Source organism: Chrysemys picta, chromosome 9 (assembly GCF_011386835.1).
Source record: "Chrysemys picta bellii isolate R12L10 chromosome 9, ASM1138683v2, whole genome shotgun sequence".
Lineage (NCBI taxonomy): Eukaryota > Metazoa > Chordata > Testudines > Emydidae > Chrysemys > Chrysemys picta.
Genome location: NC_088799.1, coordinates 43,180,009 through 43,324,187, shown reverse-complemented (window position 1 = coordinate 43,324,187; position 144,179 = coordinate 43,180,009). Strand labels below are relative to the sequence as shown.

The window sequence follows — 144,179 nt, the reverse complement described above, 5'->3', positions numbered from 1 at the left end:
AGAGTGGGGAGGGAACCCTGACACCATTTGTACACAAAGTGCTGAGTAAAGAACTGCAGATCCTGGCCAGTGTGCTAAATAAAGAAATCAGAAAAAATATACTCTCTAATCTCTTCAGTTATAGTAATGTTTGCTGTTACTTGTAACAACAGGCTCCATTTTCAGATGGAAGTGAGCTTACGTTGCTGTCCCTTATAGGCTATGTCTACACTCTGAGCTAGGGGGGTGAGTCCTCTGCTCATTGCACCAGCTCTCACTGAGCAAGAACGAGTATAAATAACAGCGGAGCTGGGGTAGCATGAGTAGGGGCAGCAGCAGCATGGCTTAGCTGGGCTGAGTACGCACCCACTGCTACTTATACTCATGCTAGCTCAATGAGAGGATGTGTCCACGAGCAGGGGAATCACACTCCTAGCCTGTAGTGTAGACATAGCCTAAGTGTCACATTTATTCCATAATAAATGTGTTATGTACATTTTTTAAAAAAGCGAATGTGATGAATTCTGTGGCTCTCTGGGGCTCCAATTGATGACAGAGTGCCTTTCTGGCTGTCAATAGCTGAGTGCTGCTGCTTTAGATAATATTATGGACTAACCCAGTGCTGAACTTCATCTGCAGAAGAAATTGTTGGCAGTGATTATAACTTGAATCGTAACAATCATAATACTTAGCACTTAGCTACCATTTTACAATTCTTAAACATTATACTGACATTAACTAATTAAACCTCACAACACTCCTGTGAGGCAGGTAGATGTATCAGGATACCTGTTTTAACACACAAAAAGTTTAAGGCCACAGTTTTCTAAAGTAGCCTCCGATTTTGGGAGCTCAATTTGAGACATCATGGACCTGGATTTTCAGAGGCGCTGTGCAGGCCCCAGGCATCTCAAGTGGACACTCAAAAAAGTAGGCGCTGAAGAAAATAAAGTTGAAAATTTTGCCCTAAGTGACCTTGCTGAGGCAAGTCAGCAATGCTCCCAGGCTTAGAGTGCAGGAATTCCTGTCCCCAGCCCTATGTTCATTCCATTAGGCTGCACAGTTTGAACAACATTTCTGACCTTGCCAATAATTTGGCCTTTTGCAATTATTTTGGCCCTGGTGCCAAACTAATAAGTGCTCTTGTTGATAAATGAACCCCCCGTAGTGGTAACAATGCTGCTTTACTTGTCCCCACTCAAGTGATAAAGAAAGTATCCAACTTGTCCCCCTCTGTCGCACAAGAAGTCAGAGATCAGACTCAAAACTCAGGGATCAAAACAAGAATAAAGCTAAATCTCACAAGAAATGCTGATAAATAACAGGGAACGTTCATGCAATGCACTCTAATTTATTTAAGGCGAGGCATTGAGAGAACAATCTTCTTATTCCTATGTTGTTATTATTTATGAAAACCACAGTTGCACCCAAAAACCCAAATCCAGATCAGGGCTCCACAGCCCAAGCCTCCATACAAACATATAGTATATGAAATTATGGTCCTTCCCCCATAGAGCTTACAATCTAAGGCATCAGTCCTCCAATTTTATCCACATGGGGAGAATCTGCCTGCATGGATCTAATTGCAGGAGTGGGGAGAGAAGTAGTGGAGGTTTTATAACATTCACATTTGAGAAGGCTGGTGAAAGAACTAAGCATGAGGCTTCTGAAGCTAATTAATGAAGTCCTGATAGAATTAGTTTGTTGATTTGCTAGGGGAAAATGTAATGAAAAGTAGCATAATACAGTGTTTTGTTAGCACAAAAGCTCCCTATAGTGATAATGTTTCTTTACTTCTTATGTAACTCAAATGCTATTGATAAAGAACTGAGCCTGGCTGCCTCCTGTGTACAATAGTTCATTCTTTTTTCAAACTGACAGTAATGCTGAGCCAATGTGTCAGATTGACAGCACTGAAGGGTCTAGTCCCCAATTCACAGAACAGGTGCTGTGGATGAAGCCAACTTTCCCAAATAATCTATCCATTCTCTGTTATGAATAGGGCCCTACCAAATCCACGGCCATGAAAAACACATCACGGACCATTAAATCTGGTCTCCCCCCATGTGAAATCTGGTCTTTTGTGTACTTGTGACTTTATTGATATAATCTGGGACCATATAGAACATGGTTGCAACCAAGGTCCTGTAGTGGCATCAAATCTTGTATAAAGGGGGTCAAATGAGGTGTCTAAGACAAGGTTATGATTATGCTGTCTATATGTGTGTAACAATTTTGTAGTTGAAGTTCTGAATATTGGCTCTATACTGTCTGTATTTCAAACCTATGCTATGCTTCTGGGAGACATCCCAGACAAGTTGGTGTTAGCTCTGCCTAGCCTGCTTGATGGCCCATTAAGGACCATCAGCTATACAATTGACCCATTGAGAGAAGGCAGATATGCCTTGTAACTCAGCAAAGTATGCAGGGACTGGCTCATGTGACTCCAGACTCCATTTTGCTGTAATTTTCTACAGTAAGGACAAAGAGGTGTTCTTACACCTGGAAAAGATTATAAAAGACTGATGCCTCTCCTCCATCTTGTCTTCAATTCTGCTTCATACCTCTGGAAGAACTTTGCTACAAACTGAAGCTCCTAACAAAGGACTGATGACCCATCCCAGCTGGGGATGTATTTCAGAGACTTGATTTTGAACCTGCAGTTTATTTCATCACTGCTACAAGCCTGAACCAAGAACTTTGCCATTACTGTATGTAATTGATTCCATTTAACCAATTCTAGTTCTCATCTATATCTTTTCCTTTTATGAATAAACCTTTAGTTTTTAGATTGTAAAGGATTGGCAACAGCATGATTTGTGAGTAAGAGCTGATTTGTATATTGACCTGGGTTTGGGGCTTGATCGTTTGGGATCAGGAGAACCTTTTTTTCCCCTTTTAATGGGGTATTGGTTTTCATAACCATTTGTCCCCATAACAAGTGGCACTGGTGGTGATACTGGGAAACTGGAGTGTCTAAGGGAATTGCTTGTGTGACTTGTGGTTAACCAGTGGGGTGAGACCAAAGTCCTCTTTGTCTGGCTGGTTTGGTTTGCCTTAGAAGTAGAAAAACCCCAGCCTAGGGCTGTAACTGCCTTGTTTTAAACTATTTGTCCTGAATTGGCACTCTCAGTTGGGTCCCGCCAGAACCACATCGTTACAGTGCTTTTACCATATACTATACACATTTCACCGGGGAGACCAGTGTTTCTTAAATTGGGGGTCCTGATCCAAAAAGGAGTTGCAGGGGAGGGATTCAAGGTTATTTGGGGGGTGGGGGGGTGGAAAGTCACAGTATTGCCATCCTTACTTCTGCATTGCCTGCTGAGCTGGGCGACCGGAGAGTGGCGGCTGTGGGCTGGGCGCCCAGCTCTGAAGGCAGCGCCCCGCCAGCAGCAGCGCAGAAGCAAGGGTGGCAATACCATACCACGCCATCCTTACTTCTGTGCTGCTGCTGGCGGCGGCGCTGCTGCCTTCAGATCTGGGCTCCTGGCCAGCAGCCGCCGCTTTCCAAGTTCCCAGCTCTGAAGGCCACGTCGCTGCCAGCAGCAGCACAGAAGTAAGGGTAGTAGTACCACAACACCCCTACAATAACCTTGTGACCACTCCCCACCCCCCGCGCACACACAACTCCTTTTTGGGTCAGGACCCCTTCAATTACAACACCATGAAATTTCAGATTTAAATAGCCAAAATCATGAAATTTATTATTTTTAAAATGCTATGACCATGACATTGACCAAAATGGACCATGAATTTGGTAGGGCCCTAGTAATGAAGGACTCATGTCTAGGGCTGAGTGGGCAGTTCAGTCTCCTTGCCTTCTGCTGACTCTGTGATAATGTCTGCAATTTGGAAAGACTGAAACCAACAACTGTGTAAAAGTCCCAAGTTTCCAACATGGAGTGGGGAAAAACCACTGTGTTGTAAGTTATGAGGTCTATCTCCAGTGCTTAATTTGAGCCAGGGATGAGCCCCAGACCTCTAGGTGTGGCAGTTCATAGCCCCAGCACCTCTAGGTTTGCTGCATCAGTTATGAATGTAAAAACATTGCTTGAGCCCCCGCACCTCTTTCATTACACATTAAGCACGGTCTGTATTATCAGCCTTCTTTCCCCCTGGTTCCTGAATGGAGCCAAAGTCAGTCAGCACAGCTCCGCTAGGTTTATTTCATCATTTGTGCAGTTGTGTCAATGGGAACATGCACAGACCCCAAAACTGTTTACTAGTCAGAAGCACTTGTGAAGATAGTAGCAGGAACACATATATCATTTCCATCCCACACAAAAATGGTGGCAGAGCTGGAGGTGCTTTATTCTCAGTTACAGTATGATGAATTAAAAATAAAATGAAAAACAAACTTCACAATTCACTGGATATTTCCCTAGAACAGATTAGGGTCTAAAATCCTTAACTGCTTCAGTTATTTTAAGTCGAAGCTTTTCCATTCAATACAATTGACAAGTGTCATTCTGATAAACCTCCTCTTTTTTTGTTTATATACTTATATATCTAGCCAAGTGCTTTATTTAAATGTGGCCACCATATGCCAAGTTTCAGGGTACAGCAATTTTTCATTAAGAAACACACTACAGCTACAAAACCCATTAGTCTGAGTTTTTATAATATAAATGCTGACAGAGACTTAACCTAAAGTGGATCAGTAGCATAGTTTAAAAAAAACATGTTCCTTTTCTTCCATGGGAGACCTAGAGGTGTTTCATATAAAGATGTAACTGAAACCTACCATCATTTTTATTATTCAGTGGCAGGTTTCAGTTTAAAATTGCCACCCCTTTCACTTTATTAGGTCACTATAACAAAGTTTCTAATCCCCTGTATGCAATTAAGTTGAATCCTAGGAACAATTAACATGACCGATCTTTCATTAAAAACGCCAGCATGCTAGCACTTCTGAAGTAATGGATCAGTAGGGACTTTATAAACCTTTATCAAAGAAGCAACCCATTCTTTGGCATTTTTTCACCTTTTTAAAATGTGCTACCTAATGTAGAAACCAAGGAATCCATCTAAATGATTAAAGCAGTTCAGGCAGCATAAGAACGCAATCTTTAATATATCTTGAACCAGCTCGGGATTTTTGTTTGTTTGGTTGGTTTTTATGGAGTTGTTTTTATAGAGCAACTGTATGTATCACATGGATGGGAGAAAAGGTGAATTTTAGAGCCATTAAATAATTCAGTTTTCCCATTGTACGTCCTACAGTGGCTTCTGCTAAATGCTGCACTGTAAAAATGTGCAATGCTCAATAATCAGCTGATTGTATTTATTCATTTTACATTCCTGTGACATATTGATTACACGTTAGCTGGGATAGAAAACCTGTAGGGTTCCTGGTAAAGATCCATAATGCACTTTATAAAGGAATACACACAGAGATAGAAAGTGCACCAATATTTATGCTTTGTTCTTTGCAACAGACATACCTGTAATTAACTTGTTTAATTGGAAGAGACAGGGAAATTACCTGTAATTTAAGTAAATAATCAAATATAGAATATAATCTCACTCCTAAATCACACCCCATTAGATTTCAGTGAGAACACTTGGAGTTTAATAGCCCTACATTCATTAATTTGCCTCACCAGTGCGTGGCGCAAGCCTGACTCTGCTGAAATAGTACGGTGACCCTTAATAGCTCCATTCTTTTGTGCTTCCTACCTTTGGTTCAGAAATGGAACTGATGGTTAGACACAGCAGAAGGCACAGAGTGGGGATCTATTAGCATTACATACTTAGGAGAAAATTACTTACCTGCTGTTCTTAAAGGATAAGAATAGAATCTCACTCCTGGAGACTGAAAAGATGGAACCTGGTAGCATTGATCTTCTACACTGCTAGATACTGGTCTCCAAAAAAATGAGCCCTTAATCAGCATGGACTTTTGAGTGTTAGGAACATCAAGGTTTGGAATATGACCACTTCAGCTGTCTATAAAAAGGGCTGGATAATTTTATGAGAATATGGAAGTTTATATTGAAATTTTATACACAAACATACACGTGCACTTATAGTTAGTGAAGACAATGGCAATCATATCTCATACTACAGGGTGTAAGCTGATCACATGGATGGGACCAGAAAGAACTTTCTCCACTATATACAACATTGTAAAGTTGACCAGATGCATTATATTTGGGCCAGGCCGTGAACTCAGTTTTTTTGAAGCAGCATATACAAGACTTGATACACTATGGTGTGACCCAATATATAGCATTTCCTGATTTCCTTTTCTTCTTTGTTGTATTTGCTCTTCTTTCAAGCTGGCTACTGGTGAGGACCAGCAGCATTGCAATTCTGCAAGGAGGTGCTTTAGGGCTGCTATGAGTGAAAGTGACTAAGCTCAGCATGGGTAAAATGCTTCCTTACAGAACACTCTGAAGAGAGCAGGTGCATGAAACAGAATATCAGAACCAACTCCCCAGCAGTTTTTAGCTGGGGAGGAAAGAACAACCGTATGGAGCCTGCAGCAGGTGATGTACTGGTTTCCACAACCCTGGGATAGGTACTGTAGTGTTTTTACAACAGGGATGAACCCAAAAATGAGTTTGCTCCCCTTCACTGAATGGCAGATCCTGAGGAAAGTCTCCAGGTTTTGTACTACACTTAGGAGGGCTCATTCTGACATGGCAGGAAGTGGAAATTTAAGTCCTCGTTACAGCTGTTAGTGGAAGTGAAGAACTGTAAGGGTGGAGCAGGAATCTTGAAAACCCCTCTAGCTACCTACAGCTTTGACTAGTGGCAATTCATTGATCAAACATTTATAGGATTTAGGACTGTTGTTTCCCCTCTCACCACAACTAGGGGTTTAAACACACAAGCCTTTTTGTCTTCCTTCAAGTGTTTCCCTTCACTGCAACCTAATGCTGAAAACACACCCTATATGCAATTGTGATCATTGAAATCTTGGCCAGCCTTTCAGAGATGTGATGGTCTGTTTTACCCTACTAACAATGAGAGCTGAACAATTGTCTGAGCATCCTCTCATGCTTTCATCTTCCTGTGGGGGAAATGATTCAGTGAACAATCTTTTCGTTCAGACACTTGGAAAATTGCCTTTACCTTGTTTATAGTACCTAAACCTACTGGAAATTGGATCATACGGGAATAATCATCCGTCCCTAAGTGCGTTCTCCTAGCAACATGCAGCATTCTATACATACCAGGCACCTAATTAATAGTCAATAAGATCTCTGAATTTCATGGTTGACACAAAGCTTTCCGGGCGACGGAGAGTCACATTTATTTATATTGTGAGCACAAATCACCAAAATTCAAACAAGCTACAACCCGCAATTAGCAGAAATCAATCTAGCCTCTACCATTTAAGTGTCTCTTGGCTGGCAGCCCAAATTAAATAAAATCCAGGGCAAACAAATTCAACTGCATCCTAAAAATCACCAAATTCTCATCTGGGTGGGCCACACAGCATGAATTCCAGAACCAAGGGACCTTCACCAAGAATACCTGTCACTCACCCTCTTAAGTAGTTCATTCCTGAAGACAGCCAGCAAGAGCATTCTCCAGGACGCAACTTCATCTACGAGGTGAAGAGGGAGCAAGGAGCTCTGAAATTGTTGGTTTCCAAGTCACGGTAGATTATAACTACCTTCCTCCACCAGTAATGATGCTGTGCCAGCTTTGAATGACCAGTCATCTCTTTCACTCTGCACTCACTTTCATGCCACCATTAAGCATGGAACCCCCTTCCCCAAACTGGACTGCAAAAATCTCTGTGCTTCCCTCCTTCAGATCCCTTCTAGAGATCCAGTGATCTCTCACTGCCTATGAGGAACTGGCCAACTGATAGGGTTAATAGGTGTAATTGCGGAAGAAGGGGGTTAAAATGTATTGTGATAACTCTCCCTGCAGCTTTCCTTTGTAGCTTCTCTCTTCAAAAAAATGAAACTTCCAAGACATGTGCCTATCACAATGCTAACTATTTTTATGTACGTTGTATCCTAATCCTTTCATTTGTTTTTCTCCTTGGGTCCTTTTAGACTTCAAACTCTTTGGGGCAGAAGCTGCCCTATGGCATGTTCATAGAACACCTATGCATAGAGGGATTTGGGGTGAGGTCTGGAAAGAAACCAAGGGTAGAGTGTGGATCATGTGTAAAAAAAGGTTGAGAGCCACGGCACTAGAGTATGGTATCAATGGGGAAAGTAGCTATCTTGGTATCTACTCCCACCAACACCAAGTATGCAAGCTAATTGCACTGAATGAAGATTTAGACATTTGATTTTATTGAAAGTTGTGGCACAGTGCAAGGCACATCAGGCATACATTAATATTCAGATATACAGTAGTGTTTATAGACACTTTCACCTGGCACACCAGATCAAAGCCAAATTGTCACCCAAAAACTCAAAGGGGTATTCCTCAAGGAGAGCTTTTTGTTGGGGGGAGAGAAGGTATCAAGATTTTTTTTTTTTATCTATAATGGCAGTTACCTACCACGCTCCTTGTTCTCAAGCAGCTGAACTACTTGTTATGCAAACTTTAAAAAATATCCTTGTAGGCAAACGCCAAATTTAGGAAACTTCTCCCTGATAAGTGAACATTTTGGAAAACTGTGAGAAACTCAAAAAGGGATTAAGAATAATGGAAACACTCATGCAACCTTAACTATAAGAGTCACTAACACTCCCCTTCTGTCTTTTATTTAATACCAAAGATTGTATACAAATGAGAGGGGGGTTCTGAAACTAGGCTCTGTAATTGCAAACTGGACTTATTTTCCTAAGGGAGAAAGGACAAATCTTGCAGACAGCCTCTTCGGATCCTGATGCTCTGCAGAATTCAGTCTTCAGGGATAATCTTCTAGGGCTCCATTGGCAGCCGGAAGATCTTGTATACTAATCAAACTTCTTTCAATGCAGCAGCAGAGTCTCCATCATAAATAGGCTTGGCAGAATTCAATGTTTATGTTTTTATCATTTTGATGGATAATATCCATGTTTATTTTTAAGCTATTTTATTTTTATCTATTTAAATTGTCAATTGTGGAAAATCATGGGAGGGGTCAGACAATAATTATGTAATGACAGTAGCCATTAAGATTCAAAAAGTTAAAGCTTGATAACCATTAAAAAACAAATTGTCAGCATCACATATCAAAATATACAAAGTAAATATCCTTCAGTTAAACTCTACTAAGTTCTCAAGCAACATTTTTCTTACTTTGTCTCCATGCAATTTTTGATTATCATAGATGGAAATATATTTTTGTTGGTTTGTGTGTATTTGGTGAAATTGACATTTACCGACAAAAATCTAATCTTCCCAAGCCTAATCATAAAGACAAGTTGTGGGAGGATGGGAAAGAACACTGGGACCCTTCTAGGCACAATCTGTTGCCAACCTGTGTTTTAAGATGGGTGGCCCAAGCTCTGACATATTGGTAATCCCTTATTGAACAGAAGGGATAGTTTTGTTGCCGGCCCAGAGGGCCCGAGGGGGCAACAGGGGTTTGTTGCCCGGTGTGCGTTGCACCAATAGACACACCAGGGTGGAGAAGCAAACCAAATTTATTTGAGATTTTGAAAAGGCACTTAGGAGACCAGCATGTTTTAAATTAGAAGTGCAACAAATACAAACAAGTTTTTTATTTTATATTTTAAGCTTTTTTTGTAAGCTTGTTTTGTTATTTATTTATTTATTTTGATAGCAGTTATAGCAGGCATTACATTGTGGCGTGTTACAAAAGTTCTTGTCTGCATATTTATTTTTGGCCTTGTAGGCCTTTACGTAGTAGACTTTTTTTTTTTTTTTTAATTTATTACTGCTTTTGCTAGTGTGAGCAAAACTGCAGCTGTCTGATAAAAAAGCTGACCGTTACGTATTTTGCTTTTAGGCTGTTAGCATTGAGGCTGGTTAAAGTTCACAAAATAAAGTTGCTTTAGCTCACTTAGACCCAGAGCAGGGGGGTTTCATCGGCACTTATGGCCTTCCACCACCCCCGCCCACCCCCGAGTTACCTGGTAGCTATGCCTAGTGACATCAACAATTTGCTTTTTTGAGAACACTTAACAAACCATTGGCACAGTTTTTTTATATTTTAAAGACAAAATGCGATTAAGCTTTATGCAATTGGGATCATTAATGAGAGGGTATAAAGGAACGTCTGGGGAAGGGGAGGTACAAATTTTATGTATGAGCACTTTACAGCAAGCGAGCAAAAGAAAAAAACAAAACATATTACAACACCTGTGAGCAGGAGGCGAACAATGCCTTCCCCTAGTTTCCCTAGACCAGGTAACCAACCCCAAAGGGAATCAAAAATAGTGGGTTCCCCTTTCTGGGCCTTCCACTGGTTCAAGGCCTGTTTGGCTGACAAGATGTGCTTGTTAATATTTTGTGAAAACTCTGGGACATAGGTACAACATTTTTTTTTTAATAAGGGCACAGACCCCGCCCCGTGAGGCTAACACATAATTTAGGGCCTGGCGGTTTTGCAGGGCCAGCAATTGAAGCTGGTACAGCTCGGAGCTTATGCTTTTTTTTATGGCCAGGGTATTATTGGCAAACTGGGTGAGAAATTTAGAAAGTTTTCTGTAGAGTTGGGTTAGCTGTCCCACCCCATAAGTAGGGATGAATATTATTTTAAACCTGTTTTTTTTTTTTTTGATGGGTTTAATGGTAGCTTTTAAGGACCGATAGTACCTGGGGCGACCTGAGGGAGCCTGGGTTAGAACACGGAGGGGAGGAGCGAGATAGCCTTTATAACAGCTACCATGCTATCCATGAGGAAGCCATTTGTAGGCACTATTACCACAAACCCAGAATGCTTTACCATAACGAACCTTTTTATTGTTACCTTGTAGGTCCCGTAGGGTGGCTTGTGGGGAAAGGACAAAAAATGCAGTGCCAGTTTGCCAACCGGTGGCATTTAGTACAGGGATAGTGAGACTTATACCAGGACCAATATAAAATGTACATGTACTAATGCCGGCAAACCAGGTATAATTACTTGTACTGGCTTGCTGAAAACATATGAGACCAATGGGTGGAGAGTGTAAACGAATGGGCTGGGGCTTAAGAGTGCTACTATAGTGGGAATTCCAAGAGCCATTGTGTAGGCCATAAGGAACTTCCGCGGTACAGTTGCATTGCAAACTTAAATTGTCAGAGGTGCTGCTGCTGGTAACCATTCACCTTTGACAAAAGTTTGACCAATTTTGGGGAACTACTTTTCAGGGCAATCCAGCTGAATGGTGGGGAGTCTGGGCACATATTTAACAGTGGGAGAGATTGAACTCATGGGCAAAGGCAATTTTTAGGGCCTTATAGGTATTAGTAGCCATATTTGCAGGGATGGCTCCCCATCCTGCATGCAATGTGGGTGAAACAGTAGGTAACAGAAGGATTGCTTTTGTGACAAAAAGGAATGTTGTAAGAGACCCTAAACCTGAACCCATATTGTGATTACAACAACTTAAATGCCCAGAAGATAAAAATTAGTGACACCAAACAAATAAAAAATAAAAGGACCAGGACCATAGGCTATGTCGGCCTTCTGTGAATAGATAGAACCAATGCTTAGGGTTTTCGCGGGGAGCGTGCTGTGGCTGTTCAGAAAGATTACCAGGCATTCCCAGTGACCCTTACTGTCTTTTGAATAACAGCTTAAGTCCCAAATTGTTGCTGGCAGTCTTTTTTGCAGGCTGGACAGTCCACTGTTCAGGAGCGGGTACTGCTTTCAGTCAAGAGTGATGAATCCAGTTCTTGTGTTCTTTGACCTTTGCTGCCATGTGGGAGACCAGCAGGACGGTGTGAGGTTTCTTCCACTTTTCTTGAAGAGGCTCGTTTTTCCAGGTCTGAACGAGAACAGAGTCACCTGGCTGCAAGGAGTGGACCAGGGCATTCAGCAGAAGAGGCTGTGAATTTTTGGTGTATTTGTGAAGGGAAGAAAGAACAGCAGACAGAGAGCACATGTACTGAGACAAGAAACCACACCCCATTTCCCACTCTCCTGCCAGAACCGGTGTACCGTTTAGAGGCCATGCCCTTTTAAACATAATTCCGAAGGGACTAAGCCCTAACCTGCCCTTGGGGAGAGCACGAATGCGGAGTAACACAAGGGGCAAAGCATCAAGCCACCTAAGAGAGGCCTCCTGACAGACCTTTGAGAGGTGTCGCTTGAGTGTCTAATTTGTGCGTTCCACTACTCCACAGGCTTGTGGTCACTATGGTGTGTGGAGCTTCCAGGGGATTTGCAAGGCATTTGATATTTTTTGAACAACTTGAGATGTGAAGTGTGTTCTGTTATTAGATTTTATTTACTGGGGAAGTCCAAAGCGGGGAATGATCTCCTTGACAAACTTAAGAGCCACCGTGTTTTGGCAGTGTTGTTACGACATGGGAAGGCTTCGGGCCATCCGCTGAATTGATTCACCAAGACGAGGAGGTACCTGTACCCTTGGGTCCGGGGAAACTCAGAAAAGTTTATTTGCCACACCAATCCTGGGCCTGGGGTAGGTTCCAGGGTGGCTGGCAACACTGCTACTTCTGGTCGAGGGTTATTTTTTTGGCAGATGAAACACTCAGCCTGTACCTGGGATGCTAGGGTTTAAGTCCAGAGGTTAGAAAATATTTATTCATAAGCTGGGTAAGAGCCTCTCTGTCTGCGTGGGTGGTTTGATGCAGTTTTTGCAACACTGGTCGAATCAGGCCCTTGGGCAGGAGGATTTTTTTCTTTGTGGAATAAAGCCATGCCTCCTTTTCCTGGAGATCAAGCCTGTCAGCCAGGTTTTTGTTATCATGGGAGTACTGAGGGGCTGCAAGCTTACTTACTGATGGGATGAGGGCATGCATTTGGGCATTCTCCTCTGTTGGTGATTTCAGGGTAGCAGCGCACTTGGCTTCCCTGTTTGCTCTGACATTGCCCTTGGTTACATTTTGATTTTTTTTTTTTTGGTGGGCTTTGCAATGCACCACTGCTGTTGCTGAGGGGAGTTGTACCGCTTCTAAAAGCCAGAGAATTTGAGACCCATGCTTAACCGGAGAACCTTGGGCTGTTAGCATTCCCCTTTGCTTCCACAAACCAGCGTGAACATGCAATACCCCAAAAGCATACTTTGAGTCAGTAAAGATATTAACCCGTTTGTTTTTTGCCAGCTCGAGTGCACGAGTCAGGGCCACTAATTCAGCAAGCTGGACAGATGTCCCAGCAGGTAAACTCTCAGCTTCCACGGTATCATGAAGGGTCACAATAGCATAACCCGCCCTCCTTTGCCCATCCACAACGGCACTACTGCCATCCGTATACCATTCCAAGTCAGCATTTGGGAGCGGTTGATTTTTTAAATTTGGGCGGCTGGAGTATTGGGCAGCTATGAATTTCAGACAGTTATGTTTTTGCTTTTCTGTCTCTGGTAGCAGGGTAGCTGGATTAAGGGAGGAACAGGTTTGCAGGGTAACTTCAGGGTTCTCTAACAGTTTTGCCTAGTACCGAGCAACCCGAGCCTGGGTGAGCCAGAGACCACCCTTAGTGTCCAGCAGGGCTTGGACTATATGGGGAATATACACTTGCACAGTTCCTCCCAGTGTCAGTTTTTCAGCTTCCCCAAGCACTAGGGCAGTGGCTGCGACCGCCCGCAAGCATGCTGGCCACCCCTTTGCAACTTGATCCAGTTGTTTAGAGAAATAAGCCACAGGACATTTCCAGGTGCCTAATAACTGAGTAAGCACTCCCAGGGCTATCCCTTTCCTTTCATGCACATACAGTTGGAACGGCTTAGAGCAATTTGGCAGACCCAGGGCTGGGGCTTCCATCAGCTTTCTTTTTAAGATTTTAAATGCCCTGTCCACTTCTGGGAACCAGTGAAAAGGGTCATGATTCGCTCCCTTAACACATTTATACAGAGGTTTAGCCCACAGTCCAAACTCTGGGATCCATATTTTACAAAAGCCTGCCATGCTCAGAAATGCCCTGAGCCGTTTACGGTTGCTTGGGATAGGAACTTGGCAGATCGCCTCCTTTCTTTGGTTTGAGAGCTGTCTCTCTCCCTGCCGTATGTGAAAACCCAGATACTGTACTTCTGAGAGAGCAATTTGAGCCTTGCTCCGAGCTACCCGGTATTCTTGGAGTCCAACAAAGTTCAGGAGGCTCACAGTGGCTTTGAGACAAGGGATCAGACCCACAGCAGCAATTAGCAAGTCATCTACCTATTGCAGGAGGAGGACTCTGTCTGAATTATTCCACTTCTTTAAGTCTTTGGCCAGTGCCTGGCCGAAAAGAGAGGGGGAATTTTTAAATCCCTGGGCCAATACTGTTCAGCAAAGCTGCTTTTTAACCCTTTTGTTGTCCTCCCACTCAAAGGAGAATATCTCCTGAGATTGGGTGTTGACTGGAATTGTGAAAAAAGCGTCTTTTAAATCTAGGACCGAGAAATGGGTATACTGCCCCCCTATAGAGGCCAACAGTGTATACAGATTTGGAACAAGGGGGTGCAGAGTTTTAACCCGCTCATTGACTGCCCTTAAGTTCTGTACCAGCCGATACGTGCCATTGGGCTTTTGTACGGGCAGAATGGGGGTGTTCCAAGCTGACTGGCATTTTTGTAGTACACAGTACTCTAGGAACCGATCTATAGTCTCTTGCAGTTCCTCTCTGGCTTCCCTTTTAATTGGATACTGTTTGATTTGCACTGGGCTTTTTCCTGGAAGAAGCTGAATATGAACAGGGGTTTGATGGGTTGCCTTCCCTGGGACCCCTGATGCCCAGACAAGGGGATACACCTGGTCCTTCCACTGGTTTCACTCTGGGACTTGCATGGCTGAGGGTTCAACTGCAAGGGTCATTATCCAAGCATTCTCAGGGGGTAAGGTGAGAGTTATATCATTTTGAGTGAAATGCAGGGTGGCACCCAAGCGACAAAGCAGATCCCGTCCTAGTAGTGGCGTTGGACAACTGGGGAGGTAAACCAGCTTGTGAGATACAGTTTTGTTTCCCAAAGCACATTCTGCTGGGGCATCTACTGGGCACTTAGTTTCTTTTCTTGTGGCACCCACCACTGTGAGGGAGTCTGCCACGGGCAGCTGAAGGGGTTGATTTACAGAGATCTGTGCTGCTCCAGAGTCTACTAAAAAGTCTATTTCTGAATTTTTCACCCTCATTTTTACTCGGGGTTCCAGGGGCAGGATAGTCCATCTCCCCTGACACCCATAGTCTTGATTCTCCGCTGCCATCATAGGAAACCTTTTCTTTTAGGGCACTCATTTTTCCAATGTCCCTTCTTTTGGCATATGGCACACTGGTTGTGACCCAGGCGCCTTTCCTGGGAACCGGGGCGCCCACGACCATGGCCTCTCATTCCCCGGCCTCTTTCACCTTTTTGTGACTTTTTTGCCACCAGCCTGCACCGCTGCTACCATTATTTTTACTTGCCTTTTTTTTTTTTTAGGGTATAAGCTCTATTTGCAGTTTTTAAAATTTGAGCCATAGACATTTTTATTACATTTTTTTTGCAGTTTTTTTTTAATATTAGGGGCCGCACGGCTGGTAAAGATACCTTTTATAATTGCCTTAGTTGCCTAATTGTCTGAGTCTGCGCAAGTACTCTGCCGGATGGTGTCCCGAATGCGCTGTAGGAAAGCCACCGGACTCTCTCTTAATTCCTGGATTAGTTTATAAAGCTTTGCCCAATTGTTATATCTGATAGCCGAGTGCCGGAGGCCATACATAAGCAGTTCCTTATAGGAGTTAAGCATCCTCAAATCCCCCTCCTCATTCAGATTCCACCGGGGGTCTGCTATGGGGACAGCGACCTCAGGCAGGGGCTTGCCTTCTTTGTCCTTATTATGCCTTTTCTGTGCCTCCTTTCTAGCCTTAGCTATAACCTGATTCCACTCCACCTCAGACAACAAGGTTCTCATAAGTGTATTGCAATCATTCCAGTCAGGCTTATGGCTAGCTAGACACCCTTTAAAGATTGAAATAAACTTGCTTGGATTCGTGGAGAATTCTCTTGCTTCTGCCTTAAAGGCAGCTAGGTGCACTGGGTTAAAAGGAACATGAGAGTACACTGGCACAATCTGGGCTGTGCGATCCTGCGTTCCTGGATGGGCTACCACATTCTCAGTAATCAACGGATACAGTCCCACCGAGGGGGTACTCTCTGGAGCTGTGGGGGTGTTGGAGCCAAAGGGGATACCGATTCTGCCATTACAACTGTGGGAGGGTTCTGGGGATTAGCAGCAGGTACTAACGAGTTTGTCGGAGTCAAATGGCACTTGTGCAAAATATTAGTCCTATTTCTTAACATCATAAACGTATACACATAGAGGTGTTCATTCCATTTACTTGTTTGCTGACAAAACAAAAGTAATTGAAGGATTGTATTGTAATTAAGTGATTCTTCCGATGGCCACCTTTCCTGGCACTCTAGCTGATATTGAGGCCAGTCAACTGTACAGAACCTTTTTAATTTACTCCTAAACACTGAATCTGACCCAAACACATTCCAATTTGCTAGGATGCATTCTAAGGGTGTACACTGTGCCCCGCCGGCTGTACTCTGTCCCTGCCCCATACTCTAGGGAGACACTGGGCGTCCCCAGGTCAAAACAGGCAAAAAGTCCACACTGGACTGTTCCTACCTTATTCAAGGGTCCGATTCCTCACCGTCGCCCACAACTGCTTCTCCACTGTCCGTGTGCGTTGCACCGTTGTGCCCTCTGGGGTCGATCACACCATGTCTCCGCCGAGGCCCCCGATGAAGTCACCGGTGCGCACTGGGCGTCGGTCATCGCCATAATCCGTTGGCAGCCAGGAGGGATCCGGGCAAGGCTAAATTTCAGCCTCGAGCCCCACGTTGGGCGCCAAAACTGTTGCCGGCCCAGAGGGCCCGAGGGGGCAACAGGGGTTCGTTGCCTGGTGTGCATCGCACCAATAGACACACCAGGGTGGAGAAGCAAACCAAATTTATTCGAGATCTTGAAAAGGCACTCAGGAGACCAGCATGTCTCAAATCAGAAGCGCAACAAATACAAGCAACAAATAAATTTGTTAGTCTCTAAGGTGCCACAAGTCCTCCTGTTCTTCTTTTTGCGGATACAGACTAACACGGCTGCTACTCTGAAACAAATACAAGCAAGTTTCCCATTTTATATTCCAAGCTGTTTGTGTAAGCTTTTGTTCGGTTTCCCCCTCTATCCCTCCCTTCCCGACAGCAGTTACAGCAGGCACTACATTGTAGCGTGTTAGAAAAGTTCTCGTCCGCATATTTATTTTTGGCCTTCTAGTAGACTTCTCCCCCCCCCCCCCTTGTTCCTTATCACTACTGCTCTTGCTAGTGTGAGCAAAACTGCAGCTGTCTGCTAAAAAAGCTGACCATTACATATTCTGCTTTTAGGCTGTTAGCATTGAGGCTGGTTAAAGTTCACAAGATGGAGTTGCTTTAGCTCACTTAGACCCAGAGCAGGGGGGTTTCATCGACACTTATGACCTTCCACCCCCCCCCCCCCGAGTTACCTGGAAGCTATGCCTAGTGACATCAACAATTTCATAGTAAAATTGCCAAGTCAAGTGGAATAATACCACAGGAATTAGTAGCCAGAAGTACCAATACACAAGCACTGAAAAAACAATTCAATACGCACTGTTTCAACTAATTGCATAAGTTCTAAGAGTCAATGGATGAAACAAACAGCAATAGGCAGCTGTGTTGCCTTTTTTCCAAAAACCACTACCCCGAATTTAGCATTTCTGTGCAAAAGGAATGTATTTTACAGTTATTTTATTTAGCATGTGCATAGTCGTCTAGCCAACCAATGGCATCTTCAGTGGCGTGATGCAGTTCTTCTAGGACACCACTGAACCTAGTCGGCAGGCATTCCCCGACAATGTGTGTCATCATCTGTGTTGCACTGCAGCTGCACAAAGGGCTGTCACCAAGGCCCCAGTGATTCTGGTTGGCTGCGCAGAGACTTTGCCAGTCCAGAACCTGTTCAACAGGGACCACTGGTGATGGGGCAGGTCAAAACCAGGCAGGCAGACTGTGGGGTCAGCAATGAGGGACTGGTTGGGGATTATAACAGATGTCCATTCCTCTCACCAGAGGGTTTCCGCCCTAACATCCTGGCATGGCAGATGAGACCATACTGGGCGACGTGGCAGCAAATGTGCAGCTGGTGGTTTAAAAAGGTCATTGTGCAGCGGCAGGCTTGAGTTGGCGCGTTCTTTCTCCAGTAACTTGCCAGTGGCAATCTCTCATCTGATATGAGGAGGAGCAGTATTGCTCAGAACTGGGAGCCATGGGAGTGGAGTTGGACGCAGGGTGCCGGAGATGATACTCATGGCAGCATGTAACTGCGTATCCACCAGTTTGGTGTGTGACGATCAGTTCCATATTTTACAGTGCACAGTTTGAAATAAATTGTCTGAAATAAAACCTTTCATTATGGGCTTATTTGACCTTTCCTGTAAATAGTTTAAAAGTACAGTAGGTGCTTTAATTCGATTATAGAGAGGGAGAAGATTTAAACACCTTTCTAGTAACTTCGATGCTTTCTGTTTGTTAAAATTCATATTTAATGAGTAATGCCATTTTCAGGTTACTATAGCAGCAAGTTCCATTGCCTAGGTGACAGAGCACTTATGATGTCAACACTATCCCATCCCCCACAGTACGCACATTATCTAATTTAAATTTCTTGGATGATTGTCTTCAGAAGCAGATGTGTAGTTACAGATCATGGACAATCTCAATAAAAAGTGAACTTTTCTGATATCACACAGTTTAATATGTTTAGAAAGGATATTTTTAGTACAGTACCTATTAAAAGTCTGGACATTTTGGTTATCTTTAGCCAATACGGTACTAATCACAGTAGCAATTAGTAGTAAATTCAAATAGAAACAACTAGGCAAAGATTCCGATGACTAAAGAGAATGCTTTAAAGGGTGTATATGTATCTTAAGATATCTTATCTAGTTGTGGCACCTTCGGCTTCTTGTTATGCATCCCAAATCTGTTCCAAACACAGACCTTCCTTTGGGAAAAGGCTTGATTAGAGAGTGAAGTGCCATGATCTCTCTCCAAACCGCACACTTTACAAAAGCTGCAGACATTTCAGCATGCAGCTCCCATGGTCAACATGATAAACTTTTAAGTTATTATTGTGTGTCCCTGTGATATCGATTGTTGTACACATGAACTAGTCCTAACCAAACCTTTGACTTTTACTAGCAGTATTTTCACTGTTTTTAGGATTCTCAGTGACAAATACTGGGCAGTTTATTATATAAGCTGTAGCACTACTTTCAAGTTTGTGTATCAGAATAAAGATGCTGTGACAAAATTCCTCCTCTATCTTGGTGGGTCCTGCGCTTATTGGCAGATTTTCTTGCCTTGGAGATTCACCATGTGGGTTGGGGAACAGCCCAGAGACCTTCCCCTCTGGAAGAACCCACAGTCCAGGTCAATTGGGAGGTTTGGGGGGAAACCCGGGCCTGCCCTCTACTCCGAGTTCCAGCCCAGGGCCCTGTGGACTGCAGCTGTCTATAGTGCCTCCTGTAACAGCTGCATGACAGCTACAACTCCCTGAGCTACTTCCCCATGGCCTCCTCCAAGCACCTTCCTTATTCTCACCACAGGACCTTCCTCCTGGTGTCTGATAACACTTGTGTTCCTCAGTCCTCCAGCAGCAGCACACCCTCACTCTCAGCTCCTTGCGCCTCTTGCTCCCAGCTCCTCACACTTGCACCACAAACTGAAGTGAGCCCCTTTTAAAATGCAGGTGCCCTGATTAGCTTGCCTTAATTGATTCTAGCAGCTTCTTCTTAATTGGCCCCAGGTGTCCTAATTAGCCTGCCTGTCTTAACTGGTTCTAGCAGGTTCCTGATTACTCTAGTGCAGCCCCTTCTCTGGTCACTCAGGGAACAGAAAACTACTCATCCAGTGACCAGTATATTTGCCCTCTACCAGACTCCTGTACCCTACTGGTCTGGGTCTGTCACAATGCCCATACTGACCTATAAATCCTTTCACAATCTTGATCTAGGCAGCTCACCCTCTGATTTAGTTCTTTTTAATGCTCACCAGCTCCTACAAGAGCTGGTGCAGCTTGTTTAACATTTGCTAAACGGGGCATCTTTTTTGTATTCTCCTCCAACAATCTCAAAGGAGTTGCCATTTACATGCTTTTAAAGTGCCCTATAAAATAACATTTAAAAATGTATTTGTATTCTTTTCTTTATTAAATGTGTTTAAGGAAAATTTTGGTTTTTTGAGGTTTTATTAAAATTAGAAATTCAGGCCTATTCTGCTTTCCCTGGAAGAGTCTGTGGATGATCAAAGAACATTTAGTATGATAACTGACATGCCATCTAAATGAAACCTAAGCGATTTTAATAATGGTTTTAGCCAGACTCAGTATTTTAGTCAGTCTAATATTTTTAGACAGACTGTTTAAAAATCGTTTCTCATTTGTTTTTGCTAATGCCCATATAACTCAAATGTCTGAAAAGCACTTGGGAGAAATGGTGTCTTTGTTAAAAAATATAACGTCCCATCTCTTCAATTAAAGGCTGAGAAGGCTTATGTCTGAGAGTCCCAACAAGTCCTTCACCAAAAGCAAGGAAAACAGTCATGATTTTCCTGATATTTTCCATTGATTTGGGGTTGGGAGGCTTTTTGTCGTTTTTAAGGGCAGAAAAAAACCATTCTGGGTTAATGAAAAGTATTCCAGCTGCTCTTTTATGCCATAAAGAAGCTAAAAAGAGCACAAATCCATTCCTTCTTATTAAAATTAAAAGCAGTGGCTCATTTATTTTCCATTTTGCTTTAAACACCTAGCCAGCATTGCAGTTCTCACTGGTATTCTACCTCTTCTGTGCAGCACCTGATGAGGAGACATAGGAGCTGAAATTTCTCTGTTAATTGTTTCCTTTGCCCTTTCAATACAGCCCTCTTATTCAAACTCAAGACAGCGCTCTGACCTTTAAACACCACTTCTTCCTCTTGCCATGCATGCATACTTGAAGTCTTGGTCTTTCCTTGATTATTCTCTTCTAAATGGTAAGGGATTTTTGACTTATGTTATCTAGGCACAAATGCAAAAATGCCTAGGTTCCCTCTGAGCAAATTCTCTACTCTTTTACTGTACACCCAGGTTACAGACTGGTCCAGACCCTGAGCGAATGTAAATTGTCTTAGCTCCATTGATATCAATGGCTGTCTCTCCCCTTTGTAAATTAAAGTGGTGTTTATTGCCAAGAAACAGGGTGTTCTGTTTGCAAAAGTCTTTGTTCTGAGATTTCCCACGAAGGGAAATAAATATATATATCCCTTTGTGGGAAACACACACACACACACACACACACAGCATAGCTATGTCTATATATAGATCAATATATGGCAAATAGTCATTTTGAATTTTTCCAGTGGATTGAACCAAAGAGAACAGGAGGTGTGTTTCTCTGTAATTAATAGGCCAAGGAACCCTCTGCATTTTGGGTGAAATAACGTCTGTAATCAATAACCGTAACATTCCTCCTAAGTCAGAAGATTTCATACCCAAGGTCAGCATGTTCTTCTAGGGAACAGATTGACTTTAATTAACTTTACAGAATTTTAAACCACAAGTGTAATTAAAATGTGTAACTTGGTTAGGTGAAACATTCAGAACTTGTGAGGCTAAGCAATGCTGTACTCAGTGCAAAGATAAACAAGATAACACTTTGCACTTGCATTGCCCCCAGGATTCAAATTATTTTAATTCCCTGCTAGTTTTATTAAATATTTAGAAGTCAATTGAAACCTTGACTTACAGTTCATCTTAACCGGAAATTCCAGAACCTGTAAAAGCTGTAGCAATACAAATCTAGACATTTTGTTTTATTGGTATCATGTCTGGGGCCTTAGCCCTTAGATGCTACTGAAATATGATAGGAATATTCAACAACAACGAAAATACTACCAGCCAAGTTCTCAGCAAGTATTCCTGGAGGAACACTGTTCGACAAAACAGGCTCCTTCTATCCTATATCTAAGCTCTGTGGAAACTTTAAAATTGAATTTGCAACAGAGGGCAGCATTTCAGAAACAAAATTGCATTAATTCCATTTGGTTTGTCTTTGATATGGCCCCCGCCTAACGACTCAATCTGCAAGGTGCTGAGTGCCTTCAACTCCCAAGCTATGGGAGTTGAGACTATTCAGCCCTTCACAGGATTGCACCCTAATCAAGTACATGTTTTTTCGACTTTCATTATCATCATCCTCCATGGTAAGATTGGACAGCTGCTCATCTACTGAAAACTGAATGAATTGGAAGAATACCTTTATGACAGAGTAAGCCAAGCAGAATCTATTTGTAGTCTGAAAGGTCAAGGTCCAGTCATGATAAAGTCCAATAGACAGGCATAAAACCTTCATATTTCACGGAATGACAAACAAAGAGGAGGAATTTTATTCAGCTGCTATTTTGGTGAGGAAGAGTTGTAGTACAGAAAACTCCACAGAACATAACATAATTCCTCAAATACAGCATCAAAGGTGACCCATAAAGGAAGAAAAACAAAAACTTGGACTTGTGCCGTTTTTGCTTCTTTGTGATTTATACAGTGGGCACAAAAGGTTTTTCTTTTCCAAAAAGTTTCTTCTCCCCCCTCCTCTCCTTCTCCCCTTCTTGTCTTTCATATTAGAAATGCAAGTCATGTCTACAATGGAAAACTCTAGCTAAGGCAAGAGTGTCAAACACACAGCATAAGACGAGATGGAGAATGCGTGCAGCCACTCTGTATAGATCATTAAAGCTGCTGCACGTAGTTGTAGCAAATTGTATATTGTACTAGCAGGGCAGTCAATTTAAAATATTAGTACATTGGGGCATTTTAATCCACAAAACACTGGGGAGCGGGTTATTGAACAAGAAAAATGTGGCAAAAATGTATCATCTTTAGAGTAATATGCTCTAATAAAAGAAATTATGCCCTCTGGAAATTCATATTCATCCTTTGGCAAAGGCTTGCAACCCTCTGGATTTGGGATAAAACTTCAGATAAATAAAAATCTCCTTTCCATTGCCACTTACAATGACACTACAGTGATTTACACTGGCTGATAATCTGATCCATAGTTGGACATTCATTGTGGTCTGGCCTGTGGATAATACTTCCAGGCCAGCCTAGTGGAAATAGTCTCTCTCTCTCTCTCTCTCTCTCAAGGAAATAAAGAATTATTTTCTCATTCATTAGTAGCTCCTAGACTATTAGAGGAACAAACTGCCGGAGTGGGAGGACTGTTTACAGAAAATCCAAAGTTAACATCATGGAAAACATATCAAATATGTATGAAGCAGAATGAAGTAGAAACAGCTATAAGGTTTTCATGTGTATGTTCATCTGCTGAAAACACTGCACTTGTTAAGTTTCTTTGAATTCTAATAGGCCTGACAGGTTTTTTAATGTGCTAATGTGGGTTAAGTCAGACTTGTCTGAGTTTTCAGTGGAAGATCTAGAAGTGTAGAGCTCTAGGTTGCGTAGGGAATTGCATTTTTGTTAGCCTGAAATATACCAGTAACTGGAGACTACATTGAGTTAAATGTTTCCCTAAATGAAAATGACAAGTTTATGTTTGTAGGGCCAGATCCTCAGCTGCAAAACTGCTCTGAAAGTCAATGAAACAACACTGATATACCCCAGCTTCCACAGCAGCTGGGGGGATTGGGTCACAAGGGCACTGCATGGGGCCCTGGGAAGAGCATAGTGTTAAAAACAGCTGGCATACACGAAAGACTGATGTTTACCTCATGGGCCTCTCTGCTCTTTCTGCACCTGCCTGCACCCTGAAATGGCGTCAGGACTGGCTGGTTCCCATTTGCAGAGTGTGGAGAGGGGGCTTGTTTCCTCACTTTAAATGCTGGAGCAGGCCACAGGATAGTCTGGCCCAAGAGGGTACATCTACACTGCAATTAGACACCCACGACTGGCCCATGCCAGCTGACTTGGGCTCACAGAACTCAGGCTAAGGGGCTATTCAATTGCGGCATAGACAGCTACATTTCTGAATTGTTTTTACTATTTCACTGCAAAAAAATAACTACGTTAAAGGACTGTTAAAGTTGCACAAGTGAAGCACTCAAAAGTTAGGAAATGCCAGAATCAAGGTTCCCTATGCAACCTTAGCACCCACCCACACATCTATGCATTATGATGACAGATTTCACCCAACATAACATAGGAAGCCTGTGGCAGAGCTAGGAATAGAACTGTGCTTTCCTGGGTCCCCAGGCAGTGCCTTAACATAAGAGACATCCTTTCTTTTCATGTATTACTCTCCCTCACTTGCTGCCTAGCCGGTCTGCGCAATGATGCAATGGAGGAAAAGCTAGGGGGACAGAAGGGAGGAACAGGCTAAAAGAATAGTGACTCAATGGAAGACTAATTGGGGAGGGGAAAGAAGGGTGGACACTTACCTGTAGCCTTTTTATCCCCATTCTTCCCCCTCTTGATATCCTTTTCCTCCACAGAGATTGACAGGTCACATGCCAGTTTCAATTTGCTCAGACCTGTGGGAAAACTTAACACAGACAGCACCCCGAAACATACTGCCACGGCTCTTGCCTCCAAGTGTTTTCCTCAGACTGTTAGGTGAGTCTCCCTGAGTATATTTTTCTTTCTTAGTTTAATGAGTTATTCAGTCTCAATTAATAATTACTTTTAGGTACTTAGGGCAAAACTTTGCTAGCAAGATATGAACAAGAAATTCACAGACATAACTAAAGGACATACTTTGAGTATTTAAATTAATATAACCTAGTTGTCAATGTGACAAGGTGGAAATACATATATAAGAGAGATCTTGTTATTTTACAATGAAAGCTGATATAGAGGTGGCTGCTTTCAATTATTTTTAACAATTTGTAATGACTTCCCTTCCCTCGTTTAGATGGGGGAAAATGGTGCTTTTTAAAATCAAGTTAATTAACAGGATATGAAACATTGCTTTGCATTTAATTCATCTTAATACATTTTAAAATGAAATTAAGCAAAATCACAAAACAGATGAGAAGTGGGGCCATCCTCAGAGCCTCAGTTATTAATTATGTTTTATTATTATTATATTATTATATGTTGGATCTTCCCCCCGTTGTGTAAAGCACAATCCTTACTCATCCAAGCCATACTCACAAATTGTTTGACTTGGTAGTGGTCAAGTGGGTGCAGATGCGGCCTCTCGGCTCGACTGCTGTTGACAGTTCTGATGCGTTTCTGCCAAATCTGTTCTGGCCTACCAGTTGCTGTTGCGGGCTGCTCTGTCCACTGATGTTAGCTGTATCTGATCTGTTACTATCTGCCAGCTCCTGTCTGGGGCATGGGCAAAGCCAGATTTAGAACTTAGGTGTTCCTGTCTCCCAGGCCTGTGTACAGTCCACTAAACCAACACTGCTTCTCAGCTGTTCCCAGCTTTTGCCTGTTGATGCACTATGTGGAATTAGTAAAGTGAGTTCAGTCTGGCCAAGGATTAAATAGGCATGGATGTGCACTCTTACTCTAGATCTCTTCTAGGACACTAATAGGGAAACTTGAACTTCCAATGTCAGTGGTGTACTTGTTTTACAGTGAAGCGAAGAATTTCAGTCTGCAGGACTCAGCATCTTTCACTTAAATTCAAGGATCTCAAACCATTTTACAACTATTAATTAATTATTACCCAGTGTGATGGGTTGGATCACAGAAACCCCCTTGGGACCTGCCACCTGATGTGCCAAGACTACTTCTGCCCCTGCTTTCCTGCCCTGGCTGCTTAGGACTCCATCACCCTGTCTTGTTGTGCCAGACACACCAGTCTGCTCCAACCCAGACCCAAGGTCTGAACCAAGTGCCCCAAAGCTGCAGACTTAACTGAAAGTAACCTACAGAAGTGTTCCTGTCCTTAACACTCAGATGCCCAACTCCCAATGGGGTCTGAACCCCAAATAAATCCATTTTACCCTGTATAAAGCTTATACAGGGTAAACTCATAAATTGTTCGCCCTCTATAACACTGATAGATAGATATGCACAGCTGTTTGCCCCCCTCCCCCCGATATTAATACATACTCTGGGTTATTTAATAAGTAAAATGTGATTTTATTAAATAAAGAAAGTAGAATCTAAGTGGTTCCAAGTAGTAACAGACAGAACAAAGTGAATTACCAAGTGAAATAAAATAAAACACGCAAATCTAAGCCCAATACAGTAATACAACTGAGTACAGATAAAATCTCACCCTGATAGATGTTTCAATAAGTCTCTTTCACAGACTGGACGCCTTCCTAGTCTAGGCACAGTCCTTTCCCCTGGTACAGCCCTTGTTCCAGCTCAGGTGGTAGCTAGGGGATTCCTCATGATGGCTGCCCCTTTGTTCTGTTCCACCCACTTATATATCTTTTCATAAGGCGGGAATCCTTTGTCCCTCTCTGGGTTCCCACCTCCTCCTTCTCAATGGAAACGCACAAGGTTAAAGATGGATTCCAGTTCAGGTGACATGATCACACGTCACTGTAAGACTTCATTACCCACTTGCCAGCACACACATATACAGGAAGATTTACAGGTAAAACACACCCATCTGCAGTCAATTAATGGTTAATTAATCTTGGTTAATGGGAGTCATCAAGATTCCAAACCACCATTAATGGCCCACGCTTTGCATAATTACAATAGGCCCTCAGAGTTATATTTCATATTTCTAGTTTCAAATCATAGAATCATAGAATCATAGATTATAGGACTGGAAGGGACCTCGAGAGGTCATCGAGTCCAGTCCCCTGCCTGCATGGCAGGACCAAATACTGTCTAGACCATCCCTGATAGACATTTATCTAACCTACTCTTAAATATCTCCAGAGACGGAGATTCCACAACCTCCCTAGGCAATTTGTTCCAGTGTTTAACCACCCTGACAGTTAGGAACTTTTTCCTAATGTCCAACCTAGACCTCCCTTGCTGCAGTTTAAACCCATTGTTTCTGGGTCTATCCTTAGAGGCTAAGGTGAACAAGTTCTCTCCCTCCTCCTCATGACACCCTTTTAGATACCTGAAAACTGCTATCATGTCCCCTCTCAGTCTTCTCTTCTCCAAACTAAACAAACCCAGTTCTTTCAGCCTTCCTTCATAGGTCACGTTCTCAAGACCTTTAATCATTCTTGTTGCTCTTCTTTGGACCCTTTCCAATTTCTCCACATCTTTTTTAAAATGCGGCACCCAGAACTGGACACAATACTCCAGCTGAGGCCTAACCAGAGCAGAGTAGAGCGGAAGAATGACTTCTCGTGTCTTGCTCACAACACACCTGTTAATGCATCCCAGAATCATGTTTGCTTTTTTTGCAACAGCATCACACTGTTGACTCATATTTAGCTTGTGGTCCACTATAACCCCTAGATCCCTTTCTGCCGTACTCCTTTCTAGACAGTCTTTTCCCATTCTGTATGTGTGAAATTGATTTTTCCTTCCTAAGTGGAGCACTTTGCATTTGTCTTTGTTAAACTTCATCCTGTTTAACTCAGACCATTTCTCCAATTTGTCCAGATCATTTTGAATTATGACCCTGTCCTCCAAAGTAGTTGCAATCCCTCCCAGTTTGGTATCATCCGCAAACTTAATAAGCGTACTTTCTATGCCAATATCTAAGTCGTTGATGAAGATATTGAACAGAGCCGGTCCCAAAACAGACCCCTGCGGAACCCCACTCGTTACGCCTTTCCAGCAGGATTGGGAACCATTTATAACAACTCTCTGAGTACGGTTATCCAGCCAGTTATGCACCCACCTTATAGTAGCCCCATCTAATTTGTATTTGCCTAGTTTATCGATAAGAATATCATGCGAGACCGTATCAAATGCCTTACTAAAGTCTAGGTATACCACATCCACCGCTTCACCCTTATCCACAAGGCTCGTTATTCTATCAAAGAAAGCTATCAGATTGGTTTGACATGATTTGTTCTTCACAAATCCATGCTGGCTGTTCCCTATCACCCTACCACCTTCCAAGTGTTTGCAGATGATTTCCTTAATTACTTGCTCCATTATCTTCCCTGGCACAGAAGTTAAACTAACTGGTCTGTAAATACAAGAGTGGTACATGTATACAAATAGGATGACCACACTCAGTAGATTATAAGCTTTGTAATGATATCTTACAAGAGATCTTTTGCATGAAGCATATTTTAGTTACATTATATTCAAACTCATTAGCAGATTTTCATAAAATCATATAGAATGCAACGTCACACCCAGAACTAGGGCTGGTTGAAAATTGTCTATCAAAACTGTTCTTTCATAGAAAAGTGGGTTGTAAACTACAAAAATCTGTTTGTGAAAAGTGTCTGCTTTCCATGGAAAATTATAATTTTTGTTGAAAAACAAAAAACAACAAGATCAAAACATTTGGTGACAATTTTTGGTTTTTAATTTTTTTAGCAAAAAGTCAACCTTTTCTATGGGGGGAGAATCATTTTCTGGCCAAATCTACTCAGAACAATCCAGTAAGGTAAGAAAGATTTTTTATCACCATTTTAAATAAAGGGAAACTGAGGCTTAAACAATATAATTTCTGGCTCAGATGAAAATACAATCCATATGTCCTTAAACACTAAATTATCATTACAGTGACCTCTCTGCTTGATGCCAACTCTGTCCACATATCTATCTAAGTGACATCATCATAGGACCTAATCACATCAGCCATACCATCAGGGGCTCATTCACCTGCACATCTACCAATGTGATATATGCCATCATGTGCCAGCAATGCCCCTCTGCCATGTACATTGGCCAAACCGGACAGTCTCTACGGAAAAGAATTAATGGGCACAAATCTGACATCAGGAATCATAAAACTCAAAAACCAGTGGGAGAACACTTTAACCTGTCTGGTCAATCAATGACAGACCTGCGGGTGGCTATCTTACACAGAAAAACTTCAAAAACGGACTCCAACGAGAGACTGCTGAGCTGGAATTGATATGCAAACTAGATACAATCAATTTAGGATTGAATAAGGACTGGGAATGGCTAAGCCATTACAAACATTGAATCTATCTCCCTTGTAAGTATTCTCACACTTATCATCAAACTGTCTGTACTGGGCTAGCTTGATTATCACTTCAAAAGTTTTTTTTCCACTTACTTAATTGGCCTCTCAGAGTTGGTAAGACAACTCCCACCTGTTCATGCTCTCTGTATGTGTATATATATCTCCTCAATATATGTTCCAGTCTATGCATCCAAAGAAGTGGGCTGTAGCCCACGAAAGCTTATGCTCTAATAAATTTGTTAGTCTCTAAGGTGCCACAAGTACTCCTGTTCTTTTTGCGGATACAGACTAACACGGCTGCTACTCTGAAACATGTAATCAGAATCAACGAGGCCTCTTGGTTACAAATATCAATTATTAATGACATTTTGCTCAGGCTGTCTGACCTTTTGCAACAATAGATGCCATTTCACCAATTTTTGTTCACACTCTTGTATGAACATAAACTCAAGCATAATTTGCTTTGCTCACTGAATGTAGAAATCATGATAGTATCTGGAGCAAGTACATAGACAGCAAGTACATGGACAGTGAATTTGAGAGAGAGAGAGAGAGAGAGAGAGAGAGAGAGAGAGAGAGAGAGAGAGAGAGATGGCACCTTTCAAGAACTAAGTTATCAAAGATAAACATGACAGAATTTTCCTTTAAGGAAACACTGCTTGAGTACTTACCTTATTGAAAAATTCCAAGCAGGGTAAATTTATAACCCAGCCATGGACAAAGCACAAATAAATGGTATCTGTAATCCCAAAATTAGAAACGAATACCATTTTTAAGTGAGAGGATTAAAATAAATTATAAAGATGTTGACATCAGGCATAATGCAGTTTGGGAAAATCTTTGCCTTTTTATTTTGTTATTGTAACTTTTCAAAGCATTTCAAATGTTTGTTAAAATATAACAGTAATCATTTATGTTTCTGTTTTTAAACATATCATACATGTTATCGTTGACTTGAATTATAATATTTTGTGAAACTGAAAAATTCTCGACCATGTTCTTTATTGAGCACTTTGTCAAGTAACATTACAGTTACCTCTCTGCTTGAAAAAAAATCCAAATAAAATTATGGTACAGTATTATCTTTTCTGCAGAGGTTAAGAACTTCTGACAGGCCTAGGTTGACTTTACATCTCCAAAATCAAAACAGAGCATGTCAAAAGTCTTTTATGTTTGACATATTGTGTATTCTGCACACAAACTACTGTTTAGCCTTTATACTAAAATGTGTGAAAATATAGCAGCACCAAATTAAGAAATTATATAACATTTATTCATATTCTTAATTTTTTCTTATTTTCATGTTAAAACATGGTGAATGATGAATTTCTAATTTATTAGATGAACTTTTTACTTGTAATCTGTGTCAAACTCAATCTGGATGAAAACGGAAATTCAATTCAAACACACAAACAGCATTAGTTTTCATCTTTAAAAATACTGCCCTAAATGTGCTTGTTACAAACCTTTTTTACTTATCAAAACATTTTGCATTTAAAACTAACTGACTTATTAAACAAAGGAAGTATCTGTAGTTAGTGTATTGAACTGATTGTTCTGGTTACTATGTCTGTCTAGATTGGCCTATGTTTGGAATCAAGTTTTAGAATATGGTATATTTATATTATCATGGCATCTAGGAGCCCTACTCACTGATCAGGAACCCATTGGATAGGTGCTGTACAAATATTGAACAAAGACAGTCCCTGCCCTCAGGCACTTACAGTCTATGATGAGCCTGATTCTGATTTCACTTGTAAATCAGGAGTAGCCCCATTAAATTCAATGGCATTGTAGCTTTATGAACCTGAACTAAGTGAGATCAGAATCAGGCCCAATAGCATTAGAGTCTAAGGATATAAACAATGATAGCAATGCTTGTAATCTAAATTCAAAGAGGGAATATTGTTACCAATGCGTGTACAGATCAGAATGAATAGAAAGTCGTTGAATGCAATCTTATCAAAATATTTCATTGAAACTTTCCTGTAGGAAAACTTTTCAATTTTCCAAAGCAACATTTCAAAGTAAAGCGAAGTTTCATTCTGACATGTTGATCTGGAATGAAAATACAAGTCACTGATACTGGGGGATGGCATTTTGGGAAGAGGGTGTTGGTTGTTTTTTCCCCATGTCCATAAGCAATGTCCAAAATGCAGATTTCTAGAGGAGAATGAGTTTTAGCAATGTAAATAAAAAAGATAAACCCAACAGGAAATTGACTAAAAGGTTGGATTTGGAGATACCAGACCAGGTTAGGTGCCTAAATACCCTTAATCTGGCCCATCAGTCTTTTTACAAATCTCTTCAGAGGTGTTCTTTTCTTTTGGTCTTTTGAAAGGACAAGCTGAAGTCACCATTACAGTTCTCAATTCTAAGAGTCTTGTTTTGCTGAATAAATGCATAGATCCCTGTTTGCCAGAAGCTGGGAATGGGCTACAGGGGATGGATCACTTGATTATTATCTGTTCTGTTCATTCCCTCTGGGGCACCTGGCATTGGCCACTGCCAGAAGACAGGATACTGGGCTAGATGGACCTCTAGTCTAACCCAGTATGGCCATTCTTATAGATGGGATTTCTTTCTACAAAGCCCTTTGAAGCCAAAGCAATGGTGTTGATGGGCTTTGACTCACTTCCAGTAAGAGCACAATCAATCATCTAATTTCATGAAAGTCAAGCACAGGGAGAGCCAATGTGCATAATGGGAGTACATTCCTTGGGGCTGTGTTGGATATTTACAGATCTTGAAAAGTTAGCTAAAAGTAAGTGATTTTTAAAAAGAAGACCTGTTTTTAGAAGTTAAACAATGGACTAGAACAGGCCTCAGGGTCCACTACATAAGCCTTAAGAAGGACAAGCAGACCCTAATAGGTCATACACATAAAATTCATGATGATAAAGTGTTGGAAACAAGGATTGGAAATGGAAGGTAAAAGCTACCCTGAACAATCTCCACTGTTAAGAGGGCAACAGGAAGCTTGGTAGTATAGGAGCTGCACACCAAATGTGTCTTTACTCCTCAGACCACTCACCCAATGACACAAAGTTGCTTTCTAGAGACAGAACATCTGTGCAAAACTCAGCCTGACTCTTACCAAATAAGTACAGGGACCATAAACGAGAGGAACCTCGGAAATCTAAATCACAGTCCAAACATAGAGGCGTGACTATGAAATAACTGTTTGTACTCTCCTGTCCAAACTGTAGGTATGTGATACAGTAACTGAAGTTAGCGGGAATGAAAAATTACTAAGGAAGTCATGAGGAAATTCTGAGTAAAACGCTGGGGAGGTCTGTGTAGGGGTGGGAGAGAAGAGCAGGGGCCAAAGACAGATTTTAGTTACCTCTCAGAGAGCAGCCTCTCTCTTTTTTCATTTTGGCAACACTTGCAGAGAGCGAGCGAGCAAGCGAGAGAAACTCAGCATCTGTTTAAGAAGTCCTAGCACCATCAAGTCAACACTGCCATGTCAGCCTCATCTCTGCTTCTCCTGAGGTTTTTTCATCCCCCTCCTTCCAGGGCTTGGGTGGGTGGCAGGGTTCCCCCTTCCACACTGTTTCACAGGGCAGTTTACCACCCTCTGCCCCAGGCTTGGTGCAACTGGGGAAGAGTGGGGAGGAGTTGTGCTATTCCTCATCAGTGGCAATGGAAGCCGCCCTAAACTCTGGAGTCTTTAGCTCCTCCCCTCCTGAATGGCTTGAAGTTTGCTGGAGTGTGTGATGTGTGTGAGAGAGCTCTTCATGTAGCTCTGATTGGTTTCTCAGTTCAAGGGTGCAGGCAGCCAAGCAGAGAGGGTCTCTCCCTCCCATCCTCACCCCGCCCTTAGCAAATTTGAAAGCTGGAGCTTCTCCCAGCATCATGAGACAGGCTCAAGCCCCACACTTGCAAAAGTTGGCAACAGTGGGCCTAAAACATGCTATTACTGAACACAGCAGTACAGCACCAGTCCATAAAAGTAAACTGCAAACAGCAGACCTATTAAGACCTGTAAGCATTGAGGTTAACACTGATTCAACTTCACTGGGAAAACAATGCTTCAAACCTCTTTCCCTCCATGTAAATCAAAGTCACTGTGTGTATAAATTTTCCATTTGTGTCCTTCAGCTTCTGCTTTTCATACAGGTGATCTATCACCTCATATTAGAGGTATGTGCTTTCCAAGTTTCTTATTTTTGATATCAAGTCATAGGGGTAGAATAGTAAAACAGAAGTGCCACCCTAACACATCCCCATATATTTCAATAGGACAAAAAGCATCTGGTCCAATATAAAAGAATGATCAAATGGCAAGAAAAAAAAACAACTTTCTTGGTGAACAATGAATTCAAATTTTGATCACTGCATTAGAACAAGGTATGATACTTAAAAATTTGTCTCCAGCTCTCCCACTCAAATGCAGATTCTCATTTATGTACAAAAACCTAAAATGTATTGAAAATGTAATACCATAAAATAAATTAATTTCTGAACATTAAGAAGGGATGAATGTAGTATTATTCCCCATATTTAATTAACTTAACTACTTTTGAATTTTCCTGTGCTGGCATGCTACAGAAAATCAGGGGGGCCTTTCCTGTTTTTTGCCATTCTGACATAGGGGCCTCACATACCAAGTGTGCAGAAATTAGTCTCTGCTTCTGCAAAACTCAGGAGATCCAAAGGAGTGGAAAATCTACAGCTGACTAGAGGTCTGTGGACAGTAAACAAAGTGCTCAGGGGCCTGTGCAGGTACTCAACTCTTGAGGGTCTCTGTGAATATAAATTCTACAGAGCCCTCTTCATCCCACTTTGGAATTAGTCGAAAGAGTCAGAGAGGAGGTAACCTGGCAGGCCTGGGTCCCTACTGATCTTACAGTTAAAACTCTGCCACTTTCTGAAGAGAGAACTATAAATACCGTGCACAATGGCAATATAGGTTCCTCAGTGCCCTCTTTAAGGTGGCCACAAGGCATCTTGGTTCTTTCTTATCCTTTCCAAATGGTTCTAGCCAACAGACTAAGATGGCTCTGAAGGAATGGTAAAGGTTACGTTTCATAAATTAAACCCAAAAGCTCTGTCCTGCTTTTTTACCAGAATGTGAAAACATAATGCAGAAAGCATGCTTTATAGCAGGGGTGGGCAAACTTTTTGGGCTGAGGGCCACATCTGGGTGGGGAAATTGTATGCAGGGCCGGGGCAGGGGGTTGGGGTGCAGGAGGGAGTGCGGGGTGTGGGAGGGGATGTGGTGTATAGGAAGGGGCTCAGGGCAAGGGATTGGGGCAGAGGAGGGGTGCGGGGTGTATAAGGGGGCTGAGGGCAGGGGGTTGGGGTGCAGGAGGGGTGCGGAGTGCAGGAGGGGACTCAGGGAAGGAGTGCAGGAGGGGTGTGGACTGCGGGAGGGGGCTCAGGGCAGGGGGTTGGGGTGCAGGGTGCTGCAGGGGGCTCAGGACAGGAGAGGTGCAGGGTGTACGAGGGAGATCAGGGCAGGGAGTTGGGATGCAGGACGGGTGTGTGCTGCAGGCAGGGAGTTGGGGTGCAGGAGGGGTTCGGGCTCCCTGCACACCTGCCCTGTCCCTGGCCCCGCACCACTCCAGGAAGCGCTGCGGCCCCTGGGGGAGGGGAGGCGGAGGGCTCCACGTACGCTGCCCTTGCCACTCCTCCAGGTACCTCCCCCAAAAGCTCCCATTGGCCGCGGTTCCCCGTTCCCGGCCAATGGGTGCTGCAGGAGGCGGTGCCTGGAGGCAGGGGCCCGGGGGCCGCAGGGACGTGGTGCCGGCTGCTGCTGAGAGCGACGCGGGGCCCGCGGCACCACGGGGGGCAATCCCGCGGGCCAGATCCAAAGCCCTGAGGGGCCAGATCCAGCCCGTGGGCTGTAGTTTGCCCACCCTTGCTTTACAGGCTGACTGCAAAGACCTTTTCTTGGGAGGCCATACATGCTATCAGATAAGATGTATTATCAGTGTTCTCTCACATGGCACAGGTAGTTATAGAAACTGTGAAAGGATGCACAGGAAACTCTTCAATCATCAGTGCTGTGGTTCATCAACAATTTTCTTTTACTATGACTAATTACTTGAGATTCAGTTTGTTATATACTACTACCTTTTAACAGCATTTAATAGGTGAGAGAGATGAGTCACTTTGTTGACTTTATCCTTCCAATGCATTTAGATGCTACAGTTATAAACCTGAAGATAATAAATTTAAAAAAAAAAGTGTGGGGGGGTTGCTACAATACTTACTAGGAGGTACATAAGGAATACTTAATATTGCTTTAGAAACTCCATTAAGGAATTAAATTAGTTTAAGTTTTATTCACTGTGTGAGATTATTGTATGAATTATGCTGGAAGTATTTCATAATTACGGGGATTTCCAATTACTCTATGCTCTCAGCAGGTATTTCCCCTCTGCTTTTCCATAGTTCCTTTTTATTCTTTTTTCCTACTTTTTAGTTGGGGGTTCCACCTTGTCCAGTTGTCCCTACGATGCTGGAAAGAGTTTGCAAGATAGTTATAACTAGACTCGAAAGCAGCTGAAAATTCTCAAAACAAAAGCCAGAAACAAATTATTAAAAGCAGTAAGAACTGAATTACAAAATCAAAGAAAAAAAAAGGATTGTATACAGATTCATTTATTCAAATAAACCCAAGATGGTTTAAATGACCCGAAATGGACACAATCTCTGAAAAATAAAACTGCGGCAAAAGCAATGACTTATAGCAGCTATAAAAATCACAGGCAACACCAAAGGAGTGCTTAGCCAGGACTTTGCCCAGGGTGTAAAAGGCAAATGATAAATAATGACTATAATATAATTTAGAGAAAATAACTCTGACGAGCTAGTTAAATTAGCACACTACCAAGAAAGATAAATCACACATTACCAAAAAACGCTACCTCAAAGATAAGATGTCCAAATTTCCCCATCACAACTCTTACACAGCACAGTTCAAAATTATGAATACAAAACTTAGCAAGATCACTAAAGACACTGTGAAATAACGGACATATATTACAAGATCAATGGCAAAAAAAGAATACTTACACTGATTGATTGATACCAAAACTGCCAAAGGAAGCTCTTTAAAAATAACCAGCAGCTGCTGCAGAATGTCTAGTTTCCAGCAGCAAAGCGGGGAAAAGCCATGAGGCTTGGCTGCGGAATTTCAGACCGACCGGGAAGGGAGTGCAATGGGATGGGACTCTGGACAGAGTTTCTCAGGGGCACAACAAATAGTGACTGAAGTTGTACCCTACTTACAGGGTGTTCATTTTGACCAGTGGGTTACAGTAGCATAATGTCAAGATACTGAAGGGTAGGAACTTGAGTCTTATTTCAGGGAGGTCACTCTGCCCAAATTACTAAAATGCCCTAATCCCCCATGTACATCAAGGAGGAAGGCAACCTAGACCCTAGAGTTACAGGGTAATCAGTCAAATTTTCCAGCTAAAGGTTCACTAATGCCAAGTGAGAAGGGGCAGAGACCTTGCCCTCAATTACAGGGGGTCACACTGCTCAGGGTTCTAAAGAGCTCGATAGCCCCCATAAGCCGCAGCCAAGTGATTTACAGCCTCCTTAGAGAATAGTCACTCTCACTAGCCAGCCACAAGACCTTAATATCAAGAGGCCAAAAGGGCCAATCTGAACCCTCATTACAGGGCAGTCAAACAGCTCAAGGTACCAAAGAGCTCAATATTCCTCAGAAGTGAGGGGGAGGCAACATGCACCCTCATTACATGCTGGTTGCTCTCACTAGCCAGCCACAAGTGCATAATATTAAGAGGCCAAAAGTGCTGATCTGAACCATCATTACAGGGCGGTCATACAGCTCAAAGATATGTCCCCTGCCTAAGCAAGAGAATGGCAACTCTTACCCTAATTACAGGGTAGTCACTGTGACTAGCTGAACAAAGGAGCATAATTCCAAGACACAAAAGGAGAGAGACCTGAACCCTGGTTACAGGGTGGTCACACAGGACATGGTACAAAAGAGGCCCTACGCCCTCATTACCAGGAGATGTGACCTACACCCTAGTTACAGGGTTGTCATGCCGGCTAGAATGCCAACGGGGCACAATGCCAAAAGATCAAGAAGGTGGAGACCTGAACTCAAATTCAGGGCTGGCTCCAGGCACCAGCGCACCAATGGGAAGGAGCGGCACGTCCAGGTCTTTGGCGACAGGTCCCTCAATCCCTCTCGGAGGGAAGGACCTGCCGCCAAATTGCCACCGAAGAATGAAGCGGCGGCGGTAGAGCTGCCGCCTAAGTGCCGATCGTGGCTTTTTTTTTTTGCGCCGTTTGGGGCGGCAAAAACGCTGGAGTTGGCCCTGCTCAAAATTACAGGCCCTGCTCAAAATTACCAATGGCACTAAAATATCCCTAATCCCTTATAAACAAAAGGGATTTGACCAGCATCTCTATTACGGGCGCTCCGTTCAGATTAGCCGGCTACAGGGGCCTAAGGCCAAGAGACCAAAGGCAGACCTTCTTCTGAATTGCAGGGAGTTCACATACCTCAAGGTACCAAAGGCCTCAATCTGTCCCATAAAAGAGAAAGAGGCTCGTGAAATGCACCCTGGCTACAGGGTTGTCATGCTGACTAGACTGCCAACAAGGCATAATGCCAAAAGGGCAAGAGGGCAGAGACCTTACCCTGAATTACTGCTCAGGGGTCCAAAGAGCTCAATATTCGCCACATAAGCGACAGGAGCATGACTTGCACTCTAATTACAGGGTAATCATTCACACTAGCCAGTTAAAGGAGCATAATTCCAAGAGGCCATGAGAGCACAGAGCTGAACCCTAGCTACAGGGTGGTCAGACTGCTCAAGGTATTAAAAGGCTCAATAGCCCCACACGACCCGAGCCTTAACTACGGGGAGCTCACTGTATCCGAAGTCCCTTTCCTTCTTCTCCACCTACAGTGACTTGCTTTCTTTCCTCCTATTTTCTCACCGCTTCTTAAAGGTTTCCTTCTTCTCTTTCTTGGAGGTGTTGAAAAGAGAGCGAGAGAGAGAGAGGTTAAGACCACCTTGGGACAGGGCTCGGCAGGCTCCATGTCCCCAACACAACCTGAGTGTGAACAAGCAAGGTGGCCTTGTTTTCCCTGAGTCTGCACATAACCTGGAAATCTGGCTCCAAGAGAGTTCCATGGCACCCTCATACTCTGCACTGGGATTCCACCACCTCCCAAGCCTCCCCTGGTGAAAACACTACCTAATAAAGTACTACTTCAAAGATAAGATCTCCAGATCTTCCTTTGACAACTACTACACTAAGTTTCTCTGAATTGTTAATACAAAGTTAGTAGAGGTCAGGTGATTAAGGCAACTTTGAATTAACTGACATCTATAACTAAGTCAGTGACTAAAGCAATATTTATGCTTTCCAGCCTGAACCTCCACTCCACTTCAGTGTTTTCTGAATTTTCCTGGTTCCCCATTCATCTCCTATGTCAGCATTTTCTCTCTTCAGCCTGGGATCCCCCCATTGCTGTTGTGTTAGCATTTCCTGCCCCTCGCCTGGGTCTCCATCCCTTCCCTCACCTTAGAACTTCCTGATTCAATCTGGCCCTCTGCCCCTTCCCCTCCCTCCTCACCACTAGCCTTGTTCCAATCTGCTTCAGTGTTTCCTGCCTCAGCGTTAACCCCATTCTCCCCAACCTAAATATGAGCCCTGTACTCCCTCACCTCTGCGCTTCCCACCTCATTGAGTCCATACATCCTTAGGGGATGAGGCAGGGGCTCCAGGCCTGGGCCCTGGGCCAGGGTGGGAGCAGGGATAGCCCTGTGCAGAGGTGTGAGGGCAAAGCTGATCCTGACCACCACATCTCTTCCTGCAGAGAACCAGGCCATCGCATAGCTGACCACCCCACCTCTTCCTTCGGGACTAGGCCATCCCGTGCTAGCGCAGCCTGCCTCTACTTACAAGGACTGGGCCATCACCCATGGTGTCCTGGCACTGAGCCCATCCTGCATCTTCCTTCAGGGCCATGCCATCCCCTGCTGTGTCCCTTGGAGTCCTTGATTCATTTGGGCAATGATGATGATGGATTCTGGAGTGTGTCCTTTGCTGGCTGTCCTCTGGGGTCAAGCTTGACAGCTATTGTAACTGTGCCCTGAAAAATCAAAAAGCTAAGTGTTGTACCCAAGGATAAAAGGTATCAAGTGTATTTAGGATATAGAGGTAAAATATAAGAATTAATGTTTTAACACAGGGCCTACAGGGCTCAGGCTTGTATAATATTTACCTTAGCCAAACTAGCATTTAGGATAAATTATCTATATTGCAAAGATAAATTAACATAAGTTAATAATTAAACTTGCTGCGCTTGTGTCTATGTCTGTGATAAGCTGATGTTTTGAAAATATCAGCTACGTTTGGATAATAATGTCCATGAGAGATCAGTAGACACCACAACATGACTATTGGTTGCAGGGGTGAAATGTCAGAGACTGTTACTGTCGTGATAAGGTGACATAATTGTTAATGAGTAGAAGAGAAATAACAAGCTAGCCTATGAAAAATGGGGCACCCAAAAAGGAGTGAGGTGTGGAGGTTCAAATAAGGAAAAGGAGTTAAAACTTCATAAATATGGATGAGCCCCAGTTGGTGTCAGCGTAACACATTATAAAAGCTGTATCCTGGCCCGCATGCCTTGGTGGGGGAGACACCATGATGATGACCACTGGTGGTGCTGATCATGGTGAGAATAATGATGAATACGTCAGGTTTTTCCACAAGGCATGCCGTAAATAATGCAAACACAGTGGAACTTGGTTTATCTGATGTAACTGGGACCGGGGCCAGATTGCATAATCAAAAATTCAGATAATCAGCAGAATGAGCAAAGAGGTTATTTTAAACTGTGGAGTCGCTTTAAAACTAGCTGACCCCTCCCAGGCAGCAGGGCTCGGACTGCAGCTTGTAACTTGCCACAGAGGGCCATGAAGCAATTACAACAAAAAGGATGAGAAACACTGTTCCTGTTTGTGCGCTGGTGGTTCGGTTAATACTGAGAGCCAGATAATGGAGGCTTGGATAAACGGGGTTCTACTGTACTAAAATAAAAGGGATAACTGGTGCAAACACACAGGTGGGGCTACAAATATACATCACAAGTGAAATCATAATTACATTTTCATCACAAATTTCAAGTAAGGGTGTGGAAAGAGAGTCTTTTCCCTTCTCCTCTCCAAATACACATTATGGGCTAAATTTTGTTTTGGCACATCTCCACAAACTCAGCCTGCTGGTCAGAAGGAATGAGGATTAGCCACACCCATACTAGCTGGCCTCACTTTATCCAATACAACTTTCAGAAGAAGAAGAATTCCAGATCTGAAATATTTTGATTCTACTTAGCTCTTCAAGATGGAAGCACAGCCTGGAACACACTGAAACCACTTTGAGGACACATGAAGAAAGTGACCAACTACCTCTCGTTTTTTAAGTGCTTCCTATGGTTTGCAGACATAAGGCCAGATTGTCCTCTACACTGGAAAAGTACAGGAGACAAGATTTTATATGCTGAGTTTTCCTATGACTTTTGCACAGCTTTGCCCTGTATGGGCAGAAATTTGGCTCCATACACCCTCAAATCTCCTGCACAACACTGCATTCTGGTATCACAGCCTTCATGACGACACAGTTCCTAAAGATCAATTTTTTCCCTTAGGAATGTACTAGACTTCACTGTGTTACTTATATTTTATAAAGCTTCCCCAGAGTAGACATTCAAGATACCCATAGATGGGCTTCATTCCCCATTTCTTCTACAAATTTCTCCATCTAAAGACCAATAAGAATAAGTTCTTTTGTGTGCAGAATAAATAGTGTCTTTTCATTACCTACCAACTTAATTAAAAAAAAATCTCATAAAAGCTCTCCACTTCTCTCTTTTCATAGAAAATTTTCATAAAAATATAGATTACTAAAATACCATTTAATTAGAAAATAGAGATTCAAATGACCAGTTTGAAGTACTACAAACTTTACTAAAAACACATAGAGCAGTTATTGCTTTGATGAATTTGAGGAAATATTTTGCGCTGACAAGATCCTTTATTTCTAAAGACTGGATCTGTGGTCAGTATAAAAAGAGATTTCAAATTTCTGCAACACCAGCATGTTTAATATGCAGCTAAGTAGCTGATGCAGGCACTTACCCAATTTACTGTTTCCTCAAAACCTTGAAGTGTACTTTTGCAAGGGGGTGTTGTTGGAGTCAAGCTCTGAGTGAAAGAGAGATAATTCTGGAAACCCAGAGCTACATGAAAGTCTGTTTGTTTCGTAATAGAGAGCAATATATGAGGAAAAAATGAAGCAACATTTCCATTTGGCCAAACTATTAATAATCTGAATTACAGAAATTAACGATGAAAAAGAGCTGTTAAGGTGTTTAGTTTACCTCTTGTCAGGGCAGGATTCTTCCCAATTGCCTTTAATGTAAACAAACAAAAGCAGCAGTAGAAAAATGTATTTGGTGGTTCTAGGTATCAGTATCTTGTGATAGTGCCAGATTTGCAAAAGCTGGCCTCCCTTTTTATGATGGCAAATATGGGGGCACTGGGTTGCAGACCTAATTTGTGCCATAATTATGCATGTGTGTAATTATTTGGGCACAATCATTGTCACATGGATGTCTGAGTACCTGACCTGCAGGAGCAATTAGATATTTAGACATCCAAGTAATGTTAATGCAGGTATAAATAACTATGCTGACAATTTTACAGGTGGGAAAAAAAAGAGGCTGGTAAAAGCCAGGAAGAAAATGCTGGTGATTACTCTTTAAAACTAACTTAAATACAGCACTAGAAAATAATAGTCCCATATTAGTAGGAGGAGAGACTAACACGGTTTTAACAGGTCTTTTCCATCTCTAATATATCAGACACTCCAACTGAACATATTTTTGGCAAATATTCATTCAAATTGTATTCTGTCTTGGTCAGTGGTGCAATTATTAATTGAATTATATTCATTTTTTTCTGTCACTACAGCTGCTAACAGACCAACTGAATTATACTTACTATACATTAAAAAAAAACAAAACATTTGTCAGTCCAAAGGCCAAGCACCAGAAAGCCTTTTAAATTCTGAAATGTCATACACCATCCTAAATACATTGTCAGTGTCTTTTGGAAAAGGAAAAATGGTTGAAAGCCGACATTCTAATGCCACTGCTGGAACAGACACACGATTATCTTTATACCTGGAAGACAATATCGTCAGATAGAGATTCAGATGGACCATAATTTCAAATACTCATTTCAAGAGAATATTAAGAGTGCTAATGTCCACTATATTTCCATTATAGACAAAAATTATGTAAGCAGCTATGTCGTCAACCGGCACAAACAGCGGTGTGTCCTAGCTACTAGGGAGCACCTTAATTCAAGGCACTGATGCGCAATAATGAGTTGCAAGACAGAGCTTTATCAATCATCTCTACACGAAATGAGCATACACATGGCACTGAATCCATTCCCAAGCTCTTCTCCCATCATTCACTGGGCTCAATGCAACACCTGGAATAGATTTTCTGAGGGCAGACTCTTCTTTGGACTGGTCAGGAACTGGAAGGAGCTACCCCCAGGGCATTATGAGTAGACAAAACAGATTTGATTTATTCAGATGTTCTCAACTGGCTGAAAATCAAACAAAAATACTTCACTAAAACCAGTCCTTATAATCGTCTGCATTGATTATTGCTGTTTGGTAAATAATGCTCATAGCAGAAAGAACACTCACCAAAACATGCCATTTTCTCTGCTACTTTGGATGAGCACAGGAAACTCTCTTACTCTCAATTTTTCAATTAGAATCTGTGGAACCAGAAATATCCCCAGCATATTTCTGGTAATTTTGCATGTAACCTACTCTTGTACAGTTCTATGGATCTCTTGACTGACCTATATACATTTCACTGACCTTCAATTGAGGTCCAGACTGTTAGGCTGAGGAAAACATTTTAATATTTATTCTAATGTGTTTTTTTAAAAACATTTTAAAAGATGTTTATTAAAGCCACTGTCTTGGAATGGGTCTCTGAAGAATGACCACTTATTTTTAAAGGAAAGTGACCTGTTTATCCGCAGCAAGACATTGATTTCTACCTTGAATTTCCAAAATCATTCTGTTCATTTAGGATTGATTTTGTTAGATCTTAGATGGCAGTCAGGCCTGTCAATATTTATTGGAGGCCTCCAAGGAAAGCCAAAGTTATTGCAGGAAGTAGTATTGGCAATTTAGAAGGTGTCATTCCCCTTCTAAATCAGGACTGTCCCAATGCCCAAACACACTATAAAGAAATATTATGATGCTAGAAGTGATGTCTTGCAGATGAGATGCAAACCCACAGTCCTGACTATTTTTGGTTATTAAAGAGCTTACCATTTTCACGAGAGGGTCTACAATGAGAATCAAGGGCTCTCAGCACCTCTCAAAAGTTGTTTGGTACCTTCCAGAATCAGTCCTCACACTAGATTTGATTTGAGGAAATACACATATTACATAAGACAAAGGAAAACTGAGGAAGTACTGGGCTTAGAAATTACATTTGGGGTTTAATTTTTAAAAAAATATTTGTTTTTATCTTGCTGTTCTTCCCTACTGTTATCTAAATTTATATTATCTTCAAATTCTCTAACTATTGTTATAGTTTGATACTTCAAGCTACTGTTTCTTTTTAACTCTCAGTTCAGCATCTGTTGATTATCACTCAATTTTACTTCCCAGGACAGAGGAAGCATGTGGAAAATGCAGAAGGGAAGGTCGGTAAATGGGAAGGAAGGTCAAGTGATTAATAGGAACATACTGAGAATGTGAAAAGAAAATTACACAAAAAGATGTATACATGATTCCGGTTGCATACCCTAATAAAAACTTTATGGACTATTAATATGCTTAACACATGCGCGCACAGATTATTACTTACAAGCATTAGTGGTCTTCACAAAAGCTACTGATGTGGCTTGATAATTAGGTGGTTTCTGCCGAGCTTTTGCAGATGTGGTAGGTTTGGGGCGAGGATGTGCTTTCATCTGTCTGGAATTGACACAGCCTACAGAAAGAAGGAAGGTTTGATAATATTATGGAAGTTAGAGGTATAAATTAACTATTAGATCATCAAATCCACCAACCCTACAGCTGATGCTACAGCTACAGGGCAAAATTCTCTGGTGGAACTCCCTGTGAATTAAGTTTAAGTATCTTTGGAGTCCATTGTATTAAATGCAAAGGTTGTGTGTTAGTGGATCAAAGGACTATATTGAATAATGTGGTATACAAGATCTTTTGGGACAATACACATAAAGTGGATTTCCTGGGAAATATCGAGGAGGTGGTGAATGGAAATTCTCCACCCCAGGTTATGCAAAAAACAACCTTTTTAAGCTATACTCTGAGGAGCGGGACTTTGTCTGCTGATGACGTGTCACATGAGGTCAAGATCAAAGGCTCAAACTGCATAAAGAAAAGACTGATCTATTAATGTGTGTGCTTATTCTGAGCTAAGACTGTATGAATGAGTAACCACAGAAAAAACCCTATATGGGGTTTGAAGGACTGATTCCCACCAGAGCCTTTGTGATCTCTGGTAAGTTGTAGGTTCTTTATTGTTTCAATATGTTTTTGCTGTAATTCTGTCACCTTAAAAATAAATGTGCTTGCTTTTTTAACAAGCTGTGTGGTAACTCATAACCATTGGCAACTGCATTGTTTCTAGCCTTCTGAAGAGAAAGCAAAGTGAAGACCTGGCCTGTTTAGGCAGTCTGACTTGCTGAGAATATCACAGTACAGGCAGGGATCTGTGCAGCCTGGAAAACCCTGGTCAGAAGGGAAAGAGACATGGGTCTCTGCCCAAGAGAGATGACAGCATCTTGGGGGGGGACGACAGTTGCAGTTGTCCTGAACTGTGACACTCCCTACCACCAGAAACGAGGATGAGCCAATGTCTCAATTCTGTCAGACCAGGGGTTCTGAAACTTCATTGCACTGTGATCCCCTTCTGACAAAAATTACTACACAACCCCAGGAATGGGGACCAAAGCCTGAGCCTGCACAAGCCCCACTGCCCTCAGTGGGGGGACCAAAACCCAAGCCCAAGGGCTTTGGCCCTGGGTAGTAGGTCTCAAGCTTTGGCTTCAGCTCCAGACCTCAATAAGTTTAATGCCAGGCCTGGCGACCCCATTATAATGGGGTCACAAGCCCCTTTGGGGTCCTGACCGACAGTTTAAGAACCGCTGCATTAGACCTTGATTAAGCAAGGTACTTAAACACATGCCTAATTTTAAGGAAACAAGTAGTTCTACTAAATTGAACCATGCTGACTAAAGACCTTACATTGCAATGCAAAGCACACCTCTTTGCACAGACAACCTCCCAATAAAATAGCCTCAACGTGGCCAGAGAACTTCCTTCACCCAAAGGTATCTTCCCCTAAAGCATTCTAAAGCATCGGGGGGAGGGATAGATCAGTGGTTTGAGCACTGGCCTGCTAAACCCAGGGTTGTGAGCTCAATCCTTGAGGGTGCCATTTAGGGATCTGGGGCTAAAATCTGTCTGGGGATTGGTCCTGCTTTGAGCAGGGGGTTGGACTAGATGACCTCCTGAGGTCCCTTCCAACCCTGATATTCTATGATTCTATGAAAAAGATGCAAACTAATGGAAGGAGAGGAGACAAATAATCAGCTATGCTTTCTCTCTCCAACTAGATTCTCAGTTGCACCCATCTTCATAGTGTCTGAGTGCCTGACTAGAGAGTAACTGTCTCTAGTCTTTGCCCAGATACTTCAGCAGGTTAAAAATATGTAGGTGATAGGCACAGAAGAAATACATAGCTAGACAGCTACTAAAAATAGGATGTGGGGAAAGGGCAAAGGAATGAGACCTTTTGATCCCAAACCGGTCAGCTTACTCCTCTTTCACATTAACTAAATGAGAGTTATTAATATATTGTACAACTTAGATTATGATTTGCTAGGAAAGGAAGAAGCCAAATTTAAAGATCAGCCACAAGAAAAATATAGTTTAAGAATAGCACCACATGAAACCATATACTACAGCCAAAAACAACATAGCAGGACAAGGAGAAATGCAGTGAAATTTTAGGCCTCAGAAAATCTGTAAGTTCCTTACAGAAAGAAACACTGCTGTACTTCTTTAGACAACTGCTATTACTGAATCACTGTATGATGGCAACTGATTGCATTTCTTGAGCATTCATCCCTTAATGACTCTGCAACATTTCTAGTAAACACAGAGGTCTATTGAGAAATAGATTGAAGTGAGCATTTTTAGCATATCACCAGCATATTTGCATTGTTAATATGGGATGGATTTCTGACACCATACCAGGTTATGTAACTTATCTAAAGTGAAAGTCTAATTTGTGCACTCATCATGAGGCTATGCACTCTGTGTCCAAAAGCAAACTTTATGTAGGTATCTACCGATAGGAACAGGTCGATCATAATCAGCTTTCCTGCAGACCAAAAGCCATGCAAGCAGAACAACAGGAAAGAAGTTTAACATGTAAATCCAGATATTATCATCTTAGTGAAATCTTTCACTGAGTTATTGAGATAACAAGAATGGATAGAAGGCTCATGACTGGAGGAAAGCTAATGTGCCAATATTTTAAAAGGATAAATGGGCCTTTATAGTTATAGGCCTATCAGTCTGACATCAATCCGGGCAAGAAAATAGAACAGCTGATACAGGACTCGATAATTGATTAATGCCAATCAACATTGGTTGATGGAAACCAGATCCTGTCAAACTAACAATCTTTTTTTGATGAGATTACAAGTTTGTGCGATAAAGGGAATGGTGCTGATGTAATATATTTAGACTTCTATAAGGCATTTGACTTGGTACTGCACAACACTTTGATTAAAAAACTAGAAAGATATAAAATTAACATTGCACATTAACTGTATTAAAAGCTGGCTAACTGATAGGCCACAAACTAATTGTAAACAAGGAATCCTCATCGAACAGATTTGTTTCCAGGGGGGTCCTGCAAGGATCAGTTCTTGACCCTAACATTTTTATTAATGACCTGGAAGAAAACAAAGTTACAGCTAAAGTTTGCAGATGACACAAAATTGGGGTGGTAAATCATGAAAGGGACAGGTCACCTATAAGAGCGATCTGGATCACTTGGTACGCTGAGTGCAAACAAACAATATGCATTTTAATAGGGCTAATATAAATGTATATCTAGGAAGAAAGAATGTAGGCCATACTTACAGGATGGGGGACTCTATCCTGGGAAGCAGTGACTCTGAAAAAGATTTGGAGGTGTGGTGGATAATCAGCTGAGCATGAGCTCCCTGTACGATGCTGTGGCCAAAAGGGCTAATGTGACATTTGGATGCATCAACAGGTGAATCTCAAATAGGAGAGAGGTTATTTTACCTCTGTACTTGGCACCAGTGCAACCACTACTGGAATAATATGTCTAGTTCTGGTGTCCACAATTCAAGAAGGATATTGATAAATTGGAAAGGGTTCAGAGAAGAGCCACCACAAGGATTAAATTATTAGAAAACATGCCTTATAGTGACAGACTTGGGGAGCTCAATCTATTTAGCTTAACAAAGAGAAGGTTAAGGAGTTAACTTGATTACAGTTTATAAGTACCTACATGGGGAACAAACGTTTAATAATGGGCTCTTCGATCTAGCAGAGAAACATGTAACAGCCAAATGGCTGGCCCCTGAAGCTAGACATGTTCAGATTGGAAATAAGGTGTAATTTTTTAAGAGAGAGAGTAATTAACTATTGGAACAATTTACCAGGGGTTGTAATGGATTCTCCATCACTGACCATTTTTAGACAAAGATTGGATATTTTTCTAGAAGTTCTGCTTTAGGAATTATCTTAAGTTCTATAGCCTGTGTTGTACAGATCAGACTAGATGATCACAATAGTCCCTCTTCTGGCCTTGGAATCTAGGAACCCAAGCAAGAGCAGGAAGCAGCTTGAAGAGGAGCACTGTTCTTCTTGCTGACCAGAAGAGTGGAGGAGGGGAGTAATATCCCAGCAAGCCCCCAAGAACCCTCTCTTACCTGGACTGGGCTTGCACCCATGACATTTGCAAAGGGACCAGCTTTCCTCATGACCTACTGTGGGCATTACCCGTGTCACCCCTTTCCCCTGAGGGTCCAGGAAGGACATTTTCCCCTTACAGTCAGATTGGTGGAGGCCGGGGGGAAAGAAAGGTTCACATTCCCCACAGAACGTCTTGGACTCAAGTGTTAGGTTCTAGCATTGCAACTTAGTATTTAAAACCCATGGCAGATGTCCGGTACAGGTACTCCTTGTGGAAGGGATATAGTTATCAGAGAAAGCGGATCAGAAAAGGATTTTAAAGAAAGCATTTCTTAAGGGAGTTGAGGGAAGTTGGGGGCCCTACATCTGGTACAGTGGAAAGCTGACTCCCTCCTTTTAGAGCCCCTTTTTAGCTCAGACAAAGGCAGAGCAGCAGGGCACCCGCATTGGGATGGCTGGGACCAGGTTTTGCAGATTATGTAAAAATGATTAAGGAATGATGATGCCCTGCACTGTAAAATTCATTGCCAGGTTTTCCCAGATATTTTAAGAGAATAAACTTGCAGCCTAATTAAACCACATCCATTGCCTACTGTCTTTCTTCCAGAGTGGTCAGACAAGGCTCTAGTTATTCCTCCTTTGTTCATTTGTGCTCATCTCAGTGATGCACAGGGATAAAATCCTGGTGCTGAGTGATCCCACTGATAAATGGGATAAGAATAACATGTTTGTTATGTGAAATTTAAAAACCAAAAAGCATAAATCATAGCTCATTAATGGATAGGGCCTTCAGCAAGAGAATATGGTATATGCCAATGAAGGTGTCCCCAAGAAGATGGACAAGGTGGGGAGGACGGGGGAGAGAATGAATACATAGATGACACACAAGGTAGTAAATAAGTTATCCACATTTTTAATTGCCTTCTAAATTTTTCTTCCAAGGTGAAACTCCCCAGGTCTAGTATGGGGCCATGGAAAGCCCTGTGTGAGTGATCCCAAAAGAAAAAAATAAGCAGTGAGTTTTCGATATGATCATGGATATATCAAAACTGTCAAAAATATCCAGTCTGCAGCAGCCAAGCTCCATGGTGGCTCTCCCTATAAGTGGTAGGGGTCAGTGGCCACTGGCCACAAATTCTACAGAGTGAGTGTGTAGAAAGCTGTGTCTGCTACTAGATCACAGGATATAGTAATGGATACAGGCTGGCTAGGCAAGTGCTTCAAGTCCAGCCTCTGGGCTGGGAGAAGGGAGGATTCCATCTCAGTCCCAATATTTGTCCTCCCTGTGCAAAGCCTGTTTACTTGGGCTTTGGGGAGAGTCGTGATGGGTATCAGAATTTCAGCCCTACTGACTATTATCCATCTAACATCACTTTTCTCATAAGGAAGAGGAGAAGATGACAAAGAAAAAGGAAATGGCAGGGGAAGTCATTAAATCCCCATAATAGCAACTCATTTCTCCTTTTATTAAAGTCACCCTTTTCATGTGTTTTTAATTAAAATATAAAAAATTAGAAATAGATTTGATCCCTTAGAATAGTTACATATGCTATTTCAGAAGAAAGTTCAGATTCTGGAGTCTAGCTAAACTCCCCCTCCCATTCCACTATCAAAAGTTACATGCTATACACGCATATTTAAAATATTAATTTACTTGGCATATCGTAGATCTAGCTTCCCTGTAGAATCTGCAGTACATTTAGTCTGAGAGATGCAGTCACCACTTTACTGGTTATTGATTCATATACCTGAAGCTGAATATTTTGAGATATATAGACCATCTTCTTGCTCACATCAGCTGAGATTGGTTTTTGTACACATTGTGATCTAGATCAGGCAAGCAAAAATTGTTGGAATAAAAAAATATACTATTTCCACTTACCCATCCTCAGAAGCTAATGTGATTTAATACTATGGACTGACAAACGTATCACATAGGTTTGTCGTTACAGCTCCCGGTAAATGGAAGACAAACATTTAACTGAAATCATACCACTGATGTTTTATTAAACTTTTTAGACATTATTTAAATATATAATGTACTATATATGTGGAGACAATAGACATTCGATGAGCTGCAGAGCCCTATCAAAGAACATTGAACCATGGTGATAGCCACGTGATAAATGTTATGAACCAATTAAAAAGTTTGCAAAACCTATTACATATATCCAAGGAAGATTCTAAAAAACTCTGTCAGTTAGCTTCTCTGGGTTTAGAAATTTTGTTGTGGCTCTTATAAAGACTGTACGCAGATTCCTGCCACTAAAGTATTATTAGGAGAATAGCTGAATTCTGTCATGTGTGGAATCATCCCTTTCATTATCAGACATTTACATCGCAAATTATTAATCAGATCACTTCCAGCTTTCTTTCGGGTAATTTGCCAAATGAAGGCAGACAGCTTGATTCAGATGTTCACACCTCCCGTGTGTGCACATAAACTCAGATAACATTAGCCTTATTTCAAGAGGAGACTATTATTTCTCTTTCAGTTACTGTAGAGCAAATTAACATGCATACATGGAATTATACTGCAAGTGTGTATTGAATCTTTATTCCTTCAATGTTAGTATAAATGATTACTGCTTGTCCTTGATAATGAACTGGGGAAAAATACAGAGAGCCACACTGTATAAATAGATTTGTTTTAAAGTATTAATGTTCATTTAGAAGTCAATTAGGAAATACACACACACATTAAAATGCAGATTTTAATAAAGCATTTGATATACTCTCTCATGAGAGGTTATACACAAAGTTCATTCAAATTTGGGATTAGAGGACAGTCACATGGAATGAAAACAGACTGAAGGAACAAAAACAAAGGCTAAACTATTGAATGGAGGGATTCATCGAGTGGGATACAGTACTTTGTCCTGTCATATTTAAAATGTTCTCTAATGATCCAGAAAAGGGAGTAAATTGACATTAGTAAAATTACATTTGGAGACACTGTCAACATCAATTAGGACACAGGAAAACCACTTAGTTCTCAAGAAGACTAAACAAAATATGTGGCTGTAGTGAGTCGGTGTGGCTCCCCTCCTGCCCAGAAGAGGGAGCCCACGTGCAGGCACCAGAGTGGGTGGGACCTCCACCGCCTGTCCCCGCCCCCCGGAAGTCAAGGGGCGGGACAGGAAGTATAAAGGCCGGCCGCCAGAGCTCAGTCGGCGGCCAGCCACCGCAGGGAGCAGACGTGTGGCCGGGAGCTCCCGGCCAGGAGACCGCTGAAGACTGAGGCCTGGACCCTAGCTGGCCCGAGCTACCCCGGGCACGCTACGAGGAGGAGCCACCGGAGCCCGTCCGCTCCCGTCACTGGGAGAATCCCTGGGAACCCCACCCCACCAACCCTGAGGGTGAGACTGTACCCGAACCCCTCCGCCCCTGCTGCTACCCAGAGGAGCCGCCTGAGGACCGTTGGCCTGACTTCCCGGCAGAGCTACCGGACCTGCCACCGAGCCCTGGCAGAGAGGAGCCCATGCAGATGGACTGGCCCGAGCCCGGCGCGACGAACGAGGTAGGCTTTGAGGGGGATCGTGGAAGTAGCCCGGGGGTAGCCGACCCCGGTCCGGCTGCAACCGAGTGTGAGCCTATGTCAGTGTGTTGCAGTCTGGATACCCCACTGACCAGCAGCGGCGGTAACCGCTGCTAGGGCCCCGGGCTGGAACGCAGTGGAGTGGGTGGGCCTGCGTTCCCCCCTGCCACCCCTGCTCACGGGTGGCAGGTTTCCCCCTCACCCAACGCTCGGCTACAGAAAGCCTAGGCGTGCCTTACCTGGGCTTCTGAACTGCTTGCTCGCTCAGCCCCTGCCAACAAGGGCCTGAGCTTAACTGTGTTTGCCCCGCCCTGATCCAGGGCCTGGGCTCTGAACTGTTGGCTCGCGCAGCCCCTACAGTCAAGGGTCTGAGCTTCACTGTGTTTGCTCCGCCCGTGCAGTCAAGGGCCTGAGCTTTAACTGTGGTTGCTCCGGCCCTGCACCAAAGAGCCAGAGTTTCGGGACTAACTGACTGCTTGTTCCCACAGTAGTGAGTCGGTGTGGCTCCCCTCCTGCACGGAAGGGTCGAGCCCCGGCTAAGACCTACTACAGTGGCCAAAAAAACAAATATTAAAAGATTCAACTTAGAAAGATACAAATTAACATATTGGGTAAAATAATATGAAACATATGTTGAATGGGAGAGAGCAATATCAAAGAAAGTAATGCCAAGTAATATAGGATTTCAAATTTTTTTGTCTTCTAATAAGTCTACAATGTGACATGGCAGCACAAAAAGACCAAGGCAATTTTGAGCTGCCTACACAGAGGCAGAATATGAAAACAGAACCAAGTCTCTCTCAGTATTACTCTGGCAAGACCACACCTGTAGTATAAACTTGGTATCACTATACCAGAAAGATATCGAATTCAAAAACTGCATGGTAGGAAATTCAGAAAAGATTCATCAGAATTAATAGGAGCCAATAGGTTCTGATTTATAAGTAAGGCTGGATTTTAATTGTCACTATCAACCAATCCTTTATAAGGTGCTAGACATGTTTTCATTGCACACCTGAAGACACAAAGAACTTCTACTTACAATGTTAGCTTGTGGGAACTTTACTTTGAACTATTTCAAAAGGCTACAAATAATTTGTGAATAACTTGCTTTTATTAAAATTGTCTGTATTTTGGAACCAGTTAAATGTTCTGGAATGGCTTCTTCAGGAAAGTTTTTGTTCACTTGGAAGTTCATTCAGTTCTAGCAATCTTCATAGACACAAATTGCCTGGTTTACATTCCTGCAGTTATCATTTAGCAATGCAGAATAACATGAGAAGAATATTCTTGCACTGTGGACTACCTATGCATAAAGGCACCTAAATGCAATACATTTCCAATCTGGACAATATTGCGCAAGAACCTGAGAAAATAATGTTTCTCTTTTCACTGAGTCCAGTTGAGCTATTTCTTGAATTTCTTGCATATAGATTCTAAGGTATGCTTTCCATAGGACACTGTCCTGAAAGGTTGATAGGCTAGAACAGATCTGATCCTCCAACTATAAGTACACCTCTATCCCGCTATAACGCGGTTTCACTTATAACGCGGTAAGATTTTTTGGCCCCGGAGGACAGCGTTATATCGGGGTAGAGATGTATATGAAGCCTTGGCAGAGTTAAAATCTCATTGCTTCAAAGAACTTTGCAGTTGGCAGATTAAAAACAACCATTCTGCTCCTGACTAAAGCTTCTGGGCACAAATTCTGAGGGTATTTTCTGGCTCTCTACTTTGAAGCCTTCCCTGTGATGGTTAGTAAAACAGCAAAACCCAGTATCCTGTCATTCACAAGCTGAGCTTTCACTTGGTCTTCCTCATACTTCAGATGTATGCTGTGCTAACTCATTAATGATGTTCGATGTGTTTTAGGATAGGAACAATGTCACATTGTTGGATGCAGCAGTCTCTTGGCAAGAGATATACTCAAACGGGGGGGGGGGGGAGGAAGAGAGAGAGGAGGAATGTTCAGAGGGGCGCAGTGGAGCCCGAGCCAGCCCCCACTGGGGCAGGGAGGAAGCACAGGCCTGCCTGGCTCTTCCCCCAGGCCTGCTCCGGCCTCAGCCCCTGGCTCTGGCACCAGCCGCACCTCCGGCCCCGGATCCCAGCCCCAGCTGTGGGCCCTGTTCCCTGCCACAGCTCTGCTCTCAGCCCCGGCTCCGGCCCAGGTTCCTGACCACATCTCCGTTCCCAGCTGCTGACCTTGGCTCCCAGGAGGACGCGGACAGATTCCATTATGGGAAAGGAGGGACGCAACAGAAACATTTTGGGGATCACTGCTTTAAGAGGTACTGTTCAAATAGACATTACAAATATTTTACCTATGGATGCTAACACCTTGAATTACAACATGCTGAAGTGCTCAAAAAAGCATGCCCCATATCCCCTTTATAGTGTCGGAAACCGGGACCGGACTACAGCTGGAAGCTGAGCCATGGCTGGGAGCAGAGCTGGGGCCGGGAGCGGGGCCAGGGCCGGGGCAGAGCTGGGGGCATGTCAGGACTGGGTGGTGCTCCCTCCCTACCCCCTCTGGGGGCCATCCCGATCTTCCTTTACACTCCCTGTCGGGGTGCACCCCCAGTTTGGATTCCACTGGTCTACAATAAAGGACAACCCAGAGAAAGCAGAACATGGCCTTGGCTGCGAGCCAGAATAGCAGCAGGAGAAAGTCCAGATGAATCTCCATACTGGAGCTCTTTCACAGGCTGCAAATTCAGAGCAAATGTACATTTATATTATATTATTAAATGTAGGTTTTGGTCACTGAGGCAGTGGCACATACTGACCACTGAGGGACAGAAGACTTGCCATTCGGCTACCACTACCACTGCTCTAGAACTTTAATAAAAATAGTGAACAGCTAAGGACTGGAAAAAGCAGGAGACTAGAACAAAAATCCTGAGTGAGCCTAACTAGGCTTTCGTTGAAAGGGCCTTTTTTTCCCCAATGAAGTAGTAAATACTGAAGTTTGGCCGAGGCTATGTATGACAAATGCACAAAACCACTGTGTATCCAAAAACTTGGGTGACATCCATATTAGAAAGTTTCTTACCTATGAAATAATCAGAAACAAGCTTCACATTTGTGATGTGCTCCATGCAACTTTTATTCTGATTCTTAGTGATTCCAATCCATAAGGCAATTCATTCAGTAAAAATCTGTGGAGAACACACATTTTAAATTAATACAAAAACCTCAACCTCCTGTCCTCTCCCGCCCCCCCTTAGCTATCTCATCCAAATACTTAAATGGAAATTTTCATCCAGGCACCTAAGAGGACACCTGTCCATTTTTAAAGGTCATTCCTTTAATTTGTGATCTTAATCTATAAAGCATTATAATATACTGTATTTTAAGGGAAAAGCTTGATCCTAAAATTGGACCAATATAATCTAAAAGGATCATGTGTATGTAGATTGTTGACCAAGAGCTAACACGTTGAATAATTCTTTTAATGTGACATGTATATGCTGCACATGGAAAAAAACAATATAAAAATAGATTTTCCAATAATTAAAGAGAATAGCCAAATATATCTGCATCAAAAACCCTGCAATTTTTATTTGTATTGCATTGATTTAGTAGACTGGCAAGTCAGCCTCCTCTAACTGCTAGTGGTAGGCATGAAAAATGGACATAATCAAAAGCAAAAAATGTTTAGGAATAGAGAGTACAAAAAGCAAAGAACCAATTAGGAATAAGAAGTGATGAGTTCAGTGAAAATAAACCCTAAATTGTCTCCAGAGAATATCCAAACAATATACATAACATGGCTTATAATTACAACAAGGAGTCTAGTGGCACCTTAAAGACTAACAGATTTATTTGGGCATAAACTTTCGTGGGTAAAAACCTCACTTCTCCAGAGGTTTTTACCCACGAAAGCTTATGTTCAAATAAATCTGTTAGTCTTTAAGGTGCCACCAGACTCCTTGTTGTTTTTGTAGATACAGACTAACATGGCTACCCCGATACATGGCTTATAATTGTTAACTCCATGCTGAAATTAACACTAAAGGCTTGGTCCAAAGCCTGAGACCCCCATTGACTTCGGTGGGTTTTAGATCAGGCCCTAAGTTTGTAACAATCAAAGGATCAGAGAAACCAGGCCGCCATTTGCAAATACAAATCAGTTATTGCGTCTTTTGTACAGCACTCCTTTGCACCTTTCTCAAGAATGGCTTTGAAAGTGCCATTTAGGATTATTCTTTTATAAGAACGCAACATAAAAACTGCCATATTGGGTCAGACCAATGGTCTAACTAGCCCAATATCTTGTCTTCCAACAGTGCAAATTGCCAGACGTTTAAAAGGGAGTGAGCAAAACAGGGCAATTTTCAAGTGATCCATCCTCTCTCTGTCCAGCCCCAGCATATGGCAATCAGAGGCTTAGGGACACCCAGAGCCTTGGGTTACATCCCTGACCATCTTAGCTAACAGTCTTTGATGGACCTATCCTCCATGAACTTAACTTGGACTCAGTTTTGGCCTTCAGAACATCCCCGGTAACGAGTTCAGCAGGTTGACTGTACATTTTTGGAAGTATACTTCCTTCTGTTTAAGCCTGCTGCTTATTAATTTCATTGGGTGATGCCTGGTTCTTGTGTTATGAGGAGTAAATAACACTTCCTTATTCACTTTGTTCACACCAGTCATGATTTTGTAGACCTCTGTCATATCCTGCCTTAGTCTCTTTTCCAAGCTGAATTGTGCCAGTCTTTTTAATCTCTCCTCATATGGAAGCTGTTCCATACTCCCTTCTCTGTATCTTTTCCATTTCTTTTTTATATAGATCTCTATCTATCTATCTATATTTTGGACATAGCAGGCAGTATTAAAGGCGTGGGCATACCATGGCTTTATAAAGCGACATTATGATATCTTTGGTCTTACTATCGCTCTTTCCTAATGGTTCATAACATTGTTCGCTTTTTTGACTGACACAGCACACAGAGAACACATTTTCAGAGAACTATCCACAATGACTCCAAGATCTTTCTTGAGTGGTAATTGCTAATTTAGACCCCCTCATTTTGTATGTATATTTGAGATGATGTTTTTCAATGTGCATTACTTTGCATGTATCAACACTGAATTTCATCTGCCATTTTGTTGCCCAGTCATCTAGTTTTATGAGATCCATTTGTAACTCTTCACAGTCTGCTTTGGATTTAACTACCTTCAGTAATTCTGTTTCATTTGCAAACTTATGATTCAGAAGTGATGCAGCATGTACTCCTTTAAGGCACTAAAGAGGTGAGTGTTCAGGTCCACACGTAACTTGACATTTTCAAACACAATAAAGCACATAATGGATTTTCTTCAAAATTTTATTTCAATTTAAATTATGGGGCCAGCCAGATTTTCTGGTAAGAAATGCATTTTTTCTCAGGAGAAATGAAATACTTTCATGGAAGTAGAATTACAACTGTATACATCAATATTTAAAAAAAAAAAAAAAAAAAAAAAAACCTCACATTAAATAACTTTTAGTAATATCTTTAAGCCTTCACGCAGATGAGAAGAAACTACTTCCAGTACAGCAGAATTTTTTAAATATGAATAGCATGTCAAATGATCTTAAATTTAAATACAACTTTTTTCTTGAACGCCAACATTCAAATGCTTTCATATGTTAAAAAAGTTATCATATCCACTGTTTCCCAGTCCGAGAGAGAAAAACCAATACCCCAATCCAAATTTCTTCACTTCTTTACATATATAAATTTTAGCATTTCTACATTTTTCTAAAGTGGAAGCCTTGTGTGTTATGGAGAATAACTTGGCAAATAATGTTTTCTTCCACTCAACTATGATAAACCAAAATATAAGACTGCTAGTGCTGAACTATAATACCATCTAATGGCCAATTTTGCCTGCCTACCGAAATGATTTTAAAAATAGAGATCTCTCATTTTCAGTAAGATTAATTTGCTATTTTCCAGGAGACAATATGAATCAGTTTGCAATGGACAGATTAAGAACCTTAAAGAGATCAATGACAATGTTAAGAGACATTTTATATTACCAGAGTGAAAACACCCAATTTTTTGGAGCTATTACCTGATTTCCCTCACAATGGCTTCAAAATTAGCTAAAATGTCAATCAGGGGTTTCATCTTGCTAACTGAAAATAATTTTAATTAGTAAGAGGACAGAAAGCAATGAGCAATTTTATGGCATTCTCAATCAGGTTCAGCCATGTAGAATTTGAACCTTCAAACTCCAACTCATAAGTTGGTTGTGATTTTAGCATAATTATAAGATGAATAGATACAATTTTAATAACATTGTTTACAAATATTTAGTAGATGTTTTTTGTTATGGTCAGAGTAACAAAAGCCAACATGGTGCAAAATCAGTTTTTGTTTTTTATAAATACTGATAGTTTGCAGCATTTAAGAACAGGACTTGACAAAATTAAATCATTTTGTTACAAGTAGGCCATCTATGAAATTATTTTTCTCGAAGTCAAGGGGAAATTATTCACTTTCACAACTATTGTACTGAGATATCTACTGCAAGAAAGCAAAGGTGGTCTCTGTAGACTCCCCAGAAGAAAAAGGAATCAATATTAGTTTATCATAATCTTGACCATTTACAGAACACAGCACTAATTTAAGTGAATAAGGCCAATATTAACCAGTAAGAATACAGATTAAAGGATTCCAGTTCTATATTTTAGCCTAACCTAATTGATGGCACCCCATTAGATAAGTGAATACATATAAATTGTTTTTTTTCCTTTTGATGCTGCAGTATTTAAGAAATGTTAAATCAGCATTCTCAGATCTGAAGTATTCAGCTACATATGAGCATTCATTTTGCAGAACTCAATATTAAGTAATAGTTACAGACTAATACAATAACATTCCTCTGCTGTACAAATTAAATCATATTTTTAAAGAAATGAGCAGCCTAGGAGTTATATACAAAAGAAACCAGCAAGCATTGTTGAAATGAAATGCGAAGTGTCACTGCTAGCTCTACTGTTTGAAATACCTTCAAAGTAAAATTAACAAAACCCTTAGAACATATTTCCAAGTTTACAACTCAATTCTCAGAAAATCATATGTCAAAAAAAATCTATAAAGCAGTGAAAGGCATATTATATACATTTCCTTATGAACCTCAAGATTTCACTCTTTTAAAAGTTGCTAAATTGAGTTTATTTGCAAGACAACTGTTTATCCCAATAAGCTCACATCTTAGATACATTTCCCCTTTGATTACAAGTAAAGCACTGCACTTTTTTTTTTTAATCAAGGCATACAATTTTATATTATGGTGCCATGTATGCACAGGTCACATTGTGCTCATATCTCAAACAACGTAAGTGCAAACATACGATTTAATCAGATTTGCAAGCATGCAACCTGTTGCTTAACTACATTAATACCTTCTTTCCTAAACCAAACTATCATCTATGTTTGCTTTCATGAATCTAGTATCTTTTTTTCCCCCCAGGACTCCTAAAATAAGCAGTGTCTTTGAATTCTGAAATGACACAAATATCAAGAAAGTCCACATTGTGCAAGAAAGCAGCAGCTAGTTTTTCAACTTGGACTAAAAAAGAAGAGAGAAAACAAAAACCGTTCACTGAACAGCAGATTAGCAGTAATGTTCCTCATGAATTGATAAGAGTGCCTGATGCTGAATATCTAACAGCAAATGCGGAATTTGGGTTTAATATTTTAGGGGTTTATTGGAGATTAAGCTTCTTGCTGTGCTGGTCTCTTCAAATCCCTGATCTGTTTAACTAAATAGGTCTTCTCATCATTAAATTGTTCGTCCTCGGTCCTGTCATTCTGAAACTTGCTGAGGAACTCAATAAGTTTGGTCTGGTTCTTTAAGAGGATATCTAATATAGGCTGTGTCTTGTTAGGATTGGCTACAAACACCTGCAACAAAAGAAGAGGGATTTTAGCACAGATACAGGAAACAGAAGGCTCAGTTAAAATTATACTTAACTAATAAAAAGTGAGATGATAATGGTTTAAAATAAGGCTGTCAAATGATTAAAAAACTAATTGCAATTAGTCACAAGATTAAAAAATAGTTACAATTAATCAGTTTTAATTTCACTGTTAATAATAGAATACCAATTTAAATACATTATAAATATTTTTGGATGTTTTTCTACATTTTCAAATATACTGATTTCAATTACAAAACAGAATACAAGGTGTACAGCACATTTTATATTTTTTATTACAGATATTTGTACGGTAAAACGACAAAGATAGTATTTTTCAGTTCACCTCAGACAAGTACTGTAGTGCAATCTTTTTATTGTGAAGGTGCAACTTACAAATGTAAAATTATTATTGTTGTTTTTTATATACCTGCACTCAAAAACAAAACTATGTCAAACTTTAAAGCCTACAAGTCAAAGTATGAAGGAGCATGTGAATGTTTAGCATATCTGGAACGTAAATACCTTGCAAAGCCAGCTACAACAACAATGCCATACAAACGCCTGTTCTCACTTTCAGGTGACATTGTAAGTAAGTAGGCAGCATTATCTCCCGTTAATATAAATAAACTTGTTTGTCTTAACGATTGGCTGAACAAGAAGTAGGACTGAGTGGACTTGTAGGTTCTAAAGTTTTATATTTTAGTTTTTAATGAAATTACGTAAGAAATAATAATTCTACATTTGTAAGTTACACCTTCACAATAAAAAGATTGCACTACAGTACTTGCATGAGTTGAACTGAAAAATACTATATTTTGTTCATTTTTTTACAGTGAAAATGTAATAAAAAAAGGGAGCACTGTACACTTTGTATTTGTGTTGTAATTGAAATCAATATGTTTAAAATGCAGAATCCAAAAATATTTATAATAAATTTAAGTTGGTACTCTATTATTGTTTAACAGTGCAATTAAAACTGATTAGTTGTGACTTTTTAAAATCTAGTTAATTTGTTTTGGGCTCATCACTTGAGTTAACTGCGATTGACAGCCCAAGTTTAAAATTATGAATGTTTTCTCTCCTAAATATCTGCACATGAAAAAAACAATTGGAATATCTGAGACGAAAACCAGTTTTATATGTTGTTATTGAGGTAGAGACTGAGGGCCGAATTCTGAAGTTAATGGGAGCTGCCTGGTCATGACATCCTGCAGGAGGCACTCAGCACCTCATAGGATTGAGTTCTGTAGCAAGTGCACGATTTTATGTATCTAGCATCATCGTTAGAGAGACTAGAGATGGTTTAAAACCTTTCTGCAGGGTTATTCCTGAATGGAGCTAAGTCCCCAACCTATTACTAACCATTAGTTTATGTCTACTATTAATAAAAAGTGTAACTTGTTTTAACAGACAACCCTGATTTAGAGTTTTCAAAACTGATTAGTTCATTTGAAATACTACACGTATCCTCCATAGTACTCTGTAGCATGACACAGACCTGTTTAGAATTCTCAGAATGATGTTGAGATATGCTCAGAAACCACAGCATGCATTCATCCCCTTCATCATTCTCAGTTCATACAGAATTTTAGAAGAGGAAGGTTATGCTAACAATAACCATACAAAACCATTTAGCATTTCCTGAATAAGTACTTTTCAGCAAAAGAAAGAATCAAGTAATTTTTCAGAGCAGACAGATCTGAGGTTTGTCATCATTATCGACTAACCTCACTACCTGTGTAAATGAGGCACACTACAGAAGCTATTCAATGGTTTTATGATTTTTGGTACCATACCTTAAAGACATGAAAGGCCTCAAACTGAATGTTGCGACTCTTGTCTCGTAGAAGGTTCATCATTAATTTCAGATTTTCAGGTTTACTGATGTATTTTGTCATAATTGTAAAGTTGTGTCTGTCCAATAGCAATTCACCAAGCAACTAAGGGTGGAAAAATGTGACAGAACAATGAAGTATTACTGAAATTTTATGAGTTCAAATACAATTTTTATCATACAGGTTGTGAAGCACATTGAGTAATTGACATCTGTCAATAAAAGAGGTGTAACAAACTCATGGTTCTCCTGACTCCCAGTGCAGGGTATTTTGATGTGGTTTTTCCATTCTCTCTCTCAGCCTGGCTGAAAAACTGCCTACCTTTCTGTTTCCCCTTAGCCTGTGATTCCACTACCACTTTTGTTGGTAAAACTTTTGTTGGTCAGGGGAGTGAAAAAACACACCCTCTGACCATCACAAGTTTCACTGACAAAAGTGCTGATGTGGACAGTGCTATGTCAGCAGAAGGAGCTCTCAGTACCCCCATAACGAATGCCCTTTGCTAGGTGATAACTAGCTACTGTACCATATCTATGCTCAACATGTCTGGTATCTGAAACGGATAATTCGATGTTGTCAGAAGTCAGCTACCCACAGTCAAGGTATCATCCTCCCTCCCAATTTTATAAATGAGGTAAGAGGATCTGAGAGGTTGCACAAGACCATTTCTACCAGAGGTGGTAATAAAAGCTCAATCTCTACTATAACAGCTATAAAAGAGTCATCCATGTAGCCATGCTACTTTGCACAAAGATCGGGCCAAATCTGTGTTCTTGGCTCTGCCATCTGTAAAACAGGATTATCCCTACATGGCCATCTCTACAAAGCACTGACACAGACAGAAGAGTCTTTAATTATAAAACCTGATACTGTACATCATGGTTTTGTGGTTAAGGCATTGGGACTGGAATATAGGAGGAACCAGGCTCAATCCATGGCTCTACCATCCCTGCATCGTGATGTTGGGTAGGTACTTTTCAGGTGGTTACAGTCTTTGGCTATTTTTGCATCGTCTTAATTTAAAAGGTTACGTTTGCTTTTTAAAAAAGCAAACTTTAACCTAAAATAAAAAGAAAATGAAACAATATAAACAGTAATTAGCACTATGACAATTATATTAGTGTGTGATGAAATGGACCAGCTCTGCTTTTTAGTCCTTTGTTACACTTTTGAGGTTCCCAATGCACACTTAATCTTCGGAAATTGATCTTTTTTACTACATCTGTTCTTTTTACCACTCAGAAAATATTAAAAATTCTCTAGTAAAACGATTACAAAATGAAAACACTGACTTGACCTTCTATACATACTGAAATTACCACCCAAACATGCAAGCATTTATAACAACATTGTGGGGGAAAAGGAACTTGTCTCTTATAATCTACTAACACCATACACAGTTAAAAAATAAAAGAAAAGAAAATTCCAAAAGAGGAAAAAAATAAAAAACAGTTATGGTTGCTTAACAGGAAACCCCCCTACTCACAGTCGTGCTGGAACACTTAATAGTGGGGGTGCTGAAAGAAGTTTTTATTTTTTACCTCATGCCCCCCTTTATTCCTATCTATGCTGCCCCACCCTCCAGAGTTGGGGCCGGGAGCAGGGCCATGTCTCTGGGAGCGGGGATCTGGCCAGGGCTAAGGGACCAAGGCTGGGGCCACAGAAGGGCATCTGGGACCCCGCATGTGGGGCCAGAAGTGGAGTCCCGGGCGTGGGGCTGGCAGCCGGGGCCCCGAGAGTAGAGCCCCTGCTACGGGGCTGGGAGCGGGAGCCTGGGAGTGGAGTCAGCAGATGGGACCCCAGGAACAGGGAGCTAGCAGACGGGGCCCCAGGCACAGGGACAGGGACCCAAGCCCTGGGCGCAGGGCCCCAGGAGGGTGGCTGGGGAGTGAAGTCCCGGGCGCAGAACCAACAGCTGGGACCCCACATAAAACTTGGGGGTGCTGCAGCACCCCCGGCACTCCTAGTTCCCGCACCTATGCCAACTCAAACACTTAGAAGCAAGCAGGTGTGTCCAGTTAACGTGTCTTTCTTTAAAATATCAATCCCCACACACTGCACTCACCCATCTATAAGTCCCATACACCTCCAACACGCACTTGTAACTGATTCCTGACAACTGTGCAATACCTTCACTCCAACCTCATACTTCCCCATGAAAAATTAACACATCCCACAGCTGACCAGCACGGATGTTTAATAGATATCTATGCTGCTGTTGCTGTGGTTACCAATTATATCTATTTAAGTGTATTTTATTAAATTATGTACCTGGGCCCTGAGTTTTGCGGAAATAAGTCTAAGACTAATCAGTGCTTATGCTGGTACAACTATTCCCTCACGGAAAAGGGGATAAACTGTACCAGTATAAGGCTTAGGCACCTTCACATCAGTGTAACGGCATCCACATTGCTTTACTGGTACTACATCTTTATAAAATCACACCCCGATGATATATATTATACCAGTGTAAAAACTGTGCACAGACCAGTCTAAATCATTCCTTGGACAGTTTCACCCAATACCCTGACTGTAAGCTCTTTGGTACATGCACGGTCTTCGTGTGTGTTTGTACAGTGCTTTATCACAATGGGGCCCTCATCCAATTTAGACCTTTGGGAGTTTCTGCAATATAAGAAGCTTGAATAATAGCCAGTCTTCATAAGAACCAATGAAAGATCTCTTTTGCATCCTCAAACGGGAGAACTGTGGTTGGAGACAGCTGGCTGACAGTTGTCTCTAGCTACAAAATTTTCAGTCAAGACATATCACTCTGTACAGATACATCCATGCCTATTTGTGGGGTAAATACTGGGGGAGCCCCACTGCTACTAAATCTGTGCCTCTGGGATAGGTAAGGGAGCCCCTACTGCCACATCTGGGGGGAAATGGGAGCCCCCTACCACTGCTCCAGCCTCTTTGGTTCTGCCTGTTGTCCCTGCTTCCCTTGGGCTCCACCCCTGCAGCCCTAACCCAGCCACCATCACTCCAAGTGGAAGATAGGGCGATGCTGCAAGGGTGTGGCACAGGGGCCCCTGTGTTGCTGTGCGCCCCAGATTGCTTTGATTCAACCATGCTCCCAAGTGATGAAAATAAACTCTTTGGCAAGTCCACAAATAAAATCTTATTAAAATAGTTATTGACATCAACTATTTTTACTGTTTTAAATTGCGATTCAAACCAGTTATTTAAGTCATTGTGATTTAAATCAATTCACCCTGAAATTATCATAGAATGTCAGGGTTGGAAGGGACCTCAGGAGGTCATCTAGTCCAACCCCCTGCTCAAAGCAGGGCCAATCTCCAGACAGATTTTTGCCCCCGATTCCCTAAATGATCCCCTCAAGGATTGAACTCACAACCCTGGGTTTAGCAGGCCAACGCTCAAACCACAAAGCTATCCCTCCCCCTTGGAGAAAAAAAGGGCACTCAAAGTAAAACTACCTTACCTTAAGTGACTGCCTTTTCGTCACATAATTTTCTGAATGAAGTAACTTCTCATACTCACTGAAGAACTGAATGGAGAATGAAGAGAAAAATCAGGAACTTTCCAAGTGGCACAAGCCCTGCTTCTGAATGAATTTATTTAACTGGGGGGATCTTTAATAGGTATGTAAATAAAAACTTAGAATTCTACTGAAACAAGGTTTGCAGTATTACATTACAGGTGTTTAACATTCTAACAAGCTTTTTAAAAACTTAATTTCTTTGCTATTTTGGGAACTTTAAATATTTGGACTACCATATAATGAAGGAAGTTATTCTTTAAGCAATAAAATTTTGTAGACTATGAAATGATTTAAGCTTTTATTAATATCAGAATTGGCCAGCAGATGGAGCAAAACTATCAAACATACCTTTGTGACTAAGGCCTCATATAGACAACAGAAAAAATGGGAAAAGGTTCCCTCTAGTGGAAAATGCATTTTCACAAAGCTAGATTTTCATCTTTTCAAAATCTCAGTTTAAGTTTTTGATGTTGAAATGCTGAGAATTTTAAAACAAATTTCTATTTTAAAAACACTATGGTACAAAAATATGCAAACCTAACTTTGATTAATGCAATACATAAACTGTCCTTGGTAATTCTTAACTAAGAATCCAAGCAATACGATACAAAGAATGAAAAAGTATTTTAACTTTTTCAGTCAAATGAAAATTATTCTGTATCAATCATCAAAAAGTTCTGAGGAATTATATTTACTCACCCTATCATAATGCTGTTCCAAAAATTCTGCACTCAGCAACTTGTGTCTTGTAAGTAAATCCTGAAAAAGTATGTCATGTTTAAGCAATATTTTCAGATTAAAAAAAAAGTATTTATTAAAATAATAAATATTCATTCTGGATGCCTCTGAAGAGTCTAATTAATCCAATGAAGGATTTTGATATACTATGGAAATAAAGAAAAAAAGTTGGAATATTGGTGTAAATTCTTGATTGTGGCTGTGAAAACTCATAGCATAACTTAGGAAGGGGTCTGCTATATGCTGTACTGGTTCTCAGAGAAATCAGAGCAACTTGAAGGCTCTTTTAACTTGTGTTGGCTTCCAACAGCTCCAAGATACAGCTGCTTGGATCACTGGGGCACAGGGAAACCCAGGCCTACTCTCTGCAACAGGAATGACACATAAGCTACTATATCACCAGAGCCCTACAGCACCAAAGGGTCCACTTACACTACTCATTATTTGTACAGTGTTAGCACCTAGATGTCCCAATCATGAATCAGCACCAATCATGCAAGGCACTACACAAAGACAGTCCCTCCCTGCCTTGAAGAGTTTACAATCTAAGTAAAATATTAAATTTTAGTTCTGGAATAAATGTTACCCTGAACATAGCACATGTATCTGAAGCAATATCTTAATTGCCATGTGCTTAGAAGGAAGCAATGTTCAATTGATCCAGCTCCTTTACAGAGAGTGTCACAAACTTTGTTCTCTGTCTCCATATGCTGACTCCATATGTGACTAACACCTGACATTTGGGATTATATATTTGAGATGCTGGAGAAATGTATGCTATTGTAACTATTTAGATATGGTATGCAAGTTACCTTGAATGTGGCAAACGCATCTGAAGCAATGTCAAACGTTGACATTTCCACATATCTGAAGAAATCATAGAACTGTTCTGACCACAAGATTATTTTAGCAAGTGGTTCATGTCTAATGCATTCTCTTAACATTATTCCACAATTTAGAGCAATTTCTGGAGATTCGTACCTGCAAAATGAGAAGTCTATATAAATACCTTTAAAATGTGGTACTGTAGTACTGCAACTTTATATATAATTAACAATACGCTATATTATGTTATCAAGTCAACTTAAACATTTCAATAATTAAAAGGCATTTATCTGCATATTAAGTTCCACTTTCAGATGTTCTACGAAACACTACCAAAATCAGATGATCAATCTGTTGCTTGTATGAATCACTTGTATACAATGGGAGCATAAGAAACATAACTTTATGTTCAGACTCAAAATCAATGCCCTCTTCTCATAACTGCAGGTGGAACATGACTCATAGCAGGCTTTTCTAAATGTGCAGTAGGTGCTCTGCAGGTTGGGACAGCAGAAGTTTGCCCTCTAGTGGTATGGACAATTCACAACTCCCAGTATACTGCCAAACTTGTTCATTTTATATGGAATACTGAGTATGACTTTTTAGGTGAACTTCATAAGTGAACAAACAGACTGTTCCACGTGGTCAAAAGAATAAGCATTTACACTGCAAGTACACGGTCAAAATTTGAAAGTAACGTCACCTGAAATCTATGGGTCTCTTGTAGCTCCACATATTTAAATCAACAGGATTCTGGCAAATCATATACCTTTTCAAAGCCTAGATCCTAATGGTTGGTTCACATTCACCGTAATATCTTAAAATTATGTAAATTTGGCTATACCAGATGCATCATATGTAAGACATACAACAGATCAGTAAGTACTTCTATAAATTAAAACCAACATCTATTTCAAACATTTTTATTCATGCACACACAAAAATGTTTCATGGTGGCTGTCCTAGGTTATGCTGTACTAAAAATCAGGAATGTGGTCCACTGAACACGATCCTGGACTTGAAGTTAGGAGAAGATTCTGCCACTGACCAGTCTGACAGTTTGGGGAAGTTATTTCACCTCTCTGTGCCTCAGTTTCTATGCCTTCCTTTGTAAAGCACTTTGAGAAAGCACATATAAGAATTTAGTATCATTCATTTGTTCTTACTTTTATATTATACGATGGTTAATAATAATCTTGCCCTTTGAATCTTTCAGATATCTTGGGTTCTGTCAAAATGAGACTGTAGAATAGGAAAAATTAAAAGTACTCTGTGGAACACTGGATTTCTTTACACTTGCAAAGATACATTTTGTTGCTCCTCTAGACTGCTAGGGGGTTCTTAGTGTTCATGAGGAAGCCAGGGATTAAAATGTGCAAGTTCCTGCTCTTGTTGTAAAACAATTTTTCTATATGTATCAATACTCTGCTGGCTCAGACAAGTGGCACAGATAAAAAGAATGAAGAGACAATGTGACATAAGCATGATACCACACATTTGGTAGGTTTCAGACTTGGCAACATCTCTAATTACTATGTAATGCAAAAACTTTGAGGAAAAACTAAAGAGCAGATCTTTTGTTTAAACATCCAGAAAACAAAACCTGTTATTTTAACATCTTATTACTGTCGTCATGATGTGGCAAACAGCTATTCCAAGGGATTAACTATTTAATCTAATTCTTTATCATTTCTATAGAATCTTATACCATGCCAATCACTGTAGCATTTGAGTACAACTACAGTATACCCCCATTGACCCAAACCTCATTATCCAAATCCCTTTCTTGTCCCTGAGCATGAGATACGTGCCGTCTGCAGCACGTATCTCATGCTGGGGAACAAGGAAGGGATTCGGCTAACGTGGAGATTTGTAAAATAGAGCAGAGACCTCTGGCCAGTACTGTGAGGGAACCCCGTTGTGGAGGAGGGAACCCCACTGCTCAATGGCTGAACGGTTCCTGCTATCCTGATTATCCGAACACTCAATTATCCAAATAAAATCTGTGTCCCTCAGTCTATTTGGATAATCAGGAGTATACTGTACATCATGATGTATGAGAGCTTATTTGAACAATATCCATCAGTATACATGCTACAGCTACTGATATAAAATTAGTGTTTGAAATGCATAAAACCATTTTTAAAATGTTAACAAGACATTAGTGAACTTTCCCACCCCAAAATGATAAAATTGGATTGCAACCTCTAATATTTTCTGTTATTCATGGCACAGAATAATAGAAATGTAACAGTCCATTTTGAGGTTGGGGGGATGTTTGTTCCCTAATTTAAAAAACAAAAGGCTTTTTACTTAAATTTGTTTTCACGAATTTTGGTATGCAGCTGCAGACTTGCTATAGCATAATTGATATGGCATGATTCTCTGATGTAACAACACAGGTAATACAAGAATAGAGGTGGAAACAGCAATCTGGCATGCAGTGAATACACAATCATATCTAGAAAAGTTGGAGCTTCTTGATGTCTCTGTAGTTGTATTACCCAATAACTATGAAGCAGGAGCTGCACAGTAACTCAGAGGATGGGACAGCAAGTTCATTTAGCCAGAGGTTAGAACAATCATTCGAACACTCGGTAAATAACTAAGATCAGGAATAACAGTTTAAATTCTGGACAATGAAGTAAGTTCAGTGAAAAGGAACATTACATTACCCCAACAAGAATGTTTTTAGCGCAGTATTAGTTTTCAATTCTCACCCTGTCACCCTTCACATTAAAGGATTCATATTTTGATATTCTATTGCTTAAATTATCCATTTGACTTAAGTTACTTTAAGGGAAGTTACAGGCCCTGTGGCAAAATTATTTAAACAAATTGCAAAGGAAGAAGGGACATTTCACCACTCTCACTATCCTTTTACCTGAAAAAAACATTCCAATACTTCATATAAAACTATTTACACCAAATACTGTACATACCCTTTTAATAACATGAACAATATATTTTGTTGAGTGCAGATGTATTCCACTGTGGGAGTTCTTGTACCAATTTGCCTTCTGAGAATGTTGTTGAAAATTTGAGCGACATCTTTTTTGCCCTGTCAAAAACGTAACCAATTAAGCATATAACATTTAGTACCAGAATGTATAGCAAGAGTTAATACATACATTAATATACATACACTTAAACATGACCATTTCACAAAAAAATTCCCCAAATACTTTGTTTCTCTACACCCATTTCAAATCTGTCACAGCATTCAATACATCATTGTATCAACTTACATTTGGATAGCTTGAATAACCTACTGATAATGTTTAAAACAATAAAACCCTTTTATATTTTATCTGATATTCCTAGAGCTTCTCTGGATTCATTTTGTACCAAAATTATGTTAATACTATGCCTATTTTTAACAATGCCACAGTCCTGAGTAAGATGGAATATTTCAATGTTCCACTCTGTCATCTCTCATTTTCAATGTGCATGTATTCAGGTCCTTCTACTAGGGAAGACTGAGACACATCTTGGGCTGCTGTACCAACAACATGCAGACTGCACTCCAATTTACAATTTTTTTATTGTGTGTTTTCATTTTATGATGGAAAACAACAACAATTATAATTAAAGTCAAAGGTAAGTATAACAAAGGCATATTCCTCATATCATATGATCTAGGATACCACAGTCCCCCAGTTTTCTCAATACTTGATAGAAGTGTGGATATGGGTAAGAGCACTATGCTCAAATTCAACCTAGATTATCTTAAATGAAGCTGGTTGATAGCTGTAAGTACTGGAAAGACAGGAGCTCTGCATGCACCCCATATTGGATGCATATATCTACCATTTGCCAATACTGCTTGTATCTTTGGAATCATACTCAGTTTATCATTACTTCGGGCCAGTTAGCAGGAGTGCCTAATAGTGCGTGCGAACATTACTTGGAATTACCCTTGAAGAGGACTTGGAAGTTATTTGTTTCTATATGCAGCTCAAGGAGCTGGTTACCACCTTGGGCAGAACAGGATCTAGCTACAGGTCCTGACCTGGCAGTAAAGATCTGTTAAGAAACTCTTAATCATGGTTATTTGAATTTTATAATCTGAGACCAGAAGCAAACCATTATTATTGATGAACCTTGTTTGTGGAATAAACTTATTCTGGCACCATCTGAATCAGTGTGTAGCAAGTTTTAAGGTAAAGAAATAGACTTTACACTTTATGGAGACTTCCAACAAATATGACAGAATGATAGCTTATTATTTTAGATTTGTATTAATTATAGTATTGGACTCCTGACGCTGTGACAATGGATGCTGCAGGAGTAAAAAATAAACCAATTTTTTAGAAAATCATAGGAAGATCATAGTCTTTAAAAAAAATGACATTTTTGTTTGTTAATTAGCATGGAGAGTTTGCTGCAGTATTGTTGTCAGGATATAAGTGTTAGTTTGTTTTGTAAATGCTTGTTTTCTGATTTATAATTCTATTGAAAGCCTGCCCAAAGCAGCATCAGAACCCTTTGTTCTGGTAATGAGTAGAGCAGTGTTTTGAGAAATATAGCCATCAAGTCTCATCCACTAACACTGACAATTTTGCCCAGGATCTCATTATTCCCCCTATTTACCGACAGCAACAGCTCCCCCTCTTTATTCATATAATTGAGCTGGTGGTGGTACACAGTAATTCCAAATCTAGTTATTGTTAGAAGCATCTATTACTTCCAAGTGATGTAATGGTCTATTTAACAAGGACACATACAAATTCTCATGCCAACAGTCATGATTCTCAGAGGTGAAGTGTAAAAGTGTGCCAGCATTGTCAGATTCTACCTCCCTGATGCAAAAAGGTTTTTTGTTTTGTGTTTCTCTCTTTTTTTTTTTAAACTTTTCAAAGGCTGCAATTACTCCAACTGAAAGGTACTTTATTACAAGTCAGCAGGAAACTGATTGACAAGTTATTGCTCTTTGAACAGTTTTGTTGATTGCCTTACATGAAAAAAATGTTTCTACATACAGACACAATTCCAAACAAATGTTAATATTAGAGTAAGGATTGGATGTTTCAGGGCAATTTCTTAATGAGGACCTAAAATAATTTCATTTACGTTAGGGGGCCCATCACCGTGGTATTTAGATTCAAATCTATTATAGACAGAGTACAACAGTCAGAAAAAAAATCCCTCTCTATCATCCCAATTTATAAAGATAACTCCCTCAGGAACGATCCATAGTCAAACAAATACTTAGTCAAAAATGTGCACTGATCCACGCACAAACGACTTCAGGTTCTGTCATACCACTAGAAGGAGCAAAGAAACATCAGCAAAAGCATCTCATCTGTTTTCAGCTCTGGACATACTTGTCTCAAAAAATAGTAAGGTCCAAGCCACACAGGGCTTAAAAGATTAAAACCAAGATCTTGAATTGTGCTCAGTAACTGATGGAAAGTTAGTGCAGGTGTGGTGCACAGGTGTGCTGACATCAGCCCACAACATTAGGTAAGCAAATTGCCACATTCTGCATTAAAGAGCATTGCTTTAGTCCAAGATGAATGGCTCTTAACATGACCTGAAAAAGAGCTCTGGAAAGCTTGTCTCTCTCACCAACAAAAGTTGGTCCAATAACAGGTATTACCTCACCCACCTTGTCTCGCTAATATTCATCTCAGCAAGGAAAAGCCACATCCTTCTCAGGTAACAGAGCAGTTGAGAGTCCAAAAATAGAAGGCTATTACCAACAATCAGCAGCCCCTTCAGACTGAAATGTACAGCTACCTTTGATACAGAACAATCCTACGCAATTCCATGCCATTATAGATCTAATAAAATCAATTTGTCCACCACCATTTTCCATCACCAGAAGAATGCTTCCCAAATAACCAGAAAGACTAAAAACTGGACTGATAAAGATCTTGAAAGTCAGCAGAATCCAGATTTAATTTCTCAGCATCTTATCCTCAATAAGCAGGGATCATCTCAATTGCTTTCACTCTGAATTTCCTTGGGTTTTTGTTATATAAAGACATGTATGTGGTGAGAAAAAAAATTTCCATCAGTTTTTATTTTCAAAACCCTTTTTTATGGGGTACAATTTCTAGTTAAGCCTTTTCTTTTTAGAAACACTGACAAGTCACTTTTAAAACAATCACTTGCAGACTCTTATAGCTTGAAAACTCGGGTTCAGGTTTCTGTAGGACATGTTCAGTTTTGACTCTGGATTAATCTACTCTGGAACGTACCTTATAGGAAATTCAGTGTATGCCAGCTATAAAGGACCAAATGGTAACAGAATCAAACAATATTCTGGGGGGTTGGGGAAGAAAGTTAACTTAATTCTGGAATGTAACACTATAACATCCCTTTAGACTGTTGTGTTTGCTTCATGGCCAACTTTTTTATGAAGAGTGCAATTTTATAGCAACCTTAATTAGCAGGATAGCCTAGTCAAGACACAGAATTCTGGGCTCTGTTTCTAGCTCTGCCATAGACTTCTTATGCAACTTGTAGGAAAGTTACTATGGGCTTGTCTACATAGCAGAGGGACGTGGGTGTGTCACCAGAAGGGTCTACATGGAGCAGTCAGAGCACAACACATTTGTGCACTCTACAATTCACATCCCATAGTCCACACTGCGCTACCACATAGACAAGCCCTAACTCGGACTGTGCCCCAGTTCCCTAGCCATAAAATGAGGATGATGATAATACTTCCACACCTCAGAGTGGTGTTGTGAAGACATATTAATTACTATGTATGAAGTACTCAAATAAATACTGTTGAGCAACAAATGAAAACTTACAGAAAGATAAAATTAATGTTCATATTTTGGAGTGATCAATAAAATCTGACTTTCCTGTCTAAACAGAAAAATGATTAGGGAGAATGTAAAACAATATACTTTTGTTTCCTATAGGGAGAAGAGTATTAAAGATTTAAAAATGGCTAATTAGTGGCAGCATTAAAACTTTTTAATGAGAATAGTCAGATGACTCAGTATTATACTGTAATAACTCAAAAGGGATTTAAATAAGACTATGGGCATTATGGCATTAATACAATCTAGGATTTTAATCTCTCTCTGAACACAGCAATTAAATTACATTAAAGATTAAGCAACACCTCTGTTAGAGTTCTGGGATAAAGATTTGAGCTATTCATCTACTTTTCATTTTTTATGTGATCTATCCTTCCAAACTCCTCAGAAATTTAATCTCACGCATCTGGTTAATTTACCAAGTAGTGCGTATTAATGTTTCCTAATTAAATCTTAAAATACAATTGCTATCATTAGCAGCATTGAAAAAATAAAAATTGTGTAGCTAGGAAGTGAACCTCTTACTTCAATTAAATAGGAATTCTGATGGTCAGAATGCAACTTACCATGTGTGTGGCTCATGAAGTTTTGTAACTACACTGCTACCTTGATATAACGCGACCCAATAGAACACGAATTCGGATATAATGGGGTAAAGCAGTGCTCCGGGGGGGCCGGGGCTAACGCGGTTTCACCTATAACGCGGTAAGATATTTTGGCTCCCGAGGACAGCGTTATATCGAGATAGAGGTGTATTTTCTTACCTCAAAATCAATCAGTTGTAAGTCAGCTACTAGGGTGCTAAGAAGACCACTGTTGTAAAGTTCTTGAGCAAGCTGTGCCACAGCTTCTGTTTGTGGCTCTTTTTCATTTGTGCCATATAATATTTCCTTCATGGCAACCAGATTTTTCGAAACCTCTTCAGTAGCCTGAAGAAACAAAATAAAGAGTAGATACAGTGACTTTCAAAGCTAAAAGAATTCTGCTCGTCTTTGTAAACCACACAGTGTTTTGTTCTGATCAACTGCAAACTTTCATTAAAAAAAAAAAAATCACATCGCCACCTGTCAAACATCCTGAGTGTGTGTGTGTGTGTGTGTGTGTGTGTGTGTGTGTGTGTGTGTGTGTGTGTGTGTGTGTGTGTGTGTGTGTGTGTGTGTGTGTGTGTGTGTGTGTGTGTGTGTGTGTGTGTGTGTGTGTGATCTGACCTAGAGGCAAGATGCAAAAGACTCAGTTGACAATACAGTAATTATGTTATCTACAATGAAAACATCTTCCCTTTCCTCATCCTCTCAACCTTTCACTTACCTTCTCAATATTATTACTGAAATGGTTTCTGTAAGGAAGAGCAAAATTGTTCCCAATCTGTAAAATGGATTTGTACATGTGATTAACCCAGAAAACATTACCTGGAAACATTCCCATCACTAATAAATTGCTCAGGTAAATACATTTCTATAAACTGTGTGCCTATCGAGTCTCCTTTATGCTGTTAGGCTTCCATTCCAGTCAATAGGAAAAGAACATGTCCATTTCTGTTGGAGAGTCTGAAGAAGCAGAGTGCTTTCCTTCCAGCAGATTTCTTGCACTAGCAAATCTCATCACCAATATTCAGGGCAGTCCTCAAGTAACAGAGATGTCTTAAACTGCTGGGACACATGTCAGCTTGTGTCTTTGCAGTACAGCATGCCAGATTGCATCTCTGAGGTCTACAAGGATAGCTTTGAACCGTTTTCAAACTTAGCAAAGGTAGGGTAGGCAGGTTACCGTCTGTTCTCCAGTGGGTTCTACAGTCACTCAAGTGATGGAAGGACCTGACCAAAATGCATCAGGTATTGTTCAAGAGGGGGTCTTGACCCCAATCCCTAGGAGTTGCTTTTCTCATCTCATGGATGAAGGGTCTTTTGTATGTGTATCCACTGACACCATTACTGTTAAAGGTTCTCAACAAGATCAAACAAGAATTGGCCAGAGTACTACTGATTGCACCAACATGGCCAGGACGAGTTTGGTATCCTATCTAATCGGATTCTCTTCTCGCCCTCGGTGACGTCTTCTGATCAGTCCTCTTTTACTGATTCAAGATGCCAGTCGAATATGTCACCCCAACCTACATATTCTCAGGCTCCAAGCATGGTTCCTCAACAGTTGTCAGGACTAGAGATATCTTGTTTGTCAGAGGTACAACACGTTTTATGAAACAGTAGAAAAGAATCTACAAGAAATATCTCCTGAAATGCAAACATTATCATCTTTGGTGTAGCAGTTACCAGATTTTGCTGACTCACTCTCCTCTTCCTACGGTATTGGGTTACCTATTGGAATTGAAAACATTGGGTCTTTCTACGAATTTCATTAGGGTTCACTTAGTGGCAATAACAGCTCTTCACACCCGTATGAGGTTTTTCCACTCTTCCCTCGCCCAACTATGGCAAGATTCCTAAGAGGTTTGTCAAATCACTTCCCATAGATCAGAGACCCTACTCCTAGCTGGGACCTGAACCTAGTCCTTAATTGCCTTATGAAACTTCCTTTTGAGCCACTAGCTACATGGTCTTTAATAGATTTATCAATGAAGATAGCCTTCTGGATAGGCATCACTTCTACCCAAAGGGTTGGAGAACTGGAAGCTAGAAGTGGAGAATTGGGGGCTTTAATGTCAGACCCCTGCATTTGTAGTATTCACCACAGAGTAGGTGTTGCTGTGGGCCTATCCAAGATTTTTAGCTAAGGTGTCCCCAGAATTTCATGTTCTTTTCTTTGCCCACCCCCCAAAAAAACCAACATTGGACTAGTCAAGAAGCCGTGTTCTATTCCCTAGATGTCAAGAGGGCATTAGCCTTTTGCCTAGATAGGAACAACCCATTTAGAAGCTCTCCTAGACTATTTGTATCCATTGCAGACAGAAACAAGGGTTCAGTAATTTTGAAACAAAAGGTTATAGGGCATGTCCAGTTGTATTTAGATCGGTTACAACAGAACCTGGGGTTTGAGAGTAATAGCATTCTACAATAGCACTGTCTGCATCTATAACCTTACTTAAGGGAATATCAATTACAGACATCTGTAGAGTGCCAATTCGGTCCTCTGTTCATGCTTTTGCTAGTTATGTGTTGGTAGCTGTGGCAAGATCAGATGCTGCTGCAGGCAATGCAGTTCTCTCTTCTGAACACTGCTCTGCTGAACACTGCTCTGAACCTTCCACCTCCTTAGGTGGGTACTGCTCGGGAGTCACCTGATATGAAGCACCCACAGTGACACTACTCAAAGGAGCAGTTACTTACCTCTGCAGTAACTGGACTTCTTTGATATTCATGTCTCTGTGGGTGCTCCACTACCTGCTCTCCTTCTGCTCTGCTTCAGTGACTCCCTTGTGGGACTTTGCGGTGGAGGAGCTGAGGCCAGTTCACCTGCGCAGCCCTATACAGCCTTGGTGCGGTGCACAAAGATGTGTGGGGACATGTGCAGGCCAAACAGACACTGCTACCAAAAATCTCTGATCAAAAGTGCTTTCAAATCTTGGTGGGAAGAAGGTTTTTTTTGGTGCTCTTTGTTTTGGGGGTTGTTCGCTCTTGGGACTAAGAGGGACCAGACATTAATCCATGCTCTCCAAATCTTTCTGAACAAGTCTCTCATATTTCAAACCTGTAAGTAAAAGCCAGGCAAGGCATGTTAGTTTTATCTTCGTTTTCTCAAATTGTAAATGTTCCTTTTGCTAGAGGGTTTACCTGTTTGCTGTAACTTTGAACCTAAGGCTAGAGGGGGTTCCTCTGGCCTCTTTATATCTGATTACCCTGTAAAGTTATTTTCCATCCTGATTTTACAGAGATGATTTTTACCTTTCTTTCTTTAATTAAAAGCCTTCTTTTTAAAAACCTGATTGATTTTTCCTTGTTTTAAGATCCAAGAGGGTTGGATCTGGACTCACCAGGAATTGGTGGGGAAAAGGAGGGGGAATGGGTAATTTCTCCTTGTTTTAAGATCCAAGGGTTTGGCTTGGTGTTCACCAGGAAATTGGTGGAGAAGTCTCTCAAGGCTACCCAGGGAACAGTTATAGTACTTGGGAGGGAGAAACAAAGTTTCCCAAATGACTCAAATAATTTGGGTGGTGGCAGCAAAACCAGATCTAAGATGGTAGTTAAGCTTAGAGGTTCTCATGCAGGTCCCCACATCTGTACCCTAGAGTTCAGAGTGGGGAAGGAACCTTGACACAGACAAACTGAACTTTGTGATAAAAGGTTATTAAAACAAAAAAATCACACCACATCAGGTTTCTCCCAAGGGACTAGTCACTTATCCCAGATCTTACACCAAAGACAATGCTGGCAACCAAATCTATAATAAACTAACTTAAGATTTATTAGCAAAGAAAAGAGTTAATGAGAGGTTAAAGCAGGTAAAATATAACAGATAAATCATAGTTTGTAACTGCATATGATGGCAGAGATGTAAAACTGCCAGTTTCCCAAAGTCTTTCTGGGTCACCCAGAATAATCTGGGAATCTCCATCTTCTCGTTCACATATTCTGCCCTATTGGAATCCAAACAGTCCAGATATAAAGGATCTTTCTTTGAATCCATATTTACAGTATCTTTACACAGAAAGCAAACTGACAGTCTCTCTGCCCACATGGGCTTTTCCTTTGATGAGTGTGGAATGCACTTTGAGTCTTTGACCTCAGGTCCCCACCACAATGCCCATTTTCTTTGGAATTTGCACCTTTTCTGATAAAGGCCTTCATTAGCATTCCCAAGGCTTCTTTGATGTCTGATGAGTTATTTAGTTACAGGGGTATTTACAATGTAAATGTTAGCTATTACATTATGACAAGAACAGAGAAGTGAAAACAATGCAAAGAATGTTACATTAGTTTTCATTAAGTTTAAACACCCAAACTTTTTGCACTGGCGACCCATTTCACAAAGCAAGCCTCTGAGTTCAATTCCCCTCCCGACTCCCAGTTTGAAACCCCCTGCCCAATACCACTCTCATACATGTAACCATTACTTTGATCTACACAAGCGAATTGACCTGAATATACTTTAGCATGACCTGGTCAGCCAGCGTCACAGAAGCTACAACCAATAAAATTGTGTCAATTAGAATCATTAGATATCTCCTGTAGGTAGCTTCTTCGCTGACAGTGAACAGAAAATAATTAGCTGGAATGTTCTGGGATGCCTGAGGCTGGTGCATGCTTAGTGAGACAGCCTTCGACTCAAGGTACAGATGCCACAAAAACATTGAGATTAATAACGTTTTTCACTACACTCAGAGACACAATGGACCCTCCTGCTTTCCAGGCACAAGACCTCTGAAGATGGTAGTTGCAGAGAGGATTTGTTTTCATTCATCATTATCTTTCCAGGGTATGCTTGCTCTCCAGAGTAATGAGAGTCTCTTTACACAAATTGTTTTTATTGTAGCCACTAACGGAGTAGCCTACAAGGCTTTACATGACATTCTAAGACCAACCAGTTTGACATTTAAAAAACGAGGTGGAGAAGGTTTTGTGGGTTTTGTTCCTTCTGAAAAACAGAACAAAGGGTTTCAGAATTAAATTATTTTTAAAAATATTAAACCTGATGATTTAGGCTACATTTTAATTAGAAAAATCTAAATCCTGAGGGAAAAACTGCCTATTATGAAACAAGTCTGAAGAATAGTCTGCTCCTCAGAAGGACTGTCATGGGAAATTACTCCAACTTATCAGTGCACCTTGCTTGTTTTAAAATCTTTTCCTCAAGAATATAATATAATAATATATGGAAATATACCTCTCTCATAGAACTGGAAGGGACCCCGAAAGGTCATAGAGTCCAGCCCCCTGCTTCACTAGCAGGACCAAGTACTGACTCTGCCCCAGATCCCTAAGTGGCCCCCTCAAGGATTGAACTCACAATCCTGGGTTTAGCAGGCCAATGCTCAAACCACTGAGCTATCCTTTGAGCCACATAACTAAATACAAACACAACAACATGATTTTATAAAAGCTCACTGCCCTACTTACAAGTAGGAGGGATATTTTGTAGAACAATTACTGTTTTAAGCATGTTGAACTAGCATTAGCTTGCTGACAAATTACTAAAAAATGAACATTGTACAAAACCAGTTACAATCTAATTATTTGTACACACGGTTTGCCTGTAGGGTCTTCAACAAGCACAATGCTTCATAAGCACACCAATGCATAATGATTACCTGATCTGGGCCAATGATGTTCATGTACACTCCAGGTTTAATTACACTTGTATGATTGGTAGTACATGAAATAATAAAATACATTAATATAAAGGGGGAATTATTGCTTTCAGAACACTATTTATCTAATAAGCAGTCTGTTAAGATGGTTCCTTTTCGTGGCCTATAAAGCTGTAGAGAAGCCTAAAAGTCAGCAAAACCAATGTACAATTAAAGAGTAAGACAGTCTAGTTTTGAAATAGGCAAAAAGCAGGGACTCCTGTGAACCATAAGGTCTCCATATTGGTTTTAGCTCTTCAGTTAGCTCTTTTATACTGCCTCAGATTCCCTTTGATTCTTGTTCCAAATCCCAGCTGTCTCCCTATTGATAAAAATTTCACAGTATTTGCAATGTGACCTTAGTATGGCAACAAGAAATATAGACTGGGCATTAACTCTACAGGTGACAACTGAATATTCCAAATAAATATAGCACACAATAAACAATACACAACCATTTTATTCCTTTACATTGAAGGGGATGTAATTTTAGGGGGAAAAAAGTGGAAAAAAATTTCAAGCCCCCTACTGAGACAAGATTGCTGTTAGAAAATAAGGCTGGGCACACCAGGCCCAATGACAGGAAGATAGGTGAGAGCTGTTGCATCTCCCACTCAACTCAGAGGGTAGGTCTATACTTACCTCCGGGTCCGGCGGTAAGCAATCGATCTTCTGGGATTGATTTATCGCGTCTTGTCTAGACGTGATAAATTGATCCCGGAAGTGCTCGCTGTCGACGCCGGTACTCCTGCTCGGCGTGAGGAGTACGCGGCATCGACGGGGGAGCCTGCCTGCCGCATCTGGACCCGCGGTAAGTTCGAACTAAGGTACTTCGACTTCAGCTACGTTATTCACGTAGCTGAAGTTGCGTATCTTAGTTCGAAGTGGGGGGTTAGTGTGGACCAGGTCTAAATTGTGGAATGGGATAAGTACATTTCTTATAATCCTTTAAACATGCAGAAATGTCTTCAGGAAAAATCCCGCTCAGTGGGGATTTCATTTTTTTTTTGAGGGGTGAATGTACAATGGCAGGAAGGAGGGAGAGAAGCTGCGCTAGCTATCAAGAGGAGGGTATTGACAATTTCTCCTGAGACCACTGCTGGCACAGCCACTGAAGCCAAGTCCACGTATCAGAAAGGAGTAACCAACAATGAAGATTCAAACAGTCCCTGTCCTCCTTAAGGGAGATTTAGGGATAAGGGTGAAAAGGAAAAAGAGATACCAACAGCTTTGGGTGACCAAGGGCTAGCGGGTGCCATTTTGGGCAAGACTGCCGGTGATAAGAATGACTGGGGCTCTCATTTTTTTCCTCCTCCTTTGGGAAAAAACGTGAGAGGACCTCCCTAGCAATCAGGTATACTTGAAGGCTCTCTTGCAAGGAAGAGGACTAGAGATTTAAGCTATTACACACTACAAGAAAGAAGCTTGTGTTTCCACCAAACATTTAATACCTTTTAAAAAGCCTATGGAATTCTTGACATGCCACTCTGATGTTAATATACACAAGTGAATAACTTCCCAAATAGGCCTTTCCATGACTTAAAATAGTTTTCCATGCTCTCAGAGCTTGCAGAAACCTTTTGAATAATCCTCATTCGAAGTCTTTAGGAGAAGCTGTTTTTGAGATAAGACATGGCCAAAAAACAAACAACCCCCCCCTCCCAAAACCCTAAAAACAAACCTTAGAATTTTCAAAACATGATTAGCAAAATAAATAAATAGATGGCAAGTTCCATATCTCATTTCATATCTCAACAATTATTTGTCTGAATCACAACTGTGGACCAAAAAATTATTCTCTGGCCACGTACTACAGCTACAAAATCTGAAGTATGTTTTCTGAGGATTTTAGAGGAAGAAGCAAAACTGATCTTATAACGGAAAGCAAGTCTCAACCTTGACTACTAAGAGACTCTTACCTCTTCATAAGTTCCTCTTGATCTAACTCTCATAGGAAACAGGGCCAGAAGGCAAGCTCATTCTAGAATCCAACTCTGTCCTCCTACATGTCATATGCTAGAGGAACTGACCATTCATGGTGATCAGTGCCATTTTTAGATGGATTATGGTCAGAGTGAAACCTAGGCAAAACACTATCTTGAAAAAAAAAATGACTTGGGCAACTTTCAGTCTAAAGTGACTATATTCCCACACATACCAAGTACAATTTTGCTTTACCTTTACTAGAAAGCAGTAAGATCGTCTTAACCTTAACTATATTCACGCTACTATCTGACTCATTTTTGCTGGTAATTTGTGTGGTCATTTAAGATCAGTTTCATCGTATTTAAAGCCAATACTAGAGTAAGGCTGATTCAACTACAGGGATCAAGGAAGAGCTCTATTATGGTATTGTGGAATTTCTCTTAATAGACACTGACAGGTTTATAGTGCAAGCTAAATAACTACACTAGGGTGCTAAGTGAAAATAAAATTAAAGATATTAGTAAAAAGAAAAAGGAATTGCCACCTACAAAAGTACTGGCAAGATTTTCCTATGTAACAGAAAGGACTATGTTCAAATGTTCCACAATCATGGCTCCCGGCTTTGGGTAAGGAGTCCCCAGTGTAAATTCAAAGATACAAAGAACCTGATCTGAAAATTGAAGAAAGTCAAGTGGAAGGTAAGGTTAACATTCAGCCATCAGAAAATCTGTCATTTTTCTCAGAATAAGCCAGGTACACTTCTCTAACTAAATGCTGGCCAAGAGTGAGCACAGAGCATTGTTTGACAAAAAAACAGTTGGGAAAAACTGACCACGTTTGGGAGTAAATGTCCGAAACTAAAATATAAATAAAGAAAAATAAATTTAAGAAACAAACAACATGTTCACTTCAATAAACTAGGGCATCAATTAAAATACAAGTTATGAAATCACTTATTACACCAGAACATGTCTTTCATGTTCATACACCAGTTGTATGTCTTTCAATATCCACAAACATCCCTATGGTTTACTCCCAAAATAGCACTGGAGACACATGAGCCTATTCTACATAGACACACGCAGCCCTGAAGGTTTCCCCCACCGTTAAGCAATACAAATCCCAAATATCTTGTTTAGAGGGTTCGTGTAGCTAAAGTTCTTGAGCTGCAAAATCTTTCATAAAGAAAGAGGGCTTAAAAGCACCATCTTAACTAATAGAAATGGTAGGAAAAGATTCAGGTTGAAAATTCACATGTTAAATATCTAAGCGAAGGACCAATACATTGTCTTTGCACGTCTATGCTATAAAATCATCACAAATGCTAACGAGCTGTAGCTGTGGATCTGCATTTACTACTGGTTCTCTCAAAAGAACGCGTTCTACACAGCAGCATCCAACTGGTAGAAAATACTGAGGTTACTTAATATTTTATTTTAGGTTCTTAATATTATAGTATTATAAATGCGTGCTTTGGAAATATTACTAAAATGTATGCATTTCTGCACAATATCCAATTACGACCACCAATCTGGATCAGCATTATTAATCTATATTTTAAGGTAAAAATTACACCAATTTTTCAGTAGAGACCCATTTGTAAAGGCAACATTAAAGAACCTGATTCCCTTAGTGTAGGTGCATACTCTCTAACTTATTACTTAAAACAATTTGTATAATGAACGTCTCCCTCTTACCAACAGCTCCATGAAACATACAAGGCAGAGAACCAATTAAGTAGTTAATCTTTAATTTTCCTTCAGCTGTGAACAGACTTTATACATCTGCATTACACAGTGATTCAGTGTAAAGTAAGAAGTTAGCTCACTGAATGAAATTACAATAAAAGCTTTATTTATGACTTGTAGTCAATTATATTTCACTTTGAAAATCAGGATACAACAGCATCCTACACTGTACATATATACAGTACAGGCCATTTTAAGGAGTCATTAGCTGAAGAAGGGAAGGTTTTGATTTTAAGTCTTCGATAGGAAGTTACATTCCCCCTCCCTCTTCTGTGATATGGACTACATATGCAGTGTAGTAGCGGTGTTGGTCCCAGGATATTGGAGACACAAGGTGGGTGGGGTAATATCTTTTATTGGACCAACTTCGGTTGGTTGGGGAAACAAGCTTTCGAACTCAATCAGAAGAGCTCTATGTAAGATCGAAAGCTTGTCTCTCTCACCAATAGAAGTTGGTCCAATAAAATATATTACCTCTTAATCAACAAGCTAGACAAACAGTTCCCAAATGTCGAGTCAAGGCAAGTGGGAGGGCCAAGACTGGAGCCATAGAGTAGATTGATACAAAGTCAGAAATAGGGAAGAGCAAGTCTAACGAGTTTATTGCATGAATAAATATTTACCTTCACAACAGCAATCATGTGTGCCGCAAACCAAATAAATTGGCAGTATAAAAATAAATGCTGAGGCAAACCAAAGAGGAGGAATAGATGAAAATAAAATACAAATTAATGTTCTAGTTCAGAGTTAAGTCCAATTTATATTAGAGGAACTGTTTGAACATGGAACCAAACATATGGAAAAAGTTCTCTCCTCATCCAAACAGTAACGGAAGTAAAATCCTTTATCTACTGTTCTGAACATACATGGACAAGGGGAAACTATTAATAGCACATTGTGATGTACAAGGATTAGTCTAAAGTTTAAAGTCATGAGTTAACAATTTTCTGTCTTCTGAAGAGACTCTTTCCTCCCCGCCCTTCTCACCCCCTCCAATAACTATCAACATCAGCAAGCTGCTGCCTCTGACTGAAACAAGTTTGTGGATTGCATTTCAGCAGAGTGGCACAAGCACATGAAATCAGAGTAGACGAAAACCAAATAAAGTGTCAAGACAGGTAGTGTCAGCTTCCTTTTCAAAAGATTTAGTGTCCAATTAGCTAATTTTTAGTCTTCTAGTATGTACTGCAAATCTATAAAACATTCAGAAATAAACTATGGAGAAATAAATTGTGTAACCTTAAAAAAAAAAAAAAACCATTGAACTCTGAGCTGTAATAAACAGATTTTGTTCAGGTACTAGGGAGACTACTCTTGTATAACTGAAAAAGATGTGCCATAATCTCTAACATCTCATGTATTTGTATCTCACAAAATGTCTTCCATGCTGATCATGTAGCACGTGCTTTGTGTGAATGTGTGCATACACTGTCCAGCATCTTATAATCTGCCTTTCTTTCACTCTCAGAAGATGGAAAGAGACGAAGTGCGTTATAAAGATAAATCACCTTCCTAATGGAATGTCAGGGTTATCTTTTAAAGTTGAAAAAACTTCTATTCAAATTTTCTCTTTACAATTCTACATTCCAAGAGCAACAATTTATTAAATGGTGTATCAGAATAGTAACAGGATTATATGATGTCATAGTAACAGTAATATGATTTTCTGCTACTGCTCCATGGGAAATATTATAAGCTACATATTAAATACAAAAACTATGCTAATACAGTACTATATCAGAAATGTTCAAACTTGTGTGTTTGGAGCCTCAGCCATAAGAGTTGAAGAGAATAAGTGCATTTACAGTGGAATTCCTTTGTACTGCAAAAACTTTTCTTCCACAAATTTTCCCTATAAGCATAGGTTCATTTTAACCAGAACTGAAATTTTCAGACTGCAATCCATTAAAAAGGCAGGGCTACCCTTTGTCTTCACAATAAACCAGTTCTATTATACTGCACTGTGTAATCTTTAGATAACATTTTAAATTACACATGGCCAAGTGTTGGCAAAATATGAAATTGCACGTACTTAATTTTAAGAAAGGTAAACAAGTGCAGAAAAAGCAAGTATTTAAAAACAAACAAAAATTCACTTATCCTGGAGGGATAAGGATATCCTTTACATCACAAATAATCAACACTAATACAATGGACACACTGCTCAACCTGTGTTCATTATGGCTATTTGGCAGATTATTTATGCAGGTCCCTAAACGGAGCAAGAAGAGTAAAAAGTGGAGCAAAAGAAAAGATAAACACAGAGAAAGAGGGTAAAAATAGTACTAGCTTGGAAATCTGGAAGAGATGTGATTTTGCTACCCCTTTGGTAGCATAGAATTAGGAACTATGATATGGTGAACTACCTTCCAGAAATAACTAAGGGGGAAAAATAAGCCTTTTCCCCCCCCTCTTGAGAGGTCAATCTTCCATGATACATGTTGAGATAACCAGCTTCCATTCATCTTGAAGTAGGGGTGTTGATCTTTTAAAAGGGTAATTGGAAGATTATGTTGCAGAGAGGATGAAAACTAGTGTCTAGGTCTTACAAATGAAGATGAATAAATATCAAGATGTAGATGTGCACAAACACTTTTTTCAATACAGGCTGAAATAGGCCAACACAAAAAAGAAGCATATTGTCCATATGTAGGGCTGGGTCAAAAGTTTTCCATCAAAATTGGTCTTCTAGGGAAAACAGGGTTTCAACCAAATGATTTTTTTTCTACAAAAAGTAACTGCTTTCTGCAAAAAAATTCAATTTTTCAATGAAAACCAAAATATTTCCATTTGGAAATGCTGCTGTAGAGCTTTATGTCCCCAGTTCTCCTCTATAAGCATGATTCCCTAGCCAGACTACATCTCTTATGATGCATCACTCGAGTCCCTGGCAATGGTACACTGCCTTCGCTTCTCCAGGATGGCAGAGGAAACAGCTCTACAACTGTTTCCTTTTTGGGGATACAATTATTTGGGCAGTATAATCTAACACAAATCCACAGGGACCTGACTCCTTAGATTTTCAAATGTCTTGTTTTCAAACCAAGCATAATTAGTCTCAGATTCAGAGGCGAGAGAGTGGGCTTTCAAGATCATTAGCCTATATGTTTGTCCCAGGTGGGCCCACAGGATAAAGCTAACCTATTCTGAAAAGTCTCTTGGTGAATGCTCTTGTCCCAGACATTTCAGACAGTAAATGTGCATTCATCAACTTTTTTCCACTGGACAGGAGGCATAATGCTTGAATACATATGGCATCTACAAGAAATCAACCAAACGGTGATGTTTGGGTTGTGCAACAAAATACCTACATGTTTATATGAGTCACCTATGTAACTTTAAAGTGTGCCCTCCGCAGTTTCCTCCTACTGTTTGTTACTGGCCTTGTCTTACCTCATGAGGCAATTTCAGTTGTGATCCACCATGTTTCAGATCCATAAGTTAAACTACACAGTTACACTAAGCATATTGCCAATAAAATATTTTTGTTTAAAATAGACTAAATCATTAAAAAATTAAGCTAAAACTACCAACAGGGAAAAGGCATAGTAATGAGAGAATAAGGAAAGGAATTAAGTGTGCTTGTGACCTTGAGCCCTTTATATCCTCACTTTGAATATTTAGAAGTGAGTGAGTGACCTCAAGAACTACAGCAATATGTTGCAGGAGAAAAGTGTGTCTTGGTGTCACTGAGTCCAGAGAGGGAATATTGCAGAGGGAGGACAATTATCTGTTTAGTATAATGTGGATTTGAAAGCCAGTATTTTATATCCTGAAAAACATACAAAATTTAAAATAATCTGAGTGAATGAATGCCCCTTTGATTTGTATCCGCAGATAACACCTACAGCTTATTTTTCAATTAATTTTTTTTTCAAATTCAGTGTACTACACATTCTATAATCAGGGATACAGTGTGTATGCATCAAGGCTTTGATTCTGTGAGCATTTAAGGCAGCATATGTATAACTTTAAACATAAATATCTTTACACATCAGTCCCACTGAAGAGGCCCCAAGTTTCGAGTTTCACATCCAAACAATTTGTTGTTTCTACCTGAAAATGTTTATACTCTGGTTATAGAAAGTTTAAATAAACTCATAGTACTAGTGACTGAGGTAAACTGTAATCACATTATTTTCTTTAGGTTACCATTGAGAAATTAATGTACATCCATTATATGAGTTTAAAGGCTATGAATCATTCTAATGAAAGATCAGTCAGCATCTAACTCTACTATGTGTTTGAGGGACTTCCACTACCCAGAATACTATTTGTACACAGAACAAATTTACCTTTTTTTTTTTTTAAATTAAAAGATCTGGAATTTGAAAGTATGGATGCTCTGAGCAAATATATTCTGAGATCTCTTAATCAACAAAGAATATCCAACCACTACATCCTCGGTGTAAAAATTTCCAGATTTACTTCACACTTCCCATCAAGAATGCGCCACAATATCCTGTATTAGCCACGATAACAAAATGTGTATTTTGACGTACAGAGCAGTAAAAACTGCATGCTGATTTACACCTTTGTTTGCAAGCTGGCTTGCAGAACATTTTAAATGTCATCTTGGCTTTGGGATTTGTGAGTTTTACTGTTTTTAAATGCTGGATCCCTCTGCAGAATATTACCCACTCACTTACTGCCTCTTTCAAGTTAAGGTCTTTGCAGATGAACTTCTTGCACCAGCATTATATAGGGAAGGCCAAATGGTTCTTGTACCTTCCTTGAGAGTATTTCCGTAAGCAGTTATATTTAGGTGGCTGATGGCTTATCCATATTTTCCCAGGTAGCCTTGTCCTTCGGCAGTTGTTTTGGAAAAAAGAAAATTCTCAAACCATGCAGGCTGAACACTAATTAGGAAAACACACTAATCCTTCTCTTACACTATGATGAAATTTTTAATTAACACTTCATTCCATCCACTATTGAACTGTATGTGCCTCCTATACTATTCATCTCACCAAGAGACCTGCAGATACTTTTTACCATTGTTTATTATTAACTTATTGCCACTGAAGTAGCACCCCAAAGGCTCCAAAAATAAGGATTAGAAACCCACTGTGTTTGGTGTTGTACAAACACATGATTCCTGCATCAAAATGTTCACAATATAATCTGTAACAAGATGTAATAAGAGAAACAGGGAAAGAGGACAAGAGTAATGATAAAGATCAGGTCACTACATGGGTCAGAGTTATTACCTGATCAGTCCTGGCAGTTCTAAATCATAAACTTTATTTGAAACAAATAAAAAACACTACTGCAGACTGATGCACAACATAACCATTACTTGTTGGCTGGTTTCTTGTAGGAGACATGGGTCTTAGGGAGGATCTTCCACAGGAGTCATTTAATAAAGAAGATGCAATGAAACTTGTCTTATGTGATAAGTTCAAAGAACTGACAACAACTGGTTGCTTAATGAAGGTAATATTATAAAATTTATAAAATTGTAGAATTGCATTTCATATGTTGGGGGGTACTTTGGAACAGTTTCTTAACACAGAAGGTTGCCTAACAAAGATTCTCATGTAGAGGTATTGGTGTACTTCTAGACTAAACATTCACTACTTCAAATGAAGTTTTCTTTAATATCCAGGCCATTACTATTTGTATTCTGGTACCATATGCGTATTCCTCGAGTGGCTTCAGGGTAATGGTCTTTGCTCAATGTCCGCGGGTGTTAGGTCACCAATATGGAATTTTCCCCTTATGTGCAAGGGTTGCTATTGATAGTCAACAGCTGTATATCTTTTTTCCATTAAAATTAGATCCATAGAGAATTAATTCCTTCTAAGTTGTTTGCTTACAGAGAAGTTAATTCTAAACATATCAGTGGCCAAAGGCAGAAGAATCCAAGGTCAACAAAGATCAAAGCACCAGTTTAACAAAATATACAACTTTTCTTCATCTTTAGTGTGTGAAGGGAAATCAAAATATTTCTATTTAGTTCACATATGTTAATTTATAAATCCTGTAAATTCTGTTTTCCCTCCCAAAATTAAAGTTTAATATTTCACTAGCAAAAGATTAAACCCCATAAAAAGTGTCATAAATATACCTTTTCTGCCTTTTTGTCAGAGATATCTTGCTTTTCTAAAACTGCCATACTCTCCTTCAGATTCTTCACTATGTCTGCAGGAGACTTGTGGGACTTGCCAAAGGGGAATGGCATTATTGCAAGCTATACTGGTCTTCTTCTGCAGCTCTTACTTCACCTGGAAACAGAAAATAAAAGAATATCAAAGGTGGAAATAGTGGGTCAACAGTGATAGCATATACGAAGAGCTAGAAAGCATTATAAAGGCATCAGTATAGTATGCAGTCTAATTCAGTTAAACTAGAACACAAAACCATCTCTAAATTGTACATTATTTGAGTTCCTAATTTTCTAGAACACGGAACGAAGAATCCAAGAAATCAAACCGAAATCATTATCTAGCGTTTCAGACAGATATTAAAAATTATACCCAGGATCACGGTACTGTACAAATAGCACAGTTCAAAGTCACATGCTAGCAAGTTAAAAATATACAGGTTATTCCAATTTATGCTGGCAAGAAAAATCAAATCACTAACAATAGGATTTGTCCTGGCATATTGTTGCTCAGTACTGAAACTTAATTTTAAATGACTGCATAGATGGCTGCTGGCAACAGAATTTTATTACCAGTACCAAGGATTAAACAAAGCATTTAGGGTCATAATGTGATCTTCAGTCTGACAGAGTAACAGACACAGTTCTTTCAAAGATGAGGTATGCCCTCTGCCCTAAATTAGCAGACTTTTCCAAGGGATAGTTAGCGCTTGCATTGAATATATTCATACCTTTGTCTAAATTAAATAGGAAGTCGGAAGATTTTCTAGTGCAAAAATAAACAACTTTTACCAGTATAAATGCTCAAATACCAGAGCTTTAGTTCCTAAACTTGTTTATCTTCATTCACACAATAATAGTTTCTCCTGAAATGATTTCACAAATTGCACTTCTAGAACTCTAGACCAGCTACAAGTGAACAGAAAATCCCACACCGAAAAATGCTGATGGGTTACTTCTGCAGGAGACAAAAGACATTTGAAGCTGACAAAGCAGAGGTTACAATGTCATGACAAAAAAAGGATGTCACCCTGAACTTCGGTTATTTTCTATCTCCACCTGCCAATGAGAACGATAACCAGTCAGCATGGATCAGTATAAAAAAACAACTAGCATCTAATTTACAGCAAAGCTTCTCATCTAATATAATACAAATACGTGTTACATGTCACTTAAATAAAAGTTCCTCCCATAGGTCACTGAGCTAGAATACTAAAATTTTGTACAGTCACTCATTATGGACTCCAAACATTTTAGTTTGATCTTTCCATCACAGGTCACAAAGTTTTTCAGTTTTAAGATTTCAACCATTCAAGTGCCTTTAGGTGTAAATTAGAAGTATTAATTTGCAAAAGTTTAGCTTTTTACATGAGCTAGTTATGTCAGGTATGAGGCCAACAATTTGTAGAACTGAATGTCATAGGATACCAGATTTAAGATTTTAGCCAAGAAAATTCCCATAAATATGTAAATCGGGTATGTGATTATAAAACTTACTATAACAGTTGCATGCTGCTGTATAAGAAATAATATAGCTGCTTATGAGGAGATGCATTCCTGCTGTAAGTATTTAAATCAGTCTACTCTTGAAGAGAAAGTAGCAAAACATCAGTAAATTGGAAGTAACCAGATCTCTCAGACTTCCAAATACAGTATTTTCACTTTTTAATTTATGCAATCAATATGCCCAATATTTAGATGTGGTGAAATTACTCCTTTTCCACTGTATCTCAAAACATCTTAATCAGCACTGATAAAAGGCTGAAAAATTGAGTATCTATGAATAGAGAATTGATAACTTAAGAGATAACAGCATACCCGTTATTGATGAAAAATTACTTTAAGACAATAAAATTAAATATTGTCTCAATATTTTGCCAAATGTGAGTGCAATGCAGTACCATCTTCAGCCAAAACATGACTATTGACTATTATTTAATAAAAATGATGCTATTTTCAAACAGTTAGGGATTTACAGGTATTCCAGGATTTTTTATTGAAAAGAGGGGCAGGATGACACTCCTTTTAGAAATTGCATGTGGCATTTAAAGTGTTCCCATAAGGTATGATTCCACTCTGAAAACTGTTTCTGTACAAGTGGCATCATAGCTTTCCATATCTGTCTCAATCACCTCCAGACAGAGTCTGCTCACTTTACCAGTTTAAAAGATTTCCCCCCCAAATCACTAGCCCTGCCAACACAAACTGGGATCTAAAAGTCAAGCTGAATTTTGTATGGTTTGTGTATCACTATTGGTAATAAATACAATAAAAGCCAAATTGTCCACCTGTTACACCTATATAACCCCTTTATCTTCAATTAAGGTTGAACAGGTGTAAATGAAGGTAAAATTTGGTCCAAATTGTTTTGTTGAAGATGTGAGAGCAAGAGTAGAAATCAAGCTCCAGAACCAAGAGAGCTATGGGAAATAAGTGTTACTAAATGTAGAGTAGAAAAAAATATTTTATCATGAAAGAAGCAGCTATGACAGAACACAATGTAGGGAGCAGATCTATTGAATCAAAAGGTGATATTGTTATACACTCATTTTTCTGCCCACAATTACACTGCTTTCAGAATAAAAATTCTCGCAAAGAATTACACTAACTCATTTAACTGTAGGCAATCAGATAAATCCAATTTCTAGGTTTACAAAATGAGTGGGTTTTATAAACTTTCCTCTAGAGGATAGTGCCTTCACCTATTTAAAATTGTCTAGCCTCTACATTTGCAGGAAGGCCTGTGATTTGATTTACCTGTCATAGTTTTATGAGCTCCATCTGACTAATACCATACATGGACATGTACAGGATTTGGGGGTATATTTGAAAGAATTTTAATTCGAAGATTTGAGGATAAAAAATTAATAGAATTCAATAAATTCCCCAAAATGTAGCGTATTCTTATTTGAATATACTCTATCAGTAAACAGAGCAGTTTCATTATGAGTTTTTGATAAGCAATTTATAAAAATAAGCCAACTGGCAATAGCAAGCGAATCCAAGTCCTGAGTCGCAGCAGGTGCCGGGAGAGATCACTGCTGCCAGGTGCTTTATGTATTGTATAAAACTAAGCAAATGAGTTATTTGTGCTTTTTCTGTTGCAGAAATAGAGTGACACTAGTGGGAACCTCACTTGTGTCTCCTGAGACTGAAATTCCTACTAAAAAGCCAGTGCTGCAGCTTGCTAAAGAAGCCGGGGTATCCCTCTATATTCTAGAAACATAATGGATACAACTGGGCAGTACAAGATGAACATTTCTGGGGACAAGACTGGAACTGGGAATTTGCTGGTGCCACTGCAATGTAATTTAGAAGTGGCTGGCTAGAAGTACTCATACCATTTAGTTGGGAGTGATTTTGCATGTGATAGGCTATGTGTGACTAGGCCGTGTGTGAATGAACAGGCCAGGAGTGGCTGTTCTCACAGCAAAGCAGTGTGAAAGTTGGAGGGTTGAAGGGACATAGCTGTTCAGTTGTCCAGATTGTACTCTGGGGAATGTCACACTTCCATTTCTGGTTACTTATCAGATCAGAAATCCCGGACTGCCCTGCTCTAGGGGGAAAAAAGTTCTCTCAAACTTGTCAAATTTCCCTGTGACTTCTAGAAATCAATTTCATTAAGATATAGTTGCACAGAATTCCTACTTTCACACATTTGGCAAGTACAATAGTCTAAAATTCTAATGCTGCCTACAACTTTATTCTTTCAATTGTAGGGCTTCTAATTTAACAATGTCTTTTTTGTCTGTCACTTTTTTAAAATGTACCATAGACCAAAACAGTGTCAAATATCAAATTTATGTTGACTCATTTACAGGTAAAGAGGTTGAGGTGAAATGGTAGTATTCCATTTAATATGTAATTAATGAGGGAAGCAGGCCAAGAAAAACAAGTTATCTCTTGGTAGCTATAATGAAAAAGCACCTTTTGATAACAATTGCACAGATATGTTAAGACCGAACGCCTAATGAGTAAGCACAGAAAATGTTCTGCTATTGTGTGAGCAGATAAGAGGTAGCAACTTGTTAAAAATTAAAATCAGCATAATTTAAATAAGGCAGAACTACTACTATCAAGTCAATTATTTAGAAACAATGTTAAAAATGTACAGATTGACTTAACCACAAGAAAAGATGACAATAATGAGTCTAAAAGGATAAAATACATGTGCACAACAGACAATTTTTGGACTTTTCAATAAGATGCTGCATATGTTGCCAGTGATAGGCTGATAAATTCTCTCATTAAAATCTGCACTTAGGGATATTAATGAAGAGAAGGGATATTAATTTACTACCAACATGGGATTGTAATGTAAATTAGTTTCTATCCACTATAAAATTGATCAAAAGTATCTATTACTTTATATATGTATTTATTAATTTTGTTTTATTGTTAAGCCAATATTAAAAACAAAACAATCATTTACAATCTTGCATCTAATCACTCCAGTTTCAATTATTTTGGGAATTTATTTCAAAATACCTGTCAGCAAGTATGTCTGTAACAATACAGACACACACAAAAACTTCCCTGGAAGAAGAGAGTTTAAGAAATCCCTACGACAAACCAGTTCCTGTTTCTCTGCCCCTCCCCACAAAGCCCAGCCGTGGGGGCACCACCCCCATCCAGACAAACGCTTCCACTACCTCCCAAGAGGCCAGTTATGGCCCCCTACCAGCCCAGACACTCGCATCCTCTCCCCCCCTACAGCCAAGGGATCCAGAGGGGGAGACAGCCTGATGTTGGGTGCCAGGTTTGTGAGGAATTTCCTGCATGCCACCTTCTTTCTTCAGGGCATGCTGGGAAATGGAACCCTCCCTGCTCCACCCACCTCCTCCCGGCAGTCTCTTCTATTTGCGATCTGTGCTATGCTGGGTCCAGCAGCTCTGCAGCCCGTTTCTGGGCGGGAAAAAGGAAATTCCGCACACAACATTAATTTCTGCACAAATTTTGCATTGTGCAGTGGCACAGAATTCCCCAAGGAGTAACAGACCTTATGGCCAGAAGGGACCAGTAGACCATCTTGTCTGACCTGTGTAAGACAGACCATAGGTTTTCACCCAATTACTCCTGTATGGAGCCCAATAACTTATGTTTGACTAAATCCCATATGTACCAGAAAGGCATCCAGCCTTGAGCTGAAGATATCAAGAGATAGAGGATCCACCACATCTTCTGGTACTTAATCTCAGTAGTTAATCACCTACACTATTATGTAGATAAAATCACCTCCTTTCCTCGTCTCTATTCTCCCCGTCTATACATCCAAATATTGCACTGACCCTTTTTGCCACAGCATCACACTGGGCATTCATGTTGAGTTACTATGACCCTTAAATCTTTTTCAGATTTACTGACCTGAAGAGCTCTGTGTAAGCTCGACAGCTTGTCTCTCTCACTAACAGAAGTTGGTCCAATAAAAGATACTACCTCACTTGACTTTATCCTGGATAGCAGAGAGAAAAGGTTCCAATTCTGTAATTAAAGACTACGTTCTTTGTTCCTAGATGTACAAGCTTGCATTTAGCTGCATTAAAATGCATTTTTGAACGAACCCAGTTTATCAAGCAATCCAGATCACTGTGTATGAAACTGCCCTATCCTCATCATTTGTCAATATGCCAATCTTTGGGATCCACAAATTTTATCAGCAGTGATTTTATATTTACTTCCAGATCACAGATAAAAATATTGAACAGCATCAGACATAGAACCGATCTGTGCAGAAACACTAGCATGCAAAAGTAAACAACATTAAAATCAGCAAATACTCCACTATAATGCTCGGCATGAATTAACTGTATACAGATAACTGTATACAGTTTATAAATGATACTTCTTATAAGTCACTACAAATCTTTTCATCTATAATCAGTCAAGAAAGGCATGTAGAATGGCTGTTAGGGCTGGAAGTGCCTACTTTCCTCATCAAGATGATTGTACTCCATCCAATGTGCAATATTAGCATCCTGCTTGTAAGGTAGAAACACTAATATCAATTATTGATCATGCAGTAGCACCCAAAGGTCTCAATCAAGACTTTTTAAAAAAAAACTGTTCCAGCTATTATTGTTTACCGCTTTGCTTCATGCAGCAATGAATTATTTGCAGTGTTACCAATTTAAAGGTGGTAAATTTAAAAAAATTCCTCTTTTCTAACAAAGAACAGAATTGTAAATGAAAAATGGTAAGTGACAGCTATTAAGGGCTTTTTTACACAACAAAATTGGTTGACTTAATTTAGGTTGACCTACAGACACTATAGTAATTCAGTCGGCTGTTGGTGTCCACACTATCATCCTTCTGCCGGTGCAGTGTGTCCTCACCAGGAGCGATTGCAACAACTGAAGCGGGGCATTGACAGCTCAGTGTGGGGGCACTGACAGCCACCCAGGGCTCACAACTGGAGCCCCCCATCTACCCGAGGGTGACAGCCCTAGCTATGAGCCCCACGCAGGCTTAATTTCACAGCACAGAGCCTAACAGTCTCTAAGGTGCCACAAGTACTCCTGTTCTTTTAGCAGTGAAACTGACATTCTTTTCATTTTCACACTGCTATTGTTTCTGTTCAGGGGAGCTGGGGCTCTCAATGCCAGCAGCCAGGCTCGGGGCAGGGAGCTCAGGCAGCAGCCTGCTGGGAGCTGGGAGCCCCTGGGGCAGCAGGGTTCCCAGCAAGGTGAGGGGAGCCCAGGCAGCAACCCGCTGGGAGCAGGTAGCCGAGAGCCCGAGGGCAGCCAGGCACTAACTGGAGCCTCCCACTCACCCTGGGGTGACAGCCTTAGCTGTGACCCAGGCACAGGGTTCACAGTAGGGAACCTACTGGCCTTTCTTGTCAATTTCATGGCTCCACCAGAGAACCATGAAATTGACAAGAATTTTAGCCACTAGCCAATGTAAGTAATGCAGTGTCTACAGGGACACAACATCATCCTAACTACACCAACATAAGCCCTATGCCTCTCATGGAGATGGAGTTATTATGTCAGTGTAGTACGGCACTTACATCAGCGGGAGCAAGGTTGTGGTGTAGACACTGACATAGTTAGGTCGACATCAGCTGCGTTATGTCGACCTAACTCTGTAGTGTAAACCAAGCCTAAGAAAGCCATTGTACTGGACAGAATGTGAAGTGGAACTGAAGAGATGGGTTCAAAGTGATCTTAATGTTTTAATAACTAAGTTGAGTGTCCAGGGTAACAGAAGACTTAAAAGGAGGTAGGATACAAAGGCAAGTGATGGCTTTCAGGAATCTGCTACTATTAGATTTCAAGCATAAACCCTGTTTGCGAACAGATTGTCAAATTAGAAACTGAGTTTTGATTTGACTGTTCAGACTTGTTTTATTATTTGCTGTCACTAACATATTATGATCTAAGTTTTGTTTGTAACAATGTTCACATCCAGCCAGTTTCTGGTCCACAGCAGAAATTTAATAAAGAGCCGGTGAAAGCTGATGTAGTTTATACAGGTTAGCTCATCATCAAGGGAGCAGAAAGGACATTATGTAACTCAGGTGATAGTCAGTACTAGTTCCACATATTGACTATTGCAATACTGAACAAACAACCAAATAATCCATACAAATAGTCTGCTAACCCTCCAGAGCTCAAATGTGTTCTGAAAAATTATTGATTCCAACACAATGTTATGATTTTCTTTAATTAGAAAGCAAACTTTTTAGTTAAAAAAAACAAAAGTTTTAGATTTTTAAATGAAACAATATATACTATGCAATTCAGTTAATAAGTATATTAACTCCTCAAACACAGAAATGTGCAAAACTGTGTATTGTTCAAAATAATTAACTTGCTGAGCTATATGTAATTCCCAAATACTTCAGTCACTCCAGTCTACTAATTACTTAGACCTATCATTTTTTCATATTCTCTCTCAAATACCAATACCCTTATCAATATTTATGCTTTTATTTATTTATTTATAAACACCTACCCTAGAAAGAAGTTTCAAACAAAACAATAAGAATGGGCTAAAACACTGATTCTGAGCTGGATGGACCAGAGTGTAGGTCTTTTAAAAAATAATTAAATTCTCACCTTCCATGATTATACTTGCACAATATTCTAGCAGTGAACTATGACAACCCCATTTCCTTAAAGTGCTCATCTTGTGCTACATAGAAGATGATGTTAGCGTCAAAGGATGCAATTTTGTCAAATTTCAGTCTTTGCTTTTCAGCTAATTGAACAACAATCACCAACTCATCTTTGCCATTTTTGGGATAACAGAGATTGCTCCTGCATGAAACTCATGTTGAAGAGTATAATCACAGGCACATTTTGGTGCTAATCACTGAAAATGTCTCATAGGATCAAATTCATCAATGTTCTTCTATTCTACTTTTATAGTGAAAGTTTTGTTCAATGGCATATTTGATCTCTGAGAACCAAATCAAATGCTTTCTGCACTTGTTGAGATGAGCATAAATCCTTTTTTTCATACTAACTTGCTTGACAATGATTACATTTCACTTTAGAACAATCTGTTTTCATTACTTTAATCTAGTCTATAGTTTCCTACCTCTTCCGTCTGTTTTAGGCATGTTGAGTGAGATGAATTCATACTCAGATGTTTGACAACTACTAATCACCTACTTGCATTATTTACCAACATATTTCACATTTACTACAGTCAGTCTAAAAAACAACATAGTAAATTCAACACAAGACTGAATAATCAGATTAGCAATGCAGCTCCCAAGCATATCTACACTTCCCACTAGCCACACTCCCCTCTCCAATCACCAAAGACTCTAAGATTCTACTTGTCTGACAGATGAGGAACAAGATCACCTACACCATGACGCAGAAAATTCACAGATTTTTATTAGGCTTCATTAGCTCAATGTCAGAGATTCCCCTACCTAACAAATATAACCCACATTTTGCCCATAGCAATTGAATACACACACGATCACATTTTTATAGACACTTAGTTCAGTAAAAAGATAGATCACAACTTTTGAGGCATTTTATGGATGAATTTCATACTCAAGTGCCACTATTATTCTTAATATTTAAAAAACAAATCCCAAATCTTTGTAAATGTTCAAGAAAAATATCACAGATTTATGACTTAGCTTCTCTTCCTGGTGTGCAGTTTAAAGTCACTCCACCCATTCATTTGCCCAAAAACCTTTATGCTGTACTACATAAGGTATACAGACAGGCACATAAAGGCCTCACCCATTCCCTGGTAAATATAAGAACATAAGAAAGGCTGTACCGGGTCAGACCAAAGGTCCATCTAGCCCAGTATCCTGTCTACCGACAGTGGCCAATGCCAGGTGCCCCAGAGGGAGTGAACCTAACAGGCAATGATCAAGTGATCTCTCTCCTGCCATCCATCTCCACCCTCTGACAGACAGAGGTTAGGGACACCATTTCTTACCCGTCCTGGCTAATAGCCATTAGTGGACTTAACCACCGTGAATTTATCCAGTTCTCTTTTAAACTCTGTTATAGTCCTAGCCTTCACAACCTCCTCAGGTAAGGAGTTCCGTAAGTTGACTGTGCGCTGCGTGAAGAAGAACTTCCTTTTATTTGTTTTAAACCTGCTGCCTATTAATTTCATTTGATGACCCCCAGTTCTTGTATTATGGGAATAAGTAAATAACTTTTCCTTATCCACTTTCTTCACATCACTCATGATTTTATATACCTCTATCATATCCCCCCTTTGTCTCCTCTTTTCCAAGCTGAAGAGTCCTAGCCTCTTTAATCTCTCCTCATATGGGACCCGTTCCAAACCCTTAATCATTTTAGTTGCCCTTTTCTGAACCTTTTCTAGTGCCAGTATATCTTTTTTGAGATGAGGAGACCACATCTGTACGCAGTATTCGAGATGAGGGCGTACCATTGATTTATATAAGGGCAATAATATATTCTCAGCCTTATTCTCTATCCCCTTTTTAATGATTCCTAACATCCTGTTTGCTTTTTTGACTGCCTCTGCACACTGCGTGGACATTTTCAGAGAACTATCCACGATGACTCCAAGATCTTTTTCCTGACTTGTTGTAGTTAAATTAGCCCCCATCATATTGAATGAATAGTTGGGATTATTTTTTCCAATGTGCATTACTTTACATTTATCCACATTAAATTTCATTTGCCATTTTGTTGCCCAATCACTTAGTTTTGTGAGATCTTTTTGAAGTTCTTCACAGTCTGCTTTGGACTTAGCTATCTTTAGCAGTTTAGTATCATCTGCAAACTTTGCCACCTCACTGTTTACCCCTTTCTCCAGATCATTTATGAATAAGTTGAATAGGATCAGTCCGAGGACTGACCCTTGGGGAACACCACTAGTTACCCCTCTCCATTCTGAGAATTTACCATTAATTCCTACCCTTTGTTCCCTGTCTTTTAACCAGATCTCAATCCATGAAAGGACCTTCCCTTTTATCCCATGGCAGCTTAATTTACATAAGAGCCTTTGGTGAGGGACCTTGTCAAAGGCTTTCTGGAAATCTAAGTACACTATGTCCACTGGATCCCCCTTGTCCACATGTTTGCTGACCCCTTCAAAGAATTCTAATAGATTAGTAAGACATGATTTCCCCTTACAGAAACCATGTTGACTATTGCTCAACAGTTTGTGTTTTTCTATGTGTCGGACAATTTTATTCTTAACTATTGTTTCGACTAATTTGCCCAGAACAGACGTTAGACTTACTGGTCTGTAATTGCCGGGATCACCTCTAGAGCCCTTTTTAAATATTGGCGTTACATTAGCTAACTTCCAGTCATTGGGTACAGAAGCCGATTTAAAGGACAGGTTACAAACCTTAGTTAACAGTTCCGCAACTTCACATTTGAGTTCTTTCAGAACTCTTGGGTGAATGCCATCTGGTCCCGGTGACTTGTTAATGTTAAGTTTATCAATTAATTCCAAAACCTCCTCTCGTGACACTTTAATCCGTGTCAGTTCCTCAGATTTGTCACCTACAAAAGCCAGCTCAGGTTTGGGAATCTCCCTAACATTCTCAGCCATGAAGACTGAAGCAAAGAATCCATTTAGTTTCTCCGCAATGACTTTATTGTCTTTAAGCGCTCCTTTTGTATCTCGATCATCAAGGGGCCCCACTGGTTGTTTAGCAGGCTTCCTACTTCTGATGTACTTAAAAAATATTTTGTTATTACCTTTGGAGTTTTTGGCTAGCCATTCTTCAAACTCCTCTTTGGCTTTTCTTATTACATTCTTGCACTTAATTTGGCAGCGTTTATGCTCCTTTCTATTTGCCTCACTAGGATTTGACTTCCACTTTTTAAAGGAAGTCTTTTTATCTCTCACTGCTTCTTTTACATGGTTGTTAAGCCACGGTAGCTCTTTTTTAGTTCTTTTACTGTGTTTCTTAATTTGGGGTATACATTGAAGTTGGGCCTCTATTATGGTGTCTTTAAAAAGCGCCCATGCAGCTTGCAGGGATTTCACTTTAGTCACTGTACCTTTTAACTTCTGTTTAACTAACCCCCCCATTTTTGCATAGTTCCCCCTTTTGAAATTAAATGTCACAGTGGTGGGCTGTTGAGATGTTCTTCCCACCGGAGGGATGTTGAATGCTATTGTATTATGGTCACTATTTCCAAGCGGTCCTGCTATTACCTCTTGGACCAGCTCCTGCGCTCCACTCAGGACTAAATCTAGAGTTGCCTCTCCCCTTGTGGGTTCCCATACCAGCTGCTCCATGAAGCAGTCATTTAAAGTATCAAGAAATTTTATCTCTGCATTTTGTCCTGAGGTGACATGTTCCCAGTCAATATGGGGATAATTGAAATCCCCCACTATTATTGAGTTCTTAATTTTGATAGCATTTCATCATCACTCTCACATATGAAAAGCAAACTGGCAATTCAAAAATCTCAACATGAAAGATGACCAACATCTACAATACACCACGCAATTTGAAAAGTTTACTTCAAACTTTAATACAGTAATGCAAGTCACAGTAAAAGAAACTGGAAATTAGCCTTTCCAGGCAATTTATAACTTTGAAGATCTTTAATTTAGAAAATGTATCTGATTGTATCAGGAAAAAGCTTTGAGAATCAAAGGTCCCAATCTAAGAAAGAAAGTATTAAGAATAAAACCTTCCTCAAATGTGTTCTGTTTTTTATGATGTTTGGGAGCTTATAAACTAGTAAGAGCAGCTTCTTTTAGCTACAGTAACCGAAGACTAGTCCTAGAAGCCTTCACAATTCCCTTAAGACGGGAGTCACAAAATCAGTGACATTAGGAATGGAAAAGATGTAGTAGACATCTTAGCCCATCCCATTGCCAAATACAGGTATCCACCTACAGTTAGGGGTTCCATTTTTGCTATTCTTTTCCTTGAATTATATGTTTATTTTAGGCACATTTTCAAGATGTATGTTCTGGGTATTATTGGTTAATTTTCTTTTTAAGAATTCCACAGCATTTCAATCAACATTTTCCTTTCAGATATAATTTTAATTTCAAAGACTGCTCTTTCACTAACACAGGAAAAGCTATATGCAACAAAACATGTTCAGTTCCTGTCTTTAAGTAAGAGGCATAATACTATAGCCAAAGTTGAAAAAAGGAAATAAAAAAAAAAATGTTACTGTGAAAACTGACTTTGTGGTTATCAGTTAAATCCTAAACCCAGAAACTCTATACGTAGTGCTTTCTCCTTTCTAGTTGTCCACCACTTTCTTCAGGACAGGGTTCTCAATGCGCAGCCAAATCAGCACACAGCTGCATCCCATGTGACATCCTCATGGCTATACGGTAGTATATATTGTGTGGATGCAGCCCACATAACACACAGAGCTGCATGTGCGGCCAACAATGGTAAATAGGTTGAGAACCAATGCTTCAGGGAGACTATTTGACAGCCTGTAGCTCTCACAGTAAAGGAATTTTTCCCAACATTCAACCTAAATTTTCTTAAGTTCATCCCAATATAGTTCTCCACACAACTCATCTGAAAAATGACAGGGTCATTACTAGTATTTAAGAGAAGTAGGGTCACTTCAGGGAACAAACCAGATTAAGGCATGAAGCCTGAAAACCAACACTCTGGAGTGCTTAGGTCTTTGCAAGTTCGCAACTATGAAAACAATCTAAAAGAAAAAATATTGCATCAAAAGGGCTTGTCTACACTTACAACAGTGGAGCTGTATCACTGTAGCACTTAGTGAAGATGCTACCTACACCAACAGGAGACCTTCTCCTGTCAGCATAGGTACTCCACCTCCCCGAGAGGCAGTAGCTATGTCAACAGGAGAAGCCCTCCCATCAACATAGTGCTGTCTATACTGATGCTCAGAGGTGTGGATTTTCCACACACCCGAGCGACACAGTTATACCAATGTACGTTGTAGTATAGACCAGGGCTTTGTATCAACATGTAAGTGAGACAACTCTGTGGCAAACCAGTCATGAAAAAAATTAACACTATAGAGCTGAAGATGCAGCTACTATATGACTAACACTGAACTAAGACTAGCTGAGACAGCAGATATGTTACAGCTGATATGTTAAAGCATAGTTTAATGCCTCCAGTTCTAACTACTTTTGTGCTTTTGCAAGAAAACACAGTCCCAGGGTATGTCTATGCTACAGTGGCATAGACAGACATGTGAAAATATAATGTAAAAATTAAAATAGCCATTCTGCGATTAACTTTTTCTCATCAACCCAAGATGTAGTTGACACTTGTAAAATGAAATTGACAAACTGACTGAGCTTAGTACATAATTTAAGGATGACATATTTCCACATATTTCCTTTGAAAGGAACATTTCATTGGAAGTAATATACTGATTCATATAGGAAGCAAGAGACAGTAGTTGACGTACAGGTTTCTATTCTCAGACTTGGAGTCATGGCCCTGTCAATACCATGAAATCCTTCTATCCACTTGTCATTGCCCTTGCTCAGTGAAGAGAACAGAAATGGCAAACTGGTCAATTAAATTTTGCTTTGTTTTTAAGCAGAGTCCCTTATCCAAAATTAGGAGTGTCTGTACAGACACTGCTTGCTGAATCTACCCTTGGGATCATATGATATCTCAGGTAGCAGCTTTGCTTTCCAGCAAATGTTGTATTTTTGCCTCACACCCTAGATCCAAAAACATAGTATCCCACATATTCCATAAACCAGTTACTAGCGGATCCATTATATTATGAAAATGGAGTTATCCATCTGGCTCGTCATCAAATAGAAATACCAATTCCTCAGCCAATTCTAGAGGAAGGACGCAAGAACGATTAAGGAGGCAGGAGGAAAATTTCCAACAGGTGAGAAGACATGATGAGATCAACTTTCTGCTCAGATCAGCAGAGCTCAGACACTGGTAATGGGTAACTGTTCCTCTGCCCTGAGACTTCTTACAGAGAAGGTCCTAAAAGATACTTTACTTCCCCCTATTCATCAGAATCTACACCATGAGAGAGTATGACACTCACAAAAGCCACTGCCAACAATATGCCTATGACATTTGGTTCTGTATCTCATTTTCCAAAGATGCAACTAATGCCATTAAAATGTTATAATACTTACAAGAAATCACCTCCTGGATGAAAAGCAGCTGTTTCAAATGGAATCCAAACAAGATTGAAGTGATACTGATCAGATGGAAGAACACACACCAAACAACTAGCCAGGAGGCTACCCCACTTCTTCCACTAAAGCTCTGTGCCTGGCTTGCCTCATCACTGAGCCTAGACCCCTTAGACAATTAGCAGGCTAAGAAGAATACCAGGACTGTAAAAAGGAGGGTGAACCCCTGACTGTGGGGGGGAGGCCATCCCACTGCTGAACAGTTCCTGCCCAGGGATGGCTCCCACACTTCTGGCTAGTGAGTGAGCGAGCGGGGCCATGATAGCAAAGCTGCAGAGGGCTCCTTGCATAGCTGAAGGGCCAGTGATATCCAATCCCTGCAGGTGCAACATGTGAGAAAGGTTGTAGACCTGGTGGGACAAAGCAGAGATCTCTGGCACCCTTAGTTGATGCGTGACAGAGTGGGGTCTGCGACCGTGGGGCTGAAAAGGGCTTCCTGCACAGCCAGTGACACCTGATCCCTGCAGGAAGGACAACTATTACCAAATGGGTCGTCCCCCCCCCCCCCCCCCATTTCAGTGTGTCAGCTGAAATCTATGTTTACAGGCAGTTACTGATTAAACTCAAATCCTGCCAAGCCTACTTATCAGCTAGTGTGCCAATGACCAAAAAAAAATGCCTTCTTTCACCTCCATTTTACTAAGAAACTTTGCTCTTTTTTCCCATATTAGGACCTGGCCACAGTGATCCATATCTTTGTCACCTGCAGGCTAGATTACTGTAATTCTCTGTATCTAAAGGTGATATGAAAACAATGCAAAAACACCAACTTGTACAGAATGTGCCCTATATTCTAGTCCCTCAACTGTCTCGCAGTCTGCTTCCACTATCATTTCAAATCCTTCTCTTCAAAGACATTGCAATGGGGCCAATTGCCTCCCAAGAACCCTCCTGTGGACAGGGTACCCTGCCTCAGTTTCCTCTTTTCAATTCAAAAACTCACAAAAGGCTTTCATGAGTTCAGAATAATTCAAGCAGCCGCTCCTAGGCCTTGTAGGCCTCTCCTAGCTGGATTCTGCAAGATCTATCTTTTGTAGTAAATGTTCTGGTCATGTTAAAAAAAAAAAAATCCTACTCAAACCAGAGCTTCCTGTAACCAGGGCCAGGAAAAAAGCTGAAGACTTCACAAAGTCCACTAGGGACCTTGTCACGCCAATCAATCTGGAAGTCACTCAGATACTCACTGATGGACCACTACAAACACTTGAAATGGACTGATAGTGTAAACTTTCTGGAATGCCAGATATTTTACTAAAACCACAAAAGAAAAATTTCCTTTTCTTCTGACAAAATCTGTTGGAGACTGAATCTCTTCCTCACAGAGTCTTTTACTGGAAAAAGCTCCCTTTCATATTCTTCTGAGCACTATGGCTCCAGTCCAGTTGAGAAATGGTTGTATTACAATTTAGTAGGAAGTTTGTGTTAAATTGCCATTTTGGCTGGCGTGTGGATCCGCACCAACAACCTATTCAGAGTGGCTCATGAAAGATTAAAGTTACTCCACTGGGATTCAGAAGAGAGAGTTTCACAAGTTACATTATCTTACCTTCTAGAATACTGAATATCATCAGAGTCAGAACTGAAATGAATCAGCCAACTCTATGGTGGAAGGGGAGAGAAAATATTATTTGATTCTATTGTAAATTCTCAGAGTAAGTGAAATGGAAGCAGGAAAGGCACAGCAAAGGTAGAGATGGCTATGGTGGGCTGTATACACATCAGTAATTCTCAAAAAGAAGAACAGGAGGACTTGTGGCACCTTAGAGACTAACAAATTTATTAGAGCATATATGCATCCGAAGAAGTGGGCTGTAGTCCACGAAAGCTTATGCTCTAATAAATTTGTTAGTCTCTAAGGTGCCACAAGTCCTCCTGTTCTTCTTTTTGCGGATACAGACTAACACGGCTGCTACTCTGAAACTTATCAGTAATTCTAAATCTGTTCTACCCTTGCACCACTCTTTTCTCTTCTGAGACCAATAGACTTCCTTGCTATGAACCACCATCACTGGAAAAGATGCTGCTCTGTCTCTGATAAAGACAGAAACATTTAGGAAAGACCAAAAGAGTGGATCTTAGAAAAATGTCACACACCAAAAGTTGAGAACTCCAACTTCATGTCAGATCACCCTAGCGTTCCCAAAAAGTTCACTATACCCAAGTATTTACTGCAAAATAACTGCACACCTTGCATCTTAAAGAGCATTCCGTTCTATGCAGAATGGTAGTTTGAGGGAAGGACTGACATCAACAGATAATGTAAAAAAATTGCCTTTCAACTGATTACTTATATCAGGGGTCAGCAACCTTTCAGAAGTGGTGTGCTGAGTCTTCATTTATTCACTCTAATTTAAGGTTTCACATGCCAGTAATACATTTTAACATTTTTAGAAGGTCTCTTTCTATCAGTCTATAATATATAACTAAACTATTGTTGTATGTAAAGTAAATAAGGTTTTTAAAATGTTTAAAAAGCTTAATTAAAAATTAAATTAAAATACGGACCGGTGGCCAGGACCTAGGTAGTGTGAGTGCCACTGAAAATCAGCTCGAATGCCGCCTTTGGCATGTGTGCCATAGGTTGCCTACCCCTGACTTATATACACACATATCCGGCATCATGAAAGGACTTCAGCAACTCACTGTCTCGCCAATCTCTTAGTTTTCTTAGGGCCATATTTCTTTCTTCAAATCCTTTAAGCAGAATTACCTGAGACAAGTACAAGTTGGCAAAAGTGGCCTTTTGTCCTGTTTGCTCTTGCCAACTGATGATCCGTTGGCAAGAACAAATGGTACAAATGCCCAGTTTTGCCAAAAAAGTTGGGACATCCAGGGCAGGGCTTAAAAATGGGACATATAGTCACCCCAGGTTGTTTCAAGAGCCGCCCTGGCAGCTCTTACCACAGCTCAGCTTCCAGCCAGAACAGGCAGCAGAGCCTTGGGGGGAAGGGGAGGAGCAGGGGGCAAATGTTCCACCTCTCGAAGTTAATCAGTCTTGGAACTCCAGTAACTTCCCAGCTGCTGATGAAGCTGGCTCATTACAGTAGAAGGTCTACAATAACTTCTCCCCCATTTAACAGCATACATTTTCCAAAGTTTACTTCCCTTCTGCAATGATGTGCAGAAAATTTGAGGTCTATCAGGGTTCTCTCTCTTATGGAAGAGGGGTTTTTTTGTTGTTGTTTTTTAAATGGAGATATCCCATCTCCTAGAACTGGAAGGGATCTTGAAAGGTCATTGAGTCCAGCCCCCTGCCTTCACTAGCAGGACCAAGTACTGATTTTGCCCCAGATCCCTAAGTGGCCCCCTCAAGGATTGAACTCACAACCCTGGGTTTAGCAGGCCAATGCTCAAACCACTGAGCTATCTCCCCCATGCCCTCCCTGGGTTGCAGGGAAAAGGATACTCAAAGCCTTAAAATCTCAAATTGTGATTTTTTTTCCAGTTTATACTTAATTTCTAGGCATAGCCTAACTTCACCAAACTACCTAAACAATCTTTGTGTTTATTAGAGTGGTTTTAAAGTCATAACAAATGGAAACTGGATGCAATGTTAACTATAAAGTGCTTGCATGGCTCTAATATAGCTTCCACTTACAAAATTTAATACATTTTAAATATTACTCAATTTCAATTATAGGTTAATATTGGATATTGATGTTTCAATGTAGTGCTTTTCTAAGAGATTATAAATATGAATAATTTTTAGAGCAACACCTGTTTACAAAGCTCTAGCATATTTTTAAGAAGGTACTTCAAGTTTAGGTCAGTAGAAGTGATAGATCAGTGCTGTGTTTGAAAGGTACAAATTTAGGATCTTGAGTCCAACAATTGCTATCATTTCTTCACTCGCCACCATCTCTGTCCCTGAAGGCTTACCTCAGTTCTCTCAATTCACTAAAAGAGCTTTCATTTGATAATTTGCACAGTATGCCTCAAAATACATTCTAGAAATAAGTCTTCTCAAAACCCATTTTTAAAGAATTTCACAAGCCTTATTCTATTCTGCTTACAGATTTCATGATGGAATTGTATCTGTGCAAATACTTATGTAGTATGCAACTAATAGTTTATTCTCCCTAAAAGAAATTCCATATCTGACAGACAGCTTTCATTGTAATTTGAGGAAAAGGTAACTCATGGAAAGGAAAATAGTTAAATACAATGGTAGCCATTAGTTTTAATAAACATGTCTTGCTTAGAATGGAGCCTGCAGATTCTTGTGTGATAGGACAAGTTATCTAAATAGTTAGGACTAACTGTAAGATAGACATGTATCGCCTATACATTTAGAAGGGTGTCTATGCATTTAAAAATCATCAGTAAACAGAAGCATGGAGCTTTAATTTCAGTTTGGTCCATCAGTTTCTTGTCTGACTGTAAATTTCATTCTGTTTCCGCCACTAAAAATAAGCTTGGGTAAGAGCAGAGACAATATTGCACTAATAAGGATTTTGCATGACTTTCTTGCTAAGGCAAGGCAGCATGTATGGAATACCACATGAAAGTGCAAGTTTAGAGGAATCTTACACCTTATTTGAACACTCACAAAATCGAGGAGAACTGAGAGAACCAGAAAGTGACATGCACTACCTAATCTATAAACCTTCAATCTAAAATATTAACCTCAGCCTTCATTTCCAGCAATCACCCTACCACAGAAAGATATTTTGATCAGCTCCAACATTCCAGACAGATAAACATGAAAAACTAGCAGCATTTTTGTTAGCTGCATCTCCAAACGTCTTCTGTTCTATCACATCATTTGAAATCTGCTATTGCAATTATTTGATAGGCAATTTTCAACCAAGTTTTATTATATTATAGTGAAGGTTGGCTGTAAGACTTTCTGTAAGACTATGTTTTCACTGGAGACAGTTTCAGGCTGAAAAAGCACAAGGGGGGTTGAATTAAGATTGTACCGGCAATACCACTTCTGCCATTTGCTAACTTCTGAGTGCTTGCCTTTGCATTCCTAATGTTCTTTTAATGCAGCTCTGTGTGTCAAGTACAAAATGCGATAGTCTAGATCATATCCCCTATGGACATTACCTACAGCTCCCCATACACAATTCTGAATTATTGCCAAGCTCTGCTCGAGAAAAATTTAGGACTGGAATGGCAGGTGTTGCAGGTTCGGAGTGCAATGCATTGGTAAGGTGTGTTGAAAAGCTTCTCAGTGCCAGTTTGTGTTTTACTCAGTTTAAGACAATGTTAATTCCTTACTTAAAAGCAGAGGTGATGCTTGGGGGGTGGGGGGAAATGCAGGGTCACGTGCCCCACCTCATCCCAGATTTGCTGTTTGGCTTGTATTGAGCATGCTCAGTAACACTGCTGAAGCTGGCTGTCCTCACTCTGCCCTGCCCTTCCTCCTCCCCCTCCCCCCCCAGTATCAGAAGACTTGGGCTGTCTCTGCTTAAAAGAGAAAGAAAATCACTCACATTTTAGAAACAAATCTGAATTATATTCTGTAAGTGAAGCATATTTTATTAAGGATGATATTCCATAAGGTACAGATATTAAATACAGGTATATTTTATAAGCTATAACAGGTTAGTAACTTTTCCTTACTGTAGGCTTTGATGCCTTCCTTTAAAAGGAAAGAGAACTAGTACGTGGAGGGGTGCATGTATTGTTTTCATCTGATTATGTCATTGCATTTTAGTTCCTATATACAATTGCAGCAGCAACTATATAGAAACTGCTTAGTCACATCTACAGTCAGAGATTCCATCGCAGCAGGATGTACTGAAGTACTGTCAGCACACGTATCTACATAGTAATCACTGTATGAAACCTTACTAATAGTTCCATTTCAGGGGGTTTTGGCGGGGGAATGATGGGGGGCGAGGGAGGGGATTTTTTGTGTCTCCTCTGCACTTCCAAACACGAATACTAGAAAGAACCTATCAGCCGGAGGACCAGGGCTTGAAAAATCCATTAATCTATAGAAAGTAGCAAGCATTCTCAGGTGAGCTATTGGATCAAATTAGTAAAGAAAAAAGCAATACTGAAGATGACTGAAGCCTCGGGAAGACAGAAAAGTATCCTTTTATATTTGAAAGGTTCTCTATAGTTATAAAGACTAAAATACATTTTTCTTTTAAAAGGTGTAAACAAGTTCTGCAGAAATTTATTTTGTTAGATTTAAATTGATTGTGTAGGCCCCACTACTGGCCAGAGAAAGATTTCTACTCACCAATGGCAATTGGAGATTTCATGCTCTACATTTCCAAGAATATCTGTTTTCATAATTATCAGTTTTGGTAATTTGCCTTAATATAGGTATCAATAGAGATTTACATATCTACTCACTAAACAAATCTGTGAAGATGTGAAACTGGTTGAACTTGTATGGAAATAAATGTATTATTCCCCCACAAATATTCATCCTCAACACACTAGAAAAGTAGACATTTTAAGCCCTTTATTGAGTCTCAGTTCTACTGTTTCCTAAGTATGCTCCTTTATTAAGAATTTGAAATCTGTTTTTCCATTAGTTAACTAACAAACCGCTGGTCACACTTCCTTTAGTAACAAAATGAACTACTTTAATATTTGTTAGCATTGCTGATAAGAAGTGATATACAACAGGGCGGTAACCAAAAGCACTAAAGTTACCCTTTATTTTACATATGGAGTAATTTGTGTACAGAACACAAAGAAAAATGCACTCAAAAACATTTTAAGATTAATTTTAAGAATTCAATCTAGCCAAAGAAGGTAGTTTTTTTACACTTAGAAAAATCTCTTACTACTCCGTTCTCTGAGTCCCACTGCTCTCAACTGATATGTTTAAATATCTTTGTACTAAATATAAGTTTTCAGTTTTCTGAAACAACTAAAAAATGCTAAATTAAACTTTTCAGCAGAGACTTTAATGGGGAGAAAAACAACATAACACACTTAATGTGCTTTTAAAAATAACTTGCCATCAAAGCTGACATTTTATTGGAAGATTATAATGTTACCATTACATGGACAGGTGAGCTACAGTGTTAGGTATTTCCTCAAAAAAATGTCATTCCCCTTTTTACAAGTTTTCAAGAGGTAACTAAGTTTGAATTATATCCAAAGACCACACACTTTTTTGCATGATTTTTTAAATTTAGGCCATTTATTTAGGTATCCAAATACAGCAAACTAACTTTAGGCACCCATGTATTAAACAGTTGGCCCAGGTTATTAAGGCAAGCCAATACATCATCACCTTACTCACCTTTATTTTTGGTGTGTTTCTTATTATGTTCTCCTCCTTCCTATTAGAGTAGAACTAAGTTTCATTAACACAGAGACAACTCTTAGTGTACAACAGGTACAACGTAAGTGTTACTATGAGGTTTGAAGAGATAGTGGGGGCAATTAAAACATTCATAATATTGTGCACAGAGAGTTAGGTGCCTAACCAAATAGGTAATTTTCAAAAATAATTCTCTTACTCAAATAGTGCATGCTCTGGTGCATCTAAGAAAAATATCAAGCTTTGCATGCATATATGTATATGTGTGTGTTTTAGCCACAGCAATGTATGGCGGAAGATAATATAGCAGGGGAAAATTAAGGTTTTTTATGGATTCAAGTTAGATACAAAGGACACCCACACTAAAATCAAACCAAGCTTTCACTCCTGGATAGCAAATCCTGTAGTCAGGATTGCTATTATATCTGGTATTAAAATGTAAATTAGTGAGAAGAGTGATTAAACATGACATCACTTGGTCCATATTCATTCTGCAATTTCCTTATAGAAATTTGCAAGATGTTTTTAACTACTGTATATACTCGATCATAAGGCGATTCGTTTATAAGCTGACACCCCCAAGAGGGATAAGTAAAAATGGAAATTTTTTTATGACCCGTTCATAAGCCGACCCTATAGTTCAGGGGTGAGCAAACTTTGACAGAACCAGGGGGTCAGGGGAGTAACCCCTGTGACCACCCCCCAGATGACCCCACCCCTAGCCTGGGACCCCCACACTCTCCCCATCCCTTCCCACCTTATCTGGGGAGGGCTAGGGGAGGATGTCTCTGGCCTGGCTGGAGCTGCTCCGACAGGCTGGGCAACGCGGTCACAGCCTGCTCCGGTGGGCCAGACCAGGCGGTGCGGCCGCAGCATGTTCCAGCGTGCTCCGGCGGGCCGGGCAGCACGGCCAGAGCCTGCTCTTGGGGGCAGGGCCGAGTGGCCCGACTGCAGCCTGCCAGCCCTGGAGCTGCAGCTGCTTCGGAGGCTGGGGGGAGAACAGCATGCCCAGAAGTGGAGAGATTCTGGCCCTGCCTCTTCCCTTCTGGCTGTGCTGCCTCTCCTTGCTCCCTCTGTTGGGGGAGGGGCTGTGTCCCACATCTCCTTCTCTATACCCGTTCATAAGCCGACCCCCTTCTCTGGTGCTTCCCTTTTTTACTAAAAAAAAATCGGCTTATGAATGAGTACATATGATATTCTATATCTGAAAGTCAAGATGTGATTTTGCTTTGTACATACACCATGCAAAATAAAAGTTCTGGAGTCTGAGCACAGCTGACAGTGTTACTGGCTGCTCTGCAACTATTACTATTAATTTTTTAGTGCAGACAATGATAAAACCTTATTCTTGTTAGTAAAAACAGCAGAGAAGTCTTGGAAAAGATCCTCAGAATAAATATGTGCAATCATAACGTGTTCTCAATAATCACTCTTTTAACCTTAACCACATTAAAATATCATTACCAGAATTCTACTTATGGCAGAAAATTCTCTTAATTTACCTACATTTTATGAAACCCAGAAGTGTACTACAGAGCTTACTAAGTTTTAAAGAGAGGATCCTAAATAAAAGTTTAGCTGTAAGTCCTCGATATGCTTAAAACATAAGTTATTCGGCTCTGGATCTAATTCTATTATACATAAATAGTAATCTCTTCCCCCCCACCACCCCCAAAAAAACCCAAAACACCCTTTCATGATTTAGAATGACCTCTGTGGAGGGGTTACAGCCTACTAATTTTAGCCTTCAAAATGATCTTGAAGAACCAAACAGACAGTGCACAATACACAGCACCATAAACCTAAGGTCTAGTTTGACTAGCACCAGTTACCTAATGAGAAGCTACAAAATAACTTTGATGACAATGGGAAAGATCAATGTCATTCCCCTCCTGAATAAACATTTTACAATAGCAATCAGGGAATTTCAAGCGGTGGAGTTTTCTTGACATATTTACACCCCATTCGGAATACACTTTTGTCTGGGCCTAGTTTATAATGTTACCAGAAATTTAAGATAAGATACAATCTCATCTTATGCTGGGTACTTTATCTACTAAGAGAGAAATCCTAAACTATCATCATGCTACCAACAAGATTACAGTACAGTTCACCAAAAAAAAAAATCTTAAGAACAACTGTATGCTGGCTGACAGGCTCAATCACTTCTCATGTCACAAGACTATTACTGAACTAAATGTAAAAAACAATTCTCTTATAATAGCAAGTCAGTGACAGACAATCTTACAAGCACAAGTAGGGCTGTGGGACTTTTTTTTGTGATTTTTATTTTTAAAGATCAGGTAAGTTTTGTACTATTATACAGGAAGTCTAAATAAATTGTCAAATGGTACTTCTGATACTAATAACTAATTTGCTTATTCTAATTTACACATTATTATTTTGTTAAACCCCTTTAACTAGAAAAGCCATACATAAATACACATCAATATGTATTATAAAGAAAATATACATTGTTTTGATCCCATCTGTTAAATGAGAAACTTTCTGTATTTAAAAGTGAACTAAAGTATATTTTTGGCTCTGAATAGCTCAGAGTATTATTGCATTTCTTTTGTAACAGTTTATGACCTCATAAACACCTAAACACTATAAAGAGATGCATTTCCTGATGATACCCTAAACTGCTGTAAGGAAAAACATAGGACTCTGCATTGGAGTTTTTGAAAAGTAAGTAAAAATATTAATAATTTTCAAATATTTTGTTGTAAATGGCATAGTTCCTTTTTAGATCCACATTTTACATAATTATTTTTAAAAGATTATATGTCTCTTGCCTTAAAGAAGTTGAAAAGTGGCAAAGCCACAGTTTAATCTTTTTCCTTGCACTGGCTGTGCTAATTAATTAATGTCATTTTCTTAAGGTAAAATACAGGTTTTAAATAAATTTCCAACTAGGTTACCATTTTTTTTTCACAGAAATAAAAATTAGTTAAAAAAGCCAAAATGTACCCTTAGACAAAACTAGAGGAAAAAAATTCCCTTCCACAAAAATGTTAGGTCACATTAGATTTTAGGGGAGCACTTTGCAAAGTAAAGGCCCAGTCCTGCCAAGTTACTCTCACACCCCAGAGTTATTCCTGCATAGAGTCCTACTACGAGTATAGGATCAGGCCCTAGTGCTGGAAATTGTGTCACATTAGAAGATTTTACTATATTATATATATACACACACACACACGAGTCAGTCTCCTGTAATATAAAGATATAAATAAATATCAAAAAGCATGTAACCAAATTAGAGGTGAATACTGTGGTGTCCTAACCAAATTCTAACTTAGGTAATTAGTTTGCCTACCTAAAATTCTCCCTGTGGTTTCATTTGGAAACAGTATTCTTCTTCAGTTCCATCCTAAAATGTTGTGCAGTGTTGCTGTGCGTTGTTAAACAGTAGCCGTTTTACATCCCAGAAGTGGCTCCATTTCAGTGATGGATGAAGTGGTCCCTGTTATAGTTTGTATATCAATTCGTTAAGTTTGTAAAGCATTTGAGGAACCTTCAGGATGAAAGGCACCATACAAATTAAATATAAACAACATTAGTTCTCATTCAACCTCTTCAGAATAGGCCTAAAACCAATCCACACATACAAAGCAATTCGAGATGTGCACAGAGCTAGATCACCGGTAAAAGCTAAAAACCTCTCAATTAATAACTGCTAAAATCTAAAACAAATTTGTAATCAAATGTCCTAGATTCAGATCTGTTAATTTGAAAGGGACTGAGCATTCCAAGTAAAGGTGATTATCAGCCTCAATCATGGGTTCCACTTGGGGCTGAACTCTTAAAAAATTACCAAACATTTCCCTAAATTTTACTGAATAATATCAGCTTTGCGAGCTAACAAACAGCAATTCTGCAGCCTACAAAGTGATAAAACAAGCAAATAATTACTTTAAATGTATTGACTGAAAGTGTTAATGGAAATTTGCTGTGATTTCATGGCACTTAATTTTTCATTTATTTTCTCTGTGTCCAAGAAGTCAACTAAGTCAGTTCACAAGCAGGAAGGAGCAAACAGTCCTATCAGCCCAGGAAAAAATTTTTACCCAATGTGTCAGGATGCGAGGGGGCTTTGCCCCTTTCTATCACCTGCCCTTGCAGCATTCCCGAGCTCAACCCCACTATTTACTATTTCAGTACAAAGCAACTAAAATATATATATATATATAGGCCCTGGCCTTGTTAGCTATACATATTAGAACAGCCCAACTACTGAAAGGCCTCATTTATCTTTTGTATATTGGCCTACTCTGGGCCTCTGTGTGGTGCACTTTTGCAAAGGTGAAGTCACTTATACTATTCTTTTTCCTCATCATTACTGCCCTGGGAGATCAACTCACTAGCAAGACCACTAATTTCCCCTCATTTAGACAACAATTCATACTCCTAATTAATTCATACTCCACAGCTAAAAACGTGAAGCATATCCTGGTCTCATTAAGACAGATCATTTTCTCACAAGACACTGACAAGCAGATTTTTGTCTCCACTGGTTTTGTAACAGGAAGTTTGTTCAAACCCCAGATCCGAAGAGGAAACAATGCGTGTCAACATCAAGCCACGACAGAAGGTGCAGCAGCTAGTGAGGCATGGAGACCCTCCCCGCGATATTTGTCCTCAAACTGAAGACACAGAACTGGCTCTCTGGGCCTGCCCCTACAGAGGCTGAGTTGGGGGAGGCGAGAGGAGAGCCCGTGCCCAGATCACCTGGCTCTGCCCAAAGGAGAAGTTCCTCACTCAGATACTCAGGAAGGAAAAGACCAGAGAGACCTTCACACCAGCCTCCCCCGCTCCCCACCACGGGGCCTAGGGTGGGGAGGAGCAGATCTTCACAGGAGCCTCCCCCTTTCCCCAATCCCCGCAGGGCCTAAGGGGGGGGGGCTCCACACCAGCCCCCCTCCGCAGGGCCTAAGGGGCGGAGAAGAGGCACCAGACACTCCTGCCCTCAGGGGCTCTAACAGCCCCACTCCGCCGCCTCTCCAGGCCCGGGCCCGCGCTCGGCGGCAGAGCCCAGCCGGAGCGGAGGAGCTACGGCGGCGGCGCGTCGGTACCTTCGCTCGGCTGCCGATGAGGCGGCGCGGACGGGGCCTGGCGGCAGCTGCCTCCCTCCTCTCAGGGTCGGGTCCGCGGCCGGGCGGGGGGTCGCTAGCGTCTCCGGCTGTGCCCGCTCCCACCCTGGCGCTCTGGAGGAGGCGCACGACGCGAGGCGCTGCCTGACGGTCTCTCGCTCGCCCCCTCCCCCGCCCCGCGGTGCTGCGCAGCGGCCCTTCCCCGCCCTGCAGCTGCGGCGGCGGCGGCGGCCTGCGCCCAGCTCCCCGCGTCGGCCGCTCTGCTGCCCCCGGCGGCGCGGCGGGATCAGCACCGCCACCGCCCTCCCGGCTCCTGCGGCCGCTCCCAGCTTCCACCCCCGCCCCGCGGCTGCTCTGCTCGGCCCTCGGCAACAGGAACGGACCCCTTCAGCCCAGCTGCCAGCGGCCCTGCGCGGCGCGCCTCCCCTTGCCCAGAGCGACCCTTGGACCCGCTTCCTGCCGCCCCCCCACCGACGTTACACAGGCACCGCAGACACACTAACCGCCCCATACCGCCAGCCACAGCACACACTAACCCCCCAGCACCACCCTCATAGCCCCCAGCACCGCCCCGATGCCCCCAGCCACAGCACACACTAACCCCCCAGCACCACCCTCATAGCCCCCAGCACCGCCTCATACCGCCAGCCACAGCACACACTAACCCCCAGCACCACCCTCATAGCCCCCAGCGCCGCCCCGATGCCCCCCAGCCACAGCACACACTAACCCCCAGCACCACCCTCATAGCCCCCAGCACCGCCCCGATGCCCCCAGCCACAGCACACACTAACCCCCCAGCACCACCCTCATAGCCCCCAGCACCGCCCCGATGCCCCCCAGCCACAGCACACACTAACCCCCAGCACCACCCTCATAGCCCCCAGCACCGCCCCGATGCCCCCCAGCCACAGCACACACTAACCCCCCAGCACCACCCTCATAACCCCCAGCACCGCCCCATACCGCCAGCCACAGCACACACTAACCCCCCAGCACCACCCTCATAGCCCCCAGCACCGCCCCGATGCCCCCCAGCCACAGCACACACTAACCCCCAGCACCATCCTCATAGCCCTCAGCACCGCCCCGATGCCCCCCAGCCACAGCACACACTAACCCCCAGCACCACCCTCATAGCCCCCAGCGCCGCCCCGATGCCCCCCAGCCACAGTACACACTAACCCCCAGCACCACCCTCATAGCCCCGATGCCCCCAGCCACAGCACACACTAACCCCCCAGCACCACCCTCATAGCCCCCAGCACCGCCCCGATGCCCCCCAGCCACAGCACACACTAACCCCCAGCACCACCCTCATAGCCCCCAGCACCGCCCCGATGCCCCCCAGCCACAGCACACACTAACCCCCCAGCACCACCCTCATAGCCCCCAGCACCGCCCCGATGCCCCCCAGCCACAGCACACACTAACCCCCAGCACCACCCTCATAGCCCCCAGCACCGCCCCGATGCCCCCCAGCCACAGCACACACTAACCCCCCAGCACCACCCTCATAACCCCCAGCACCGCCCCATACCGCCAGCCACAGCACACACTAACCCCCCAGCACCACCCTCATAGCCCCCAGCACCGCCCCGATGCCCCCCAGCCACAGCACACACTAACCCCCAGCACCATCCTCATAGCCCTCAGCACCGCCCCGATGCCCCCCAGCCACAGCACACACTAACCCCCAGCACCACCCTCATAGCCCCCAGCGCCGCCCCGATGCCCCCCAGCCACAGTACACACTAACCCCCAGCACCACCCTCATAGCCCCGATGCCCCCAGCCACAGCACACACTAACCCCCCAGCACCACCCTCATAGCCCCCAGCACCGCCCCGATGCCCCCCAGCCACAGCACACACTAACCCCCAGCACCACCCTCATAGCCCCCAGCACCGCCCCGATGCCCCCCAGCCACAGCACACACTAACCCCCCAGCACCACCCTCATAGCCCCCAGCACCGCCCCGATGCCCCCCAGCCACAGCACACACTAACCCCCAGCACCACCCTCATAGCCCCCAGCACCGCCCCGATGCCCCCCAGCCACAGCACACACTAACCCCCCAGCACCACCCTCATAACCCCCAGCACCGCCCCATACCGCCAGCCACAGCACACACTAACCCCCCAGCACCACCCTCATAGCCCCCAGCACCGCCCCGATGCCCCCCAGCCACAGCACACACTAACCCCCAGCACCATCCTCATAGCCCTCAGCACCGCCCCGATGCCCCCCAGCCACAGCACACACTAACCCCCAGCACCACCCTCATAGCCCCCAGCGCCGCCCCGATGCCCCCCAGCCACAGTACACACTAACCCCCAGCACCACCCTCATAGCCCCGATGCCCCCAGCCACAGCACACACTAACCCCCCAGCACCACCCTCATAGCCCCCAGCACCGCCCCGATGCCCCCAGCCACAGCACACACTAACCCCCCAGCACCACCCTCATAGCCCCCAGCACCGCCCCGATGCCCCCAGCCACAGCACACACTAACCCCCCAGCACCACCCTCATAGCCCCCAGCACCGCCCCGATGCCCCCAGCCACAGCACACACTAACCCCCCAGCAACACCCTCATAGCCCCCAGCACCGCCCCATACCGCCAGCCACAGCACACACTAACCCCCCAGCACCACCCTCATAGCCCCCAGCACCGGCCCGATGCCCCCAGCCACAGCACACACTAACCCCCCAGCACCACCCTCATAGCCCCCAGCACCGCCCCATACCGCCAGCCACAGCACACACTAACCCCCCAGCACCACCCTCATAGCCCCCAGCACCGCCTCGATGCCTCCCAGCCACAGCACACACTAACCCCCCAGCACCACCCTCATAGCCCCCAGCACCGCCCCGATGCCCCCCAGCCACAGCACACACTAACCCCCAGCACCACCCTCATAGCCCTCAGCACCGCCCCGATGCCCCCCAGCCACAGCACACACTAACCCCCAGCACCACCCTCATAGCCCCGATGCCCCCAGCCACAGCACACACTAACCCCCAGCACCACCCTCATAGCCCCCAGCACCGCCCCGATGCCCCCAGCCACAGCACACACTAACCCCCCAGCACCACCCTCATAGCCCCCAGCACCGCCCCGATGCCCCCAGCCACAGCACACACTAACCCCCAGCACCACCCTCATAGCCCCCAGCACGGCCCCAATGCCCCCAGCTACAGCACACACTAACCCCCAGCACCACCCTCATAGCCCCGATGCCCCCCCAGCCACAATAAACACTAAACCCCCCAGCACTACCCTCATAGCCCCCAACACCGCCGCATACCGGGTGGAGGGGAAGCAGGAGGAACAGGGTTTGGAGAGCCCAGGGCAAACTTAGGGTTACCATACGTCCGGATTTTCCCGGACATGTCCAGCTTTTCGGGCCTCAAATCCCCGTCCGGGGGGAAATCCCCAAAAGCCGAACATGTCTGGGAAAATCGGGACATCCGGGGCCGCTGGGCCAGGGGCCGGGGCCGGTCCGGCTAGGGTGACCAGATAGCAAATGTGAAAAATTGGGACAAGGGATGGGGGGTAATTGGTGCCTATGTAAGAAAAAGCCCCAAATATCAGGACTGTCCCTATAAAATCAGGACATCTGGTCACCCTAGGCGGTGCTGAGCCGGGGGCCGGGGCGGCGGTGCTGAGCCGGGGGCCGGGGCGGCGGTGCTGAGCCGGGGGCCGGGGCGGCGGTGCTGGGCCGGGGGCCGGGGCCGGGCTGGGGGTGCTGGGCCAGGGCCGGCGGTGCTGGGCCTGGGCCGGGGGTGCTCGGCCAGGGGCTGGCCCAGGGCCCGAGCCGAGCCAGGCTGGAGAAGCCGGGGGGGCCAGATTGGGACGTGCCTCCTCCCCCCCACCCTCCCCAGCTTACCTGCTGCCTGCTTCAGGCTTCCCGTGAATCAAATGTTCGTGGGAAGCAGGGGAGGGGGCGGAGTTGGGGCGGGGACTTTGGGGAAGGGGTGGAGTTGGGGCGGGGCCGGGGCCCCGTGGAGTGTCCTCTTTTTGGACACTCAAAATATGGTAACCCTAGCAAACTGCCCCTTTTACCCTGCCGCCTCCATCTTTTGGGGTGGTGCTGGTTAGTAGCAACATCAGCAAACTATTTTGTAGCATCCTCAGTATGTCCATAATATACTATCTGATCAGCAGTAATGTAACCCATTAAAGTAAAATTTGATTCCTGTCTTAGAAATGAACTGTGAACCACACCATTGCCTTACAGTTTCTTGGTAACAAGTACCGGTATATAAAAAACAAAACACAGGGCAAGATAGCATCCTGCTTTATGGATTTTTTTTTTTTAATCCCACAAACCTTTTGAATCTATTTGGCAGCCAGGGCTTACCTTTACATTGCTACAAAATGGAATTGGGGAGAAAACATTTGACTCATTTGAACCCATGTACTAATCCACGAATGCACAGTAAAAATAAACAACATAGAAACCAAAATCTTCAAGCAAGAAAGGGGAGTAAAACAAAGATATAACCTCAGTTGACTCTTTTCATCATCCATCAATAACCTGCTGTATCAACCCTATTGGCATACTCTCCAACCCCAGGATTCTTACTAAACTACTTTGAGATAAAGTGCATACTGCATATTGATAAACTAGTCATATTATCACTTACATAAAATAATCTTGACAGGAATTTTCACCTGTTAGAGTACATGGGCCCTACAGGGGAAGCCTGAAAACCCCCAAACCATGATATTTTTTAAAAATCACCCTTGAACACTAAAATCTTATTGCAGAGATATAGATATGGAATATGACCTAAATTATACATACCTGAGCCTCAAAATAAATGCATCAGGAAGGTTCAGATTGAAGAAAAAGGTCTGTGAACCTTCTGTGCCATAAATAAACCATAGATTCCAAGGCCAGAAGATACCATTGTGATCATCTAGTCTGACCTGTATAACATAGGCCATAGACCTTCCGCATAATAATTGCTAGAGCACATCTTTTCCCAAAACATCCAATCTTGATTTGAAAATTGTCAGTGATAGAGAAACCACTAGATAGATACAATCCTCCAATAAAACTCCTGTTAAGTTATTCAAGTTATCACATTTCGCTATGTGGGAGGGAAGGCTGGTCCAAACATAAAAGCCAGTTTTAACATTTAGAACAAAATCTCACATCTGGAGTTCTGCTAACAAACACTCCATGTGCCCAGAACTCCAGCAACAATGGAGAGGCAGAACTCTCATTTCCTCCTATTCAACCCATACCATCCCACTAAACTCCTGGTGCCATCTCACCCAAAGCAGCTAACACAACCTTCACTGTAATGCACTAACTAAGGGATCAAAAATTAAATCCAACTGAAAGCCTGATTCACTCCTATTTATCAGCATTCCCTGAATTCAGCAACACTAACCTTCCAATCTATGCAGCAAGTAATTTTCCTAAAGGGGCTCAGCTTTCAAAAGTTTGGAAATGCTGCTCTAGGCTAACATCTGAATCACCCGATGTATGAATCCCTGGGACGAACAATTAAAAAACAACACCCTAGACCGCTACAGAACGCTGCACAGAAGTATCACACTAACAGATTCCTTCACTACTATGGCTAAGGCAGACTTTCACCCAATGCAGCATCAACAATGACCATAAACTAGAGGTGGAGACTAAAGACAGACCAAGCAGAGTTCAAGCCCTGAGAGAAGAATCTGGAAAAAAGAGCGAGACTTTCTATTTTGATGTCCAAACCACACAAGAAAATGTAACAAAGATATTTCCTTAGATGATCAGGAATAATAAGAGACTTTTCATCAAAAATCAATGAATGCCTAACCCACACAAAATTGTATCTGTGTACTAAATATTTGATTATATCCCACTGACCCCACTCATGTTTTTTGATTGTAAGGTCTTTGGGCTAGATAAAGACTGCCTTAGTTTATGTTTGAACAGGATCATGCATAAGGGGATCCTGACCATGATTGGAGCCACTTGGCATTACTGTAATAAAAAATAATAATCATAACGGGGAAAGGAGAGATGCCAGTGATGGCATCACACTACTTCGCAATCTGCCATCTGATCAGGAAGGGACGTTGATGATAGTTGAACATGGCATAAAACCTTGATTACAGGATGAAGAATTGTCTCATCCTTTTGATTACACTAGTACAGGTTGCCATATCAATAAGTATTGAACTTAACTGATACCCATCCCACAAACTGCATCACACATGCATACCTTATACACAAAGTGCTTGGGTGTTTGGCTCGGGGGTTTGGTTCAGGTTAATCTCTGCTTCTTAAACATGAGCTGTGTCTAAACAAGCCTTTTTTTACAGAAATCTCCCACCTTGGTTATAAGTGCAGTTCCGCTGGCCATCAGCATTTTAATCAGTGAAGTCATCTTATGCTGTTCAGGGGAAGTCAGGATAACATAGTGGTTAAAATGTCACAACCCCAAGGGCCTTATCTACATTGGGATTACTACCACAGTTGGAACTGCACTGAAGGTGGCAATACACTTTTCAGCCAACATATGCAAAGCTCTTATCAAACAATCAACATTTCCCCCTGGTTTTTGAATTCTCTGGTGAAAACATGCTCTTTCATAAACCACATTTCTCTGTGATATAAAGTATGCATTAAACATAACCAGAATCCTTTCATGGTCACCTTTGTCCTGTCTTCAGTAAAGTCAAAGAATGTAAAGATATGTTCTGCTTGCTTCCCCATACCATAAATTAAAGAAGGTCTCTGTATAATATCAGTTTCCTTGTGGAGCTTGGTAGCACTGTGAAATCTTGCAAAATATTGTTCCAGTCTGTCCACTCCGAAGCTTTGTCAATGCTGAAGTTCGCTGGGGCATTGGAGAGTGGCATGTTGATGAGATCCTGCAACCTTTGTTGCTTTGTTCCTTCTGTGTGCAACCTTTGTTGCTGTTTCCCTTCCATTTCTATTTCTCCTGACACCATTAGATGTTCCTGTACCAGATAGGGACTGGCTACCGAGCTTGCTTATACACACCAACGTGTTACTTATAGGATCCTTTAATGCTCTGCTAGGCATGGCTGAGGTTTGTTTCAATAAGGTATTTTTCACACAGTGTCACCTAGTGGCTGAACAGTATAACACATTGGTGGTGTCTAATACTGAGAACCCCCCACACCCACTGAAGTCAGGATCTGGCCCTGACTACCCAACTGGTGACATCCTACAAGCTTTGTGTCCATCCCCTGTGGTCCCTGCTCCTGCCCCTGCCCTCATGATGGGCTCTTTCCCTCCATGTGTCTCAATAGCTCAGTTCCTGTCCCCTCACGAGCTGGCTGCCCTGTGGGTGGGCTATTTCCCTGGGCTGGGGGACAGAGCCGGGCTCTGAAATAAAGCAGCCAATTTCCCTGGCACTTTCACACTCATCTCCCTAATTCAAAGAGAGGGGAAGAGAAAGAGTCATCATCTAAGGTGGGATCGGTCTCAGAGGAGGGGGCTTCTTTCTGTAGGGTCTCATTGCCCAGCAGAGGGAGTCTCTAAGGAGGGGCCTTATTTCTATTGGGGTTCCGCTTCCCCGCTACAGTGGGTCTAAACAGAGAGGCCTTAGTTCTATAGGCGTCCCAATGGCCAGCTGGAACTAGTCTCTGAGAGGCTTGTTTCCATGGGGTCCCATTGTCCAGCTGGCTTTCTTACCCCTCTTCTGCACCAGGAGCCTGTGCAGCCAATATATCCCACCCCTGGCTTGCCGACCAATGTTGTTGGCTGGGTGGGATACATGGAGACCCAGCTGCAGCACGAAGTCGCCTGCCTTGGAGAAGTCGGAGGAGGTCTGGTGGAAGGAGGAGGAGAGGGGAATCCATTAACATTCTCCCTTCAGCTTTCCAGCGCCCCTGGGCCAGAGCTCTGCTCCCACCTCTCTGTAGGAGGCGCTGGTGGAGAGAAGCGAGAGCCCTCTTCCTCTCTGCCCCCAAGGGGGCTTGGCGCAAAGGGACCAGGGCAAGGGCGCTCTATGAGCATTCGCTGCCTAGCTGCTCCAGAATAACAAGGGCCCTGAGGCCAGGCACAAATCTGCCAGCCAGCGGCCTATGGAACGCAGTCCCTTACAGACCCAGGGGGGACCAATTAGTCAGGGGATGAGGAACTTGACTCAAGCCCTGACTCTGCAGGATGCTGGGGTCAAAGGTCACTTACGTCAAATCCAGGCAGGGAGCTGTCAAATTCAAGCAGGGCAGCGCTGCTTTGTATGGCCCTAGCTCTCTCCTGGGCCTTTTTTGAATGGAGCCACACATGGACATGCTGCGGGAGAAGGCAGCAGGGGAGGGTCAGCGGGCAGACGTACATGCTCTACAAATGAGCCTCTCCCCCTCCCCAAGGGGCTGAGACTTTGTGCTCAGGGTGGAATAGCTGAGCCCTGGTCACAGAGCTTGAAAAGGCAGTCCATGACACTGCCCACGTCTTGCTGCGCACAAGCTCATTGTCTCTCCAGGCTGGGACAATGGTCAGTCTTGGGGCTGGTCTATTTGCCCTGAATCCCTGATCCATGAACAGCACGACAGGATCAAGGCACATGCCTGGACCCCAGACCCCAGCTACACAGACAGGCCTTGGTAGGATGGATGGAACGGCCATGAGAACAATCCCTCCGGGAACTGCAGTGTCCCTAGGACAGAAGAGCTGATTCCCTGAGGCTCCTCCTGTATCTCAGGGTCTCCCTAGAGAGGAGCCAGTGACTTTTCTCAGAGGCCCATGTCCTGCATCTCACAGGGGTTTCAGTCTCTCAGTCCCTGGCCAGGCCTGGTGCTCACTGTTAGTGCTTAATGCAACCGGGCAGAGCTCTGGCTGACAGTCCCAGCTCCTTCCCCCTGCACTGGCAGCTCTGGGAAAGTGTGGCCGGCTGGGTCCAAGCTGGAAGGACACAATGGAAATGTGGCTCTTCTAATCTCTCCTTCGCTGCCCTCCCCCAGAGTTCAGGGGCAATTCCACCCCAGACCGTCCCATTCTACTTACCTCCAAGAGGTGCTGCAGCTTCTCCAAGGTGGGGTTCTCGCTCAGGCCCCTGAGCATGCTGTCCAGGCTCTGTAAATAGCTCTTGTGCAGAGCCTGCAAGAGAAGGGAGCACCCACCAGTCAAGGGACATGGGGCTACACCAGTCAAGGGACAATTATGAGGATTCTCCAGGAGCCCTGGCAAGACTCAAAAGGCACAACCTGGCCTCTCCCATTCACATCACTCCAGGGACACTGAGCAAAAGTTCATGGCCGGATGTCTGCTCCAGCCCCTTAATCGTTTTTGTTGCCCTCCGCTGGACTCTTTCCAATTTTTCCACATCCTTCTTGTAGTGTGGAGCCCAAAATTGGACACAGTACTCCAGATGAGGCCTCACCAATGTCAAATAGAGGGGAATGATCACGTCCCTCGATCTGCTGGCAATGCCCCTACTTATACAGCCCAAAATACCGTTAGCCTTCTTGGCTAAAAGGGCACACTGTTGACTCATATCCAGTTTCTCGTCCACTGTAACCCCTAGGTCCTTTTCTGCAGAACTGCTTCCTAGCCATTCGGTCCTTAGTCTGTAACAGTGCATGGGATTCTTCCGTCCTAAGTGCAGGACTCTGCACTTATCCTTGTTGAACCTCATCAGGTTTCTTTTGGCCCAATCCTCTAATTTGTCTAGGTTCCTCTGTATCCTATCCCTACCCTCCAGCGCATCTACCACTCCTCCCAGTTTAGTGTCATCTGCAAACTTGCTGAGAGTGCAGTCCACGCCATCCTCCAGATCATTAATAAAGATATTGAACAAAACCAGCCCCAGGACCGACCCCTGGGGCACTCCAATTGAAACCGGCTGCCAACTAGACATGGAGCCGTTGATCACTACCCGTTGAGCCCGACGATCTAGCCAGCTTTCTATCCACCTTATAGTCCATTCATCTAGCCCATACTTCTTTAACTTGCTGGCAAGAATACTGTGGGAGACCGTATCAAAAGCTTTGCTCAAGTCAAGGAATAACACATCCACTGCTTTCCCCTCATCCACAGAGCCAGTTATCTCATCATAGAAGGCAATTAGGTTAGTCAGACATGACTTGCCATTGGTGAATCCATGCTGACTGTTCCTGATCACTTTCCTCTCCTCTAAGTGCTTCAGAATTGAATCCTTGAGGACCTGCTCCATGATTTTTCCAGGGACTGAGGTGAGGCTGACTGGCCTGTAGTTCCCCGGATCCTCCTTCTTCCCTTTTTTAAAGATGGGCACTACATTAGCCTTTTTCCAGTCATCTGGGACCTCCCCCGATCGCCATGAGTTTTCAAAGATAATGGCCCATAGCTCTGCAATCACATCCACCAACTTCTTTAGCACCCTCGGCTGCAGCGCATCCGGCCTCATGGACTTGTGCTCGTCCAGTTTTTCTAAATAGTCCCCAACCACTTCTTTCTCCACAGAGGGCTGGTCACCCTCTCCCCATACTGTGCTGCCCAGCGGGAGCTGACCAGTCTGGGAGCTGACCTTGTTCGTGAAGACAGAGGCAAAAAAATCATTTAATACATTAGCTTTTTCCACATCTTCTGTCACTAGGTTGCCTCCCTCATTCAGTAAGGGGCCCACACTTTCCTTGACTTTCTTCTTGTTGCTAACATACCTGAAGAAACCCTTCTTGTTGCTTTTAACATCTCTTGCTAGCTGCAACTCCAAGTGTCATTTGGCCTTCCTGATTTCACTCCTGCATGCATGAGCAATATTTTTACACTCCTCCCTGGTCATTTGTCCAATCTTCCACTTCTTTTAAGCTTCTTTTTTGCGTTTAAGGTCAGCAAGGATTTTACTGTTAAGCCAAGCTGGTCGCCTGCCATATTTACTGTTCTTTCTACGCATTGGGATGTTTTTTTCCTGTAACCTCAATAAGGATTCTTTAAAATACAACTAGCTCTCCTGGACTCCTTTCCCCCTCATGTTATTCTTCCCGGGGATCCTGCCCATCAGTTCCCTGAGGGAGTCAAAGTCTGCTTTTCTGAAGTCCAGGGTCCGTATTCTGCTGCTCTCCTTTCTTCCTTGTGTCAGGATCCTGAACTCGACCATCTCATGGTCACTGCCTCCCAGGTTCCCATCCACTTTTGTTTCCCTACTAATTCTTCCCGGTTTGTGAGCAGCAGGTCAAGAAAAGCTCTGCCCCTAGTTGGTTCCTCCAGCACTTGCACCAGGGAATTGTCCCCTACACTTTCCAAAAACTTCCTGGATTGTCTGTGCACCGCTGTATTGCTCTCCCAGCAGATATCAGGGTGATTAAAGTCTCCCATGAGAACCAGGGCCTGCGATCTAGTAACTTCTGCTAGTTGCCGGAAGAAAGCCTGGTCCACTTCGTCCCCCTGGTCTGGTGGTCTATAGCAGACTCCCACCACAGCATCACCCTTGTTGCTCACACTTCTAAACTTAATCCAGAGACTCTCAGGTTTTTCTGCAGTCTCATACCAGAGCTCTGAGCAGTCACACTCCTCTCTTCCATACAATGCAACTCCCCCACCTTTTCTGCCCTGTCTGTCCTTCCTGAACAGTTTATATCCATCCATGACAGTACTCCAGTCATGTGAGTTATCCCACCAAGTCTCTGTTATTCCAATGCTTCATTCCAATATTTCATTTTTTACTAATCAGTATTTTCCAGTGTAGAAAGCACTGGGCTTCAATTGCAGCAAGGGATGTTTAGGTTGGACATTAGGAAAAATTTCCTAACTGTCCTGGTGGTTAACCACCGGAATAAATTGCTTAGGTAGGTTGCGGAATCTCCATCATTGGAGATTTTTAAGAGCAGGTTAGACAAACACCTGTCAGGGATGTTCTAGATGGTGCTTTGTCCTGCCATGAGTGCAGGGGACTGGACTTCTGACCTCTCGAGGTCCCTTCCAGTCCTATGATTCTATGATTGATCCAATATTGTGCTCTAATATTTTTCATTGAAATTTTATGAATGCAAGATAAAAAGAACCCCCGTGAATGGGGTTGGGTAGCGGGTCAACTCTTGAATCCCGGAGGAAGTTGCTTCTGAGTGTGCTTCAGTGGATTTATGTCCTCTCACCATTAATCACAATGGGCTAAATTCTATTATCCCTTGGCTCAAGTCTACCTAGCAGAGTTTAAGTGTAAGGCATTTCCATGGGGTAGAAAGTATCCTAACTACAGCTGGTCAAAATTCTTTGGCTGAAACTTTTTTTCAGAGAAAAGTGCATATTCAGCTACACCAGAATGTTTGCCCAATTGTATTGGGTTCTTCGGGATGGAAAAACATCAAATAAATTCATTTCCCGATGAGACGCGATAAATAGATAAATAGATCCCCGAGAGATCGATTTCTACCCGCCGATCCGGGCGGTAGTGAAGACAAGCCCAAAGGCCATATAGGGAGTTACATTAAATAGCTGTAGAGTCAGTTTCCGTGTCGACCAGCCCTAAAGCAATAGAATTGTGTCAGTGGTGAGAATAGGGCTAATCAGTATATAGCAATGATGAGGAAAAAAAAGTGTATGATTAAAAGAACTCTGTGAATAACTGATTTCTTGGTTTGCTGGCTAGTCTGAAACATAAATGAAAAACTTTAGTTTCTCGTTGACCCAAATTGATTTTTTTTTTCAAAAATTTCCATTTTTTTGGCTGACTGACAAGTTGAATGAAATGTTTTGTTTGATCCGTTGCAGTGTTTGCAATTGTTATATTTTTTAATAAAATTGAAGTACATTTTGAAACAAAAAGTCTTTTAAATGGAAAACTTAAAATATTTAGACCTTTTAGATTTTTCTGAGGTTTTAGATCAAAGCAAAACAGTCCAGCTCATTTGACACAGATTCATAAAATATTTCAGTTAACCCAAATCTGCATTGCTCAGAAAAAAAGGATTTTGGTCCAACTCCCCTCTCCCCCCAGTTCTAATGAACACTATATCGTGATACTCAAAGTAAAACTAGTCCAATTCAGATTAGTCATGAGGCTCACATTTTCAACAGTGAGGGTGGTTAACGGCTGGAATGAACTACCATGGGAAGTGACGGTTTATCCAGCTAGAGCAGCTGTGAAATCAAGACCTGATGGCTCTCCGGAAGATACACTTAATAAAATCCCAGTTAATGGGCTTAATACCGAGGAGAACTGTATAGGATTGTGACCTGAGTTAATCAGTCAGATTAAATGATCTCATTGTCCTTTCTAGCCCTTAAAATATATGATAAATGTATAGCATTGCTGTAAGTAAACCTATAAAATCACTATATGGCATTGACAACGAGGAGTCCTGTGGCTCCTTAGGCCTTGTCTACACTACGAGAGTAGTTCGATTTTACTTGCATCGAATTTTTGTAATCGATATTGCAAAGTCGAACGTGTGTGTCCACACTAAGGACAGTAATTCGACTTTGTGCGTCCACACTAACGGTGATAGCGTCGACATTCGAAGCGGTGCACTGTGGTCAGCTATCCCACAGTTCCCGCAGTCCCCTCTGCCCATTGGAATTCTGGGTGTAGCCGGCAATGCCTTCTGGGTAACAAAATGAGTCGAGGGTGCTTTTGGGAAACTGTCGTCATCCGTCCATCACTCCCGCCCTCCCTCCCTGAAAGCGCCGGCGGGAAAACAGTTCGCGCGCTTTTCCAGTCATTGACAGCGCGGACGCCACTGTACTCCGAGCATGGAGCCCGCTGCGACCATCGCTGCAGTTGTGGCCGCTCTCAACGTCTCGCAGCTTATCATAAAGGTTTCCCTGAGGCAGATGCAGAAAAGTCAGGCAAGGAGGCTACGGCACCGCGGTGATGTCCTGAAGTCTGAGAGTAGCACAGACCTGTCAGAAAGCAGGCGACCCAGCGCCGAGGACATCACAGTGGCAATGGGTCATGTTGATGCCGTGGAACGGCGATTCTGGGCACGGGAGACAAGCACTGAGTGGTGGGACCGCATAGTGCTGCAGGTCTGGGATGAATCCCAGTGGCTGCGAAACTTTCGCATGCGGAAGGGAACTTTCCTGGAACTTTGTGAGTTGCTGTCCCCTGCCCTGAAGCGCAGTGACACCCGGTTGCGAGCTGCACTGAGTGTACAGAAGCGAGTGGCCATAGCCCTGTGGAAGCTTGCAACGCCAGACAGCTACCGGTCAGTCGCGAACCAGTTTGGGGTGGGCAAATCTACCGTGGGGGTTGTTGTGATGCAAGTAGCGAAGGCAATCGTTGATGTACTGCTGCCAAAGGTAGTGACCCTGGGAAACGTGGAGGCGATCATAGATGGCTTCGCAGCGATGGGATTCCCAAACTGCGGTGGGGCCATAGATGGAACTCACATCCCTATCCTGGCACCGGACCACCAGGCCACCCAGTACATTAACCGAAAGGGATACTTTTCCATGGTGCTGCAAGCACTGGTGGACCACAGGGGACGTTTTACCAACATCTACGTGGGATGGCCGGGCAAGGTTCATGACGCTCGTGTTTTCAGGAACTCTGGTCTGTTTAGACGGCTGCAACAAGGTATTTACTTCCCGGACCACAAAATAACTGTTGGGGATGTGGAGATGCCTATAGTCATCCTCGGGGACCCAGCCTACCCGCTAATGCCCTGGCTCATGAAGCCCTATACTGGCGCCCTGGACACTGAAAAAGAACTCTTCAACTACCGGCTGAGCAAGTGCAGAATGGTGGTGGAGTGTGCTTTTGGCCGTCTCAAGGGGAGATGGAGAAGCTTACTGACTCGCTGTGATCTCAGCGAAACCAATATCCCCATTGTTATAGCAGCTTGCTGTGTGCTCCACAATCTCTGTGAGAGCAAGGGGGAGACCTTTATGGCGGGGTGGGAGGTTGAGGAAAATAGCCTGGCTGGTGATTACTCACAGCCAGACAGCCGGGCGATTAGAAGAGACCAGCGGGAAGCGCTGTGCATCCGGGAGGCTTTGAAAGCAAAGTTCCTGAGTGAGCAGGGTAACCTGTGATTTTATAGTTTGTGTACTGAGAAGCTAAACCTGCCCCCGTTTCTTTACCCAGGTAATGTTGACTATCCTATCCAGTTACATACCCCCTTCACCCCCCCTCCAACACACGTGTCGAAATAAAAATAGTTCTACTTTGTTAAAGCACACCGTTTTCTTTAATACTGTTTTAGCGGGAATTTTTTAAAACTGGGACGCAGACTGTGGTGCGGGGCGGGTCTAGTGTTGTGATGCGAATGCAGCTTCTAAACTCAAGGATTGACAGGCTCCGCTGCGGTGGGATGCTTGTTTCAACGGAGCCTGTCACCCCTCCTGATCGGGACTGTGTGTATGGGAGGTCTATTTGACTTTGTGGCAGGGGGAGGACGGTTACAGATCCCATGCTGTGTGGCTCTGTGATCCTGTCTAAGGACCGGCGCTTAAGATCTGTAACTGCCCTCCCCCGCCACAAAGTCACAGAGCAACCCACCCCCCCCAACATTACATCAAAACAACCTCCCAGACTAACCGGGGCAACTAGTCACTGCATCACTGCACTGTGTATGTGCCCTGCTGCTGTGCCTGCCCCCGACTATGTACCCTGCCAAAGGAGACTGTCCTGTCCAATTTCCAACCCCCTTTCCCCTCCTCCTCCAAAAGAACATGATTGAAACAGTAGTTAACAGAAACGAATTTTTTATTATCAACTACACATGGCATTGGGAGGTGAAACTTGGACGTGGGCTTGTGTCAGGCGGGAAGGAAAGAACTTTTCAAATTTTGGGAAATGAGAGCCTTCTGCTACTAGAGCTCTCTGCAGGGGTGGAGTGAGAGTTAGCAGGGACTCTGCCGCCTCTCCTTCTTTGCACTTTGGGTGAGGTGGGTATGGGACTTGGTGGCGGGGGAGGGCGGTTAGAGATGGACTGCAGCGGGGCTCTGTCCTCCTGCCTCCGTTCCTGCAGAACATCCACAAGGCGCCGGAGTGTGTCCGTTTGCTCCCTCAGTAGTCCAAGCAGCGTTAGAGTCGCCTGCTGGTCTTCCTGCCGCCACCTCTCCTCCCGATCCATGTTGGCTTGGTGCATTCGGGTCAAGTTCTCCCGCCACTGGGTCTGCTGTGCTGCCTGGGCTTGGGAAGAGGCCATAAGCTCAGAGAACATGTCCTCCCGTGTCCTCTTCTTCCTACGCCTAATCCGCGCTAGCCTCTGGGAGTGTGATTCCAGGCTAGGTTGTGAGACAGTCGCAGACGGGGCTGTGGAAATGGGAAAAAGGGAGTGAATTCCTCTGAAAGATAAATGTAGTTGTGAACAAAGAACATAGTCTTTCTCTGTGAACAAGACCATGCACAGCACCTTTCACATGCGCACTCAGCACAAGGTCGAATTCTCGGCCTTCGCATTCTGTGCCTGGGGTCTTGAACAGCACATTTGAGAAGCGAGGCAGCACAACGGAATTTCTGTTGCAGGCAGACATGGTAAGCCGTACACTTGTGGCAGTTTAAAACTTTTATATTACCACTGGCCTCATTTCACATTTAAATCAATGTCAGTCCCTGCTGCCAGCAATCCGGCAAGCGGGAACTCTGCCCCTGTCCCACCCCCTCGCGGCTGTCCCCGGGAACGATCCCTTTCGGCTGCCCCTCTCCCGCCTCCACCGCGTGGCTGCAAACCAGCGGTGACAGTTCTGTAAAGGAACGGGAAAGCAGTCCCAACACTAACATTCCCCTACCTAATTAAAAGCAGGTCACCATGGCCGACATCACCCTGATGAGGATCTCCGAGAGCGACAAAGAGAGAATGCTCCGGGAAAGCCTCCAAAGACCAGGGCCGTATGCCGCCCTGCTGTGCAGAGCAATGATCCCCGAGTACCTGATAATCTCGTGGCGCGGCAACGTGTCGTACTTCGGAGGACCCAATAAGGCCGCTCTCCCCAAGAACCTCATGCAACGGCTTTCAAGTTACCTCCAGGAGAGCTTCATCGAGATGTCCCAGGAGGATTACTGCTCTATCCCCGCACATATAGACCGCATTTTACTGTAGCTGCAGTAGCAGGGAATACACAGTAGAGCGGCTTGTGCAGGACAATCACTGAAAACCGGACATTGCTAGATTTCTTTTCAAAACTTGCACTGCCCCTTACTAAACCGTTAAGCGCCTAGGGCACACTAATCATGAACAACCCATTCTTTTAATTGTTAATATTCCTGTTTTGTTAAAAATAAATGTTTAGATGTTTACAACACTTACTGGCTGATCCTTCACCAGATTCTGTGTCCGGGGTAATGGCTGGGGACGCTTCGTAGGGGATCTCTGTAAGGGTGATGAAGAGATCCTGGCTGTCGGGGAAATCAGCGTTGTGAGAGCTGCCAACTGCCTCGCCCTCCTCATCTCCTTCCTCATCTTCCCCGTCCCCTAACATGTCTGAGGAACCGGCCGTGGACAGTATCCCATCCTCAGAGTCCACGGTCACTGGTGGGGTAGTGGTGGCGGCAGCACCGAGGATGGAATGCAGTGCCTCGTAGAAACGGGATGTCTGGGGATGGGATCCGGAGCGTCCGTTTGCCTCTTTGGTCTTCTGGTAGCCTTGTCTCAGCTCCTTGATTTTCACGCGGCACTGCGTTGCATCCCGGCTGTATCCTCTCTCTGCCATGTCTTTAGAGATCTTCTCGTAGATCTTTGCATTCCTTCTTTTGGATCGCAGCTCGGAAAGCACGGACTCATCGCCCCACACAGCGATGAGATCCAAGACTTCACGATCAGTCCATGCTGGGGCTCTCTTTCTATTCACAGACTGCATGGCCATCACTGCTGGAGAGCTCTGCATCGTTGCCAGTGCTGCTGTGCTCGCCACGATGTCCAGACAGGAAATGAGATTCAAACTGGCCAGACAGGAAAAGGAATTCAAATTCAAATTTTCCCGGGGCTTTTCCTGTGTGGCTGGTCAGAGCATCCGAGCTCGCACTGCTGTCCAGAGCGTCAACAGAGTGGTGCACTGTGGGATAGCTCCCGGAGCTATTAGCGTCGATTTCCATCCACACCTAGCCTAATTCGACATGGCCATGTCGAATTTAGCGCTACTCCCCTCGTCGGGGAGGAGTACAGAAGTCGAATTAAAGAGACCTCTATGTCGAACTAAATAGCATCGCAGTGTGGACGGGTGCAGGGTTAATTCGATTTAACGGCGCTAACTTCGACATAAACGCCTAGTGTAGACCAGGCCTTAAAGACTAACAAATGTATCACGATAGTTTATGGCCAGATACATTTGTTAGTCTTTAAGGTGCCACAGGACTCCTCGTTGTCTTTGCTGAAACAGACTAACACGACTACCACTCTGAAATATATGGCATTGGTGGGAGTAACATTACATGAGCATTATTATTGATACTACTTCATTAATTCATTAGTACTGGGCTTAATCCCAACCCCATTCTGTTAGGTGCTGTACTAACATATAACAAAACAAAACAAAAAAACCCAACCTCTGGCCAAAGGAGCTTGTAATGTAAGCTTAAAATAAGAAACAACGATACAGATGACAAACAGATGGGGACCAGCACAAGGTGACAACAAGATGATTGAGAATAAAGCTGTATAACAAGTATATAGAGCCTTGTCAGAATTTGATTTTTAATTTTTTTTATCATTTTAATTGATAATATCGATGTTTATGTTTAAGCCTTTTTTATTTTAAATGTTTAAACCTTTACAATTGCGGGAAATTATGGGGATCAGACATTGGGAGGTCAGACTTTTTTTTAATGACAGTCGACACTGAGATACAAAAAGTTAAAGCTGTATAACTGTTAAAACACAAATTGTCAACATCACTTGTCAAAATAGATAAAATAAATATCCTTAAATCAAACTCGAATACATTCTGAAGCTGCAATTTTTCTTACTTTGCCTATCTGTAAATTTCAATTATTATTGATGGCAACATTTTTTTCATTGGTTTGTGTGCATATGGTGAAATGAATATTTACCAACATTTATTGAGAAAAAATTATTCCTTCCCACCCTAAGTATATACAATAACACTGTTAAGAATAGATGTATGTAGCACTAGTATGAATATAGATGTGATCAATATAAAGACAAGTGCAAAGTAGTTCACTCTAGAAGGGAAAATCAAATGCATAATACAATGTGGGGAATAACTGGCTAGGGAGAAGTGCTGCTTAGATGGATCTGGGAGTTCAAATGGATCACAAGTTGACTAGGAGCCAACAATGAGGTGCAGTTGTGAAAAAGGCTGTCTAGGGGGTATTACCAGGTATGTTGTATGTAAGACCAGAGTGGTGCTTGTTTGGCTCTGCTTGGCACTGGTGAGGCCTCAGTTGAAGTTCTGCATCTAGGTTTGGGAGCCACGCTTTAGAAAAGATGTGGGCAAATAGGAGAGAGTCCAGAGGGGAACAACAAAAATGACAAAAAGGGTTTACAAAACCTGATTTATTAGGAAAGTTTTTTTTAAAATGGGCATGTTTTCTATTGAGACAAGACGACTGAGGAAGGACCTGATAACAGTCTTCAACTATGTTAAGGGCTGTTATAAAGGGGATAGAGATCAATTGTGGCAGCCCGTATGAGGCCCAGACACTAAAGAGAGCAAAAGCGTTGAATTCTCAGAATGCGAGTCACATACTGAGCATTAATTAAAGTAACACATTAAGAAATTAAACCTAGAAGCAAATGTATTTTATTTTTAATCTCAGATAAACTTGCAGGGCACCATTTCAAATAGATTAATGGTCAAGAAACAAGGAAAGGTGTCTATATTCCAACAGCCACATAATGACAGGACATTAGGTAACATTGTTCCTTTCAAGCAATTGTAAAACATAATTTCCACATGCTACATCAGTTCTTTGAGTTTCATTTAATTCTTGTACGACATTTGTGATACACAAATCAAGGCAGTAACACATAGACCATACTACGATCCTTTTCATGGCATGAGTTAAATCTGAATGACACCACCGGGTTTGAATGTGGGTAGTGAATATCTTACAGGAAACCAGCCCTTGTGATGTCTGGGAAGAGCTGGGGTGGACCTTTAAATTTACACTCCCTTTTTAACAGGGCTGAGATTTTCAAGGCTGTCTAGGACATTTAGACATCCAAGTCTCCATAAAATTGACTGGAATTAGGCATCCAGTTCCCCATAGGGCGTTTCCGGATTCATGTACATTATCACAAAATTTCTCCAATGAAATATACCTGGCATGGGTTTGAGTTTGAGCTAGATACTTTATATTGTCTGCTAACTGAGGGTAAGTTAGAAAGCACTCATACTTTAAATCCTTCCAGATTAGGGTGACCAGACAGTTAATGTGAAAAATCGGGATGGGGGTGGGAAGTAATTGGAGCCTATATAAGAAAAAAGACCCAGAAATCGGGAATGTCCCTATAAAATCGGGACATCTGGTCACCCTATTCCAGATAATCCTTTTAGATGACTACAAAGTCTGTTATGTCCCAGTCACTTGATTACTGCTGCTTCATAACACATCCCCTGGCAGTGTTGCTAATCCCAAGCATTTGAAAACCATTATCAGGCTTCCAAAAATCATGCAATTAGCTTAAAATCTTGAGATCTTTTAAAAATAATACACAAAGGGTTTAGAGAGGGGGCAGAGAAGTCTAATTCTGTTTTGTGCAAGATTTTTATATTTCAGAATTTGGTTTAGGAACAAACCCACAGTTTTTGAAAAGTCTCTGGAAAAGGGAATGGATCCCTGGAGTCATGGACACTGACAATTTTGGATGTTCCCAGCCCCCAGGGTAATCTGCATGTGTATCTGCTCCAAGGCCATGGACTCTGGAAGCTCTGAGGTTGCTAGCAGGCCACTGGGCAGGTTGCAAAGGAGCTGGGCAGGTGAACTAGCGGAAACCAGGCAGGATTCTGATGTAGGCAGAGTTTCCTCAATTCTGTGGTGCTGCAGTGAAATTGGCCCTTCTTGACGAAATGTTCCAATTTCACTCAGTCAGCAAATTGCAATGGAACAATGTTTCTTGGCCCTGGAAACAGTCACGTTTTCAAGCTTTTCTTAGCAACACTGAGGGCTAGAAACATACTTAAAAAAAAATCTGAGATTCTTAACTGATCACATGACTGAAGGAGCTGAGGCTTTAAGAGAAGCATTAAATACCGTGAGAATTGGTAACTGTGCCTTCAATCTATGCTATCCTTGCTCTAGGAGATTTCTGGCCCCTTGTCTCCAGTCCCAGTTTCTTACGCCTCCTAGTGGTACACACTGCCAGGTCCTTCATCTCTCTAGGTCATTCGCCATGACACAGGAATATGATGCAGGCGGGAAATGGCAAAGGAATAACATTGGCACAGAAGCAACAATGGAAGGCTGTATGCAAGGCTCTGAAGGAGGGAGGGAGGATGCTTAGAAGAGGGAGCATAGGGGGATTACATGAAGCCACAAGTGAGAGAATGAGATAAAAGGAGAAATTGCTGTATCGGAGAGGAGTGTGAGGAGAGTGGAGAGAGAAAGAAGGAAGAAAGAAGGCTGAAGAGACATGAAGGCAAAACTATGTAACACCTCAAAAGTGAGGCTTTCTCCATTTGCTTCCTTCTTCTGGCTCCCCCTGTCCCCATTTAATGGAACACTAACAGCTTGTTTTCAATCCAAGCCCCTTCACAGTCTATCAACACCATGAGGCTCCTCTGCTATTGCAATGTCATCTATCATCTCTGCCCTCCCACTGCTTCCCATTGGTTACAGTTTTCAAACAAACACGACCATGACTGGGGCTGCTGCAGTGCAAATAATTACTGTTATTTCCCCCTTATGGTTAGAGATCGGCCACACCGGAACCCACTGGATCCAAGTGTCCGTCCTCCCCCTCCCCCACTCACACACATACACAACCCTGGATAATGGTCAGACTGGCAGTAGGGGCACTAGACTGAGATAGTCCTTTAATTCCTGGCTCTGCTTCACAGTCCCTCTCTTACTATGTTTTTCCAGAGAACCTAGTACAGTGGGGCATTGATCTCTAATTGATAACACGACAACAATAAATACAAATTTTATAACCCTGATTTAGCTCTATAATTGGCTGAAAAGCCCAGAATCTGAAAATCCTCAAAGGTTGAAGAAGTTGGATCTGAATCTGATTCCAGATCTGAAGTGTGTAACTCAGATTCATCTCTATGTATAATCCTGGATTCTTACCTAATATCCATCTGGACTTTTCAGGGTCTTCCATGAACCATGTCCATTGCCACTGTAATTTACCCTGAGACAGAAAAATGAACAAACGAACAATGTCTGTCTCAAGATGCAATGTTGACTGCACTTACGTCACATTTCCAAGTAAATGGAGAAAATGGAAAGTTATGTCCAGGAATCAGAACTGAAGGAAAATAGCTATCCCACCTCCACTGAAGGAAAGAAGTATTGTATCTTCATGGTGGAAGAGAGTGTTCAATCACTCTTTATCCCTAAGGGATCATGTTAGGGCACCAAACACCTCATATATTCATTTCTGTGGCATTTAAGGATCAAGTCTCTGAAGTCACACCTACAATTATAGTCTCAAGCTAGGCACAGAGGGGCTCATTACAATGCCCTCCTTGGTGCTCTAACATGCTAAGTAGATTTGTTTATTTGTCGTTGCTCAGTTTTACGGAAAGCTCTCGCTGTTTTGCTAAGTCACAGGAAGAAGTCTCAAGAGCAGTGTAACTGGAAAGGAATGGCTCAGTCTTTCTTTCCGTAGGGAGCACTCAATGAATTCAGCGTCAAAGTTAGGCTTAAAAGAAATCCAGATGTGTTAAACTATGGAAAAAGCACAGTTACAGCAAACAAACAACTGTAACTTTGTTCGTGTAGATGCCAAGCAATCACCCTACCCTTACAGTTAGTGCCTAATAGTGCCTTACAATTTACTGCCCCTGATTGGGTCAAACTGATTTTTCATACAATTTAAGGCCAGAAGAGGTTAATGTGATCACCTAATCTGACCTCCTGCATAACAAAACCTTGCCCAATAATTTATGTATCGAGCCTATAATTATTATTTTTTCTAGCTCTCACACATCTTTTAGCTAGATATCCAGTTGGAATGACTTCAAGTGACAGACAATCTCCCATTAGCAGGAGTGTTGTGAGCAAGACAAGAGAAGTAATTCTTCCACTCTACACAGCTCTGATAAGGCCTCAGTTGCAGTATCGTGTCCAGTTCTGGGCGCCACATTTCAGGAAACATGGGGACAAATTGGAGAGAGTCCTGAGAAGAGCAACAAAAATGATGAAAGGTCTAGAAAACATGACTTATGAGGGAAGATTGAAAGAATTAGGTTTGTTTAGTCTGGAAAAGAGACGACTGAGAGGGGACATAACAGTTTTCAAATACCTAACAGGTTGTTACAAGGAGGAGGGAGAAGAATTATTCTCCTTAACCTCTGATGATAGGACAAGAAGCAATGGGCTTAAATTGCAGCAAGGGAGGTTTAGGTTGGACATGAGGAAAAAATTCATAATCGTTAAGGAGGTTAGGCACTGGAATAAATTGCCTAGGGAGGTTGTGGAATCTCCATAACAACGGGGTTCCATATAGAACTGTATTAAACATATTCATAAATTATCTGGGAAAAGGGGTAAACAGTGAGGTTTCAAAGCTTGCAGATAATACAAAACTACTCAAGATAGTTAAGTCCAAACCTGACTGCAAAGAGTGACAGAGGGATCTCACGAAACTGGGCGATCACCCAAGGAAATGACAGATGAAATTCAGTGTTGATAATGCAAAGTAATGCACATTAGAAAACATAATCCTAACTAGACATACAAAATGATGAGTCTAAATTAGCTGTTACCAGTCAAGAAAGAGATCTTAGGAGTCATTGTGGACAGTTCTCTGAAAACTAGGTGAAGTGGTGGTTCAAAAAGCTAACTTAATGTTAGGAATCATTAGGAAAGGGATAAATAATAAGAAAGAAAATATTATATTGCCTATATATAAATACATTGTATCCTCAGTCCCTGAATACTTTGTGCAGTTCTGGTTGCCCTATCTAAAAAAAAAGATATATTAGAACTGAAAAAGTCCAGAGAAGAGAACTAAAAATGTCCAGACTTCGAGCTTTATTTTTTTTGAGAAAAAGCTGAAGTTTTCTGCTGAAATGGTTGATACATAAGAATTTATGTGTATGTGTGTAAAAACTCCAGAGGTAAGGGGAACATTTTCCAAAAGTTTTAATGGTGAATCATTCTTCTTCAGAGAATTGCAACCTTTCAAAATCGCCACCAGCTCTCATAATTGTCGACAGGAATAAGGCTAAAGCTGCCTTTAAGCAAAGAGGTCCTCTTTCAATATGACCACCACCTGCCATTATTTACCAACAGCAGTAAAGTCAAGCTGCCCTCACAGAAGCTAGTGGTCCATGTCAGTACAGAGAGCAATTATCTTTCAAAGGTCATATGCACCTTGCTGTCCTTGAGAATAGAAGATGCAAGCTGTTTTGAAAGAGGGCAGTTCCTCTTGGTATCTTCTGAAGAAGAACTTTTACTCGGGAAATATTTTGATTCAAATTGGGAGCTAGGGACAGGGCATCTTTTGGGGAGAGAGAGTCACCATCTTTCACACTCATTTCTACTTTGGTCCACAATCCTTTGGCTATGTTACCGTTCTGGGAATGTGGTCAAGACATCTTCTTTCCCAGGCTAGATTTGGGATGATGTGTGGATGGGCTGATGCCTCCAGCATGTCGGTGGTTGAAGCTTGTAGGTTACTTTTATAGTTACAAAAGACAATTCTCTAACCTAGGACTTGTCTTTCAGATCTTCAGCTTTGATGTACGTGTTTCAAATTAGGAAGAGCACTTACAGCCTGTAATACAAGGGAGTGGGGGCGAGAAAGGAGAAATCTAATTGAAAAGTTAATGTGAAGAACTGGTTGAAAAATTGTTGACTACAGTATTTTCTGTTGAAAAATGCCCGTCAGTCTAAACTGAGCGGCGAACAGCAGAGGCTAACAGAGGGAGTTTGCGTGGGAGCTGTCCGAGAGGAGGTACGCTAAGTGCTGCATTAGAGGGGCTGTGTTGGTGAGTATCTGAGTGTCTGCTGCTGGGACAGTTGGTCAGTTTGACCGTGTGCTTGATTGCTTGCTTGTTTGTTTGAAAAGTGTGAATTGGGAGTGCTTTGTTCCAGGTGGGCCTTGAGTGGGCCTGACTGGTATATAAGGGCAGTCAGCAGCGAACTAGCTGAGCGGCGAACAGCAGAGGCTAACAGAGGGAGTTTGCCTAGGGAGATTTCACTAAGGCTTTCATCTGCAGGTTTCTCTGAGTAGTTCCTGCAACAGCTGAGGAAGCTCTTAAGAGGAAGGTGATATGGAAGGTGAGCGATCAGCTGTTGTAACCTGCACAGGTTGTGCCATGTTTGTCTTTCTTCCACAGGACAGAAGCGACTTTATCTGTACAAAGTGCAAGCTGGTCTCCATATTGGAAGAGAAGGTTCGAGGGCTGGAGAAACGAGTATCGACTCTGCGTTGCATAAGGGAAAATGAAGATTTCCTGGACAGACGTCAGGAGATGCTTCTACGGCCGCAATGTTCTGAAGATTCAGAGCAGGCGCAGCAGGGACAGAAGGATTGTGAGGAGGTTTGGCAGCATGTGACCTCCAGAAGGAGAAAGAAGAGCGTCCATGCACCAGCAATGGAGATACAGGTGAGCAATCGTTTCCATGTTCTCTCTACAGGTACTAATGTGGAGAGTGGACTAGATGACCCATCTGAGGGAAGGGAGCAGAAGGAGACTCCACCGAATGGAAGGCAAAAGATGCACTGTCAAGGGATGGGGGTTCCATGACCACCACTCCCAAGAGGAGGAGGAGGGTGGTGGTGGTCAGGGACTCCCTCTTCAGGGGGACTGAGTCATCTATCTGCCGCCCCGACCAGGAAAACCGAGAGGTCTGCTGCTTGCCAGGAGCTAGGATACACGATGTGACGGAGAGACTGCCGAGACTCATCAAGTCCTCGGATCGCTACCCCTTCCTGCTTCTCCACGTGGGCACCAATGATACTGCCAAGAATGACCTTGAGCGGATCACTGCAGACTACATGGCTCTGGGAAGAAGGATAAAGGAGTTTGAGGCACAAGTGGTGTTCTCGTCCATCCTCCCTGTGCAAGGAAAAGGCCGGGGTAGAGACCGTCGAATCGTGGAAGTCACCGAATGGCTACGCAGGTGGTGTCGGAGAGAAGGCTTTGGATTCTTTGACCATGAGGTGGTGTTCCAAGAAGGAGGAGTGCTAGGCAGAGACGGGCTCCACCTAACGAAGAGAGGGAAGAGCATCTTTGCCAGCAGGCTGGCTAACCTAGTGAGGAGGGCTTTAAACTAGGTTCACCGGGGGAAGGAGACCAAAGCCCTGAGGTAAGTGGGGAAATGGGATCCTGGGAGGAAGCACAAGCAGGAGAGCACAAGAGGGGAGGACTCCTGTCTCATACTGAGAAAAAGGGATGATCGATGAGTTATCTTAAGTGCCTATACACAAATGCAAGAAGCCTGGGAAACAAGCAGGGAGAACTGGAAGTCCTGGCACAGTCAGGGAACTATGATGTGATTGGAATAACAGAGACTTGATGGGATAACTCACATGACTGGAGTACTGTCATGGATGGATATAAACTGTTCAGGAAGGACAGGCAGGGCAGAAAAGGTGGGGGAGTTGCATTGTATGTAAGAGAGGAGTATGACTGCTCAGAGCTCCGGTATGAAACTGCAGAAAAACCTGAGAGTCTCTGGATAAAGTTGAGAAGTGTGAGCAACAAGGGTGATGTCGTGGTTGGAGTCTGCTATAGACCACCAGACCAGGGGGATGAGGTGGACGAGGCTTTCTTCTGGCAACTAGCAGAAGTTGCTAGATCGCAGGCCCTGGTTCTCATGGGAGACTTTAATCACCCTGATATCTGCTGGGAGACCAATACAGCAGTGCACAGACAATCCAGGAAGTTTTTGGAAAGTGTAGGGGACAATTTCCTGGTGCAAGTGCTGGAGGAACCAACTAGGGGCAGAGCTTTTCTTGACCTGCTGCTCACAAACAGGGAAGAATTAGTAGGGGAAGCGAAAGTGGATGGGAACCTGGGAGGCAGTGACCATGAGATGGTCGAGTTCAGGATCCTGACACAAGGAAGAAAGGAGAGCAGCAGAATACGGACCCTGGACTTCAGAAAAGCAGACTTTGACTCCCTCAGGGAACAGATGGGCAGGATCCCCTGGGAGAATAACATGAAGGGCAAAGGGGTCCAGGAGAGCTGGCTGTATTTTAAAGAAACCTTATTGCGGTTGCAGGAACAAACCATCCTGATGTGTAGAAACAATAGTAAATATGGCAGGCGACCAGCTTGGCTAAACAGTGAAATCCTTGCTGATCTTAAACGCAAAAAAGAAGCTTACAAGAAGTGGAAGATTGGACAAATGACCAGGGAGGAGTGTAAAAATATTGCTCATGCATGCAGGAGTGAAATCAGGAAGGCCAAATCACACTTGGAGTTGCAGCTAGCAAGAGATGTTAAGAGTAACAAGAAGGGTTTCTTCAGGTATGTTAGCAACAAGAAGAAAGTCAAGGAAAGTGTGGGCCCCTTACTGAATGAGGGAGGCAACCTAGTGACCGAGGATGTGGAAAAAGCTAATGTACTCAATACTTTTTTTGCCTCTGTCTTCATGAACAAGGTCAGCTCCCAGACTGCTGCACTGGGCAGCACAATATGGGGAGAAGGTGACCAGCCCTCTGTGGAGAAAGATGTGGTTCGGGACTATTTAGAAAAACTGGACGTGCACAAGTCCATGGGGCCGGATGCGCTGCATCCGAGGGTGCTAAAGGAGTTAGCAGATGAGATTGCAGAGCCATTAGCCATTATTTTTGAAAACTCATGGCGATCGGGGGAGGTCCCAGATGACTGGAAAAAGGCTAATGTAGTGCCCATCTTTAAAAAAGGGAAGAAGGAGGATCCGGGGAACTACAGGCCAGTCAGCCTCACCTCAGTCCCTGGAAAAATCATGGAGCAGGTCCTCAAGGAATCAATTCTGAAACACTTAGAGGAGAGGAAAGTGATCAGGAACAGTCAGCATGGATT

The 144,179-nt window shown here is 42.0% G+C and overlaps 2 protein-coding genes across 7 annotated transcripts; both read right to left on the bottom strand.

The window, feature by feature from the left end:
- Positions 1 to 56,925: 56,925 nt before the first annotated feature.
- On the bottom strand, positions 56,926 to 116,432 carry CAB39 (calcium binding protein 39). Of its 6 annotated transcripts, none has more exons than XM_065556980.1 (11): positions 116,167 to 116,374; positions 114,411 to 114,557; positions 111,071 to 111,110; positions 89,203 to 89,359; positions 73,982 to 74,146; positions 69,378 to 69,496; positions 66,423 to 66,591; positions 65,572 to 65,631; positions 64,813 to 64,878; positions 61,326 to 61,469; positions 56,926 to 59,512 (listed from the first exon to the last, which is right to left on the bottom strand). In XM_065556980.1, exons 4-11 carry the CDS (start codon positions 89,314 to 89,316, stop codon positions 59,324 to 59,326), a joined length of 1,026 nt encoding a protein of 341 aa, XP_065413052.1. In that variant the 5' UTR covers positions 89,317 to 89,359; positions 111,071 to 111,110; positions 114,411 to 114,557; positions 116,167 to 116,374; the 3' UTR covers positions 56,926 to 59,323. The 6 variants fall into 6 exon arrangements, with proteins under 6 accessions (XP_065413052.1, XP_065413054.1, XP_005282553.1 ...); XM_065556982.1 differs by having other exon boundaries at positions 114,411 to 114,608; positions 116,167 to 116,356; XM_005282496.5 differs by lacking the exon at positions 111,071 to 111,110 and having other exon boundaries at positions 116,167 to 116,401.
- A 15,343-nt stretch (positions 116,433 to 131,775) lies between these two features.
- Positions 131,776 to 134,059, bottom strand: LOC135973494 (uncharacterized). The gene is made up of 2 exons (XM_065556978.1): positions 133,340 to 134,059; positions 131,776 to 132,345 (listed from the first exon to the last, which is right to left on the bottom strand). The coding sequence occupies exons 1-2, from the start codon at positions 133,914 to 133,916 to the stop codon at positions 131,870 to 131,872; spliced, it is 1,053 nt and encodes a 350-aa protein (XP_065413050.1). The 5' UTR covers positions 133,917 to 134,059; the 3' UTR covers positions 131,776 to 131,869.
- Between the last annotated feature and the right edge of the window lie 10,120 nt (positions 134,060 to 144,179).

Bases quoted from the DNA above. Each gene is read 5' to 3' on its own strand.
- LOC135973494 (XM_065556978.1), bottom strand. From the start codon at position 133,916: ATGCAGAGCTCTCCAGCAGTGATGGCCATGCAGTCTGTGAATAGAAAG. The intron at 132,346-133,339 runs GTAAGTGTTGTA...CCATTTCCACAG, and splicing joins ATCTGGTGAAGGATCAGCCA to CCCCGTCTGCGACTGTCTCA.
- CAB39 (XM_005282497.5), bottom strand. From the start codon at position 89,316: ATGCCATTCCCCTTTGGCAAGTCCCACAAGTCTCCTGCAGACATAGTG. The intron at 65,632-66,422 runs GTAACTTGCATA...ATACTTTTTCAG, and splicing joins ATGCGTTTGCCACATTCAAG to GATTTACTTACAAGACACAA. The intron at 61,470-64,812 runs GTAAGGTAGTTT...TTCCACCCTTAG, and splicing joins CGAAAAGGCAGTCACTTAAG to TTGCTTGGTGAATTGCTATT.